At 48.3% G+C, this 143,865-nt stretch overlaps 3 protein-coding genes across 3 annotated transcripts; all 3 read left to right on the top strand.

Annotated features, from left to right (window-relative positions):
* Positions 1-50,371: 50,371 nt before the first annotated feature.
* Positions 50,372-110,695, top strand: LOC144159772 (uncharacterized). The gene is made up of 9 exons (XM_077691463.1): positions 50,372-50,501; positions 52,324-52,475; positions 52,928-52,990; positions 62,103-62,199; positions 75,692-76,480; positions 90,676-90,827; positions 93,025-93,087; positions 99,107-99,203; positions 103,574-110,695. The coding sequence occupies exons 2-9, from the start codon at positions 52,364-52,366 to the stop codon at positions 104,364-104,366; spliced, it is 2,166 nt and encodes a 721-aa protein (XP_077547589.1). The 5' UTR covers positions 50,372-50,501; positions 52,324-52,363; the 3' UTR covers positions 104,367-110,695.
* An 11,974-nt stretch (positions 110,696-122,669) lies between these two features.
* Positions 122,670-124,349, top strand: LOC144158338 (uncharacterized). The gene has a single exon (XM_077689158.1). It carries the CDS (start codon positions 122,724-122,726, stop codon positions 124,236-124,238), a length of 1,515 nt encoding a protein of 504 aa, XP_077545284.1. The 5' UTR covers positions 122,670-122,723; the 3' UTR covers positions 124,239-124,349.
* Positions 124,350-124,577: 228 nt separating this feature from the next.
* LOC144158339 (protein lifeguard 4-like) lies at positions 124,578-140,411 on the top strand. The gene is made up of 6 exons (XM_077689159.1): positions 124,578-124,968; positions 125,081-125,189; positions 127,347-127,452; positions 132,656-132,689; positions 135,170-135,287; positions 140,120-140,411. Exons 1-6 carry the CDS (start codon positions 124,860-124,862, stop codon positions 140,370-140,372), a joined length of 729 nt encoding a protein of 242 aa, XP_077545285.1. The 5' UTR covers positions 124,578-124,859; the 3' UTR covers positions 140,373-140,411.
* The last annotated feature ends 3,454 nt before the right edge of the window (positions 140,412-143,865 follow it).

Below are 143,865 nucleotides of genomic sequence, written 5' to 3'. Positions count from 1 at the left end.
CGCCGTCTGCATTGGGCGTCTGCCCGCCGCTGCTCCGTCCAGTCAGCTGGGCACTTGCTCCTGACGGCCCGCCGCTGCAGCTGGTTGCGGCGAGCCAGAAGCAGCAAGAGCTCCAGGTCTTGCAGTACCGTGCAGAGGGGTACCTCCCCCCGTACCGTGGCCTTGTCCGCACTCCGCACGACGGCTGCCAGGATGTCAGCCTGCGGGTCCTCCAGGCACTTCGCCACCTCCTTGCGGAAGTTAGTCCAGCTGGTGACGCTGTGTGCCCTGGTGTCGGCTCGCCGGCGGTCACCCTTAGGAGTGACCAGGATGGGGTAGTGGTCCGAGCCCCAGGTGCTGGAGGCAGTCTCCCAGGAGTAGGCGCACCGCTGCGACACCAGGGTCACGTCGATGTGCGTCTGCTGGACAGTGTTCCGTGGGCGACGGCGGACGAAGGTGGGGCTGCCCTTGTTGGCCACAAGCAGCCCACAGGAGGGGGTGGCGTCCAAGAGCTCTCTGCCACTGCGGGTGGTGCCACGGCTGCCCCAGGCCGGGTGGTGGGCGTTGAAGTCCCCACACACCCCGGCGTCAGGGCCCAGCTTGGCCCGCAGCCTGCCCACCGCTGTGGCGTCCCAGGGCTGCTGTGGTCGCACGTAGACGCTGGCCACGGTGGTGTCTGTGTACCCTATACGCACCGTGACGGCGGCACATTCCATAGGGCCCTCAGCCACCGCAGCCAGATCAACTAGGACGCTGTTGAGGGCTGCCCGTACATAGACCACAGCCTGGGACTTGCCTTGTGGGTGGCTGGTGTTCCGGCACGGCCTGCTGCTGCAGGAGTCCAGGCGGCAGCTGGTGGCGCTAGGGTGGCACACGAACCCCAGCAGGCGCACTGAGTGTGCGTAGAGGTCAGCCTCCTGCAGTGCCAGGACATCAAAGGGCTCCCGCAGCAGGTGCTCCGCCAGCTCTGCCTGACGTGGCCCCAGGTGGTGCAATGGATGCCAGGCGGCGGCGTCCTCACCTTCCTCCGCCAGGTGGCGGCACGGGTACCGCGCGCTGGGAGGGAGTTGGGGCAGAATTCATTAGCTTACTCAGGGAGCTATACCGGGAGAACCAAGTGCAAATAGTGTGGGAGGGGGTAACATACAATAGGCCTGTATACACCTACAAGGGTTTGAAACAAGGATGTCCTCTCTCTCCGCTGCTGTTCATGATCTACATGGCGGGGGTAGAAAGGAAGCTAGAATTCAGCACGCTGGGGTTCGACTTATCCTACATGAAGAACGGGCAGGTGGTGGAACAACGGGCTCCAGGACTAATGTATGCAGACGACATATTGTTGATGGCGGACAACCGGATAAGTATGCACGGCTTGATGGATATATGCGGTGAAGAAGCGACGCACCTAGGGCTATCATTTAGCAGAGAAAAATCGGGGATCGTGGTCTTTAATGACGGCGAGGAGCACAAAACAGTATCAGTGCAGCAAGTTGAAATACCATTGGTGAAAGAGTATAAATATTTAGGAGTATGGCTGAACAGCGAAGATTACACGCAGGTGCATGAGGCTCACCTTAAGACGAAAGGAAGACGAAACGCGGCTATAATGAAGCATAGAGCCCTCTGGGGATACAGCGAATACGAGGTGGCAAGGGGAGTCATGGTACCAGGATTAACTTTCGCTAATTCGGTTCTGTGCATGAAGCCAGAGACCCAAGCGGGCCTGGAAGTAAATCAGAGGGCGGTAGGCAGATTGGCCCTAGGGGCCCACAGCAAAACTACAAATGAAGCGGTACAATAATATGGGCTGGACGTCTTTCGAGGCGAGGGAGGCGCAGAGCAAGATAAAATTTGAGGGGCGACTTCGTGACATGGCGGACGAAAAATGGGCCGCGAGGGTGTTTTAAGTACCTGTATATGAGGAGCGTGGACACGCGGTGGAGACGGAGAACCAGACAGCTGACCAAGCGGTGCGGAAAGTCGGTAGGGGAAAGCGGGATTTACACAACCGTTAAAAGCAGGTAAAGGCAGCAGAGACGACATAGTGGGCACAGAGAATGGAAGCGCAAAAACCCTGGAGACCTATAGGGCAGAGAAACGGAAAATTAATAAGGAGGGATTCTATGGCAATTCGAGAGGCAGTGCGTTGCTCTTCGAGGCACGGGCAGGGTGCCCCTGAGTACCCGGGCATACACGGGTAGCTACAGGCAGCAGGATGAAACGTAATCGGGAAACTATAGACCATATTGTCAGGAGCTGCGCAGAGATACGGCCACCGCGGGGTGAGGGGGAAACGAAGCTGGCGGAGGCTCTGGGATTTGGAGCGAGGGGGAACCTCAACTTCAAGGCCATAGAGGTGACGAAGAGGCGACTGGAGTGGTGGTGGAGGAAAAGTAGGGAAGGGGTGGGCACGCAGGCGGAGTAATCATACGGATGAGAATTTAGAACAGCGGGGGAAGAAAAAAGGCGGGTGGGGGCGATGAGTTTAAAACAGAAAAGAGGGAGATTATTACCAAAAGACATTTGAAAGGATCTACGATAACCAACGCAAAATCTGGAAGGTAGTGAACGCTCTGACTGGCAAAAGTACAAGTAGTGAATGTATCCAAGAATTAACAGTAAACGATGAAGCTCTTGCAGGAAAGAGATTAGCCGATGCTTTCAACGCCCACTTTATAAATGCGGGCTCGTACGAAAGACCTAGCATTAGCGCAGACAACGCGTTAACAGAGGGCCCCCGTGTGCCTGAGTCAATCTTTGTGCGACCAACAGACGCAGTTGAGGTTGCAAATTTAATCCGCAAGCTTAAAACCAATGTAGCATCTGGCATAGATGAAATAGGGCCCGCAGAGTTAAAACTGATATCACCATTAATATGCGAAGTTTTATCCTTCATTATTAACCCCACCTTGACCACAGGCATTTTTCCCAGACATTTAAAACTGGCCAAAGTCACTTCTATATTCAAAGGTGGTGACCGTAACAACCTGTCGAACTATCGTCCTATATCGGTGCTTCCAACTCTATCTAAAATATTCGAAGGCGTAATCCATGAGCGACTCACTTCTTTTTTTGACAAGCACCAAATAATAGCAACCAACCAATACGGCTTCCAAAAGCATAGGTCAACTGAGCAAGCTCTGGCATATATCAAGGAAAAGATAATCGTAAATATGGAAAACAGAAAATACACACTCGGTCTTTTCTTAGATATTCAAAAGGCATTTGATTCCATACATTTTGATTTGCTGTTAAAAAAATTATCTAGCTGTGGAATTCGTGGGATCGCATTACAAATTCTGGAAAACTACTTGCATGATCGATATCAAATAGTTGGCATCAATGACATATTATCTGCCGAAATGAAATTGAAATAAGGTGTCCCACAAGGATCCCTACTTGGCCCGTTATTATTTCTTGTGTACATAAATGATATTGTTAAAATACCAGGTTCTTCTGATATTATTATGTATGCAGATGACACGAATATTTTTTTCTCATCAAACAGTTTAACATTCCTGGAATCTATTGTAAACGAATATCTGGCGCATCTTTCAAACTGGTTACAACAAAACAAGCTGCGATTAAATGCCACAAAGACAACCTATATAATTTTCCGCCCAATCAATAAGCCCTTAAACGAAGATATCGATCTCAAATACGAAGGTCACCTTATTGCACGGGTACATGAGCAAAAGTTCCTTGGTGTTTGGTTCCAAGAACAGTTAAACTGGTCAGTACACGTAAATAATTTAGTTGCGGCTCTGGCACGAACAGTTGGATGCCTTTATAAAATATCACACTTAGTACCGCTATGGCTCAAAAGAAACATGTATTATTCTCTATTCTATTCAAAACTGACCTACGGAATCTTGGTGTGGGGAACAACCTCACGAAATAATTACAATAAGCTTGTTGTCCTGCAAAAAAAGATATTACGGTGTTTCGAAAATTTTCAAGGGAAATTCCAAGACCGGCCAACTTCACCTTTGTTTTCAAAACACTCAATACTTAGAGCTGACCAGCTGTATTACTTTAGACTCCTGCAGATGGTACACAAAAACAAGTTATATGTAGAAAACCGTCATTACTGTGTACGGCGTCCAATAAGAGGTACACCTAAAACTAGGACTAATTACGGCAAACAATTGGCCACTTATCAAGTATCCCATGTCTTGAACATCCTAGCGGATAATTTAAATTTTAGCACCAGTGCAACCGTATTTAAGACTGAAACCAAGGTGATGTTTACAGAAAAGAAAGTGAGATATGACAATCACTAGGCGTGTCTCACTCTAAAGAATTTAAATTGTACTGTGTGAAGACGTGATTTTTTCATAGACATGAGGAACAATCAGTAAGGAAACATTTCGTGTTGTATTGTATCTGCTGGCAACAGGTACTGAAGAAAAAAGTTTTATGTATATTGTATAACTTGTGATTCTCAGTATAGGAAATGTACGATTTTTTGTATTATTTTTATTTACTTTTTTTTCTCTATATTGCTGGATCTTATTGCTAAGCACGCATATTTGATTTGAACATGTCCTCTACTGTGAACTCCTCTGTTGTGGACTCCAGAGGGTCAGGAGCCCTCGTCAGGCACTCAATGCCTTTAGCTCCTGCCCCTTTAGCAGGGATTGTAACAACGTCTGCTGAAAATAAAGAAAGCCTTCGAAAGAAAGCCTTCGAAGGGAGAGATGGGAGGGAGGAAGCAAATCTATAGGTTAGCTGGGAGTAGGGCAAGTAAACGTAATAAAGCAGGCAAGTCGGTTGCTGACAACCGACGCCCCGATTCAAAGGGAAAGCCACTAATCATCATCATCATCAGCTTCTCCGTTCCCCCTCACCAATCTTTCCCCGACATCGGGCGCTGCTCCAATCCGGGCGCAAGCAGAAGGGGGGGTGCTTTGACCTCTGGCTCTCAAGGCCAAAACTCGTCACTCCGCAAAAACTGCCCGAGGTAGCGTACTGTAGCTTTCGCTACAAAAGCAAAACCGACAAACGCTGGCTCAGTATCACTACACGCGTGCACAAAAACGTCGTCGGCGGGAAACTTCTCTCGCTCTCTCGCTATTTTTCGCCTGGCTCTCCATTTCCAACCCATGCAGATATGGAGTGCTTCCTGCTCCGGAAGTAACCATCACCCCGGATACCTAAGGGGCTACACTAGGAAGATTCAACCATGCTAGGAAAGCTCTTACAAACACAGACAGCACTCCTTCAACAAAGAAGGATCTGGCCACCCTGGTGTAGTAGTTGGCCGCCACCTCCCATGACTTACCAACTCAACTCTCGACCCTCAGTTCCCAGCAGGTGTAGAGCACCCGTCCAACGCGGTGATCAAAACAGCGATAGAGCAAAGGGCGCTAAGAATCTCTTGGTCTGGACAGGCGACCATTGGAACTTGACCCTAGCAACATACAACGCACGCAGTCTGTCTAGCGAGGGAAGCTTAGCTGTACTATTGGAGGAGCTTTCTGACATTCGGTGGTATATTATAGGGTTAAGCGAAGTTAGAAGGACAGGAGAAGGCTTCGTGGAGCTCACTTTCGGGCATATTCTGTACCACAGAGGACCCCAAGAAAAAAAAGAACCCGGGGTGGGATTTTTATTCCACAGGGAGGTAGCAGGAAACGCGGGGGAGTTTTTCAGCATTAGCGAGAGAGTCGCGGCTGTTGTAATCATGCTGAACAAGCGATACATGTTGAAGATGGTGCAGGCCTATGCGCCAACAACCAGCTATGATTGTGAAGCCGTAGATAGCTGCTACGAAGACGTCGAATCAGCAATGAAGAAGGCCACAGCGCAGTTCACGACTGTATTGGGATTAAAGAGTCCCATCACGCAATGTGATGGTATCAAAGCCTCCCAAGAAGCAATTGGGAGAAAGGTCAGCGGGAAACTTCGGAATAGACAATCGCAACAGTCGAGGAGGTACAGTGGCGGGATTTGTAGAGATAAAAAACCTGAGGTTAGCTCGTTGGCTGTGCATCCACACAGACCACTAATCCGCGTTCTTTTGCCATGCAGGTACGCGGTCTCCTTGTCGGCGTTCTTTTGCCCGCGGTTATGTCCTTCCTTCAAGCCTCCGCGACCGGTCCCGGCACCCCCCAGCACGGGTTCCTTCCGTGCTTGTCGTGTTCCGTGCTTCTCTCTAGGTCCCTGTCTTTTTTCGCTGGTAAAAGGGTTCTAAATAAACGCATGACCCACTCAGAGGGACACTGTGAAGGAGTTTCAGCCGTGTAAACCGGCCTTGACACTTTAAGTTCTCACACAACCGCAATGGCTGGCCAGATCGTCCGCCTTGTCAGATCACGTCGTACTAGCCTAATATTTTATTACACCCCTGGTCCTAACTTAACAAAAACATTCGCAGAATCTGAAGAAATTGTCATCCGCCATTGTAAGGAGCACATGCAATTTACTATTGACCCGAACCACATTGACCGTGCGCACCGACCTGGCACAGACCGTGCGCACAGACCGACTTGGACGTCATATAGATGGCCGCAACCGGTCAGTCACTGTAAAATTTAATCCATTTAAAACCAAATAATATCTTCTTTCTAACGTCCCCAAATTTAAGGGAAGAAATTTCAGTGTCGGTGAACATTTTTCTCAGCCCACCCGCATTACTTGCAAACACCTTATCGCTTTCGCCGAATCAAAATCCACGACTTATTCTCCGCGCTTTAGAAGCTTCCACATTGGTATGAGACGCTAAATGGTTGACCGTTCCACAGATTCTGTTAAGGAAATATTGTAGCAATTTCCCCGTCGACAACATGTGCCTTCCAGCCCTCTACCCCCCCCCCAATTCAATCAAGCTTGTTGTTCTTCGCTATTTTTACTAACATACGCAGCTTCATCCCAAATAGCGACATTATTTCTGATCTAGTTTTGTGATATAGCAGCAAACTTTTAATATTAACAGAAACATGGCTTACAGCTGACGTAACGGACCACAAAGACCTATCTACCTAGGAAGTTCTCAATTGTTTCGAAACGATCGCAAGGTCACGCAGGGGAGACGAGTACTTGTCGCCGTCAACCATAATATATCCTGTACATCTGTAAACATTCTATTGGAGCTTCAAATCCTATAACTTGTCCCGTCATACCTCTTTCAGTTTTACTAGGAGTTTGATACAGGCCCCCTGGGAGTGCCCCAGACTTCTCTTTCAAGCTGGATAATATCCGCAATGAAATTAACAACTGAGCATTCCAAAATGCATGTAATGCTATTTGTATATTTTAATTTTCTAAATAATGATTGGTCAATCCAGCCTGCACCAGAGGCTACATCAAGGGAATCAAACGAGTTCCTTGAGGTGTGCTTAAACAATAATTTATCCCAAGTGCTCATTTTACCAGCCCGTGTCACCGGTAACTGCCAAAATAACCCATCCGCTTGCTTACAGTGTCTTCCGGTATGGTCTTTGTAGTTTTTACTTCTCTACAGCCTTCTGGAAACAAAAAATCAGCTGCCTATTGAAATTGGTTCTTAGGTCTAATGTATGGTGTATCGCATGAGTCACATGTAGACGTCTCTCAGTTGTTACGCATGCCTCATTTTTGTAGCGAAAGCTGCACTACGCTACCTCGGGCAGTCTTCGCGGCGGGATCAGTTATGGCCTTGAGAGCTAGAGGTCAAACCACACCCCCCACTGCAAGCGCCCGGATTATAGCAGCGCCCGATGGCGAGGAGAGATAGCCGAGGTATGGTGGCCACCATAGCCGAGGAGCGAACAGAGACGCGCGCGGGGCCTGTGGCCCCACCTGGTGAAGAACGGCGAGGATGCCGCCACCACAGCGATAAACGCGCGCGACGAAGGAAGACGAGCAGAGCTCGTGCGTTCAGAGCCGTGTGCGATGGAGCGGGTAGAGCCTTCAGCTGTGGTTGCTCGTACAGTGGCGACGGTTAAACTAAACCATGAGGCGAAGAAGAGGAAACACGCTACTGTTGCGTCCAGCTTCGCTAACTTCAAACGTGTTAGTGTGAGCTTCCTTCATTTTTTTCTGTTGTTCAGACATACAGTGGCACTGAAATATATTTGTTCACGCGAATAGTGTATACTGTACACGCCTCAACGCAACCTTCGCTTGCGTGATCGTTTTGTTGTTCCGAGGGTTCGCACGAAGCACGGTGAGCGGTGGCGTACTTTTTATGTCGCTTCAATCGTCAACTCACTTCCCTCCGAACTGTTTTCTCTTAGCAGCCACGCTCAGGTTAGAGACGCTGTATTTGAATTACGTGGTTGATGTATAAGCTGTTGAATAAATTCTCCTGTGCTTTTTGTTCCCCAACTATTTTTGTGTTCATTGTTCTTTCTTTCTTTTTGCAGCGAAAGCTACACTACGCTACTTTGGGCAGTCTTCGAGGGGTGACCAATTCTGACCTTGGGAGCTAGAGGTCAAACCACACCCCCTTTCGCAAGCGCTCGGAACGGAGCAGCGGCCCGGTGGCGGGGAGAGATAGGCGGCACGTGAGAGATAGTAATATTCTCGGCTGAAACCAGCTCGAACTTAAACAAAGACAAAGAAAGTGACAGTCGATGGCATAAGAACTAAATTTTAATATCAGGAAGGGGGAATATAAACAGTTGACACAAAACAATAAAAGATACTGCGCATGAGCAAAACAAGTTTACAAGAGCCACGGTGATAAGGTATCTGGATAGACTCCGGCTACAGTTAAGGCCCACGCGGATATGCAACCTCTTTGGGAGGTAGACACACGCTTGCTTCGCTGGCACACTTGTCTCCTCTTTCTGCTGTGTGGAACGCTTCATTAATTTCGCCAAGCGCTGGTTCATGGGGCCCAAATAAAGTTTCAGTGGCAGGAAAATTAGGTTTACATACGCTGCACTTAGTACAATTTGAAGAAAGATGGGATGATGGGGGCCCTTTTAATGACAATTCATGCTCTCTCAAACGCACGTTCATACAACTTGAGTTCCCCTTCCTTTGTCTTTAAGTTCGCGCTCGTTTTATCCCAGAATATGCCTTTCCAACTAGCCCAACTTGCAACCCTTCTGCGAGAGATAGGCAAGGAGGGAACGGAGACGTGCGCGGAACTCGTGTTGCCACCTGGCGGAGGAAGACGAGGACACCGCCGGTGCAGCGACAATCACGCGCCACAAAGGAAGGCCAGGAGGCCACGTGCAGCTCAGAGCTGTGTGCGATGGAGAAAGACGACGACGACGACAACGGAATTCGCAAGCACGGATCGCTCCGTCTTCTGCGTCCAATTTTGGCGATTATTTGACCCACAGAGCCTGGATTTAACCATCAAAGTTCGGGAAAGGTCTACCGGTCATGCGGATACCACTATTGCAGGTGGGTGACCCGTGGAAATAATTTTACAAGACGTTGAGCGAGACCGGTGGCCACCGCCGCGCTAACCCTAACCTCGACTACGGCCCCGCCGGAGCCGGGGCGGGTCCCCGGCGGACCCCCGTCCACTGAGGAAATGGCAACAGCCATGCGAGTTGAAGTTGACGGGATTGAGATTGACCCGGAGGCATGCACCAGAGCCAACGGCTGGCGTACGGCAGGAGAAAAGATCAAGAAGTCGGACGGCGACGTGGCGGCCATGTCGCCAACGCCCGGCAACGGCGGGGGGAGAGCCAAGGCCACCCCAGACGGCGTGGAGCGGGTGACGCGCCCGCCTATTAACAAGGGCAAGCTGTTACGAAAGGCACGGATGCCGGAGCTCCCGCGAGGCGACATGAAGATCATCGTTCGCCCGCGTGGAGGGCTCCGAGTTGGCGCTGTGACCAGAGTAGAATTAAGTCGAGCAATCACGGCGGCAGCGCAAGTTGCGGCGGAAGATGCAAGGGGAGATGTTGTGTGCCCCAACAGCCACCAGAATATCTTGGTGATCAGCACGCCCCGACGGGGGAACGCCGATCGCTACAATGCGGTCGAGCGCATTGATGTACGTGGGACTACATACGAAGTATGTGCGTACGAGGCCGCCCCCCACGGAACTGTGAAGGGGGTGATTCGCGATATACCACTTGAAGACTCAGCTCTGGATATCCAACAGCACGTGGTCCACGAATATAATCCAACGGCACTGCAAGCAAACCGCATCGGCAAATCACGATCAGTGGTGATTGCTTTCGCAGGGAGGAAAGTTCCACGCTACGTCAGGTACGGAAACCTCCTCACGGAGTGTACGCTATACCGTAAACAGATTGAGGCCTGCCAAGCCTGCGGCCGGTTGGGGCATCGCCTCGACGTATGCCCTGACCCAACAGACAAGATTTGCCGGGGATGTGGGACCGCCGGACCCGCTGAGGATCACGCGTGCGAGCCCAAGTGTGGTCTCTGCGGAGGCAACCACATCACAGCAGACAAAACCTGCAGAGCAAGATACAAGACCCCTTTCATCGTTCGGCAACGTCGATGGGAGAGGAGACAGAAGAACCAACAAGAACGGGGACGAAGCCCCGACCGCAGAGGTCCTGCAGGCGGACCCCAACGGGACAGCAGATCGAGATCGAAGACGCCCACTAGGTGCGCTGGGGGTCGTCGGCGCAGCTGCTCCCGGTCGCAATCTCGGATGCGCGGTGGCGCCGGCGGCCGACAGGGGCGCTCTCACTCAAGGCCGGTGCAGAGTGGCAACCGCCACTGGGAGACGGCGGGGCGAGGAGCGTCTACCGCACGGAGTGGTTCGAGACGGCGGAATGAGCTCGAAGATGGCGAGGCGTCGGCACGGAGGCGGCGTTCGAGGTCCAAGGGGCGGCCCGGAGATCAACGCGGACCAGCAACCAAAAAGGTGGGCTGGGCTAGCAGGTCTCCCAAAACGTCCGACTCGGAGTTCCCTCCCCTAAATTCCCCCTCTTCCCCTCCTCAGTCAACAACCAAAGAAAATGCAGAAATTGCAGAGTTAAAACAAATAATCGCGAAACAGAACGCGCACATCCTAGAACAAAACGCCCAAATCAAAGGGCTAATGAATAAGCTAGAACAGTTAGTAACAAGAGGACCAGGTCAGGGAGCATTAAAGGACCAGGCAGAGATACCAGCGGCGGAGGGCCCGCGCAAAATGCCCTGCAGGAGGTCACCCCCTCCGACTTCAAGCACGACGAAGGCCCAACACAGGCAAGAGGCCATGGAAGCCGAGGACACTACAGTCAAGGAACTAGCCACACAGCCGCCGGCAGAGGAGCAGAAGCAACTTACGCACGGGGAAACGGTCATCCTCACGGCACTAAGGCGCATAGAAGACCGGCTCGGCACACTTGAAGTTAAGTACGAGAAACATGCATCACGTATTGCAGCATTGGAGATCAGGATGAGATCCATGTCACTGAAGAAAGAACGAATGGGTAGAATAAAAGAAGCCATTGCCAAGCGGCGCGGAAGGCTTGAAGTCACGAACAGCGAGGATAATGACCTCAAACTCCAAGCACAGTAAGAGACGGCGGGGCAGCAATGAGCCCACGACAATTTTCCAATGGAACTGCAGAGGCATCCGGAACAAAGACATGGAACTAGCACTATACATGAACGCAGTAGAACTTAGACCAGCTATCATTGCTCTACAAGAGACAAGAGGAATCCCGAAGGTACCAGGGTACGTTACGTACACCGACCCCACCACAATGGGGACGGCGATTCTTGTGGAAAATCGCATAGCAGCAACACAGCACCTGACAGCGCAAGCGGGGTGCGAACACACGCTGGTTGAAATACATGCGCAGGAAATCGGCAGCAAAAGTAATATCTTTATCATGAGTGTCTATTGTAGACCGTCGCAAAAACAATACGAATTCGACCGAGTTGTGTTGGATGCGAAGAGGTTGGCCAGGACCAGGCCACTTCTGATCCTGGGGGATTTCAACGCACCACACACACTATGGGGATATAGGTTTCAATCAAAGAGAGGAAAGGCCTTAGTCAAGACTATGGAGGCCCTGCATATAACGCTACTCAACGAACCTGGAGTACCAACACGAAGAGGGAACAGCGCATCTAGAGACACCACACCGGACCTGTCATGGCTCAGCGGTTCACTCGACGTCACATGGAAATGTGAAGACGAGGACCTGGGCTCTGATCACCGCGTTATTACACTCACAGTACGAGGTCCTGACTTTCGAGCCAAGCTGGGAACAGCCCACATCACAGACTGGGACAAGATGCGTACATGCACACAACAATCGGAGGACGACGCGGAAGAAACGACATCATCTCACTTATCGTACAAGGAATGGGCTGACAAGCAGAAGCGGATCCTCGACCAGTTCACCCGGAAAATCGCGACAACAACAAAGGTACCATTTGTTGACAGCAGGCTTGCCCACATGTGGGCAGCGCGGCATTCACTCACCAGGCGCTGGAAGAGACAGAGACGGAATAAAAAGCTCGCCCGCCGCATAGCTAAGCTCAACGCAGACATATCAGAACATGTGTCCAAACTTAGTAGAGAAAATTGGCTACAGATATGCGACGGCCTCCAAGGCCAGCTGTCTGTGGGAAAGACATGGAAGCTGCTACGGCACCTCATCGACCCCACAGGCAGCAAGACGGCAAGCCACCGCTCGTTGACAAAAGTATTAAACACATATGACGGAGATGGTGACCGGCTGACCAAGGCGCTGAAAGAGCACTATCTACAGACGGAGCGGGGGCAACACCCGGCCCCACAAGAATACACAGGTCCCCATAACGAGGACCTAGACAGTCCCTTCTCGCTTTCGGAGCTCTGGTCAGCAATTGACGATAGTAATAAGAAGAGTGCCCCTGGCAAGGATGCTATTACATACAGACTACTTACAAACATGAGCAGCAGGGCAGCGCAGTCCCTCCTCGAACATATAAATAGGGCTTGGGAGAGCTCGCAGCTCCCCCCAGAATGGACAGAAGCCGAAGTGCGATTCATTCCTAAACCCGGAAAAGCCCCAGCCATAGAGAACATGAGGCCAATCTCGCTAACCTCATGCGTGGGAAAGGTGATGGAGAGGATGGTGCTCCGTCGACTCCAAGCGCACCTTGAAAACAGCGATCAACTGCCAAAGACAATGTTTGGATTTAGGAAACAACTATCCACCCAAGATGTGATGCTCCAACTTCACGAGTTAGTCATCAAGCAAGCTACCAGAAACAGCCCCAGGGCAATTCTGGCCCTAGACCTAAAGGGGGCTTTCGACAACGTTACACACGCAAGCATTCTGACGAACCTCAACGGTACAAGATGCGGCACACGCACTTTCGGATATATCAAGAATTTCCTATCCTCCCGTACGGCGCAAATCTCGGTGGGCAACGAGCGATCGGAACCCATCGAACTTGGGGAACGAGGCACCCCTCAGGGAGCAGTCCTGTCACCACTCCTTTTCAACCTGGCTCTGCTACCCCTCCCACGCCTGTTGGATCAAATTGAAGGGATCGGTCACGCGCTCTACGCTGACGATATTACAATATGGACGAAACAAGTGGGTTCCGATGGTTGGATAGAGGAGACCCTCCAAGCAGCGGCACTGACCGTGCACGAGTACGCGAGGACCTGCGGACTCAGCTGCGCGCCACAGAAATCAGAGCTCCTCGTGGTCCAACCCGGCAAACCCCGCCAACAGCTCCCGCCTGACATCGCTATCCAAATCGAAGGCATCAAGATCACGCCGACGGACAAATGTCGAATCCTCGGGCTTACCCTACAAGATAACGGAAAGGCACACGCCGCCGTCGATAAAATTAAGAACAGTGCTGAGAAGATCCTTGCAATGCTGCGAAGAGTCACCACCCGGAACAGAGGCCTGAAGGAGGACGACGCCCTCAGGCTAGTACAAGCGTTCATAATATCAAGAATTACATATTCGGCACCGTATCTCAATCTCAACAAGACCCAGAAGACTACACTCGACACCATCATCCGAAAGGCCACTAAGCAGGCCCTCGGCTTACCGATATACTCGTCAACCCAGCGCTTACAAGCCATGGGCGTACATAACACGGTTGACGAGCTCATCGAGGCCCACCTATCCAGCCAGCGTCTCCGCCTGAGCCAGACAATTCCCGGCCGCGCGGTGCTGGACAAGATAGGATGGCGCAAAGAACAGGCAACAATCAAGACCACCATACCAACAGAATGGACGAGGACCTTAAAGACCAAGCCCCTACCCCGGAACATGGCCCCGGGCAAGGACGACGGTAGGAGGCATGCTCGAGCCAAAGCAGTGTCCCAGCAACTACAACAAGAAAATGGAGTGCTCTACGTAGACGCCTCTCTTGTGAAAGGAAGCAATCGCGCAGCGGTGGTGGTCACCGATGCAGAACGACTCATCAACAGCGCGGCGGTAAAGACTAAGGAGCCCACGACAGCGGAGGAAGTGGCCATAGCCCTGGCGCTCGTTCAACCGGGCGTCGGGGTGGTGGTCACTGACTCAAAGAGAGCCTACAGCGGTTTCAGAAAGGGGGTGATCTCCTTAGAGGCAGCCACAATACTATCGAAAAAGAGGGCACCGGGCCGAGCCATAGAGCTCACATGGGTGCCTGCCCATACAAAGGTAGCCGGCAACGTCATCGCTGACTACTACGCCCGAGCAATGACCCTCCGGGCAGGGCAGGACACGGACACCCCAACTCCGGCACTCACATATAAAGAAATTACGAACGAATACAAAGACGAGCGTCGTACCCTCCCCGAGCCACACCGCAGCCTGACCAGGGAGCAACAGACAATACTCAGGCGCATCCAGGCGGGGTCACTAGCCCACCCCGTCCTGTTGCATACATTTTACCCTGAACACGAGGGGGACCGCTGCCCATTCTGTAAAACAAACAGCGGCACGCTCGCGCACATACTGGCGGAGTGCACTGAACTAAAGGCCCCTATACCCCCCCACCCTCCCTCCACCCCCCCTACCCCACTCCACGAGCGATGGGAGACCTTGCGGTCCAGCCCCGCCCTGCCGACCCAGCTCGCGCTGACGGCCAGGGGCCAGGAGCTGCTGGCCCAATACGGTTCCCGCGACCTGGGAACCGCTCCGTCTGGCGTCTGAACACGCCTCGAGCTCAAATAAAGTTACTACTACTACTACTACTGGAGAAAGACGAACATCCAGCTGTGGCCGCTCGTACAGCGGCGAGGCTTAAACAACGCCGTGAGACGAAAAAAGATGAATGTCTGTATATTATTGCGAAACCACATATTGACAATGGGCCTAGCCAGGGCAGTGAAGCTTTCGCTATCAACTAGGGTTAACCAAAGCTAAACCACACATTTTTTTTCTTTGTTCTTTATTTCTTTTTTCTTTTTTTCTTTATAAACGACACTGACAATGATGTATCGCTACGTCCGCGATGCGCGACTGCTGCCGAGCACGGCCCCACAAGCCTTCTGTTGCTTCGGCGGGCCTGCACATGCATCCGGTGCCTTGTGAAAATAAAGATTATTGTTAATAAAATTACTTGTGTGCCAAATATGAAATTGGTTGCGTCACTTCTATAGAGTGCTACGTCACTGATTTTCATTTATGCCCTGTTGCGTCTACGGCTATTAACTCTTCAACGAAAAATATCGAGACAAGGGGAAGCGGCGTCCGCTAACATATGGAGTCAACGAAAGCAGTTTTCTTTATTGCGGTATTTTCTAGACAAATCTATTCTTTCTATATTGCAGTGGCATCTTGAAGTTGTACTTCAGCTGCCTGCATGCTCCTTGCCACGTTGCTCTTGCCGGAGAAGCTACTCGTAAAAGTTGTCTTACTTCACGCGAAAGGTCAGGTTTACCTGCAGCTCTGCCTGGACAAGTTCCTGCTAACTTTGTGTTCCGTAGTGTGACGCTCCTTGTTGAACGTGCATTGGATCGCATAAAAATCTCTAACTGGATAGAGAGTTATGTACCAGCCGTCTCCAACTTCAACTCTTCTCAGTCGTTTCTCAGTCAACTCTTCTCAGTAGTCGTTTCAGCATACCAAAGTCCTACAATTTGTTTCAGAACAGCTGTGGTAAAAGGGGAGCTCCAACCCTTTCTTTTTATACACGCACACTTACCGTGGGAGCCCAACAGGAATGCCTAATTTTGTACAGCTCTACAAGGAACTATGGCAATTAACAAATAATTCAAATTGTGTGATGTCCTTTAGTATATTTGTCTGGAGCGCATCGCCAGGTACTACTACTAGTGCTCTATTAAAGTAAATTCTAGGTGCTTTTCTAGCTCGAAAAAACTGAAACAAGACGCATAGAAGTAAAGTTTCGTAACGGCAAAATTTGGCGCAAGTTTATGTTGCGTGTTATTTTAGGGTTCCGGATGACATTCGAATGTAATGAAATAATAAAAAACGCATATAGGACAAACAGAACCGTTAAAGCGCGTTATTCACAGCGTACAAACTCCGATATATAGGCTGTATAAGGGTAGAACTGACGGCAACCTTCAAATGAAACGTATGAATCATTCCGTGTAACGATTAATATCCCGTGTCAATGTATGTTACTTCGTTGGCTACTTTCTGCGCAACCTATATATGACCGTTTGTTCTCGATCAATGAAAGCGTAGACAGTTCGCGTTCCCCTGGTGTGTCTCCGCTATGCGTTCATAGTCTCCTCGATCACTAAGCGACATCAAATACGAACGTTCAGAAGCTCATAAACCATTGTAATGGGCGAGTGCTTTTCTTTACACACCCCTCATTTGGTAGAATAATGACGACGCCTGCATGAAAGCAAGTGCCGAGTTTGCGTGCCTTTCATGGCTGCTTTTTGTTTATACACCCCTCAGCAACACTTGCTGACGCTGCGCTACCCGACTTACAGGCGTCTGGGTCAGAGAGGCGCAGCTTTTCTAAGCACGCACTGAAGTTTCCTCCCTTTGTCTGTAAGTTAAGACCGATTGCAACGTTTTGTGCGAACTTTAAAACAAGAGCAATTTTTTATAATTGTAGTGATCTAAGAAGTGCGGCGAAATTGGTGCAGAAAAGACACACTCAGAGGTCATAATTAGTAAATATTCTTCGTTTTACTTGCTTCTGATTTACCCAAAACGAGAAAAAAGATAGTTTTGCTCTGCAGAAAAAAAATCACCTTTTTGATTGAACAGCTTTTGTGGCTTGAAATGACTACACACGGCTTGAAATATATAACGGCTTGAAACTTGAAATGAATATACGTTTACATTTTCAACCTATCCAAAGCACCTTAAAAACCCCCTCCCGCTTTCCGTTCGCCGATGAGCGTAAGGCATTAGTGATAAGATCGGTGTTTTTAAGACGTTAAAACACAGTTAACGGACCCTGTTGGGCTAAAAACAGCTTCATGAATGCATCATGTTCGTCTAAAGATATTAAGGTATTAGGACTTGTTTCCAGCTTCCAGCTATTAGACAACATTTAGATTTCTGTCGATTCCTGAACTCAACTTCTCTCCTTGGTAAAAAACGTTGCCGCAATACTCTCCTTGTGCGACGTTTCATACTTACTTCCCACTATCTAAAACCTTTAGCTACATCGATCAGCATTATGAAAAATCGTTTTTTTTTTACATCAAAGATTAAGAAAACTTATGATTATTTTTCATACATAGTTGTGGACAGAAATACTGGTTCTTTTTGCGGTGCGGAAAGTAAAGTTTGAAGAAGGACGGCGTATCAAGCCGAGACCTTGAGCGGTCGTAACAGTCGCGCCGTAACTCCGCCTGCTCGGATCACCAGCGTGAACGCGTTCTACCACGGCGACCACTACGCACATGGCGCAACGTCCAACAAAAATCCTGAGCGCAGATACCAGCCCTCAAAGCAGCCGAAGCCACGCCGTATGTTTGATAACCTGACTTTGGTGGACATTAGGACTTTACGAGGACATACCTATAGGGTTCGTGGTGGCAGAGCTGCAGGTAAACCTGACATTTCGCGTGAAGTGCGACAACTTTTAGGACTAGCTTCTCCAGCAAGAGCAACGTGGTGCAGTAAAAGGGGACGAGTTTTTGAAAACTGGTTGGCGGACCTCATAGGAACAATGCAACAGGTCTTATTTGTGTCTGCTTCAACGAAGATTACGTAAAAACCCAGCAAAGCTGATGAAGTTCTCAAATGGCCAATATTTTACACATCTTTTTCCACAAAAACCTGCATCTGGCGGGTTCGTATCTTACTGAGGCGAAAGTATGATATGAAAGCGACAACCAGTCTGAACGCCTTACGTGTAAAACCTCCCGGGGCGAGACACTTCACAGCACATCGCTGCATTTCGGCAGCAGCGAAGGGTAGCCGTAAATAACAGTACACTACAGATTATGCAAGGGTGCGGGAAAACGAAGCCACGCGAGTAAAGTGAAATAACGTGAATTAAAGGGAAGAAAATTACAGGGTGGTTGAAATTAAGTCGACAGAGCTTTTTTTTAAATACACGCTTAGATTTACGTGAAGACCACCTCTACGGTGAGGTCACAGGCCCAGAGGGACACAGAATTAGGGGGTTAATATTGATGTCGATGCCATGATTAACTTTTTAGTGGCTGCAGTAAACAGTCATGTTTGTATTCAAAAGTTAGGGACAATCGTGTTTATAAGCAGTTTTATTTGGCAGAATTCTTCTAGCGCATCCCTTCTCCGAGATATCGAACTGCGAGGTTTAATTGCCGATGCAAGACAGCGAAGACCGGCGCAAAGCTCCGCCCCTTTGTTCTGTGTTTTGATAGCAGTTCCACCTAGTGCAGATTGCGATAACGCCAGCCAAGACTCAAAAGGTGCCAGCTATCACTTTTTCCTATGCCTCCACCACGTTGTCAAACTACACACCATACACAGCAGGACGTCACAAAAGGGAGGAGCTTTACGCCGGACCTCACTGTCTTGTGTGCGTAATCATGCAAACGGCAGTTAAACTTCGCAGTTAGATATCTCGGAGCACAAATGCGCTAGAACCATTCTGCCAAATAAAACTGAGTAGAAACACGATTGCTTCCAACTTTTCAATACAAACATGCCTGCTTACTGCAGCCAAAATAGTCAGAAGAGAGAGAAATAAATGTTTATTTGCTGAAAAGACTAGCCAGGACTTGATCCTTGCCGGTTCGAGGTGGTAGGTCTCCTCAGTCCATGAAACCTCTGGCGGTGGCTGCCGTCTTCGCCCGGTTCACCAGATTCTTCTGGTCCTCCAGTTAATCAATTTTAATTAATTAGGCCACCGACATCAATAATTACCACCTCAGCCTGCGTCCCCCCCTTGGGGCATAACCTCACTGTAGAAGTAGCATTCAACCCGCCGCGGTGGCTCAGTGGCTAAGGCGTTGCGCTGCTGAGCACGAGGTCGCGGGTTCGATTCCCGGCCGCGGCGGCCGCTTTTCTGATGGAGGCGAAAAGCAAAAACGCCCGTGTGTACGAGATTTCGGCGCACGTTAAAGATCCCCAGGTGGTCAAAATTAATCCGGAGCCCTCCACTACGGCGCGCCTCATCGCCTGCGTTGCGTCGGCGCGTTAAACCCTACAATCAATCAATCAGAAGTAGCATTCATGTACATCGAAGCGTGCAATTTTTAAAAAACCTGTCGACTTAACTATCATCACCCTGTTTGTCAAAGTATTAAATTAAATCATAGCGGTTTGATATCAGTAACTAAGCAATTAGGAGGACGACTCGGTCACTAAATTTGAACTTCTATGCGAACCATGGGAAATGACTGAGTTAATCATTCCAACTGACAGCGCGATAGGTAATTTGTGTGTAAGTGGGATCGTTGAAGAGGAGAATAGGGATGACAAAAAAATCCTATTGAAAATGTGGACTTGATGGAAGGCACCAAACATCATCGTAGTGGATTATTTATTAGCACTTATGATGCCATGACGGTACACGACGGCATGCTGGTCCACGCTGGCAAGCTAATAGATGTCAACTTGCTTGTAGACGACGGTATGTTGCCAAACGACGGCGTGTTTGTAAACGACGTCACGCTTATGACAGCTACGTCAACGATGGCAGGCTGGACGACAATATGATGGCAGCTATGCGACAAATAGCGCAGAAATGACGACGACATGAAAAGAAGAGGCAGTACGCAATGTTAACTTTCAACTCATTTCGTTTCCTGCGAACAAATTCGCAAGACCAAATTTGTAGCAAATAAGCGAGTTTGTAGTCAAGGCTTCCGTTTCGTCCTGTCCGTTAGTGCCCTGATTACTTTTCTGATGTTTTGTGGTAATTATCAGTTCATTAACAAAGCATCATTTTTACAGGAGGTGTTTAGAGGGGTTTACTGAGGTGCTTCAGAATATTACACGAGACAAACTTTTTTGAACTTTGTTTATATTGTCATGAAACAAATATCAAATTTGGTGACTATTTCTGATCAAGTGGGCAGCTGGAAAGAAAAAACGGTGCAGCGTAAATACAGTACACTCCCTTTAAAGGGGTCCTGAAATACCTTCCGCCGATGCGTGGATGTACATGTAACCAAATAAAGCAATGTATTAGCAATCTCCTCCCGCGAGAATTTTGTTGAAGCGATGAGTATTAGCTGAGAAATCGGAAATCAAAAACCGCGCATTATCGTCGCGCCGCGTTTCCTCCTCCTTTCAACTTACTCTCCGCTGTTGACGGCGAGCGAGCCTTCCCTCCCATGATGCTGCGCTCCCCGGCGGTGACGTACTTCCGCTATTGCGCTGCTCACACAGCCGTCTGCTACGGGCAAGCTTTGTTGGCACCATGAATCTCGCACTCCGCTCAAGGCTGGAAAAGCGAACGAAAAATCTGGCCCCATGTGTGCGGCGGCTTGGCCTTGCCCTTTCGCGGTGTACGTTGCTGCAGAACTTTGCTATCGGCGGCACGCGACTTATTATCGGTGGCGAACTCGCAGCCGCACGGGGAGGATCCTGCGCTCGCTCCCTTGGATGCGCAGCGCACTGTTTATCCAAAAAGCGCCGTATACCAGATGTGGTCCCGCTGGTGCCGGGTCTTATTTTGTAGCGGTGGTAATTCCTGCCGGCGGCATGTGAAAAAGACATTTTAAACCGATACAGAACCCGTGCACAAAACGCCAGTTCAGCTTGGGGCGACGCGTGGTGGAGAGCGGCAACGTTGGCAAAACATGCTCCACCGCGGCTCTGAGCTTTCTAGCGCTGGAGCGAGCACCATTTCTTTGACAATATCAAACATCGGTTGCCCTGGCAACAAGGCACAAACCGCTCTAGAAGTCAGTTACGGTTGCGTGATCCCGGTTCAGCTTGGGGCCCCACCTCGCGGCATATGGGCACTGCAGGCATACTACTCACTCCTATTTGGAAGTGCGAGATGCGTTTGGCATTACAGGAGGCGATGGTGTGTGTGTTGTGGACGCCTTTGTTTCGCGATGAAATGCGACGTTGTGCTTCTGCGGGTGGATAGTGCTTCCCATGGTCTGGATTATCTTTCTCAAGCGGCGTACGACTCAACCTCGCATGGGGTATGTGCAGTGTGCGTGGCTAAAAGCCATCTCGGCTTGTGCGCCAGAGTTAAGTGACTTGCTGTTCGTCCCCGCAAACCGCGCGCGAGGTGAGTGCCGAATTTACGAGGGGCAGGAGGAGGCAACCCATCGTCTGTCAATCGCGGTTCGGACTTGCAACGCATGTTGTGACGTTGTGTTCGTTCGAAACGCATCTCTGGATTGTTTGGAAGTTGAATAAAATGTGTGCGTCAAACCCGGGCATTCGGCTCAGGGCGTTCTCTGCGATTGCAAGAAAGAAGTGCCACGGGGCTTCAACGCTTTCTTTATGGAACGTACTCAAGTAAGAGAGTATTCATGTCGTGTTATGGCCCTGTTGCATTCAATACAAACGGTTAAGCGTTTGTTTACACTTGTTTCGTTTGTCGTAAAATGTCCAAGCACTCCGGCACTCCGCTGGCAGATCAGCCGGCGAGCCGACGCTGAGCAGACGACTCATCTCTTTGCCGGAAGTGCGTGAAAAAGCCGCCCAATAGCAGGATGTCTAGCTCATGACGAACATCTGGGAATCGATGATGTAGACATGTGAAGATGGCGGCGTCCAAAAACACGAAGGAAAGGGTGAGAAAAAAGCGGCAAACTTTGCAACAAAAGTGTGAGCTTTCCGCTGCGCGTAAAAGAGTAATACTTGGCACAGATGATGTTGACGACCCAATCTAACGATTGCGATAGTCAATTTAGTGTGCTCAAAACGCCTTTCAGGGCCCCTTTAAACGAAACTCTTCAGGGACAGTGAAGTCTGTTTTCTTTATTAGCAGTTTCGTGTAACTGTCACGAATTCAAAAAAAGCTGTCCAAGGTCATTTGCTTCAGCCTGGCATAGCACTGCTTCACCAAGTAGGCATTCATCTTGCTTAGGCTGCATATATGCTCCAAGCATCCCTCGTTCTGGAAGTACCGCTGGAGAACTTCTACTGCCTGGTTTGCTTCTATTCGCAACTCCAAGTTCGCGACGCAGTCTGGCAACGTCAGACAAAACAAACAAAATGGCGTCGCAAAGCAGGCCATATTAACATTCTTACTGCAGCGTTTATTCGCATTGTTTTGGCGACGAGGAGCGCAGGATTTTAGCCGGCGATCTCATCTTGATCGGGCCCATCAAAGATCGGAGCGATGAAAACCGTTGAGATCGAGGTGCATGCAAACGTGGCGTGTGACCAAGGAACCGCATCGCATTTCGCTCAAAATAAGCGGCCTCTTTATCGGGCCAAAAATCGTGGAAGGGCAGTGCTCGTGCGCACCAGGGCTGTCAGAGAAATTCGAGCACCTTGCTGCTGCTGTCATTCATGCGACAGGCCAGTCGTCTAGTTTTAACTACCACTGTTGGAGCTGGGACGAAGCTTCACCGTAGCCGCATGAATAATGATCTGGTGTGAGCGCCAACTGCAGAAAAAATATATCAGTAAGAAGACGCAGGGCAATAAGAACACTTTCTGTGTTTTGTTTTGTTTTGTTTTTCATTGCATTTACGCTCGTATTAATGGCACGATGTGCGCTTAGAAGCGGAACACTCGCATATGGCTAGACTCCAGACGAAAGCGTATTCGGGAAAAAATGCGCGACGCGTGTTCTTTTGCATCTTGGCAGATTTTTAGATTGTGCTCTCTCGAACTGCATCAGTTGTGTAGTGGGCTGTGTGGCCCTTGCGGGCGCTGTATTTCGGATTGTGGCGAAAAATGGAAACGCTGTATATTTGTGGAATGGACATTCAGCTCGCCAATTTCTGTAGTATCCGCAGGAAGGATCGTCGGTGCTTCATCACCAGCGGCGACATGAACGATAGTCGGCTTAGAATTCAAACAGCCTTCCATGTCATACTGCAGAAGCAATGATTTAAGTAAGTTTAGTACATGGTGTGTCACTGTGTGTAGTTCCGCAATTCCGCCCCGTGTTTTTTTTTTTTTTTTTTGCTCACTTCTATACCTGCCTTCGGTTTGTTCGAAATCGCCATGTTAATTTATGTCGCATTTTAGTCACTTTGAATGATTTGAAACAAATATGTTGTCAATTTACAACTATGTTGCGCTAATATATAAAAGGAGACAATTTTATTCTCGTGTTTTATCAGAGTATACTTGACTTTCATTACTTCTACGTGTTGCATAATTCAGCCACACATAAGGGTTGCGGCTTAACGTTTGTATGTTTTTTGTTAATTTTGTATGCTTGATCTCACGTTACCAGTAGTCTTACCGCTACCTGGCGGGTAAGCCACTTTCTTACCTATGCACGTTGTACAACAGAGCTAAAAGCAAACATCCTGTGAGACTTAACAACTGAGCAAGTTGAGCAACCTCCTTTCTTGAGGCGCTTCGCAGTAAGCTGTTAAACTGACTTCTTTTTTGTGTATCGGGTTGCAGCCTGATGCTGTAACAGCGTTTAAAAACTGGTGCCTCTGCTGAGAAACACATGCACGATTCAGTGCTGAAAAGCAAATGGACTATTTCCAGCAAATAATAAAACCTTGAGTTAACGTGGTTTATTCGACCAGAGCTAGCTGTCCTGCAAGTGCGCAATGGTTTAGTTAACAGGAGTCGAGTGGAGCTATTCAAGAATATGTATTTTCTGTAAAAGTAACGGACACTTAAGTACAACTTGGTATGTAATAATCAGTGTTTCTGTTGTTTTTCAGGCATGGACTTCACCGGCGTGGACTGTTCACGGGCAACTGGTTGTATCCTCTCGTATAGGCCATAACCAGGCATTACCAACTAGTGAGGGCTATCCGGTGAAGGAAGTAACATTCAAACCATCTATAGTGTAAACAAATTTGTTTACAAGTGCTCCTGATTTAACTTGAACAGCCTTGTCAATTTTAACACGAGCTTGAGACGCCAGTTCTGCATGGACAGTAGTAGCAGTGCCTCGCTCTTGAGTGCAAGTGGGCTCCCGTGCGCATTCTTCAAAGAAAGAAAGAAAAGAAGAAAAAAAAGGAAGTTGTGGTGCCAGCTGAGAAATTATGTTCTTTTTTTCCAGGAAACCAGCACAAAGAAGCTTTGCACTTTGCTGTGACCATGAAGATGACATACAGAGTTGTTTAATTGAAACGTTCAGGAGTCCACATCCGGCTGCCATTTTGGTCGACGGAGACTTTGCAGTCATTACAAAAGAGTAATTGCTTCATGGAGTGGGCTCCACATGATCCGCGTACTGCACCTTAATTTGATGTGGCATGGGTTCTGACATATTTGAGGGAGCTACCAATAATTAGCAGTCGGAACAGTGACTCGGCTTACCCTAATGAGAAAATCGAAAGATTGGAAGGACTGATCAGGCTTAAAAAACTCTGCAAGGCTTTTCATGTGTCCCTGTTCAATGTTGCAGCAATGAGCTTTGTTCGATGGATGAATAGTCTGGATTATTTGAACTTGTTTGAACTCTCAGTGCCCTTTTAAGAAAACAGCAGGTGCAATTCACTCATTTCGTTATTTCAAAAGCTTTTACGGTGCAACGGAATGCGAGGAACCCAGGTTCGATTTTTGACCAGGTGAAGCGGTTTTCTTTTCGGAGAGAGAGAGAGAGAGAGAACAAACTTTTATTTTCCGCAGGACCTAAGTACAGGTCCTAATTTTAAAGTTCAATGCACCGGATCCACGCGGATCCGGTGCCTTGAGGGGTACCAGCTGATAGGTAGAATGGGGGGAGGTAGGAAACGAGATAGCTAAAGAAGCGGTACGGTTAGAGAGAAAGGAGTGGATGTAGGTATACATGCGAGATCCGCAGTGAGTTTTGGCTAAGTTCGCGAGAATGGCAGTGTGTTGAACATTATCGAAGGCCTTATGAATGTCGAGAGCAAGGATGCCATGGAGCTGAGAGGAGCTACGAAAGCCGCAGGCATCGTGGGAAATACGGGGGGGAGTATCCTGAGTGGATATGTAGTGACGGAATCCAGTTTGGGTAAAAGGGAGGGCAGAGGTATGAGAAAGGTGCCATTCAAGGCGCGTCAACGCCATACGCTCAAGCAATTTACCAACACAATACGTAAGGGACATAGGGCGAAGATTTGGAAGAGTGTGTGGTTTGCCTGGTTTCGGGATCAAAATATTTTTAGAATGTTTCCAAGACTCCGGCAGTTCGCCACTGAGCCAGATGTAGTTAAAGATAGCCAGGAGTTCTGAAAGTGCGCTGTCGAGAAGGTTGCGGAGTAGTTTATAAGTTATTCGATCTTCCCCTCGCATCGTATTGCGACGAAGGGTGTTGAGCGCCCGGCGCAGTTCTGTTACTGTAAAAGGCTGGTCGAGGGGGGCGGCGGAAAGTATCGGCATGGAAGCGCAGAAGCAGGAATGTGTGGGCTACTGGGGTACATGAGTAAGCGCAGGTCCTCTGCCAGTTTGTAAGGATGTTGCTTTGTCGAGAGGAGGATGCTGGGAACAAGGTGGACCGGTGAGGAAGGTTGAATGAGCGAGCGGTGGAGGGACAAAGCCCGTTCAGTGTTCATTGCTGGATTAATTGAGAGAGTCACAGAAATTCCACCAGTTCGAGCGAGCTAACTGATCAGCGTACGTCGGGACTAATTCTGTGAGGATGTTTATTCGACGGCGCAGGCGATGGTTGGCTTTTTTCCGGCGCCACCGGCGAATGAGTGAGCGGCGCGCGTCCCAAAGGTGCACGAGATGTGGGTCTACGAAAGGGGCATCGGGTGTCAGGGCAACATATTTCGTGTGCCGATCATGATTGCGCATGAGGGCACGAAGCCAAGCGTCGGAATCAGTTTGATCAATGGTGGGGAGATCTGACAGGCGGAAACGATGCCAGTCGGTGAGAGCCACGCGGGATCCCGGACGAGGTTGGGCCCGCATGAACGGTAAACAGATTTTATTAATGGAATGGTCGCTTCCGAGGCTTTTATGTGTAGGTGCGATTACGAAGGGTTGCCTGTGCCCTGGGAGAACGACAAGTCTGGGGAGGTGTCACATTCAACCAACTTGCCGAGGCGGGTTGGGAAGGCAGGATCATTCAAGAGAAAAAAAAACGGTTCAGACTGATTGCAGTGGCCAAGGTTGGGTCCGTTGGGCTCGCCTTAGTGTACCCCCAAAGGATGAGGGTCAATTGAAGTCCCCCAACACCAGCGTAATCTGATCCTTGTGAGGAGAGCGGGCAAAATAGGATGAAAGAGAGGGTAGTGGTTTGTTTGGGCGATTATAGACGTTGATTATTTTGATGGTATGAACAGAATTCGGACCTGGCTTAATGAGGATGCCATGGGCATGAAAATATGGGGTAGTGTAGTAAGCGAGGTCTACGGGGTGTAGATGAGGCGTTTTGCAATAAGGGTGATGAGATTGAGGGTGGTGGGATCGTCAGCAACGCCTGTGTGATAGGTATCGCAGCCAGGAATTTGGGGGAGGTGGAAAGCTTGAAGAAGAATCAAGTCTGGCTGAGCCGTTTGTGATGAAAGGACAGTTTTGAGACAGGAGAGTTTGCGACAGATACCTCGGCAGTTCCACTGCCATATAATTGGAAGATGAGACGGCATTATAATTGATCTTCGGTGTCCAAGGTGAAGCTAACGTCTCGGGAGCAAGGTGGAAGGGGGGCTGTTCTTGCTGGGTGGGGCGCGTTTACGACCGGGCCGATGGTCAAGGGCCTCCTCGATGGTGGCGAGGCGGCAGTCAAAATGCGAGAAAAGATTGACCATGAGGCAGTGTGTCGAACCGAAAAAAATACGGGTTCGTTTACGGTTCAGGTAAATTTATTTTGTTCCGGTTCAGTTCCGGTTCGACTAATTCGATCCGCGAACTGGTTCGCGAACCGGTTGGGGCGTTGAGCCGGTTCGCGGACCGATTCAGAACTGAATTATTAGCAAGGTGCGAAAATTCAGTTTTGTAAACTTTAAATTCATCATAAAGCTGAAGCATTTTTTCTTCACTCGAACTAGTTGTTTTCTAAAATGAGCTGCAATACCACTGTCAAATTTAAAAATCTAGGCCAGCTGTAACAGAAAATGTACCAGCCTCTTTTTCACCACCCCTACTGTCGTCTTAGAGACTACACAAAGCCACCGCCAAGAGACATGAGTGTGTTATTTATTGGTGCCCCTTGCTTCGTTTTATTGTACTGCTTGGATGCTAATAATGACTTAAAGGAGCCATGAAGAGAAAATACAACTTCGCTTAATTTGAAAGAACTAGGATTCAGTATCTCACTCAGCTCCATTACAGCCCCAAAAGATGTTTTTTCGACGAAAAAAAAGCAAGAAGTATTTCAAACTTTCAAATTTTGCGCCACAGTGACGTGTTATGAGCAAGAATGACGTCATACGGGCCAACAATAAAACATAATTTTCGGTGCATTAACTGCACGTTAGCATTCAAGTGATGCGGTCAAATGGAACTAGAGGCCCCATTACAGACGTCCACTCATGTGTTGTCGCCACAGGTCAGTCAGGCGGCCGCCAATCGCACAAACAAGGTTCCGTGACGTCATAGAAAAGTTGCGGGAAATTGGCTAGGGGGTCGCGACAGCTTCACACATTTTCTTTAATATATCCGTTATTTGTTCGAACAGTGCGATGATGTTGGTATCATTGTTATCGGGTCTAAGCAGTCTTTCTAATAAACCCAACTTGTATTTTGTCTTCATGGCTCCTTTAAGACATTGCCCATTTTGCTTGAATTACTTCCTTGTTACGTCACTGCTGATGCTGGGTGGCAGAAAATTTGGAAGTTTTTTCGGTGTTTCTCACCACTTCCTATGAAAACAACGTCCTTAACGAGTCACCAAAGGCCGATTTTTCAAATAGGCCAACGTAGGGCTTCATTTTTATGGTCCATTTAGGATCCTTGGCCAAGCATGTAAAAAGACGCGGCGGAAAAATATAGCCGACCATGGGCTGCGGCCCCTTCGTTATCGGGATTACTGCGACAATCAAGAGCGAATGCTGCCTGCGTGCCCATTGCAAAACAATTAACAAGGAAAACTCCCACGTAAAGTGCGCAAACACACGACCGCGCACACAACATGGCGTTTTATTCACCTGTGAAGAGCAGCTTTACCTGTACAAGAGTCTACCAAAGACGCCAGTGGAAATCAGCGAAACCAAACATACAGTGCCCAATTCTGGGCACACCTGTCAAATGGAAAGAACACAATCTCTAGAATTTCGAGTAGACACGTATCTTCGCTTACCTCACCCGCCGCAGTGGCTCAGTGGCTAAGACGTCGTGCTGCTAAGCCCAAAAACGCGGTTTATTTATTTATTTATTTATTTATTTATTTATTTATTTATTTATTTATTTGTTTATTTGTTTATTTGTTTATTTATTTATTTATTTATTTATTTATTTATTTATTTATTTATTTATTTATTTATTTATTTATTTATTTATTTATTTATTTATTTATTTATTTATTTATTTATTTATTTATTTATTTATTTATTTATTTATTTATTTATTTATTTATTTATTTATTTATTTATTATACCTCAAAGGCCCCGTTAAGGGCGTTACATGAGGGGGTAAATAAGTCACTGAAGGATGATTTGTGCGATGGCTTCTTTGAAATGAGTGATGCAGGAGTGCAGGTGCACGGCGTCAGAAGGCAGATCATTCCAGTCCCTAGATGTTTGAAGAAAAAATGAAGAATGGTGAGCGGCAGTATGCGCACGAGCAGGATAAACAGCTTTCGAGTGGCTTAGTCGACATGAAAGGCGATGAGCAGGAATGAAAGCCTGGTTTAGGTGTATGGAATGATAAAAGCGATGAAAAAGGCATAGTCTGTGAATTTTGCGCCGCGACACTAGGTCAGCAAGATTAGCCCGAGATTTGAGTTCGGTTACGCTGGTTAGATAGGAGTAATCTGAGTAAATAAATCTGGCTGCACGGTTCTGGATCGATTCAAGTGTGTTAGTAAGAGTGATTTGATGGGGATCCCAAACGGCACATGCGTATTCCAATTTTGGGCGGACAAGTGTTAGATAAGTAAGAAGTTTAACGGAAGGCGGAGCGAGTCGCAAGTTTCTTCGAAGATAGCCAAGTACACGGTTAGCGTCATTGATAATATTCATGACATGGGATGACCAGGTGAGATCTGAAGTTATGGCAATGCCAAGGTATTCACATGAACTAACTGGTGTAATTTCAGAATTAAATATAGAGTATTTAGCGGGTGAGTAAGCCGGGCGACGGTGAATGGACAGGACACATGTTTTCTGAATATTAAGAGACATTAGCCACTTTTCGCACCATGACTGCACCACAGAAAGATCTGATTGTAAGGTGGCGGAGTCGTTAGTACTGCGGATAGGATGGTAAATTACACAGTCGTGGGCGAAAAGGTGGATGTTAGAAGATATGTTATTAGGCAGGTCATTAATGTAGATTAGGAAAAGCAGAGGGCCAAGAACAGTACCTTGAGGTACGCCTGAAGACACAGTGGAAAGAGAGGAACAATGGTTATTAGCATGAACGAACTATTGGCGGTTAGTTAAGAACTCGCATATCCAATTAAATACCAGGTTATTAAGGTTAAGGCGCGAGAGCTTGAGAAATAACCTTTGATGGGGTACTTTGTCAAAAGCCTTCTCAAAATCAAGGAAAATGGCATCTACGGGTATGTTAACGTCGATGCTGGAACTAAGGTCATTAATGAAGAGAGCAAGTTGAGTGTCACATGATAAACCTTTTTGAAATCCATGCTGGCTAGGGTGAAAGAATTTAACGGAATTTAGAAATTTTACGACATGTGAATATATGACATGTTCCATTAATTTAGAGCATACACTCGTGATGGAAATGGGACGATAATTACTCGGAGAAGATGCTGGACCTTTCTTTGGGACAGGAATGATCTTGCCGAGCTTCCAGTCTTCCGGCACCACACCGCATGAAAGTGATTGCTGAAATATGTGTGAAAGGATAACGCTGGTTAACAACTTCGTGTTTTTTAGAATTTTAGAATTGATACCATCGGTACCGGCGGATGAAGTAAGCTTCAACGCATCTATTAATTTTATGATACCGTTAGGATCAAAAGCAATGTCCGGCATAACTGGGTTATCAAAAGGAGGGCAGTCTGGAAGCGTATCATTTGAGTCAGAAGTAAAGACAGAGGAGAAGACGGAATTTAGTACATGGGGGCAGCATGTTCAGGAATAGGGGTACCGTTTTCGTGAAGCAATGATAAGGAGCGCTGTGGGTTAGGATTAATGGCTTTCCAAAAATGCTTTGGATTACTGCGCAACATGTTAGGCAAAGTGGAAGAAAAAAAGGAACGCTTGGAGTTCATTGCAAGTGATCTGAATAATTTAGCCGCGTTGTGGTATCTATTCCAAGCGCTGGCGCTGTTCGACTGTTTAGCGGAACGGTACAAACGCTTTTTTTTTGTTGTTGTTGTTAAGTCGCTTGAATGATGTATTGAACCGATGTGAGGATGGCCGTTCAGTGATTGTGGTAGTGGGAATGTACTTATTAATCAGCTCATGCATTTTACTCTTGAACAAGGACCAGTTAGTTTCAAGGGGGCGTTGAAAAAAAACTAGTTAGATACCAATCACTGAATATGGATAGTTCATTGTTAATAGCAGTGTAGTTTCCCTTATCGTAAAGTGTGATTGTATTCTTGGTAAGTTTCGGCCGTGGTAGTTGGTTTGAAAATGTGTTTCACACAAAAAACAGCGCTCAAGACGGGGTGTGTGTAGCGCTGTGTGTGTAGCCTCCTTCCTTCTGTCCCGTCTTGAGCGCTGTTTTTTGTGTGAAGTATGAACCAACAGGCCCAAACACTTCCATTGCTTATGAAAATGTGGCATGCAGTACAACGTGATCGCTTATCTCTGGGAGGGAAATTAAAGATGCAAGGTTTGCGGGATGTGACGTCAGGACAAGGTCAAGGATGTTTGCGGAATGCTCTGTAACTCGTGTTGGAAAGGAAACAAGCTGGGACAAACCAAATTTCAAGCACGTGTTAGCAAAGTCACTATCGATTCCCGGCCGCGGCGGCCGCTTTTCTGGGGAGGCGAAACGCGAAAACGCCCGTGTGTTCGAGATTTCGCCGCACGCTAAAGATCTCCAGGTGGTCGAAATTCATCCGCAGCCCTCCACTGCGGCGCGCCTCATCCCCTGCGTTGCGTCGGCGCATTAAAAACCTCACAATCAATCAAATAATCAAATTGTCACCATGTTGTAACCGTGATGAGCGCGTTCGGAGCGTTTTGCTTCATTGAAAGGATAAAAGTGAGCGAAAGATTTCGAAGATGATGGCGCGTGAAAGAAAGAAGCCCCTAATGCTACTTACCACCCGTTATCAATTTACGGGATGGTCGAACCGTTTTGTCGAGAACCGGAAACCGTTATTTCTTTTTTTTCGGTTCAGTTCCGGTTCGGGTTCAGCGGGCTCAAAAAATAAGGGTTCGGGTTCGGGTTCAGCTCCGGCATAAATACCGCTTCGGTTCCGGTTTTCGGTTTGGTTCGGTTCCGGTTCGACACCCCGCCATGAGGGCATAAAGCTCAGGGATTGTCTGTGGAGATGTATTTAACACATTTTCCCTTCAGTAGCTAACTTCCGCAATCTCAACACAAAGAAGCCCACTTGAAGAGCAAGAGCTTTCCGCCATTTTGGCCAAGCGCGGGGACTAGGCAGACTAGAGAGGCATTCTAGCGCTTTACCGAAGACTAGGGAAAAATTTCTGGGGAGAAACAACAGCTAAACAAACAAATGTAACGCCAAAAAATTAATGACGTCATGCATATTTTAATGACGTCACACACATTGACCAATCAGCGTTTCCAGCCATTTCTCCCCCTATTGGCCGCGAGGCCCACCACTGGAGAGGCCGGCGCTGCGATCGTTTTGACGTCACTTGTAGGATCACCGGGATCACCGTTCCTATCTTGCTGCGTAGTTGGCTTGCAGCGCGAGACACTTCGCCACTTCGCTTAGGAAGCGCGTTCTAAAAGTATTTTCGTGTTAATTTCCTTCGTTTGAAGTTAATTCTCAGTGCGTCAAGCGCAGTTCGACCTCATGGGGACTTTATAACCGTATCAACTGTGGTAGATTATCCGCAACCACCATGAGCGTGGTGGTGTACTACGTATGCGACCGAAGCGTAAGCAGCGGCTTGTTTCCCCAATCAACAATGTGGACTACGGCGATCGCCGAGTGAAGTTTCTAGATTTCTCTTCTTTGCAAGAAATGTATAAAGCAGGAAATCGTGAAGCGTTAACTGCTTGCAGAAGCACACGCTCCCGCCGTGCCTGCCCGCACGGCCGACGGTGCGGCTCGAACCGACGCAGCTCGCGGCAGCAACAGCAACAAAGAAGTTACAGATTGGTGAAAGTGGATGTTAGTGTGATGAAAAATTCTGATAGGTAGTGTCATCAGCTGTGGTTTTCAAAGCGATGCTCAAATATCTGCCGCGATTTACGCCGACCGGCCGCGGAGGTCGGTCCCGGCAGCGCCGGCCCGTTCACGCCGGTGAGGCGAGCGGCCGAAGGATGGCTATGCTTGCGCGCAAGAATCGGCCGAGGCCGTGCAGGTATCTTGATCGTCGATCGCTTCAACGGAAATCACCGCGCTTACAGAGTTTCCAGCGCGGTGAAACGTTTTGTTAGGGGCTGTCACTCGGAGCTCTAACGGCGATGAAATATATTCTGCGACGCCAAGCCTAAAGTTCTCAACATCCGATTACGTGCATCCGAAGCCGGCTGCGAGCTGTTGGAGAAGGCCCTCCAGTCGAGCACGCGCGTGTTGCGTTTGGGTTCCTCTAACTTCTTGGGGGCCCCCAACGCTCGGTTCTCCGTTCTAAATCTCCCCAATTACCCGAAATCATTAACGACGTGTTTCGCCTCGTACGCAGGCTCGCCTTCTGTGAGCAGTTGTGAGTTTCGAAATGTATGCTTGAGAAATGCCGGCTCACTTTAAACATACAAAACACGCTGCAATTATAAATTACCACGCCGAACACCTAACGAAAACTAAATATAGCCTTGTTCAGACCCGCGCGAAGGCGTTAAAAACTCGAGTTCATACCGTTCATACATTGCGGACAAGTCGCGAAAGTAAACATCAGCCGTGCAGAGTACACGCTACGGCAGTAATCGTTAATCAAATCCGGGCATGACTATAAAAACATCGTAGGGGAAATAGGCACTGATTAAGCCAAACTACAGACCATAACAATACTTTTAAGCATGTGCGGCGAAGCAATCCGATCACCGTTCTCGCGTAGTCATTCATTTACCAGGCAATACGAGAAGTTCGCGTGGCGAGATCATAATTGAGCGACGCGTTTCCGTCACTGTTACAAGGTGTTTCCTTGCACACACATGTACCGACACAAGTATTTCATAATAAATTTACAGCGTACTTTTCTAGGCATCAGTTGTATCGTCCTTGGCGTTAGCTGGTTGCGTAGCTGTGGGTCGCGATGGTACTAAACGCGGCGGTGTCGAACAAGCGAGTTGCTGATTGCTTGCTCGAATTATTTGGTTTACAGACAACTTTTTTGGTAATTTGCATCAAATCCACAAGGAGGGCGAGACGGTGGCCACAACAAAAAAACACGCTTCCGCATACGCACGGGAAATGTGTTGTAGCAGACGACAACACGATTCGGCGTCCTACAAGTGACGTCACTCCTAGGTAGCGCCACGGTATGTCCTCGAGGCCAATACGGATGTAGTGGGAGCGGTAGCAGTGGCGCAGCCAAGGGGGGGGGGGGTTCAAACCCCCCCCCTACCCCGAAATTTTCACTGAACCGCACCCCCCCTCCTCACTCTGTAGTTTTTAAGGAACCATATTCGACCCACAGCGCCGCGCATATATGTGCCTCCTTTTCACCATATTGGCAAACTAGGCTCGTGGCAAGGGAAAATTATGAATTACGGCGATATTCTTGCGACTTTCGGGGCCCCCGAAAGAAAAAAAAAGGCTGGAAGCAAAGTGCTCCCTTCCGCGGTGCGTTCCGCCCCTCTAGCCCGACTAGTCCACTCGGTACAAGCCTTGTTGATTGGCCAACACGGGCCTGGGAAAAATTCCTCGCAAGGTCTCTGCCGGGGTTTACGTGGATGAGTCACCTGAAGGCACGCGGCGTAACCAGGGGGGCTGACCGGGCTTCAGCCCCCACCACCTCCCCGAAAATTTTCCGGCTTCAGGGGCTTCAGTTATGCCTAGTACGTCGCCTGTGAACAAAGGCGCACAACCTTCGGACGTGCCACTATTAAAAGCATTCACGACTCAATACCTGTCCTAACGCATTGGTGCTTACACAAACGAAGCGCCCGTGGAGGGGTGCAGCTCCAAAAGCGATGGCGCCTTCGGGTAAGCTCAGCCCACGGTACGCTAAAGGCGTGCGTTGTGTCCCTTTGTGTGAGGCATGTCGCCACACAGAGAATAATTGGCCGGCTGAGTCGTTCTCAGCAGAGGAGAGTGACTCATCACGGTATGGCCGGGGAAGCAAGGAAACTGGAAGCGTAGAAAAATGAAGACCACCAGCCATTGATGGGTGAAGGCCAGTAAGGGAAAATATCTTTGTGTGTGTAAGCAGAACCACGTGCAAGCGGCGGTGGCAGACAGTCAATACTCCTGCAAGTTAACTGAAGAAAGCGATGGGTCAGGGTATTGGGCGAAATGTGTGCTTTAGCTGGATGCGGCAAAGTATGCGTTTTCCGTGCGCCCTCCCTTCCTTCTTTCGTTTTCACGTTTCTGTGGAGCCAGGGAGGGTGTTGACATGGGATAATTCCTTGGTCTCAGCTGGCGCGCACTGTGTGTCCCCTTCTGAAAGGGGTGCTGAGGCACGCTGCGGCTGGCAGCCCGAGTTCCCGACTTAAAGGCACGACGCTCACCAGCCCTGCGGACGGCGGTCGCGACAGTAACGAATACCCGATGGCCATGTTCGACCTCGGTCACAACTAAAGCCGCTCCATTGCGTCCACGGTCGCTTTTTCCCTGGGCGGCGGCGGCCGGAGTCACAATGGCGATATGACAGAACGGCGCAAGGACAGCAGCGCCCTGGCTTTACGAAGTGCCTACGCACAACAGAGACCTCAATTGTAAGTCATTTTCTTCCCCTGACCATTGATTTATCCTTGCATTATCCCTGCAGTCCTTTAAGATTTAAATAATCGCTTCCTAATATTTACACGATGTCACAGTACCTTTATGTCTGCGAGCCAAAAATTTCTATCTCGTTTTATTTCAAATGCAATATTTGCGTTTGAATTGGTTGTTGAAATGAGCGCCCACGATGAAGCGGATAGGTAACTTTGAACGAGGGAAAACGTAAATTCAACTCGTATCCGCCTGTATATCCATGATGCACAAAGTTGGCGAAAGTAACTCAGGGACAGCTTTACGTACATGAAGAGTTACCGCTGTCCGTGAAGTACAAGAAGAGTTAAAGTACATGAAGAGTTAAAATACATATTAGTTTGCTTCATTCACAGGCATGCGACTCCGTGTAACGTAGCCGCTGTTGCATGGTGTGCCCGTCATCGCGACTTAATTTTGTTGCCCCGTTACATACCGGCGGGTGCATCCACTGCTACACCCAATTTTAAAATCATCATAGCAGTGTGCACAAGTGAAGGGCCTTCGTACTGGTGGCGAAGAAATGAACGTGCCTTTCTAGAAGAATTTTCCTTGCCCTCTTTCTGGCCTTTCTTTGAAGTTTTATGGGCTCAATAGTATCGTTCTTTCAATGCTCAATCGATTTGACATGACGGACGAATGTAGTCATTTAAAAAAAACAGGCTACAGACCACAGGCCCTTTCAAGAACACCCGCAAACTTCCGCGCTTCCCCCCCCCCCCCTTCCCCCACATACGGGTGCGCGCTGATGTGATTCTGCCTGGATTTTGAGCAACAGTCAGCATTACTTAAGTAACCAAAATGACCGAGGAATCATCACCGTAAACAGGAATTATCTCCGCAAACTTCGCAATTTTTTGCCAATATATTATGTCGTAGCCTGAAACCATGCTTCAGTTTGAACATCACGGTCGCTGTCAACCAAGGGATCGAGTGCCTAACTCTACTATTACTGTCCATTTCGGGCTGAAACACGGTAGTCTGCAGCATTTATGTACGCGGGGCCATGCCCTTACGCATGTTTTCTTGGTGCACTGCAGGCAACAAAATGCTAACTTGTTTCGAGCATCGACCCACGCCCGAAGGTCATGCTGGCTCTGCACAACATGCTCCGTTTTCTGGTAGACCAAGGAGCTTCTGAACATAGTTTCCATTTCCCGTGTCGTTGACGAAAACTACAAAATTCCTATGCGCCCTATACATTCCTGCCCATGCTGTTTTATCGTTTAGCTTTAAAATCGACAGTGTGTACTAGGCTGAACAAAGCAGCGCACGCGTCCTCTAAAAAGTATGTTCTTTCATTAATGTTTCAAACCAGAATGGTAGGACCTCATTATAATTCTTTCCTCAGATCTCACGACGAAATTTCACACGCAGCAAGATCTTGCTCAACTTGCGTAGAACATGACCAACCTTAACACTGTGGTCAGACAACGCCGTCTTTGCATTAATATTTGTTCTTGCTAAATTTAAAGTTCTATACAGCATTGAATAGTGAAATTTGCAGTGACTAGCTCTACCTTATCCAGGAGTGGTACCTACAACTAAAAAGGATGGCCGCCCCAGAAAAGTTGCCGCCTTCAGGCAAACTATAGGGCATTTATGCACGAAGCATTGAAAACTTGGCAGAGAATAATGCAAGCATTTTAAAACACCAAGGGGGAGCTCATTACAGCAGAGTCTACAGTTGGGCTGTACGGAAATGTTAACCAGATTGATGTTGTTACAAAGCACCAGCTTCTCATGTCCGCCCAGCGTCTCTGGAAGCTACGAGGTGGACTGCGTCACAGAATCAAAACAGAAGCGAAAATTTCAACTGACAAGGCTTGAAAATACCGATGGCTGAATTATTCCGCTTTGCGTGAGGGCTTAGTCCTTGTTCATGCAATCAGACCAGCGCTACACATAACGTAAGTGCATATGTGGGCTGCACAAAATGAGCTTCATTGGCCTTACACTGAAAGCTGCTGTACGGGCGTAAAATGCTCGTATACAAAAAATTTTCTTCCGCATTTTGGACAACAGCAACTAAAAAAAAACTCATTCTTAAGGCCTAGCCGTTTTATTGCGGATGTAGCACTCATCATACCACACACTTTGATATAAAGCAAGTAATCACATGAAACTATGGTCATTCAATGCAATATGTCTGCACAAGGTGCCCGTGCGTGCAGTATACGTCCCGTATCACTGGCGCAGATTTGCACCACGTGGTCTGCGGATTTTTTTCCCGTTCGGCGGGGCGACGAAGAGAGGAACGAGGTGCTTTTCGCGTATCCAGGGCTCGGACGCGACGCTCAGCGACAATCCTCACCCAGGTTTTTTTTTTTTTTTTTTTAAACGCATAGCATAAGAGTTTATTGTGGAAATTCGCAACGAAGTTTCTTGAAAAAAAAGATGCTCCATTGCCACAAACAGGGCTCGCAAGCTTGGACGTTCCCTGTCTTCCCTATAGGCGGCGTAAAAATCGACGCCCCACGTGACCAACCTTGACCAACCTAAAGCGCTGTTTTCGACCATCAAGCCCACCAGACGGCGCAGGCAAAATGTTACTTTTGGTATAGAATACAAAACATTCATTCCGTGACTCAAAGAGCCCACACAGTTCGCTTACAATGTGTTATTTAAAAATACTATTAACAAGTTCCGCATCAAACATCTGTTGAGCAAAAATGTACGCAACTTTTTACGAACAGCCGACTGGTGCACCACCTTGTTTCTGAATTCGCAACCACAAAGCCGCCAATTCAAATTGAAACCGCTGCAACGGCCGACCGTTTCAATGTGCGCGGAGCACCGGTTTCGTGACTGTTATTGCTGTTATGTGCTTTTGCGTCCATCAGTTGTTGAGAGGACTGGCAAAACACGAGAATTGAGTGCTTGTGGAATGACAAATGTGGGAAATTCCGCATCGGAAGGCAGCTGTCGAGGCCAGAATATTCGATTCTTCAAACAGAAGGTGAGTGTTATGCACTCCGCTAGAAAGACGGTGCAAAGGAAACCGTTGTCGCCGTCAATACTTCATTTGTGCCCTTCGTTCGAAATCTTAGCGCAAGTGAACGAGTTGTTATGGCAAAAAAAAATGTTGTCACGAAAGCGACGTACAATTGCAGCGATCGAAATGAAATGATGTCCTGGCCTCTGTAAACTTGCGGATGTCAATAAACGATTTGTTCTCACTTGCTGCTCACTGTGGTCTGTGCCAGTCGAGGCCATCTGGTCACCTGGCGTAACATCACTTCACTAGCGCGGCGCAAGTAAACACGCGACCAGCGTGCCAGCCAGGAGCCAGCAGGAGCAGCCACGGCCGGACTCGACGCCCCTTTCGCGCGCGGGAGGAGGAGAGTCGAGTCCGGCCGTGGAGCAACGAACCGGCGGCCGCCGTGCGAGGGCAGCCATGTTATTAAGGAGCTCAAGCGGCCTGTGCAAAAAGCATCCGCCATGTTTACAAAGCCGTGTTTACAGCGCCATCAAGCGGGCGTACTGGGTAGTTCACGACGCCGCCACTACGCTTTTTCTGGTACTACAGGCAAAGCTAGACCTTTGCTTCTCTAAAATCCTCCCTGTTCTGTGCCACAAACTGGCAGAATTTGACCTCGCACGTTCATCCTTGGAGGCGCAGGGTTCTCAGTTGCTTTCTACTGCTTCTCGAGAGTGGCCGCGTAGACCGAAATTCTCCAAACGACGAAACAATCGCAGCCCACGATCGCGAGAAGGAAAATTAGGTTGGCGAGGAATAGAGTGCTCTCCCCGGTGGGTTTACCTGAAGAACGACGGAAGATCAGGTGCTGAACGAGAGGAAAAATGGCGAAGTTGCTGTCCTTGGGCTCATAATCTTCAAATGGCTTTTCCACAAAATATACCGCCGTGCCATATGCCACCCCGAACAAAATCCTCAGCTTGCAAGCGAGGTCCCACTTGTCTAAGAGGCCTTTGTTGCCTGACGAAACTGCGAGAATTAAAACGAGAGCCAGCACTGCCGAAAGGCCGTGATAGACAAGAGAGGTAATCCAGATGGCGTCTTCACGGAAAGTGTCTCTTGTGATCAAATTTCCATACCAGGACAAACTGTTGTACGTCAGGCAAAAGCCTCCAAGAATCGTGATCTCGAACGTCGTCTCGCACATGCACATCTTGTCTTGCTATCACTTCAACGTCCCGATCGTCAAACTTGAGCTGTTGTTGTGGTTGTTGTTGTTCCTTCACAAAATGGCGCATACCCAATCAGGGGATCGGCCAAACATCAGTTGCTAATTCGAATGAGATTGCTGCCTAGGTGGATGATTCAAGGAAAGTTAGAAAATTTTGGAAGCTTTTTTCTTCTTGTTTTTGAGGAATCGAGATTGGAAATTAGTCAAAATTGAAACAAAATAAATAGAGAAAGAAAGAAAGAAAGACGAAGAAGAAGAAGAAGAAGAAGGAGGAGGAGGAGGAGGAGGAGGAGGAGGAGGAGAATAACAATTATTTAAAAAAAAAGAAGAAGAAAAACGACAATGGAAACGTTTGGAGGGCATTGTCGTTTTCGCCGGCGGGATTGGCCTGTGACATAGTCAATGCCATCTACTGTGCACAAAATTCAACAAGTTATGTAGCGTTTACAATATGCAAATTTCGCGCTGCAGTGACGTAATATCGGCAGCAGTGATGTAGTTTAGGCCAGCACTAAGACGTAGTTATGAGTGTGTTAGCAGCAAGCTAAAATTCACATGATAGGATCAATTGGACTAGAGGCCCTTCAACATTCGCGCGATCATGTTTTGTGGCCGTGGTTTAGGTCGTTGGGCGCCAATCGTACCAACAGGATCCTGTGACGTCATAGAGAAATTGCAGGAAAGTGGCTGGGGATTCGCCACTGCTTCTTAGGTTTTCTTTAATATCTCGACTATCCCTTTGAAGATTGCGATAAGATTGGTATCATTGCTATCCGGACAATGGAGTCTAATGAACCAACCATGTATTTTGTCTTAGCCTTTAGGTACGCTTACAAACTACCGCGATTTTTGTTCTCTCGGGGGGGGGGCTTGAGAATAACTTTAACCCCCCCCCCGGAAAAAATTTTGGCTACGCGCCTGAGCGGTAGGGTAGGAGAGGTGGAAGGACCAGGCGGGGCGAGAGCGTTACGATAGGTGAGGGGTGACGTGATTGGCGTGGCAGGAGGATGTGCAGGGCTGGCAGGTGCCCCGACGGAAGGCTGCTGGCTGACCTCCCCCTGTTGTGCTTTAGTATCGCCTTGCAGGCGAACTCTAACATGTTGGGATGTAGTGACGCGGCGATTGGGTGATGGAGACCGGTTGTGGCGCTGGAACCGGGAGCCGTGTCGCTGCTGGGACTGGGGCCGTCGTCGATGTCAGGATTTGGAGAGTTGTCGTTTTCGGGACGAGGATCGGTGACGCGGCGCCGGTCTTGACGATCCGAGTTGGTCATGTCGAGGGCAGATCTCTGGGAGCGGCGGTTAGCCAAGCGACGTTGGTAGGCGTGACGTGCCGATTGTGCGTGGCATCCATGCGTGTAGGACACTTGGGCGAAGCGCTGGCGTGAGCTCCTCGGCAGAGGCGGCACTTTGGAACGCAGTCGTGTTCCTTTCGGAGCCTGCGTTTGGGTGCGTGAGGCCTGGCCCCGTACGGGCTACAAAGACACGCCGGGCCCCTGAAGTGCTCCACACTTAAAATGACGGGACAGAATCTCACTGGCAACCTATTTTGCGCAACGAACCATCTCATTGTATATACAAAGCATAATGATGACATGGCTGGCATTAACTGTGGATAAGTGCCTGCCTGTCATTCTTGTGACAACCGTAGTTTGCTTATTATGAGAGAGCCTTCTTTTCTCGGCTAGTCAGTGGGTATCATGATATGTCTGTATCTAATAATATAAAAATAAGCGCTTTTGGCAGCTCGAAAGTTTAGGTTTTGAATTCAGGCCCCCCTGCTTCTCAGCAGCAAACGTGACCACCCACCCACAAGCTTTCGCTAATAACCTATTACAGCTGCGAATTTTTTGTGTATAAGCCGCCTGTTTTATGGCATATGCGGCTGAATTCGGCATATGCGGCTGAATTCGTTGTGTCTGGTATATTTCACTGGAAATGGAAACAGCAATGCAAGAATACATGCTGTTGCTGCTTCAAACCCATACTGACACACGTGGAATATTCACACACACAACAAAATAATGGGAATGTGGTCGTGTGCCCCAGAATATTACCCATATATATCGACGTGACACATTTCCGTCCCACGGATTCATCTACTCATTTTAAAGCGTCAAGTTTAGGGTGTGGTTAACAAGTTTTTGCCCCACAGAAATCCCACAGAATTATGTCACCAGATATTACTGTTGGTCATATCACCATGATGTAATTGCCTAAATTTTTTTCCCTTGTTGGCTCTGTTCTCACCTGCGTTCCTGTTGACTTTCCACCGCTTCAGTGCGAGAAGGGGACTCCTAAGTACAATTTATTCCGCTAATGGCCTAACCTTCAAGAGAACGTCTTTGCAGCTCAAAGAACGGGGAAAGTGAAAAAAACAAGACGATCTTCCAGGATTTTATTGCGAATCGGAGAATTAGTTGAAAGTTCATAGTTGCAGCGGCCCCATGGTGGGGAGGCTGGTAGGAACGGTTAATCGTAACCGCGAAAACAGCGCTCCGCAAGGTTTTAGGACGAAGCTGCCTGTGCTCGGAAGAACTTTAAACTATTCTGACTGAGATTGAAGCGGGACTTAATTCACTGCCGCTCACATACAGTGAGAATAACGCAAGCTATCCTGCAGACATCACGCCGGCACACTTCTTAGTTGGTCAGCAACTAACTACGTTACCTTAAACAATGACGGAGTCAAACTAGATGAGTAGGCACGATGGAAATGACTGTCGCCGGCGCTTTTAACATCGACAGAAAATGATGGAATATTTTTGGAAGCGATTGAAACATGAATATTTGTTGCGACTACCATCAACGCATCACTCGCCCACGCATCACTCAACAAATTTAAAGGTCGGCGACATTGTACTAGTGGGCATTTCTAAGACGCCCAAGTTATTCTGACCACTAGCCCTGGTTCAAGAAGTGTATCCAGGCGCTAACGGATTGGTTCGAGCCTGTTCAGTGCGGTTGCCAGGAGGCAAGGTCATCGAGAGGCCAGTACAGAAGCTACGTCTTTTAAAACTGGATTCCGCCACACTTGAGGTCCCGGAGCCTGTTGGAGACTAGCAGGCGACGAAGAATAGGGAGACACCGTGCGCTCGTGCATCCGCAGATCGCGCCCAGTGGAGTGTGCACCACTATCATTGTCATGGTAAAAAATCAGTCTGTCATCGCCATTAGAGGGATTCGATCGAGGTTCTCAGGGCTCCGTTTCCTAGCCGCTCAACCGTAAAGAGGTGGCTGGAGCACTTTACGGTTGAGCCGACAGGAAACGGAGCCCTGAGAACCTCGATCGAACCCCTCTAATGGCGATGACAGACTGATTTTTTACCATTACAACGCTCGCAGACCCGGATAGTAGCTTCCTGTCTTCATTTAGAACATTGCCTGCTCAATCATGTCGTTTCCAATGAAGAGCCGTCGAGCTCCTAGCTGGCAAAAGCGCCGCTAAAGGCGCCGTACTCATTGTTCCCACACGACGTGCGAACGAAAAATATGAACTGTTCGCACAAGACGTGCGAATAGAGAGAGGCACGTGACCCCAAGCGTTTCGATGGTCCGCGCGACGATATGAGGATGTTCTGTGCGCGGTTTTTCGTGCCGGTGAACGTGCGGCCGTGAAAGCTTTGGTGTTGATAGTCCGTGAGCTGTTTCCAAAACGTCTCTCATGGCCCTGGCCCTGCGCGTGTTTCGGGAGAAACTGTGTCGGCCGTGTCTCCTCCTACCGTTCGGTGTGTGTGCCCCAACAACTGTGCTCGCGTGCCGGGAAGCGCGTGGCTACTGCACACGTGGATGTGTTTCCCCGTACCGTTCGTCGGGTTTGAAGATGAGCCGAGTAGGCGGGGGAGGAGCGTGCGTTCAGTTAGGGGTACGGAAACGGACCAATCGAGTGTGCATGAACTCGTAGTTGCTGCGGTGAATGAATCCATTGTGGAAGGGCTTTAGGGCACTTAGGGCTTTCTGCCGAAGGGGGCATGATTGAATGAAAACTGTATGCGCTGAGGCGTGCGTTATGGCTTTCGATGAGCTCGGTTTGTTGCTGAAGGCTGGAGGGATTCTCATTCCACATTATTTCCCTAATTAGCGTCTATAATGACACGATGCAAATCTAACCTAGTCTGCCCAACTCTACCAATGCGGAGATATGCTTTTCCTGTAGTCTTTTTGGCAAGTTTCTGTCATCTAGTGCATAAAAGTCAGGAAGATCTCAAGTTCAGTGTAGGCTTGTTTATGCCCACTGGGAAAGGGCGTTCACACGCGCAATTTTGTGCCGCTTCGAGTGAACTCTGCAGAGAGGGCATTGTGAGAACGGCTGAAGCAAAGGCTGGAATGCACACAAAAACACAAAAAGAGCGGTTTTGTTGCCGAAGGCGCAATATGCAGTATTATCCCGCCTTTGGCATGACCTTGTTCATGATGTTACACCGCGCAAGTTGGGGTTAATGTAGGTGCTAAAAGCGTAAACGGAAAACAATGAAACTTGTCGTGTTGGCTAGCACGCAGTGGTGATTGCACTCGGTCAGTTGTGCTTGGAGGATCGAGCACCGTGAAGACATCAGTCGCAACCATCTCAATAATTTTGTGCAACTTTGCAGCTGATGATAGTGCATATTCCAGTTGGCAGCCACTCGCACCTTGGGCTAGGAAAAATAGCGCTGAACAATCTTTACTGTTAGAAGTGGCTAAATCATTTTGCATTGAACATTTGTAGGGACTGGACATCACCCAAAGGGCGACACGGAGCCCTTGACACCCACCGCCATCTTCGGCAGATGTGTGCAAATCTGGGTCAGTCTCCACAAGCCAGTACATTCCTGGCTGGGGCGCGCTCCTCTCTTTTCAGCGCCAATGGAGCATATTAGTTGCCCATTTTGGGTTTAAAGCAAAGTGCGAGATTGTACAGTAATTCTGCCACATGTGAAGGTGAATGAAGAAGGATTTGTTTGGTTGAACTCGCGTGTGGGAAGGCAAATAAAGGCCGTATGGGCATGACGCCCAGAAGAGAAACACTTGTACAGCCTGCCTGGGCACACAACTCTCTCAAGATCTGCATGTTGTACTTCAAACGAAAACTTCATTTATATTTTTCAACTCTTCAAAAGAGGAGGTTATGTTTGCAAGTATATCAGACGTTGCACTATGTTTCTGCGCGGGGTATTCCATATATGTGAGTGCACTTGCAACTGCAGAACTACTAAGTGGACCACATGGGTGCTACGTATCCGTCTTTGATCCAAATGTGATGCTCCATACATGTAACAGTATGAAAGTCACATTTTTTTGTGTATAGCACAAGCGCTGACGTTAATAAGTGCCCCCTCCTCCAAGAAACGTTATGGACTTCCAGGTGTAGCCCAGCACGCCAGCTGTATACAAACAAGCCCCGAAAAAAGAAACTTTTCGCAACAAGGCTATCTAAAAATTCCAGCGGGCGAGGAGGGGGAGGGGGGAGGGGGGAGGTAAGGAGAACATCTAATAGGCATATTGGAATAAATTACAGAATGTTCATATTCGGTGATTTTTTTTTCTCTGTATGCTAACACATCCGGCATGAAGCAGCTTTGCAGCAAAAGTGACAGAGAGAGAGAGAGAAACTTTATTAATAAAGTTTGCCAGCTGTGTTGCTTAGTCGTCGGCCGTGAGCCCTTGGGCTCTGGCAGCGTACTCAGCCAGCGGGATGGCCCAGAGTTGATCTTCTGGGCAGCAGCTGAGCAGCGCGGTCTCCCACTGGTCACTGTTAGTGATTGTGCAGCCATTTGTGATTGCTTGCGGACACTGCCATAGCATGTGCGCCAGGTCCACTCATTCCTGACATCTATGACACTGGGGGGAGTACAGCCCTGGGTAGCAATAGCTATACACAGGTGGGTTTGGATACGAGTGGGTCTGTAGGAGTGGTGAGACCACCGAATGCCGCTTACTGAGGGATGGGTGCGCGGGTGAGAAGCGGGCCCGGCCTAAACCATAATGACCGGTAATGTCACTGGACGACAATAGCCTGTCCCGGTCTGACATGGGGACGAGTTCCGAATCGGAGGTGCCGTCTGCTCGGTCGGTAAAGCCTCAAGCGGCTTCAAGCGCACACTTGTTCCCTGCAAGACCGGAGTGGGCGGCTGTCCAAATTAAGTTCACCTTTCCTGTCCTGTTTCCCTGAGGACAGCCCTCACTGGTTTGGAGTGACTGCAATCACAACAGATGGGACAAAGTTTCTCCTTCTTCCCACCTAGTGGAACGAGAAAATTTCGTCCTGCATTCATACATTTCCAGCTTTTATTGCTGCACGTCATATCTATTTTTTCTCAGCTTTTCAGTGGCTCAGACAACAATTTCATAGTTTCTTTTGCAAGAAGAAGCAGTGGTTTTATGCTATCCAATAGCTGATGAAACATCCCATGTTGTTGTATGTATTTAATACGGCGGTATAAGCACATGAAATAGTAAATGAAGCAGTGTGGAACCACGGGGTGATAAACTACGCTGTTATAGCTGCGTTTGGGGGCCCTCATTGTGAACAAATTTAATGCGCATTTACAGCATGCGAATCAGTCTGCTGACCAGCCCGCAACAAGCTGCTCGTACATCACAGCCGCGTGTAATCCGCTCACTTACTGCAGACTTTTCAAGATGCAGTAACCACGGCTTCAAATCTGAAAAAAAAAGAAGAGGGAGAGAAGAAGAAGAAGAATCTGCTGGAGAATACAAACCCTTGAACACGGATCTTCCCAGCTGTGTCAATATACGGCACGGCAGCAAGGCGACAGCAATCTATCAACGTCGTGTTTTATTTGGAGGCTTCTCCCTACTATATAGCATCTCTGCATGACTTCGTTGCAGTATGTAGTAGATATGCACGCAAATAACGTTATGGCACGTGTTTTTGCGCAGGTGCGTTCATGATGGGCGTTGAAGGCACGGAGTGACCGACCCAGAGTTGCACAGGCCTGCCACATCTGGCGCTGCGCTTGCCTGGCAAGCTTGGCTGTCTGGAGCCTGTACGCTGCTACTGATGATCGAGTCCCACTGGTGAAGGTCTTGGCTCTGATTCTTCTGTGGAGTGTTCATTTCGCATGACTATGTGCTAATCGTAATCGTAAAGCGTCCCATGGCTCTCTAAGGTCAACTTTTAAGGTTGAAACTTCAGCAGCCGCAGCCACAAAGGCTCCACTACAATAAAACCAGAACTGCGCCCTTTACACTAATTAACTTAGAAGTGAGCAGGACAGTCATTTGAATTCTATGGGTATACCATTAACTATGTCAAAAATAAACACCTGGTATAGCAGTGTAGCAAGCAGTAAGATGGTGATTTTCTTGAAATTTATGTTTTCTCCCTCTGGAATCAATCAATTCCACCAAATTGTAATCTTGAGATTGCATTAAGCATACAACGGGGGCTGGCAGTTTGAAGGTGATGCGAGTTTCCCGGTGACCTGTTTGTTAGAGGCGCCATTAGGACAAAACACAAGTTAGGTTCCTTCGAAAGATTGCCTCAATAGAATCATACTGACGCCACTTTTAATGCACACTTCGCTCGAATAAGCTACATAAAGAGGAAAAAACAGAATGGCCATGCGACCCACTAGCTCATTTCCCGCAACAGAACCTGTGGTGTCATATGAGCCCAGCTGTGCAATTGCCGGCTGAGGCCGGCAAAAGCAAACGTAAATTAGGCACGGCTTATAGGCTTTCCGAACGAACTATTTGCACTTAAGTGTAATGCATATTCATTTTACAGCAGTAAGAATGGTGCGGTAAACAGCGAATGAAAACGCACGTAAGCATAGAAGTACCGATGTGCACTGTTGTTGGTACTGGGCGCACTATGCTTGTTTTATCTGCACAGCACTCCGCCGATTTGAAGTTGTTTTACAGTTCACTGGCCGATTGGCGTAAGCGGCGTTGTCTTACGTGACCCTGTTTGTCGAGGATGCCCCATGTTTCACAAAACGATCACTTTCTACAGTAACAAAAACAATCCAAATGCAAATACACCCAAACACAAAGCAACGGCGGACAATGGTTCGTGGATGACTATAGTAGCGCCGTCTGGGAGGGCTGACGGCAAGCAAGGCTGCAAACCCGAATAGCACGTGCGTATGACTTCATTGCTGACATTACGGAAACACACGATTTGGCGGTAGAATGAAACTTTAAACCTAAATTGATTAATTTCTCGGTGAATACGGCATCATTTGCTGCCTGCCGGACAAAGGCGGGGGAGCACTATAAAACACGAAATCTTTTGAATAAAACAAGCTTGTATTCTGTCTTCATGGCTCCTTTAAGGGACAGCGTAGAAACCCAGCAAGTTGGTTTCAAATGAAAGTTACGCCTTCCCGTAGACATTTTAGCGTTGATTGGTTGCCAAAAATGCCTTAATTGCTGAGAAATCACTTATCAAACGTGACACAAGCAGCGAGTGCCGTCGCTGTTTTGCATCACGATAAACAGGAAAGCTACTAGCAAGGAAGCGGTGATGTATAGCAATATAGAAGCAACCAAATACAACGCCACTACCTACCAAGCAGATTGGTCCGTTTTGGTCAAATCAATTGTGCTTTTCCGAACTCCCACGTCCTTTACGGACTTGGACCGTTAAGCAAAATGTTCCTTCATAGGACCCACGATCAGTTCAGTATTGATGCTTTGCTGAAGAAAAACACATTGTACTTTCGAGGCCCCGCGAATGGCAACATCGAACCAACTGTTCATGCATAGGTCGCACGCTTCCTCGAAAAGCAATACTGGCGCCCCAAGTACGGACGAGTGGTGCCAACCAGCAGCAGCTAGGGAAGACACTGAACTCACGCGACGGTTTAACCCCTTGGGGTGCAAGTTGCACGGTATAGTCAGTGGCAACAGGTCCTGTCTTCACGTTTCCAGTAATTTCCCCCTTATTTTAGGAAATGTTTGTGTTCTCGGTGAACTAATCTATCGAGCGAGAGTAACTTGTATTTTGGCTTCAGTGTTTGTTTAATGAATCAGAGGCTGTGGACCAAAGAGCAACACCCAAAGGAGGTAGTGAGATTGTAACACGTGGGCAATCTGCTACCGTGCCTGTGCCTTACATCCCATGCCAGAAGGGATACCAGGGAAGAGCGACATGATTACCGCATGCCGCCAGCGTAAACTGTAGCCAATGAGCAGTGGGAATGAACGAGCGAGATCATCCCTGTCCTGTTCAGTCATTGCCAGCGCTACGTGACTCTAAACAAACTGTCCAGTGCTTTGTGTCTAGAACAGGTGGCGTCTATTACTGACAAGAAGTCTAAAGTGATAGGGAAAAAAGGATTCCTGACAAGCCAAACTTTGTGTCTTGCGCAGCATTAAAAAGTGGCGAGCTCAAAGGCCTGCTGCTGCTGTTGAAGGGCTGGGCGCTTTCTTGTGGTTGGAAACCAAAACACTGAAAAGGAACGAATAACAAACGAATGTGACAACAGGGACTGGCTTGTGATAATGGGAGGTTCTTTTAATCACCTGCTTTGTACGGGGCAGTGGGAAAATAGTGTACACGTGTAACAACGCAACAGCTGTTTATTATGCATCTCGAAACACCATTAAAGTTGTTTTTTTTTTCTTGTGGTGAACGGATGAGTGCTGCCTTGACCTAACTTTGCTGGTATTGGTGAGAACAGGCAACCAGTAGCCGGATTTAAGTTCTTGATGCTGACATGCAGGCAGTCTCAGACTTTTTTTTGCCGGAAATCAGATGTGGCTAAAATCTGCATGTCCAGCAGCATGCTTTCGTGATGCTCATGCCTTCCCATTTTTATTATTAATATTTTTTTTACCGATACACCTAATGGTAGAAGAAGGGTACATGCTTCAAGCAACTTTGAGCAGCAAAACAAACATGCTACGCCCATAACAACGTAGCATGGCAGCTTTTGTAGTCGGGTCTGCTACACAATTAAGGCCATTTGCAACGCGTGCATGGTTCATAAGTTTTGGGTAAAAAGGGACCACGTTGAACTGTTTATCTTCTTAGAGAAGGTGTCACTGATTGGAAGCAAAACTAACAATTTGTCTTGGCCTTTTGTGTGATGGTTCCAACTTTTGCTGCTGCTGCTTGTGTATTGCTCTTCCAGAAGATGCTGGAAGATCGGGGCCGGTCCCCACAAGCCAGTACGTTCCTGGCTGGGGTGCGCTCCTCGCTTTTCAGTACCAATGGAGCATATTAGTCACCCCTTTTAGGTTTAAAACGAAGTACAGGATTGTACAGTAATTCTGCCACATGTGAAGGTGAATGGTTTTATGCTATTCAATAGCTGACGAAACGTTGCATACATTGTTATATGTATTTAATACGGTGATATAAGCACATGAAATAGTAAACGAAGCAGAGTAGAACCACAGGGTGATAAACTACGTTGTTATAGCTGCATTTGGGGGCCCTCATTGTGAACAAATTTAATGCGCATTTACCGCATGCGAATCAGCCCGCTGACCAGCCCGCAACAAGCTGCTCGTACATCACAGCCGCATGTAATCCACTGGCTTACTGCGGACTTTTCAAGATGCAGTAACCACGGCTTCAAATCTGAAAAAAAAGAAGAGAGAGAGAGAGAAGAAGAATCTGCAGGAGAATACAAACTCTTGAACACCATCTTCCCAGCTGTGTCAATATACGGCACGGCAGCAAGGCGACAGCAATCTATCAACGTCGCGTTTTATTTGGAGGCTCTGCATGACTTCTCTGCATGACATCTCTGCATGACTTCGTTGCAGTATGTAGTAGATATGCACACAAATAACGTTATGGCGCGTGCTTTTGCGCAGGTGTGTTCATGATGGGCGTTGAAGCACGAGGGACCAACCCAGAGTTGCGCGGGCCTGCCACATCTGGCGCTGCACTTGTCCGGCAAACTTGGCTGTCTGGAGCCTGTACGCTGCTACTGATGATCGAGTCCCACTGGTGAAGGTCTTGGCTCTGATTCATGAGTGATTCTCTTCTGTGGAGTGTTCATTTTGTGTGTGCTAATCATAGTCGTGAAGCGTGCCATGGCTCTCTGAGGTCAACTTTTAAGGTTGGAACATCAGCAACTGCAGCCACAGAGGCTCCACTAGGACAAAACCAGAACTGCGCCCTTTACACTAATTAACTTATAAGTGAGCAGGACAGCCATTTGAATTCTATGGGGATACCATTAACTGTGTCAAAAATAAATGTAGCAAGCAGTAAGATGGTGATTTTCTGAAATTTATGGTTTCTCCCCTGGAATCAATCTAATTCCACCAAATTTTAATCTTGCGATTGCGTTGGACATACACTAAGTGGCTGGTGATGCAAGCTTTCTGATGACGTGTTTGTTAAGGGGCACCAAAGGCAAAAGTTTCACCTTCCCATAGCCATTTTAGCGTTGATTGGTTGCCAAAAATGCCTTAATTGCTGAGAAATCGCTAATCAAATGCTGATGAAATGTGACGCAAACAGTGACTACAGTCGCTGTTTTGCATCACGATGAACCGGAAAGCTAGCGCAGCAGCGGTGATGTATAGCGGGATAGAAGCAACCAAATACAACGCTACTACGTACCGAGCGGTTTGGTCAATTTCGGTCAAACAATTGTGCTTTCCCGAACTCTTACGTCCTTTGCAGATCCGGACCACTAAGCAAGGTGTTTGTTGCGGGACCCGTATCAGGGACCCGCATTTTATTGAAGAAAAACACGTACTTTTGAGGCCCCACAAACGTTAACGTCGAACCAGCCACTGATGCGTAGGTCGCACGCTTCCTCGAAAAGTGGTACTGCCGCCCCAAGAGTGGCACCATCCAGCAACAGCTAGGAAAGACATTGCACGCAAGACGATTTAACTCCTTCCGGTGCTAGTTGCCCGGTATAATCAGCGGCAGCGGCTTTCGCTATTTTTTCCCTTATTTTAGTAAAAGCTGCGCATGAGGGTAGTATATGTTCGTGTTCTCAGTAAACTAATCTATCGATCTAGAGCAACTTGTATTTTGACTTCAGTGTCCCTTTAACGACTCAGTAGGGGAGCGAGTAAGATTGTGACACGTGCGCGATCTGCTACCTTGGCTGTGCCCTACATCCCAAGCCAGGAGAAATACCAGGGAAGAGCGACGTGATTACCGCATGCCGCCAGCGTAGACTGTAGCCAATAAACAGTGGGAATGAATGAGCGAGATCATCCCTGTCCTGTTCAATCATTCTCAATGCTACGTGACTCTAAACACACTGTCCAGTGCTTTCTGTCTAGAATAGTTGGTGTCTATGAAGTGACAAGAAGTGTAAAGTGATGGGGAAAAAAAGCATTCCTGACAAGCCAACCTTGTGTCTTGCGCAGCATTAAAAAGTGGCAAAGTTTAAGGCCTGCTGCTGCTGTTGAAGGGCTGGGCATTTTCTTGTCGTTGGAAACCAAAACACGGAAAAGTAACGAATAACAAACAAATGTGACAACAGGGGCTGGCTTGTGATAACGCGAGGTTCTTTTAATCACCTGCTTAAATCACCTCCTTAAATCACCTCCTTAATCACCTGCTTTTAATCACCTCCTAAAATTCCCTGCATCTAATAACGATTCCCTTTTCCCTTTTGGCCAAAATTACAGCCAAAAATTCCCCACGCAGAACATCACTGGTTTTGGGTAACAAGGGACCACGGTGAACTGTTTATGTGGTTAAAGAAGGTATTACTGGTTAGAAGCAAAACTAACAATTTGTCTTGGCCTTTTGTGTGATAGCTCCAACTTTTGCTGCTGCTTGTGTATTGCTCTTCCAGAGGACGCTACAGCACCAACAGTGAGTGTGGGACACACAGCATGTTCATCGACGCCAGGGCCGGCATCACGGCAACGGCCATGGAGGTAGTCCACGTCTGGAGTGCAATCTGCAGCCAGACGACGCAGGCGACTGTCACCATTCGCACCTTAGGTACTGCTCGCATTCCATTTCACAGCTTGGATGTACCCTATTTTCGTGTGTATACCCCGCACCAAAAATGGGAAAATTTCAGGGGTAGGGCGTTGGGCACAATGCGCGTTGGGCCATGATGCTCCTACAGCAGTAGTAGCGACTGTTATCCCCTTGACAGTGCTTATTTCGCTCACACAGCTCAACAATATACCAACCTGAAAAAATGTGTGCGGCAAGTCATCTAGTTATGCAGTCAGCTAGGTAAGTTCTTTTGCATAAACAAATGTGCAATGTTGCTTAAGTACTAGCTTTGCTCCATCTTTTTATGTATAAAATCTGCAGGAAATACGCAGGGATATGTTTTTTTTTATATTCGTCGACTGAAAGCGGGGGTTGGGGTTACATGCAGGGGCTCATTATACGCGCGAAATTACGGTATGTGAGCATCACTGGCTGATTTATATTTGCAGGTACCCAGTGTGCCCTGGGGCTGCCAGTCAACTCAAGCTCACAAACTTACGAGGAGTTTCCAGGTTGGTGTTCTTGGATTTTTTCTATTGTAGGAACACCTATGCGAGTGAACGCAGGAGCTATTGCCCCTAAAATTCTTAAAATTCCATGTTTCCCTGATGAAAACATTAAGCATTGCCACTTTTCGGTGACCACGTCTACTTATATACAAGAAACAGTGGCGCAACTCTGAGATCACTGATGCTGTCGGCTAAACAACCTGTTCAGCCATTGGCTGCCTTGCTGGGGAATTGCGCGAGTAGTTTCCAGCCGTCCTCTTGGGCGGCAGTACCTCCCTTTTGGGAAATGACTTGAACAACTTTGTTGGCGATCCCTCTTCATTATGTAGGACAGAAAAGTGGAAGAGAGAGAGAGAGAAAACATTTTATTGAGCATCTCCTTAGGTCAGAGGATACTCGTGGCCGCAGGCATGAGCCGAGCGGCGACGTCGGTAGCTCGGGTGACCAGGGTGGTTTGCACGCCTGGGTTCGGGCTACGCAGTGCCTCCTCCCACTGCTCCTCGGATGTGATTAGGGGAAAGCTATTTTGAGGGCAGGCCCACATTATGTGAGGTAGATTGGCTGGGGCGCCGCATAGGGGGCAATCAGGTGTGGGGTATATTGACGGGTGAATGTGCGTTAGCCTTGCTGGGTTTGGGAAGATGTTTGTTTGTAGGAGGCGCCAGATGTGTGCTTGCTCGTTAGTTAGGTTTTTTTCAGCCGGAAAGTAGACCCGGCGGCAGAGGCGGTAATGTTGCGTGATTTCATTGTAAGACACTAGTCTGTCCCTTGCAGATCTGGCTCCGTGGTTTGGATACAGGCTAGCTCCCGCCCGGATGGTGAGGCCTCGGGCCATTTCGTGAGCTGCCTCGTTTCCGTCGAAGCCAGAGTGCGCCGGTGTCCAGACCAGTTCTACGGGGGACAAGGGGGGATTTCGGTTCAAAATTTTGAGTGCTGCTTTGGAGATTAAGCCGGCAGCGAAATTTTGAATTGCGGTTTTAGAATCGGAGATTATTGTGGTTGGGGTGGGTTGCAGTGAAAGTGCTATGGCTATGGCCGCCTCTTCCGCTGTCTCAGGACTGAGGGTCTTGACAGTTCCGGTATCTAAAGGGGACCCCTCGGCGTTTACTGCGGCGATCGCGTAGGCCTCGTGGTGTCTATACTCAGCTGCATCAACATACACGACGTTGGGTTTGCTTTCAAATTTTGTCTGAAGAGCTCGAGCTCTTTTTTCCCTTCGCTCTACGTGGTGTAGGGGATGCATGTTTCTTGGGATTGGCCTAATGATCAGGTTTGCATGCGTGTCATGCAGTATCGGGAGTGCGCCAGTTTGTTTAGCAGGATGTTTGATACCTAAATTATGCCGGATGTGTACTCCTGTAGGGTTTTGGATAATCGGCCGTATTGATTTAACAAGTGGGCTTCAATAAGTTCTTCGGCTTTATTGTAAACTCCTAGTCCCTCGAGTCTGGCTGTGGAGGTGCACAGGGGCAGGTGCAATGCGGATTTATATATTTTTCTGATTAACTGGTTCAGTTTGTTCAGTTCTGCAGTGCTTGGGTTTAGATATGGTAAAGAATAATTTATTCTACTGATGACAAATGCTTGTACCAGCCTGATCCACTCATCTTCTTTTAAACCTGTGCATCTGTTTGAAATTCGGCGAATCAGACCGATTGTTTGGTTGATATGTCTCTCGATTGTCTGGAGGAATTTAGTGTTTACCCTGTTGTTCTGAATTTGGAGGCCCAGGATTTTTAGTGATGAGACCTCCGCAATGCGATTGTCGTTAATGTGTATTTTAATGTCGGGGTGTTGCTGTTTACCTCGTTTAGGGGGGATTAGAAGGAGTTCAGACTTATTTGGTGAACATGATAATCCTGCCTTCTTTGCTTCTTCTATTACCGCCTGTGAGGCCTTCTGCAGAGTCTCCTCTATGTATGCGTCACTACCACCTCTCATCCACAGAGTGATATCATCTGCATACAGACTAAATTTCAGGTCAGGGATCAGGCTTAGCTTTTTGGGAATGTTTAATATTGCCAGGTTAAAGAGGAGCGGGGAGAGCACTGCCCCTTGCGGTGTGCCCTTGTCTGAAAGTAAAATAGTGTTCGAGGTGACGCTTCCTATGTTAAGTACTGCAGTTCTGTTTGTAAGAAAGTTCCTGATGTAGTTGTATGTGCAAGTTCCTGGGTTAGTTGATTCTAGCCCTTCCATGATGGCAGCGTGGGTGACATTGTCGAAAGCCTTGGCAAGATCTAGTGCCAGGATTGCCGCCGTGTCTAGGCTATCTGAAGGGGTTATAATGTCATGAGATAGCTGGAGCAGAATATCTTGCGTAGACAGTCCGGACCTGAAGCCTATCATTGTGTGTGGGAGCTGCTGTGTATGTTGTATGTGCTGTGACAGTCTTGCTAGGATGATATGTTCCATTAGCTTTCCCAAGCATGAGGTTAACAAGATCGGTCTTAGGTGTTCGAGAGTTAAGGGTTTGCCCGGTTTCAGAATAAATACAACTTTCGCGTGTTTCCATGCCTGAGGGATGATGCCTTCTTTCCAACACTGATTGAAAAACTTCGTGATGTTACTAATCGACTCGTCATCTAGGTTTTTCAACATCTTGTTGGTTATTTGGTCTGGGCCAGGGGCCGACCCTGAGCGAAGTTTAATTATTCCTGCACGCACCTCTGCCTCCGTTATCTCCCTGTCCATCAGAGGATTTGGTAGCCCGCTATACTGGGGGAGGGATTTTGGAGTTCCAGAGGAGAGGTAGGTTCTTCTGACCTGTTCTATCAAGTCTCCGTCAGTGCCTGGGAAAGCCTGGATTATTTTAGTCAGCCTGTGTGTCTTTGGTCAGTTTTGCTGTGATCTGGGTCAATGAGATGTCTGAGGAGCTGCCATGTTTTTCTCATGCTCATGTTTCCTTTCATTTGATCGCAAATTTGGTCCCATTGATCTTGAGATAAGCGCGATGAATGCCTTTCTATGTCTTTATGAAGTTTAGATAGTCTAATTTTGAGTTTTCGGTTGCTTTTGTTTTTTCGCCATCTTCTTTGTATGCTTTTGTAGGCTTCCCACAGATGGTTAAGGTGTGGGTCGACAGCTTCAGATGGTATTTCCAGATCCAGGTTTCTTGTGGCGGCTTTTACATCTTTCAAAAGCTGTTCGACCCATTGATCTATGCCTGTTATATTCTCAATGCTATTTGGTTCATCGCTCGACTCGCGGATCTTTCGGAAGTCGTCCCAGTTTGTGAGAGTTTTCTGCCTAGGAACATGTGTGATTTTATGTGTTAGCGTCAGTACAGTCTGTATTATATAGTGGTCACCACCGAGAGATGTGTTTGTCACATTCCAAGTGGCTTTCCTTATGTGTAGTGTGAATGTGAGGTCAGGGGTGGAATCTCTCTGTACACTGTTGCCGATTCTGGTTGGCGTGTTAACTTCTGTTTCTAGCGTGAGGTGATGTATTTGTGCCTGATTCCAGAGGTCTCGTCCTTTAGGGTTGCACTTTGGGTACCCCCATGCCGTGTCATGTGCATTAAAGTCCCCCACTACGATGAGAGCATGAGGTCCAGCTTCTTGACGCACTAGTGAAAATAAGAGATTAAATTTATGGTCTGTAGCTTTCGGAGCACTGTATAAGTTGAGTGTGAAGAGTTTGGTTTCTCCTCTGTTTTTCGGTAGGATTGTTATAAAGTCATGGGGAATTTTCACGCTGTCAAATTTGGTTCTATGGGCGGGTACATTTCTGTTTACCAAGACTGCCGTTTTGGGATCGTCAGTGTTTTAGAAGGCTTTGTAGCCTGGCAACTTCACTACTGTGCCTGTTTCCTGTAGTGCTATTATTTCAGGAGGAGTTTCTAGGCTTTGTATATGCAATTGTAAACTACCCCTTTTCCGTTTGAATCCTCGGCAATTCCACTGCCAGACTCGCACGGTGCCGAGTTCTCTTTTAGAATTGTTGGCCATATTGGTTATCTATTTGGGGTGCCTGCGTTGCGGGGTTGCTTACTGTGCTTAAAAAACCCTGCATACAAGTGTGCAGCTCTCCTCGGAGGGATTCTACGGCAGCTTGCAAGGTTCCCATATTGTGATGTAATGTGCAGTAGTTTTTCTGTATTTCCTTCAACTCGCTATGGAACTCTGTTATGTGTTTCCTAGTCCATGAGGCGTTGCCTTCTAATATGGTGAACCTCCTTTCATGGTCACTTAGCTGGGCTGCTTCGGTATTCTCTGTCGCTGAGACTGTTTCAGTGGTTGCTCGCTTCTTAGCAGCCGGCGGAGCCGACCCTGATTCGTCGAGTTGTAAATTTTCAATTTGACTTCGGAGCGCTCTGTTCTCTTGTCTTAAAGGGGCCCTAAATAGGCTTCCGAAGGTCGCCATTTCAATCGCGCAATCGCTAGAGTACCCCTTCACGACAACGTGTACCAAATATTACACCTCTGCGTAAAGCAGGGGCCGCACAAACACGAAAAAAAGATTTCACTTTCTCTCCTGGCTCACCAACCATACCTTGCCGCCACACTTGCGCACTCTGACGCAGTTCTTTCCGGCTCTGACGCGCCTCTATGGCGCACGAGACACTGCCCAGTGCGGCGCCGCGAACGCGAACCACAGCGACAGCGCTCACCGTGCAACCGGAATCTGGTGGGCGGAGCATGCGCGTCGAGTGCTAAAAAAAAAAAAGCGCGCGCAGGGCTTGGCGCAGCCAATGACTGCACGTACATCAAGGAGGGTGATGGATTGCCCTGTTTCTCTCGGTGGTCTTGCGCCGGGTCGATGTCGTCGCGGCTTCCACAGTGCTTCGGAGGAGCTACTAGAGGATGAGAGCCCCAGGCCTTATGGGCGGCCCCTTTTAATGAGCGATAACTCGGCTAATACTTCACGAATTTAAACAATTTTTGCGGGATGACGTTCCTTGGATAGTACTCCAGTGACTGCGCACGCAAAATCGTAACATTTGGCAGCCTATTTAGGGCCCCTTTAAGGCCTGGTTTTCCTGCCTGAGCAGCATGATTTCGGCTCTGATGCTAGCTAGTTCTTTCGCTAGATCGGGGGGTAATGGGGATGGATTTTGTGGAGTTGAGGAGCAGCGAAAGGAAGCACCGGCAAAGCTTACCGACTTGTCGCCGCCCGGCTGCTTGTTTTGGGTTGCTTCCGGGGCCGTCCTCTTGGCAGAGATCCCCGTTCTGCTTGCGGGATTCTCTGCCGATTAGCTGAGGGGGATCTTGACTGGTATCGAGACTGGGACTTGGACCAGCTTCTTCTTGACTGGTGGCGGGTTTGTGATTTAGACGAGTTTCTTCTTCCGGTGGGAGTGTTTGATCGTTCTCTTCTTTCGAGGAGGGCTGGTCCGGTACGGGGGTCTTGTGCGCCAGAGGTGTCCTTCTTTCCCTCTGCGACGGCTTGAGCGTATGTTTGCTGTTTTCGTCGCGGCTGGAATCTCTTGGGACAGTCGGCGGAACCCGTGATGTGCTGTCCTTCGCACACCACACACTTGGGAACACAGTTATGTCATTCTACAGGGTCAGCTGATCCACACTTGGAACATCTGGCAGTGGGCGTTGAATTTGGGCACACATCTTGACGGTGCCCAGGCTGCCAGCATGCGATGCATGCTTCTGTCTTGCGTCTGAATGGCTTACACCGGTACGTGGCAGCCCGGTATCTGATCCAAAAGGGGACCTTGGTGCCGTGAAAAGGGATTTGTGCGTTGTTGGAGCTTCCGAGACGCCTAGCTTCCAAGATCTGCAAGTCAGGGTTGTACTCTACTATGCTGCTGGTAATTTCTTCCGGTGTGTCCTTTTCGGGGATGTTAAAAATGACACCCATGGCCGTGTTTGCTGGGGCAGAGACATGCGTGGCCATCTCATAGGATTTGTTCTTGACAGTGAGTGACTGGATAGCAGCGTATTTCTGGGCTCGTTCTTCTGATGGGGTGCTGATTAGGAGATAATTAGATATGTGGTGGACCCGAATTTGGTCAGTCGGATTTCGGGGGACGTTGGCTGCTTGAAAGATAGCATCGGCAAGAGAAGCTTGGGCCACCAACTTGAGGTTTAGTGCTCCTCTGGGCCGTAGGACCACCTTGATATCCGCCTCCGGCAGTTGTGTCATCGGTGGGCTTCGGCGAGCCGGTCGGCTCTTGCGGGGTTGTTGAGCGCGCTGTTCGTTCAGCGGAAGCGGGTTCTGTAGTGCGGTTTTCGCTTCGTTGAAGGCGCGTTGTCGCCTGCGTGTTTGGGCCCAGTTTGCATCGTCGAGTTCGCTAGGGTGAATCTCTTTGCCCTCCACGGTGACTTCCATGACGGCCATTGGGAGCTAGGCCCATTCGCTAAGCCTAGCTCCAGCGTGGTCGGTGAAGACTGCGGGTTTTCGCCAAGGAAATGCAAGAAATATCCGAAGAAACTTGCCCAGGTGAATCCTCTAAGGTTCCAGATTTGAGGATCCGGGCAGATTTGAGGATCCGGGCAGATAGCAGATTTGAGGGTCCGGGCGAGGAATTTCGCCGCACGAGGCGAAAAAACACAGAGCCCAAGCGAGGCACTTTCGAACACGGCGGCGACCACAGCGCCCCCAGAAAAGTGGAAGGGAAGAGAAAAATAGAGAAGCGCCAGCTTTATTTGCCTATTTCTAAGCAGACATCATTTGCCGCTGAACACAAAAGCCCGAAAAGCTTTGAAAGGTGAGCCTTTTCAGTTTAAAGCAAAAAAAGTCAGTCAGTCGTGAGGGTCATTCTAAAGTCATTTCACTTTCATTACTGGGCCTGTAATATTGTCACAAGATGGTTTGAAGACTCGAAGGCAGCTGGTCAGGTGCCGGCGACAGCTGTATCGTGGAGTGGCTTCTGGTGAAGATGACAAATGTTTCGGCTCACCTACATTACGTCCTTGCTTATGTCCTTCGTGGTTATGTCCTTCCAGGTTCTGAACTCGATTTTAGCTCGGAATTGTAAATCAGTGTGAATGTACCGTGTTTTCCTTGTTCCTGCCCCATCACAATATGTTTAGGGTTGGGTTTGAATCTAGGCTAATACTTTCTGAGCCCGCTAACGCACTGAAGTTTGCAGTTGGCAGTGCCCATTCTGTGGGCCGGACGACAAGATAGTGTGCATCATTATTCTGTGGACCAGGTGAGAGGGTAAAGTTCAGCTTTATCCTGTGGACTGTACCACCGTATAGTCGAGCCGTATTCATCTAAACCAACCTAAAAAAACACGACACTGCCCTTATTTACAAAAGTATTATGTAGAATTGACTTAGAACATTTTACAGTAAAGCACGAAGTTTAAAAGAAATTAACTTTGTAACTGCAGGGGCCAGTGTCACGACTTGAGACTGTAGGCGGTGTGTTTGCAGTGTACATTGGTTGCTTGACTAGGAGCCCTGTGACAGTCAGAGCTATAAACAGCTTTGCGTTCACCAAAACCACTGTCACGGACCATGATCCAGGTCGCAGAGCTTTGTGAAAGAAATGTGGACTTCACAGACTGGTTGTGAGTCGTAGTCGTCTTCAAGTTTCGGGGAGAATCAGCACAGATCATGCCTCATGAGCTCTGTCCTATGCGAAGCAGTGCTTTACACTAAATACGCTACACGTGACTGGTAATTGAAAAAAGTGCTTGTAGCTAGTGGGTTTTGGATTGTCAAATGTAGTAATGCTTTTCCTGCTTTTTCGTTTGTGGTAGACATTGAAAAGCACTTTTTTGTGAACGGTTCCACGTTGTACCATGGAAAGAGCGCATCTTTTATTCTCGGTCAGAGACACGCAAGGGAGTGCAGCTTTTTCTACCCACAATGCCGGTCATCTGGTCCTCTTCTATGAAGCAGTGTGTAGGGCTTGACCCTCTAACAGTGGTCAGGTGGCATGCTCTTAAGGACCTATGGTTGGTGGCTCTGCAGATTGCAAGGCCATAGATGTAGTGCGGTGTTTTAATGTTTTCATGCGCAGTAGAGCTGCCGATGTGGTGAGCTTCCTGGTTCTGACAGGACTCCTTTGAATGGCAAGGGCTGTCCTCTGTAGGCCATGAGCACACTGCCTCTCATGGTGATGCTGACGGTTATGATAGTGGTGGTGATTAGAGGGCATCCTTTCACTTCAGGACATCTGGTGTTAACATCCGCCTTTCCTGCTTTATCTAGGCTGTTTGTTGTATCCCTAACAGATTTCATCTAATGCTTCTGTGTTCTTTTTTTCTTTGTACCCCTCCTCCAAAGGTTGTTCTAAATTCCATCTATAAACCTCTTCTCTGCTGAAATCTCTTCCCTGCTTTTCTTCCACCACCACTCTGTCCACCTCCTGGTCACCTCTATGGCCCCCCTCACGCTCATCCCACAAGAACTGGAATTAACCCTTTGAGGGTCGAAGTTTCTTGAAAAAAAAAAAGAAAACTTTAAGAGTCGTAAGAAGCTTTTTGAAAAATTAGTTTATGATGATAAAAAAAGCTAAGAGCAATGACAATATAGATAGAAATCAACTTCCGCCACCCCTGCAAGAGAGTGCTGATAAAGGCAAAAAAATCAAATTTCGTGCGCCTCCGTTGCGATCATGAGGTACAACAAAGCGCTAAAGGACGTTGAGACGGACCGCGCGACGTGCTGAAGCGAGAGAGTTCTGTTTATCTTCACGAGAAGGTAGCACAATCAAATTTCTAACGCCTGTTGTAGGTCCTAGGAGGTGGCAGCATCTCCCAGTGAGCTGCATCGTCATTATGGCGCGAAATTCCAAACGGAAGGTCAAAATCGTACCGGTACAGCAAAGACCTTGCAGGATGGAAAACTGCCGCTGTATACACATACGGCAAAAACCCTCAAAGGGCTAATGGCGTGTCCTCATCGTCCCACTCTTGCGGCACGTCTCAACAGCCTGTCACTTATGGTCATGACATCCCGGTCACTTCCTCAGCACATGCCGGTCTCTTACTGTTGCTTGCAAGTGTGCCTCTGTAGTTCTGTAGTTCTTAGGCATCCCACCCGGGCCTATGAGCAGAGTGGATGCCATGTAGGATGCGTGAAGACAAAACAAAGCAACAGAACTGGTCGGTCGTAACCACAAGCCCGTTGTCACTGGATGTGTTGTAACCGAACGCAGACTGCCTGAGAATTAGTGCAACAGTCCTTGCCTTTGACCTTTTCAGCTCTGGCATTGGACGACAGACTCGCCGCTTCACAAGATCCCCCTGCGGAGGCTGGTCCTCACAGCATCTCTTGCGGCCCCAACCCTGGTAGCCCGAGGTGGGTTTAGAGGACAAAAGTCTGCTCCAGTGTCGCCTGTAGAACGCAAAAGTGGGGGTGCGGTGATTTTTTTGCGAGAGTGGAAGTTACGCGAGTGAATACCGTGATGTGGAGGGGACTAGCAAAGCAGTGCTGTTCATCAAACACAGCTGCTGGGCAAGTTGGGGCATTGTGACTGAAAAACAGAGCGCGGCTTTGGCGACGACACAAAGGAAGGACGACGAGACAAGCGTTTGTCCCGTCGTTCTTTCTTTGTGTCGTCGCCAAAGCCGCGCTCTGTTTTTCAGTCATAATGCTGTTCAGTTGGCTCTATTTCAGTGCAAGTGGGGAGGGTTAGGGCAGCTGGTTCAGTCAACAGTGCCCTTGGTGTTAGTGCACATCCAAATGTGGATTGTAGTGAGTGTGCGGGACGTTGGAGGACGTTGCATGCACAGCCACATTCTTGGCTTCAGTAATAGAAAAAGAGCTCGCATCCCCAACACCGCAGCGTATCCATGGCTTTTACTAAAAATGGACTTCATGTTTGTGGGCCCTACACTTAGAGACATGTCAGAGGCATGTACTGGGGCTCACAGCAGGAACTTGAGCGCGCTAATTGCAGAAGGAGCAACTAGGCAGGGAGCAAAGCTCGTTTATATTTGAGGACGAATAAGTGCGCCTCTGAGTCGTAGCAGAGGAGAGCAGAAAAAGGCCTGAAAAGAGAAAAAGGATGGTGATGATGATGAGAATGAGGGGGCATAATCACGCCGCTGCAGACGTGCTATTCACAACATTCCGTTCCCACATAGGTACAAGTGCAGCACTTCCTGTGGGCACTTAAAAAACACTTCTTGTGTTCCTTTGAGCAAATGCTAAAAAAAAGCCACTGTTTGGCCCCCGCAGGGGGCACCTTGTGTACTCGAGGTGTTTTGGTGAGTAGCGCCACCACGGTCCCGAGCTCCGCAGGGGTGCCTACTGCCGTAGGCACTTGGTGACTTGCAACACCACGGACCCGAGCACATGTGGGTTGGACCCACCCACGCCCCGGCTGTGCGTGGCTGAGCCGTGTCCGGGGAAAAGGGAATCCTGGTGGCTGAGCCAAAGCCGGGGTTGTTTTGGACCTTCATGGCCCCCCGGTAGAGGCAACACACCACTTTGGCCCCTGCTTCTCGCAGACGGTGCCCCTGGTCTGACCCGCCCGGGGGGAACCAGCCAGTCGCCTTTTCCTGCCTCCCTCTCAGCTCTTTCACCTTCCTGTCTTCTTTTCTACCCCTATCCTGTCATCTCTTCTTTTCCTCATTTCCACACATTTCCAGGCGGCGAGGGTTAACCCTGGGTAAGGAATCAACCTTGAGGACTTAAACAGGGTTATAGCAGCTATGTATGGCTAACGCGCATCTAGCGCGTTCCCAGGTTGGGCTCGGTGGTGGGCGGCCAGCATAGCTGCTGAATTGATTTCACTTGTTATGGCAACAAGATTTTCTGCATCCCATGATCGTCCTCCAAAACGGGGACGCAACGAAGCAGTCCAGCAGTTTTTCACTCCTAAAAAGTCAGAAAATTTCCTAAAGTTCCACAACATGCACTGTGAAAAAGAAGGCTTGTCAATGAGACGTCTGTCACCATTCTTAGTAGCCAAAGTTCTAACGAATGAGCTAGGCGGCGGTTATAAAGTAAGCAAGTTGGGAAGCGGTGACCTTCTCCTAGAAGTACAAGATGCAGCTCAGTGTGCCAAGTTGACGAAAATAACCACTGTTGGCGACAATCCTGTGAGCATCAGTCCCCACCGCTCCATGAACACTACCAGAGGTGTTATCTCTGATGAAGACTTTCTGAACTTGTCTGAGCAAGAACTCCTGGAAGGGTTCGAGGGCCAGAATGTTGTGAATGTTCAACGAATCAAAATACGTAGAGATGGGAAGGAAATTTCGACCAAGCATGTAATCCTCACATTCTCGACCAGTGTACTGCCCGAGTCTGTCGAGGCAGGCTACGTTAAAATCCCTGTGCGTTTGTATATTCCAAACCCCTGACGCTGCTACAAATGCCAAAGATTTGGCCATGGTTCACTGAGCTGCCGAGGCAAGGCAGCGTGTCCAAAGTGTAGCCTCCCCGACCACTCGTCTGACACCTGTGAAGCTCCACTCCACTGTGTAAACTGCATGGGAGAGCACGCCGCGTACTCGCGCTTGTGCCCGCAATGGAAGAAAGAAAAAGAAATAATTGCTCTGAAGTATAAGGAAAACATTACCTTTAGGGAAGCTTTAGGGAAGCACGACAGAGACTGTTCCTGACACACACTAGCTTTGCCGATGTAGCGCGACGGGGGGCGGCGCTACACTCGGTTCGAGTTCCCCTTGGAACCCTCCCAGTGAGGCCCCAAGGGACACCCCAAGCCCCCTCAGTGCCGGTGGCTAAGGCCACTGCACATGCCACAAAAGAAGCGTCAAGGGCTGCCCCAGCACCCCTTGATGCCAATGCTAGGCCCCTGGCTGGCACTGCAGTGCCGGTCCCTGCTGAGAGGCAGGCTGCCGCAACCAGCCAGCCTAGCCCTGCTGTCGCGGCTTCGCAAGAAGCCATGGACACAACGCCAAGCCCTCCGTTGCGTGGTACGCCGATAGGGCGCGGCACGTCGCTCGACCGTTCAAAGCAAAAGACACCTAGGGTCACGGCTCCTGGGAAGGTGTCTTGAGCCTGGGAGGGTGACAGCATGGCACTTCCTTAATCCTTGTTCAGCATAAGCTGATGGTAACTGATAATGTAGTCCAATGGAACTGCAGAGGCCTCCTGAAAAACTTGGACGATATCTATGAATTGCTGTCACAACACCAAATAAGTATTATGTGTCTCCAGGAGACACACTTGAGGACGAACCAAACTAACTTCTTAAAGAACTACTCTGTATTTAGGAAAGACAGGGATGGCTGCATGCATCCCTCTGGAGGAGTTGCGATTATCGTGCAAAAATCAGTGGCATGCCAGTTCTTACCGCTACAGACCAGTTTAGAGGCTGTAGCCATACGAGCCATTATCTTTAATAGACTGGTAACAGTAAGCTCACTGTACATACCTCCAGACCACGGGCTCTCCAGTATGGAGTTTGAAACATTAGTTGATCAGCTGCCAGAGCCGTATCTGCTAGTTGGGGATTGTAATGCTCACCACCCACTCTGGGGTTCTGCACGCACGGATGCTAGAGGACGCCTCGTTGAAAAGTTTCTGCTATCATCTGGAGCATGCATACTTAAAGGGACACTGAAGTGATATGTAAACATTGCGGGATTACTAGCGCAAATTGTAGTCCGGAGTCCCCAGGCCATGTTTCGACCACTCTAGGCGCGTTTACGCGATTTTATTTAGTAGAAAAACTAATTCGAAAACGCTGTCCTCCTCTCTTTACGCTCACCCATTTTCTGTGGCGTTTTCGTGTGACGTCAGGAGGGGATGAGCTGGCAATTGGCTGCGCTACTGCACGGCTCCCCGGCCTTCTGACAGAGTCAGTGGGCCCAGCGTTTCGTCCGCCGGCCGCCGGCGGGTCGTCGCAATCAAGGAGGTTAAAAAAAATTGCTTGGTCGCAATTCGTTCGCTTAGTTGAAACGAAGCCAGGACACGTTTGTGAATGGAAGAATGTGCCTTTCTTTACTTGGTTTGTTTGTACACTGTATCTAGCTCCAAGTCAAGGTCGCTTCACACAAGCGCTGCACATGCGACGGTTCGCTGACTGGTACGCCAGTAGGAAAATATAAGGCCTCTTGAAGGCGGGAGAAGAGTCAGCGAAGTCAATATAGGTACTAAGCAAATAAAATCAACTGATATTTTTACCGTACAGCGTAAAACTAGGGCGCGGGAAGCACTTTTTTGCGCTGGGCGAACAAGCACAGCGGTCAGCAGCACGACTACGCATCTGCGAACGCTTTTCCGTCTACGAAATGCAATTGCTAGACGTGAGCTACTGTGGAAACTCGGGCGACGCTTACTGCACGATCGCAGTACAACAAATAGTCACCTAAGCGGCTTGAAATGCCAAAACTAAATAAAAGTGTAAACCGGTTGTACAATATATACCCTATATTAGCAAAGCATTCGCGTCCCGCTCCGTGGCCTAGCGGTCTGGGGCGCTCGGAATGCACCGCAAATATTTTGCGAGTCACGAGTTCGAATCCCCGCGGGCACGTGCTTTTTTTTTTTTGTAAGTTAACTTTTTTGTTTCCCGCCGATGTTTTCTATATTGAGTTCACCTTTTTTGGGACCGCAACGTTCATGGCTACACGAACTAGTTCACAAAACGCGCGCAGGCTGGCACTGGCGCGCTAGCGAGTTCTCGTTGGCGTGCTGTTGCCATAAGCACCGACTGCTTGCAGGCAGTGGGCACAGGCCAGAATGAACAGACCCTTGGCCTGGTGCGAACACGCTTTTTACGATACAGGCATGAGGGAGGCAAGCTCCAAATATGGGGGAAAAGCGCATGACATTTGGGCGTCTGCGGGTACGCGGAGGGCGTTCATGCACTGCGTAGGTCTCGGCTAGTGAATGCTACGACTACAAGCCGTCCTGGGAGGCTTATCTTGTGCATTTTACAGCCGACAACATGGCAGAAGCGCGGTACGATGATTACTGAGATATTGAGAATGCCCATCCAACAAAGCCATTGGTTATGTTTTACAGAACCGAAACCGAAACTTGTGTGATTGCTAACCTTGGGCATCGTCCAATCACGGCGCCCCTCCTCTCAACGTCACAGCCTTAGTTGGTGCGGCCGCCGCAAACCGCGCATGGTAGTTTTTCTTCTTTCGCGCTTTGTAAAATAATTACCGATTTGTCAACCGGATAAACGATGAAAAGTGTGCTAATTTGAGCCAGTCTACGCAGTGCAAGCAAAAACGGGAGCTTGACAAATTCACTTCAGTGTCCCTTTAACAAGAAAGACCCAACATATTATAACACAACACATGCCACGTACTCCTGCATAGATCTCGCCATAGCCTCTCCAGTTCTGTTTCCATTACTCCAGTGGAAGGTCATTAATAACCTGTACGGAAGTGACCACTTTCCAGTGAGCCTCAAGCTTGTAGACAATAAACAAGACAACACTCCATGCCCACAAAAGTTCAAGGAGGAGGCCGCAGACTGGAAAAAATTCAAAGAGCTGTCTGAGTGTCACTATACACTTATAGACAACCTTGGTATTGATGAAGCTGCTGAGACTCTGACCACCCATATAATTGAAGCTGCGCTGAAGTCCATCCCCCAGACTTCTTCTAGTAGGGTTGCTAAGCCGAAACCTTGGTGGAATGATGATTGCAGGCAGGCCCGTAAGGAACAGAATAAGGCATGGGGTGTCTTGCGTAGATGCCCAACGACTGAAAATTTGGTACTTTTCAAGCGGGCAAAGGCCAATGGCAGACGGATTCGGCTTATTGCGAAAAAAGAAAGCTGGAATCGTTTTGTGTCATCAATCACATCATATACTGACACGCGGAAAGTATGGAGGAGAATTAAAGCACTCCGAGGAAGTAACACTCTTACGTACCCTTTGGTCAGCACAAGTGGAGACACTTTACAAGACCAAGCGAATGCCGTAGGCAAGCATTTTGAGTATGTATCAAGCTCAGCTCACTATTCAATTAACTTCCTGAGACACAAGAATGCAGAGGAACGGAAGATTGTACGTGACAAACGGCAGTCTGAGGTAGGGTATAATTGCCCCTTCACTATGCAGGAGCTTAAAGTGGCGCTCACTACTTGTGGTAAATCATCACCAGGTCGAGACCGAATAACATACACCATGATTAAGCACCTGCACGACGACACGCTAGAAGCGCTCTTACTGTTGTTTAACAAGATCTGGCGTGCAGGGCAATTTCCAAAAGTGTGGAAAGAAGCTATTGTGGTGCCGATTCTAAAGGAGGGGAAAGATCCATCACTTGCAACTAGTTTCAGACCGGTCGCTTTAACCAGTTGCTTATGCAAGGTTTTCGAAAAAACGATTAACCGTCGCCTTATCTATTTTCTTGAGTACCATGGTATTTTAGACAATCGCCAGGCGGGTTTTCGCTCTGGTAGATCTACAGCAGACCACCTAGTGGCTATTGAATCCTACATCAGGGATGCATTTGTTCATTAGCAGCATTGTTTATCAGTTTTCTTTGACCTCCAGAAAGCTTACGACACAGCCTGGCGTTACGGTATTCTTTGCGATCTTCGCCGCCTTGGAGTTTGTGGAAACATGCTGAACAGTTTGAAAGATTACCTTTCGGAGCGCACCTTTCAGGTTAGGGTTGGAAATGTCCTCTCGAGGATGTTCGTCCAAGAAAATGGAGTGCCGCAGGGTGGTGTGCTCAGCTGCACCCTTTTTATTGTTAAAATGAATTCCTTAGGAACTGCATTGCCTCGCTCCATATCTTACTCGCTATATGTTGATGATGTGCACATTGCGTTTAAATCATGTAATATGTCCATTTGTGAGAGGCAAATCCAACTAGCTGCAAACAAACTTACAAAATGGGCAGATGAGAATGGCTTCTGTTTTAACCCAGAAAAAAGCACGTGTGTGGTCTTCTCTAGGCAGCGTGGTATCCGCCCAGATCCTGTTATTAAACTCAATGAAACACCCATAGCAGTAAAAAAGGAGCACAAGTTCCTTGGGGTTGTGCTTGATGACAAACTTTCATTCATTGCACACCTCAAACGCCTTAAAGTTAAATGTTTGGATACAGTCAGGATCCTGAAAGTCCTCTCACACCAGTCTTGGGGTACTGACACAAAGTGCCTATTGGCCTTATTCAATAGCCTTGTGAGGTCCCGCATCGACTACGGGTGTCTTGTTTATCAATCTGCCGCGAGAACAGCACTAAAGATGTTAGACCCTGTCTACCATCTTGGCCTTCCTCTGGCTACAGGCGCTTTCCGAACAAGCCCTGTTTTAAGCCTGTATGTGGAAGCCAATCAGTGGTCTCTTGAAACACAGCGGAAGTACACTGGGTTGAATTATGCTCTAAAAGTGACATCCTTGACCGGACACCTGAACAGCACTCTAGGTAACCAGGCAATCAAGCTTTTTGAAAAGCGACCTGCCATGGCTGAGCCATTCCTTCTGTCGGTGAGGGCACTGGCCGCAGGCCTGGGAATATCCTTCACTGACGCTGAGAAAACCAGCTTTGCCGACTTTGTCCCTCCATGGGATCTCTGCCCTATCTCTTATGATCTCTCTTTTATGAAGATTGACAAAAGAACCGCTCCAAAGGAATTACAGTGGAATCTCGGTCATACGAATCTGAAGGGGCGGCAAAAATATTCGTATCACCCGAAAATTCGTATCATCAGAAAACGAGAAAAAATGGAAATGTGCCGCGCATGCGGCAGGCGGCGGCAACATGGCGTCGGCTCTTGCGTGAAGAGGTGCAGGTAGCTTCAGCGACCGCTTCTAACCTTTTGTTAAAACGCAGCTCAAGATGTAAACTAAATTGTTCATGCGGTGACAAGGAGCTGACTGCACTATAAAATATCCGCGCCAAATATCCGCCGCGGAGGTGGCACAGCCAGCTGCTGCGCGCGCTTTCAAACTGCCGCCCTGAAGAGCGCGCCTCCCCATTGGCGAAAGTCGGCAGGCTCCTCCCACTGCCGCGCATCATTTTCCGAGCAAGGTAGCATCTGACGCAGGGGCGAAATCGTCGACACGGGCGTCAAAAGAACGCGCGCTCATCGCCGACGCGACGCACGCTCACAAACACAAGCGTGAACGGCATGCAATTCGTGCGCGTCGGCGTTGCGCGTGCGTTATTTTCACGCCTGCGTCGACGATTTCGCCCCTGTGTCAGATTCTACCTCGCTCGGAAAATGATGCGCTACGCGCACGGCAGTGGGGGTAGCCTGCCGACTTGCTCCATTGGGGAGGCGCGCTTTTCACGGCGGCAGTTTGAAAGCGCTCCGGACAGCCCGCCGGCCCCGCCGGAGATGTTTACGCTTACCACGGTAGCGGATGCGGATATTTGATCGGCGCTTTCCCTAAGCGCGCGGACGATGCTTTGTAGTGTCGTTTTCGCCCACATTATCAGCTGCTTTACTGTACAAGCGACTTCGTTTGTTTCTTAACTGGCATCTTAAAGAGCGATCAGAAGCGGTCGGTCGAGCTACCCGCACCACTTCGTGGCCGGTGACGCCGCCATGTTGCCGCCGCGCGCAGCATGCGGGTGGTATTCGCGGCGGCGTCAGCGCGCCTGCGGCGTGTTTTCGTGAGCAGAAAACGCTCCATACGGTTCACGCTTCAACATAATCGACGCGCAAGTGGCGCAGGCAAGACGGCAAGGCGACAACAGGATAGGTAGAGCGCGGGGCATAGACGTAAGCGAGGAATGCGAAGGCAAAATGGCGAGGGTATTCGCCGTCAGAATTGAGGGAACGCTTGATTGCCGCGGTTTAATCAAGAAGTATAATACAAAAAAAAAAAGGAAGCTAGAGGCACCCGAGCTGCAGCCAGCGGAAACGAAAGGTACAGAGAGAAGAGATTGCAGCGGGAGATAAAATAAGGGAGGGAGAAAGAACAGGCATCGAGAGGGCGAAACTTTCGGTTCGTTCGGAACAGCACCTCCCCACGAGAAGGATTACCGTCAACGGGGGAGGACTAATGCTTTTGTGCCCGCGCACAACCAAGGCCGCACGGCCGCACTAACACTCCCGCCTCCCGTCCACGCCGCAGTCGTCTGCTCGCGCGTTCGTATCACCCGCACCGGAGTGATAAATGCGTACGGATCATCCAAATTTTTTTACATTGCACACAATGCATTTTGGCCGGGGAATTTCGAAAATTCGTATCACAACGAAATTCGTATCAACCGAATTCGTATCACCGAGATTCCACTGTAATTATGCAGCATTTTTTGTTTTTTCAGAACAAGTACAGAGCATCTGAGTTCTACACAGATGCGTCCAAGTCAGCTGGTGCAGTATCATGTGCTGCACATGGTCCCAACTTTTCCACGTCTAAGACTATGCCTGAAGCCACATCTATATTCACTGCTGAAACACGCGGCCTTGTATTGGCTGTAGAATATATTATTGAGAACAATGTCCAAAAGTCAGTGATATTCACTGATTCTCAAAGTGCTGTGCAGGCTTTAGCGTCAGGAAAGTTACAAAAAAATCCAGTCTTTAATCAATTGCTAAAACTGCTGTGCTCAGCCCACAAACAAAAACTTGAAATCACTGTCTGTTGGGTCCCAGGTCACTGCGGCATAGCCGGAAATGAGCAAGCAGACAGGAATGCTGTAACTGCAGCTCTTCGGAGTGACCTAGATATTCAAAGCGTCCCGTACGAGGATCTTAAAGCGTACGTACGTAAGAGGCTGCGCGACCAATGGCAGGAAGATTGGAATGGGGAAACAGCAAACAAATTGCACATGGTAAAACCCAAGTTAGGTAGATCGATCTGTGAGAAACGAGACAGGATCACAGAGGTTACTCTCTGTAGACTGCGCATAGGCCATACCCATGCTACACATGCGTACCTATTGAAAGGAACAGAACAGCCACGCTGCTTGAGGTGTGGAGGGTCGCTATCAGTCATTCACGTACTGGTAAAATGCGAATTATTTGAACCGCAAAGAAAGCTTCATTTTCCAGAATTGTACACACGCATGATCCCTCAACACCCATTGCTGTTTTTATCAGATGAGCCACTTTTCTCTACTAACCGTGTTTTTAAGTACCTCTCAGACGTAGATTTTTTAAGGTATGTGTCATATCACCCGTGAGCCGAGCCACCATCGCACGCTAGAACCCGGTAGGGCCACTCATTGCTACCGCAAAGACGGTGGCAAGGGGTGCACGTAGAAAATGCCTGTCATAGTGTCAAATGTTTTTACTTGGCCCTCTACACCAACAGAAATCTGAGATACCTTTTATTATATATTCTGTACTTTATATTCTCACTTGAATAATCCTCACCATAGTACTGGCGCTCTTTGGCCTTGATGCCCTTGCGCCAAGAAAACCTAACATCATCATCAAGCCACTGTTTGGCTTTAGTGGCCTTGGGGTGGAGTCTCAGGTTTTCGCACAAACAGCCTGGGTTCCACAGAAATGCTTAAATATTTACCAAAACCTGTGATTTTTTTAAACTGCAAAATGTTCCCTTAGCTCAATTCTACACATGCTTTTCGTGAATAAGGGTGGTTTGATGTCGCTTAGGGGGGACGTGGCAAGTAGAACTGCTGCTTTTTTAGTTACGGGCCACATTGAATCAAATGTAAAAGCATATGTGTGACTCACCATTCTAAGAGAAAAGGTGAAATTGGTTTAAGGACATGTCCTATACGGAGTGCATGCAGTGACCACGGAGTGCGTGTCGCTTGCAGAAACAAGAGCAGCTTGTTGTATACGTGCACACGGTCATAAGCGAAACAGGTGCAAAGAACCCGCTCGTATGGAACGTACAGAATTCGGCAGTGATGACATAAGCTTAGTGGCTGCTGCGTTCCACAAAACAAGCAAGCAGTCGGAAGCCTTGAGCAGACGCGTCAACAGCTTGGCGAACTCGAAAATGTTGAGGGCAGAGCATTGATATCACGCCAGTGACGTCTGCACAAGTCGTGTATCTCGTACCAGTTAGCTCCTGGTGGAATTGAACAATGTTTTTGCCTCATTTGTATCTACTATTGTAGGCAGGTGGAGGAGCTATTCGGTATGCAATTAGGTTAGTACTAGTCATGTGTGAAGGCGTTTTGACGTGCTAATAAAAATATTATTCGCAGTTTTTGTACCATTCGCTTTTGTTTTTTCCTTTCTTTGGTTGATCTTGTAAATACCTCGAGCGTTCACATGAACTGGCTTGGCAGGTTGGCACACATACACCACGCCTTGCGACCTTCCGCAGAATTTGTTGGTCACTTTTGCAGGACCCTGTCCACTGAAGCCAAAGCATGCCCGCACTGACGTGTTATTGCTTGCACCTCTCTTTTTGATAAATTGCTCCAAATCTCGGATTTCCCTGCTCCCAAAATTGATCCAAATCCTACGTTGGCTGTTCCATCCTTGCAAAATTAAGCCTCATTCATAAGCGCTCTTAGGCATGCCCTTGTGGTGTGATGGTGCTTTGAGACCTTTTACTCACAGATGACGTTGCCTTGCTAAGTAACTCGGGGAACGCATTACAAGGCATGGTGGAGTGCATACAGCAGACATTCCCAGATAATGAATGGCAGCCTACCATTGTCGCCAAAGAAGAAAGTGTATGACAGCTGCATCTCACCGGTACTCACCTACGGGGCAGAAACTTGGAGGCTTGGAGACAAATGCGTGTTAAGGACGTATAGTAGAAATTAAGAAGAAGGAATGGCTGTGGGCAGGGCACATAAATCCGTAGGCAAGAGAACCGCTGGTCATTAAGGGCAACAGAGTGGATCCCTAGAGAAGGCAAGCGTGGCAGGGGGTGGCAGAAAGTTAGATGGGCAGATGAGATCAAGAAGTTTGCGGGGATAAATTGGTCGCAGTTAGCACAGTACCGGGGTAATTGGAGATCAAAGGGAGAAGCCTTTGCACTGCAGTGGGCGTAGATAGGCTGGTGATGATGATGACGATGACTAATGGCACAAAAGATTTTAAATTCACGACACACTTCCGCTGCATGCACAGGAACCTTGTATGTGTGTTGTGCTCTTGCCACTTCGCCACATGTCAGCGATGCATTGCTGGAAAGCCATCGCTGCTACTGGAAACTGTTCATGTGTTATTGGGCATGGCCAGCATGTCTTCTGCCCACTCTACATCAGCCCTGGGGTGACCTTTGACATTCCATGTGTTATGGCCGTTGTTGTAAACCTGACGTGACAGCTGCTTTAAATCACGAAAGTTCCCAAACCAGGGGCCTAGGTGCCGACCATTTCAGGTAAAAAATGCAGTTAATAGTGGACGTGCCAAAGCCAGACAATGTGATGCGATCGGTAGGGTCAATAACTGGGCCAGTTGGTGTACATTCGTTATAACTGGAACCGCGAAAACTTTGAGGAATGACAGAATAACATGACACGAGTGCTTACGAACAACTCAAGATCATTTAAAAAGCATAAAGACAGTTATAGAACTGTCCTGTTTACACACAAAAACACACACATGCGAGGAGAATTTCAGAAGCCTTCCCGATAAAAAAGAATTCCCACACGTGTACGAGTTTCCGCTCCATGTCTTCGCTTTATTGCAAAGTTTTCAGTACGGGGGTGGGTGTGTGGGGCGCGTTATCTACATACCGGCTCTGGTTAGTGCACAGGCACTTTTTTAGTACATGTTTTTCCGCTTTTTAATAAAACTGAAGTTTTTATTGAGCGCTCATGTTGTTCCATCATAATGAGTCTCATGAGAGCTGTATTGCTATGGGGAGGCCCCTGTTAGGCAGCAACCGCTTTTTACAGTAACTAGAGTTTTCTTGTATGCCGAGTCTTATATACATCAGCACAAGTTTGCTCTCTTCATTCAAATCCCTTCAGAGACGAGCATGGGCAAAGTGGGAAGTTTAAGAGGTGGAGCAGAAAGCTTGGAATGACCTAGCAGATGCGTTCTAATTAACAGTATGGCAGGGGTATCGATGTGGCCAACTTCAGTATTTACCGGCAGTTTAAATTGTCGGAATGGAAATGTAAATTTTGATTTGCGAGTAAGTTGTCCCGTTACTTGCTCCATCGAGTGTGATGATCCCACATTCATCGATCGCTTTTGCAGCCCACACTGGCACCACCACGGCTGCCTTCGCTACTGGCACTAGCATGGAAAACAACCGCCACATTTTTTGTGTTTGGCTGTTCAGAATCAACAAAATTTAAATTTTTGTCTGGAGCTAAAACAATGTACGCTTGCTTCTACAGAAAGCATGTTTTGACGAATCAGAATAACATGATCCCCTCATGGTTTTGGCGAGATTCCAAGAGGCTAAATCAACACTACACCTGTAAATTTCTACTTGCACCCGACAATGGTTTTTATTTCGTACTTCGTAGTGAATTGGGTCTTTTTTTTTTTTTTTTCTTTGAGACATAGGCTTACTTTCAAAACGATGACTGTACAGGAGTGGTAACTTTATGGTACGACTAATACAAACCGGGCTTCTTGTGTATAGTGGGGTGGCGGCAGTGAATGCAATTTGGCAATTGAATGCACTTTTTCTGCAACTCCCTTGTTAAGAGTTTTGTGTACATGTATTCCTTTGTGTTGGGTTTCATGGATGATGTTGGGAGGCTTGTGTTTGTGCCGTCGTGACTATCAATTACAGCACATACTGCTTTTGCCGTGTTTTGTGCATCAGGTACTGTTTGTCCTTTTGTAAATGTTCACTCACTCACGAAACTTCAGTTTTTGGTACTACTCTGGGAAAACTGGGATCTTTGTAGACACCCTCTCCTTATCTGCTATGAGGACTGCCGGCGTGTCCACATGAACACCATACTTGTACTAGTGAGAAAACTAGCTTCTCACATTGTTTTCTTGCAGGGTCCCTTTAATATTGTTGCCTCGTTTTCTGTCCACTTAGGATCTCTTCCAACGGCAGCTACGGAATCCAGTTTGGAGGGAAGCTGTACTCCTGCCTGTCCTGCCCACGCCGCAACTGCCAGACTGCTCACGTGAGGGTGGGTGCGGGTGGCAGCACGCGCTTCATCTGCCCGCTCTGCAACAAGGCCTACCAGCTGAAGCGTAACCTCGAGACCCACATGAGAGCACACTGCGGTGAGAAGCCCTACATGTGCGGCGTCTGCCAGAAGAGCTTCACTCAGCAGTGCCACCTAGCCAGACACGAAAGGTCTCACTCAAGCGACAAGCCCTACGTGTGTAGCACGTGCCGGAAGAGCTTCACCGATCGCAGAAACCTCGCCAGGCACGAAAAACTGCATTCCGGCGAGAGGCCCCACGTGTGCGGGATATGTCAGAAGAGCTTCAGTCACAGAAGCAACCTGGTCAGGCACGAAAGACTGCACTCTGGCGAGAGGCCCTTCGTGTGTGGTGTCTGCTTGAAAAGCTTTACCCACAGAGACCACCTGGTCGCGCACGAAAAACTGCACTCTGGTGAGAAGCCACACGTTTGCCGCCTCTGTCAGAAAGCGTTTGCCCGAAGTAGGGACCTGGTGTACCACGAGAAGTTGCACAGTGACGAGAAACCGCACACCTGCGATGTTTGTCAGAAGGGTTTCATTCGTAAAGCGGAGCTCGTCAACCACACGAGGTCACATACCGACGAACGGCCATACACTTGCCCCGTGTGCCGCAAGGGATTTGCTCAGAAGTGCTACCTCGTGAAACACGAAAGGAGGCAAGTTTGCAAGTTGTAGTGTTTGCGTTGTATTTACAGCCCCATTTGGCTGGTACAGGGCAGTTAATGCCTGCGACGCAGAGCAAAAGTAGGTGTGTCCTCCTGGTTTAACTTTAACCCCGCCTGTTGAAGTAGTAGTATGTCAGAAAAGCGTTGCTCAGAGAGCGACCTTGGCAAACCATGGCAGGTTATTTGTGAAAGCAATTTTGCCCTAGAAGGGGTTTTTATTACTTACGAAGGATTGCACAATGCCTGTTCAATACCCTGAAGGGTGTGCGCCAAGCTACCCGCTAATTCGGGGCAGGAAAGGCTTAGGCCGACGTTGGCAGCTCATAGCTGGCATGGGGTTCGCACTGTGAGAGATGGCAAAGTAAAAGCAGTTCAAGGGGTTGTAAGTGACGCGGCCTTCCCACGTCAAAAATGTGTGAAAAGTGCATCAAAACGTTGGCTAAAAGTGCGTCCAGACTTAGCTGAAAGTGCATCCAATTGAGAGCGAAGCCTTCAAAAGACCAAACTGCGAGCAAAGAATGAACCCATGAGACGATTTTTCGCGCCCTAAGTGAATGCATCTACGAACAATCTAAATGTATACTGATATCAGGTTGATGAGATAAAGGTACACTGTAGTGCTCCTCCTCTATGATCGATGCGCGAGTATTGTCTTATCTAGAACCGTTTGTTTTTTGCATTTTCCGAGCAACCGTTTTGAGTTTGAAGCCCGCCTTCACGCACGTGCTCTGTGTCCAAAGATCTTGTCAGAGCATTTCATTCAATCAACCGGTCTGCGAGGAAATTTTTGAGTCTTTTGACAGGACGACATCGGTGCAACTAAGCATGCTTTCGCTTTAAAATGTTACCGGGGGCGTACCCATCAGGTGAGCATATAAAAGGAAAAGAAAGTATGTTTCAAGAATGTGTATTCTTAAAGTATGCCCACTTGTTTTACCCCCAAGCGGCAGCAAAATTTGGCTTTTCCCCCACGTTGTTTCTCAAGAAGCTTATGCCCTTGGCAGATGCTGTTGTTCCCTTGTGGTCATGTACCACCACACAGGAGTGGGCAGGCAGGGTATTGCAAAATGTCGCCCACAATATGTGAATTTTATTGAAACTTCACCTATTTTATTAATTAATTAATTAATTACAATACTCTCCATGCCTCGAAGGGCATTACAGAGAGGAGTGGGTAAAGTTTATACAGAGTTTAATACGGCCGTCTTGAACGATGATGGGTCAGGGTTGCTGGCAATGGAGGCGGGAGGGTGGACCCCGTCGGTGGCTGTCCTTGGTAAGAACGAATTGAAGTGCACATTTATTCGAGAACTCGGCACGCTAACTTCAAATCTGTGATCAATACGTGCAGAAATAAAAGCAGGTGGTGAGAGAAGGTCCCGTTTATTATCAGGATTGGTGAAGTAGATTATGCGGAAGAGGCAGGTGCGGGATACTTTTCTTCTGATTGATAGGTTAGAAAGCCCAAGGTTGGATTTAATAGTGGATATGCTGGCGGTGCGGGAGTAGTTAGAAACTATAAAACGAGCTGAGCGGTTCTGGATCGATTCAATTAGGGAAGGAAGAGATAGCTGGTGAGGGTCCCAAATCGCGGAAGCATACTTGAGCTTACTTTAAACAAAAGTCTTATATATGTAGAAGCAGTTTTAAGGAGGCTGGAGCTCGCGGAAAATTTCGACGGATGAAGCCAAACATTCAGTTTGCGTTGTTAGTGATGTAAGCAGTATGCTTATGCCATGATAGATCGTTACTTATGTGACCACCAAGGTATTTGTAGGACACAACGGTGTCTAATTCTGTTGAGTTAAGAAAGTATTCAGGCAGGTTATGGCGATTAGTAGTGTTAGAAACCCTCATATATTCGCACTTGTTTGGGTTAATGTTCATGAGCTAGTTGTTGCACCACGAGGATACGTTATTCAGGTCAGTCTGTAGTAAAGAATAGTCTATGGGGTTGGTTATTTTACGATAGATTACGCAGTCATCCACTAAAAGTCGAATTGAAGAGGAAACTTGGTTAGCAAGGTCATTAATATAAATAAGGAAAAGCAAGGGACCCAAGACAGAGCCCTGGGGAACCCCAGATGTTACATGGCGCATGCGTGAATTGCAGTTATTGGCGATGACATACTGCGTTCGATTTGTTAGAAAAGCTTCTATCCGTAGGCTGTAGTCTAGGTTAAGCTTGCTCAGTTTGTAAAGAAGGTGGTGGTGTGACATGGAGTCAAATGCTTTGCAGAAGTCGGGAAAGATGCAGCCGGTGACAGAAGCCTGATCAAAGGTGGAGTACAGATCGTTAGTGAAAAGTAGTAGCTGTGTTTCGCAACAGTGGTGCTTTCGGAACCCAAGGTGGAATTCAGTAAAGAAGTCGTTTAATTCAAGGAAAGTGCTGAGATGAGAATACAATATGTGTTCTAGAATTTTGCAGGATATACTAATTAGTGAAATGGGTCTGTAGTTCAAGGGCCTTTAAAGGCCCTTGTGCCTTTAAAGGCCCTTGTGGGGGTGTGGTGACAGGTGCACCGGCGACCGCGGGAAGGGCGAATTAGGTGCTTCAAACATCGCGCAGGCAGCCGAGAGTTTGACATTTCTTCTTCCCAGCCTTGCACCCTGCTTGCTCAACTATCAGCAACATACCAGGGGCCTTAATTGCTATACTGGTATGCAGTCGTTTCACCATGTTGTGGCTATGGCGTTGTGCTGCTGAGCCGAATGACGCGGGTTTGATTTCCGCCCGCGGAGGCCGCTTTTCTGGTGGAGGCGAAAAGCGAAAACGCCCGTGTGTTCGAGATTTCGGGGCGCGCTAAAAATCCCCAGGTGGTCAAAATTAATCCTGAGCCTTCCACTGCGGCGCGCCTCATCACCTGCGTTGCGTCGGCGCATTAACAAACCTCACAATCAATCAAATAATCATATTGTCACCATGTTGTAACCGTGATGAGCGCGTTCGGAGCATTTTGATTCATTGAAAGGATAAAAGTTAGCGAGAGATTGCGAAGTTGATGACGTGTGAAAGAAAGAAGCCCCTAATGCTACTTACCACCCGTTATCAATAACGGGATGGTCGAACCGTTTTGTCGAGAACCGGAAACCGTTATTTCTTTTTTCCTGTTCAGTTCCGGTTGGTGTTCAGCGGGCTCAAAAAATAATGGTTCGGGTTCGGGTTCAATTCTGGCAATAATACCGGTTCGGTTCTGGTTTTCGGTTCGGTTCGGTTCGGTTCCGGTTCGACACCCTGCCATAAAGCTCAGGGATTGTCCGTGGAGCGGTGAGTGGGAGCGGTAGGGTAGGAGAGGTGGAAGGACCAGGCGGGGCGAGAGCATTACGATAGGTGAAGGGTGACGTGATTGGAGGACGTGCAGGGTTGGTAGGTGCTCCGACGGAAGGCTGCTGGCTCACCTTCCCGTGTTGTGCTTGGGTATCGCCTGGCAGGCGAAGTGGAACATGTTGGGATGTAGTGACGCGGCGATGGGGTGGTGGAGACCGGTTGTGGCGCTGGAACCGGGAGCCGTGTTGCTGCAGGGACTGGGGCCATCGTCGACGTCGGGACTTGGAGCGTTGTCGTTTTCGGGACGAGTATCGGTGACGCCGGTCTTGACGATCCGAGCTGGTCATGTCGAGGGCAGATCTCTGCGAACGGAGGTTAGCCAAGCGACGTTGGTAGGCGTGACGTGCCGATTGTGCGTGGCATCCATGCGTGTAGGACACTTGGGCGAAGCGCTGGCGTGAGCTCCCCGGCAGAGGCGGCACTTTGGAACGCAGTCGTGTTCCTTTCGGAGCCCCTGTTTGGGCGCGTAAGGCCTGGCCCCTTACGGGCTACAAAGACAGGCCGGGCCCCTAAAAAATGACAGGACAGAATCTCACTGGCTACCTATTTTATGCAACGAATCATCTCATTGTACATACAAAGCATAATGGTGAAATGGCTGGCATAGCCGAACTGTGGATAAGTGCCTGCCTGGTCATTCTTGTGACAACCGTAGGTTGCTTATTATGAGAGAGCCTTCTTTTCTCGGCTAGTCAGTGGGTATCACGATATGTCTGTATCTAGTACTATAGTATGTGTTACACTTGGCCAAGAAGATAAAAATAAGCGCTTTTGGCAGCTCGAAAAGTTTAGGTTTTCAATTCAGCTACCCCTGCTTCTCAGCAGGGGTAGCGGAATTGAACTGAACGGTTCGACCATCACGTGACCGCCCACCCACAAGCTTTCGCTAATAACCTATTAATGCTGCGAATTTTTTGTGTATGTGCCGCCTCTTTTAGGGCACATGTGGCTGAATAAATATTCGTTGTGTCTGGTATATTTCACTGGAAATGGAAACAGCAATGCAAGAATGCATGCTGTTGCTGCTTCAAACCCATACTGACACACGTGGAATATTCACACAGACTACAAAAGAATGGGAATGTCTTACTAGGAGGTCCGAACGGTCATGTGCAACTAGGAGGTCCGAACGGTCATGTGCACCAGAAGAATACCCATATATATCGACGTAACACATTTCCGTCCCCCGGATTCATCTACTCATTTTAAAGCGTCAAGTTTAGGGTGTGCTGAACAAGATTTCGCCCCAGGCTAAACATCAAAATCCCACGGAAGCACGTCAACAGATATTACTGTTGGTCATATCACCATGATGTAATTGCCTAATCTTTTTTCCCTTGTTGGCTCTGTTCTCATCTGCATTCCTGTTGGCTTTCCGGTGCTTCATTCCGAGAAGGGGGCTCCCAAGCACAATTTATTCCGCTAATGCCCTAACCTTCAAGAGAACGTCTCGGCAGCTCAAAGAATGTGGAAAGTAAAAAAAAAAAACAAGACGACTTGCAGGATTCCATTGCTAATCAGAGAATTAGTTGAAAGTTCATAGTTGCAGCGGGCCCATGGTGGGGAGGATGGTAGGAAACGGTTAATCGGAAGCGCGAAAACAGCGCTCCGCAAGGTTTTAGGGCGAAGCTGCCTATGCTCGGAAGAACTTTCAACTATTTTGACTGAGATTGAAGCGGGACTTAATTCACTGCCGCTCACATACAGTGAGAATAACGCAAGCTATCCTGCACCCATCACGCCGGCACACTTCTTAGTTGGTCAGCAACTAACTACGTTGCCTTAAATAATGACGGAGTCAAACGAGATGAGTAGGCACGATGGAAATGACTGTCGCCGGCGCTTTTAACATCGACAGAAAATGATGGAATATTTTTGGAAGCGATGGAAACATGAATATTTGTTGCGACTGCCATCAACGCATCACTCGCCCACGCATCACTCAACAAATTTAAAGGTCGGCGACATCGTATAGTGGGCATTTCTAAGACGCCCAAGTTATTCTGAGCACTAGCCCTGGTTCAAGACGTGTATCCAGGCACTGACGGATCGGTTCGAGCCTGTTCAGTGCTGTTGCCAGGAGGCAAGGTCATCGAGAGACCATTACAGAAGCTACTTCTTTTAGAACTGGATTCCGCCACACTTGAGGTTTCGGAACCTGTTGGAGACTAGCAGGCGACGAAGAATAGGGAGACACCGTGCGCTCGTACATCCGCAGTCATGGAGTCCGCAGTTCGCGCCCAGTTGAGTGTGCACCACTATCATTGTCATGGTAAAAAATCAGTCTGTCATCGCCATTAGATTAGAGGGGTTCGATCGAAGTTCTCTGGGCGCCTTTTCCTGGCCGCTCAACCGTAAAGAGGTGGTTGGAGCACTTTACGGTTGAGCCGACAGGAAACGGAGCCCTGAGAACCTCGATCCACGGCCGGACTGGAGGAGCGGCGAACGCATACTTTCATACGGCCTGCGCACCCAACAAGGAAACGATACAGCAGATTCTTGACAGTGAGGGCGCTTCGAACCAACCCTCTACCCTCCCAACCCTATTTTTAGGGGCGAAGCTCCTTAAGGCGTGGGTCTGTCCATCCTCGACGTATGTATGTAGCCACCTCTAGTTTAGTTCTTGGATTGTTTACTAGATGGCGTGGCTACCTCTAGTTTAGTTGTGGGATTGTTTACTAGATGGCGGGGAGCGTTGTAATAAAATCCGTTCGCTGTTGGCGCGCGCTCGGAGTCGCCCGATGGATAAGGCTGCAGATGTGCGAGCCCGCCAGGCAGAAGCGCTCCGTGAAGCTGCGCGACGCCGCCGCCAAGATCCTGCCGTACGAGAGCGGGAGGCCGAAGCGTGTCGTCTGGCTGCGCGACGACGCCGCCAAGATCCCAGCGTTCGAGAACGAGAGGCCCAAGCGTCACGGCAACGGCGCGAGGACCCTGCCGTACGCGAAGCGGCACGGCTGCGGCGCGAAGAGGATCTCCAAAACGTCAGAGAACGGGAAGCGGCGAGAAAGCGCGCGTATCGGCAGGCAGACCCCGATGCAGTGAGAGCTCGTGAGGCGTCTGCAAAACGCATCAGGCGAGCTCAGCCCCAAGGTGCCGACGCGCGGTTTAAGCGAGACTTTCTAGACGTTACGTTCGGACACAGATGTAGTGGGCGAACTTTCACTGAAGAGTCACGGTTTTACCGATGATTTCCCCTCAAGAGCTTCGCCCACTCATCATCATTCACCCCGTGGATATGCTGTGAATTTTTTTCTTAGTCAACGCATCGCCTCTGGCCGAGCGAGCCGACAACGCTTGCCGCACGTGTTTTGGATCTGCCGCGGAATATCACCGGTACCAATGAATGCCTTCGCTGCTATATCTCACCAAAAAGAAGACTCGTTGTGCACTTCAGTTGCATGATTAAGAGTTTTAGCTGTATGTTTTTGACAGTGCGCTCGCTGCCAGCGGTCCGCTCAGCCCGACCGGAGCGTGAGCAGCAGAAACGCGTTTAGCTAAGCGATAACCGTATCTCCCTCGGCGGGAAATCATTCGCGTCGCTGGTCGTGCCCTGTGCGCGTGGAAACCATGACATCATCCGAAAGGAAAAATAAGAACTGATATTTCAGTCACGGAAAATGCCGCGTTTATTGCCTGCCTCACCATTTTCATATAATACAATCGCTGATAAGATATGAAGGCCTCGCATATTTTTCTTCATGTGCCCCGAGTTAAAATGTTTCTTTCAATTTTTGATTAGGTGCTTCCGAGTGATAATGTTAGGCTGTTTGACTCTATTAGACCGAAAATTCAGAAGGGGGGAAGGAGTCGCCTATTTTAATGACGCACATGTAAATTTACATAGACAGGTATCACCTATAGCCACGGCAGGGCTAGGGCAGTGGCACAGGCAGTTGCAAATGCGCGCGCGCCGCAGCTCTACCCCGCCCGTGCTGTAGGTCAACCGGCGAGGGTTGGTCCGCAGCGCTACGAACTAGCGGCGGTGAAAGGTGGGAACTATACCCGAGGCGCAGGCCGTAAGAAAGTGAGCGCCCGCCGCTCCTCCAGCCCGGCCGTGCTCGATCGAGCCCCTCTAATGGCGATGACAGACTGATTTTTTACCATGACAATGCCCACAGACTCGGACAGTAGCTTCCTGTCTTCATTTAGAACATTGCCTGCTCAATCATGTCGTTTCCAATGAAGAGTCGTCGAGCTCCTAGCTGGCAAAAGTGCCGCTAGAGGCGCCGTACTCATTGTTCGCACACGACGTGCGACCTAAAAATGTGAACTGTTCGCACAAGATGTGCGAATAGAGAGAGGCACGTGACCCCAAGCGTCTGCGGCGGTCCGCGCGACGATATGACGATGTTTTGTGCGCGGTTTTTCGTGCCGGTGAACGTGCGGCCGTGAAAGCTTTGGTGTTGATAGTCCGCACGTAACGACGGAGTCCAACCGTGCAGAGCTCAACATTTTGTGCGCATGGCGAAACCCGTGGGCATCTCGTGAGCTGCTTCCAGAACATCTGTCGTGGGCCCTGGCCCTGCGCGTGTTTCGGGAGAGGCCGTGTCGGCCCCTTTTTCTTCCTACCGTTCGGTGTGTGTGCCCTACAGCTGTGGTCGCGTGCCGGGAAGCGTGTGGCCACTGCACACGTGGATGTGTCTCCCCGTACCGTTCGTCGGGCTTGAATATGAGCCGAGTTGGCGGGGGAGTAGCGTGCGTTGAGTTAGGGGTACGGAAACGGACCAATCGAGTGTGCTTGAACTCGTAGTTGCTGCGATGAATGAATCCAATGTGGAAGGGCTTTAGGGCACTTAGGGCTTTCTGCCGAAGGGGGCATAAATGAATGAAAATTGTATGCGCTGAGCCCGTGCGTTATGGCTTTCCAGGAGCTGGGTTTGTTGCTGAAGGCTGGAGAGATTCTGATTCCACATTGTGCTCCTAATTAGCGTCTCTAATGACACAATGCAAATCTAACCTAGTCTGCCCAACTCTACCAAGGTAGTCTTTTTGGCAAGTTTCTGTCATCTAGTGCATAAAAGTCGGCGAGATCTTAAGTTCAGTGTAGGCTTGTTTATGCCCACTGGGAAAGGGCGTTCACACGCGCAATTTTGTGCCGCTTCGAGTGAACTCTGCAGAGAGGGCATTGTGACAGCGGCTGAGGCAAAGGCTGGAATGCACACAAAAACACAAAAAGAGCGGTTTTGTTACCAAAGGCACAATATGCAGTATTATCCCACCTTTGGCATGACCTTGTTGATGATGTTACACTGCACAAGTTTGGGTAAATGTAGGTGCTAAAAGCGTAAACGGAAAACAACGAAACTTATCGCGTTGGCTAGCACACAGTGGTGATTGCACTCGGTCAGTTGTGCTTGGAGGATCGAGCACCGTGAAGACATCAGTCGCAACCATCTCAATAATTTTGTGCGACTTTGCAGCTGATGATACTGCATATTCCAGTTGGCAGCCACTCACACATTGGGCTAGGAAAAATAGCGCTGAACAATCCTTACTGTTAGAAGTGGCTAAATCATTTTGCATTGAACATTTGTAGGCACTGTACAGCACCCAAAGGGCAACATGGAGCCCGCGACACCCACCGCCATCTTTGGCAGATATGTGCAATTCTGGGTCGGTCCCCACAAGCCAGTACGTTCCTGGCTGGGGTGCGCTCCTCGTTTTTCAGCACCAGTGGAGCATATTAGTCGCCCCTTAAAAGGTTTAAGTTTAAAACGAAGTACAGGATTGTACAGTAATTCTGCCACATGTGAAGGTGAATGAAGAAGGATTTGTTCGGTTGAACTCGCGTGTGGTAAGGCAAATAAAGGCCGCATGGGCGTGACGCCCAGAAGAGAAACGCTTGTACGGCCTGCCTGCAAGCACAACTTCCTCAAGATCTGCATGTTGTACTTCAAACGCAAACGTAATTTATATTTTTCAACTCTACAAAAGAGGAGGTTATGTTTACAAGTATATGAGACGGTGCACTATGTTTCCACGTGGGGTATTCCATAAATGTGAGTACACTTGCAACTGCAGAACTACTAAGTGGACCGCGTGGGTGTTACGTACCGGTCTTTGATCCGAATGTGATGCTCCATACATGTAACAGTATGAAAGTCACATTTGTTTGTGTATAGCACAAGTGCTGACGTTAATAAGTGCCCCCTCCTCCAAGAAACTTTATGGGCTTCCAGGTGTAGCCTAGCACACCAGCTGTATACAAACATGCCCCAAAAAAAGAAACTTTTCGCGACGAGGCTATCAAAAAATTCCAGCGGGCCAGGAGGGGGTGGGGAGAGGGGTAAGCAGAACATCTAATAGGCATATTGGAATAAATTACTAAATGTTTATATTCGGTGATTTTTTTTCTCTGTATGCTAACACGTCCGGCATGAAACAGCTTTGCAGAAAAAGTAACAGAGAGAGAGAGAGAAACTTTATTAATAAAGTTTGCCAACTGTGTTGCTTAGTCATCGGCCGTGAGCCCTTGGGCTCTGGCAGCGTACTCAGCCAGCTGGATGGCCCAGAGTTGATCACCCGGGCTGGAGCTGAGCAGCACGGTCTCCCACTGTTAGTGATTCTGCGGCCATTTGTGATCGCCTGCGGACATTACCGTAACATGTGCGCCAGGTTCGCTCGTTCCTGGCATCTATGACACTCGGGGGAGTACAGCCCTGGGTAGCAATAGCTATACACAGGTGGGTTTGGATACGAGTGGGCCTGTAGGAGTCGCCAGACCACTAAATGCCGCTTACTGAGGGATGGGTGCGCGGGTGAGAAGCGGGCCCGGCCTAAACCATAATGACCGGTAATGTCACTGGATGACAATAGCCTGTCCCTGCCTGACATGGGGACGAGTTCCGAATCGGAGGTGCCGTCTGCTCGGTCGGTAAAGCCTCAAGCGACTTCAAGCGCAGACTTGTTCCATGCAAGGCCGGAGTGGGCGGCTGTCCAAATTAAGTTGACCTTTTCTGTCCTGTTTCCCTGAGGACACCCCTCACTGGTTTGGAGTGACTGCAATGACAACAGATGGGACAAAGTTTCTCCTCCTTCCCACCTAGTGGGACGCGAAAATTTCGTCCTGCATTCATACATTTCCAGCTTTTATTGCTGCACATCTTATCTACTTTTCTTAGCTTTTCAGTGGCTTAGACAACAATTTCATAGTTTCTTTTGCAAGAAGAGTCAACGATTTTATGCTATCCAATAGCTGACAAAACATCCCATACGTTGTTGTATGTATTTAATACGGTGATATAAGCACATGAAATAGTAAACGAAGCAGAGTAGAACCACAGAGTGATAAACTACGTTGTTATAGCTGCATTTGGGGGCCCTCATTGTGAACAAATTTAATGCGCATTTACCGCATGTGAATCAGCCCGCTGACCAGCCCGCAACAAGCTGCTCGTACATCACAGCCGCATGTAATCCACTGGCTTACTGCGGACTTTTCAAGATGCAGTAACCACGGCTTCACATCTGAAAAAAAAAAGAAGAGGGAGAGAAGAAGAAGAAGAATCTGCTGGAGAATACAAACCCTTGAACACGATCTTCCCAGCTGTGTCAATATACGGCACGGCAGCAAGGCGACAGCAATCTATCAACGTCGCGTTGTATTTGGAGGCTTCTCCCTACTATATAGCATCTCTGCATGACTTCGTTGCAGTATGTAGTAGATTTGCACGCAAATAACGTTATGGTGCGTGTTTTTGCGCAGGTGCGTTCATGATGGGCGTTGAAGGCACGGAGGGACCGACCCAGAGTTGCTCAGGCCTGCCACATCTGGTGCTGCGCTTGCCCGGCAAACTTGGCTGTCTGGAGCCTGTACGCTGTTACTGATGATCGAGTCCCACTGGTGAAGGTCTTGGCCCTGATTCATGAGTGATTCTCTTCTGTGGAGTGTTCGTTTTGCATAACTATGGGCTGATCTTAGCCGTGAAGCGTCCCATGGCTCTCTAAGGTCAACCTTTAAGGTTGAAACATCAGCAACTGCAGCCACAAAGGCTGTACTAGATTAAACCAGAACTGCACCCTTTGCACTAATTAATTTAAAAGCGAGCAGGACAGTCATTTGAATTCTATGGGGATACCATTAACTGTGTCAAAAATAAACACCTGGTATAGCAGTGTAGCAAGCAGTAAGATGGTGATTCTCTTGAAATTTATGTTTTCTCCCCTGGGATCAATCTAATTCCACCAGATTTTAATCTTGCGATTGCGTTAAACAGACAATGGGGGCTGGCAATTTGAAGGTGATGCGAGTTTCCCGATTACCTGTTTGTTAAAGGGCCATGAGGACAAAACACAAGTTAGGCTCCTTCGAAAGATTGCCTCGATAGAATCATACTGACGCCACTTTTAACGCACACTTCACTCAAAGAAGCTACATAATGAGGAAAAAACGGAATGGCCATGCGACCCACTAGCTCATTTCTCGCAACAGAACCTGTGATGTCATATGAGCCCAGCTGTGCGATTGCCGGCTGAGGCCGGCAAAAGGAAACGTAAATTAGGCACGGCTTATAGGATTTTCGAACGAACTATTTGCACTTAAGTGTAATGCATATTCATTTTACAGCAGTAAGAATGGTGCGGTAAACAGTGAATGAAAACGCACGTAAGCATAGAAGTAGCGATGTGCACTGCTGTTGGTACTGGGCGCACTATGCTTGTTTTAGCTGCACAGCACTCCGCCATTTTGAAGTTGTTTTACAGTTCACTGGCCGATTGGCGTAAGCGGCGTTGTCTTACGTGACCCTGTTTGTCGAGGATGCCCCATGTTTCACGAAACGATCCCTTTCTACAGTAACAAAAACAATCCAAATGCAAATACACTCAAAAACAAAGCAACCGCGGACAATGGTTCGTGGATGACTGTAGTAGCGCCGTCTGGGAGGGCTGACGGCAAGCAAGGCCGCAAACCCGAATAGCACGTGCTTATGACTTCATTGCTGACATTACGGAAACACACGATTTGGCGGGAGAATCAAACTGTTAACCTAAATTGATTAATTTCTCAGTGAATACGGCATCATTTGCTGCCGGACAAAGGCAGGGGGCACTATAAAACGCGAAATCTTTTGAATAAAACAAGCTTGTATTCTGTCTTCATGACATGACTTCTTTAAGGGACACCTGAGGAACCCAGCAAGTTGGTGTCAAATGAAAGTTACACCTTCCTGTAGACATTTTAGTGTTGATTGGGTGCTAAAAGATGCCTTAATTGCTGAGAAATCACTTACCAAACGTGACACAAGCAGTGACTGCAGCCGCTGTTTCGCATCACAATAAACCGGAAAGCTAGCAAGGCAGCGGTGATGTATAGCAGTGTAGAAGCAACCAAATACAACGCTACTACCTACCAAGCAGATTGGTCTGTTTTGGTCAAATCAATTGTGCTTTTCCAAACTCCTATGTCCTTTTCAGACCTGGATCACTAAGCACAAGGTTCCTTTACAGGACCCACGATCAGTTCAGCATTGATGCTTTGCTGAAGCATCGACACATTGTACTTTTGAGGCCCCGCGAATGGTAACATCGAACCAACTGTTCAAGCGTAGGTCGCACGCTTCCTTGAAAAGCGGTACCGGCGCCCCAAGTACGGACAAGTGGTGCCATCCAGCAGCAGCTAGGGAAGACACTGCGCACAGGAGACGGTTTAACCCCTTCCGGTGCTAGTCTAGTCAGTGGCAGCGGGTCCTGTCTTCACGTTTCCAGTAATTTCCCCCTTATTTTAGGAAACGTTCGTGTTCTCGGTGAACTAATCTATCGAGCTAGAGTAACTTGTATTTTGACTTCAGTGTTTGTTTAATGAATCAGTGGCTGTGGACCAACGAGCAACACCCAAAGGAGGTAGTGAGATTGTAACACGTGGGCAATCTGCTACCATGCCTGTGCCTTACATCCCATGCCAGAAGGGATACCAGGGAAGAGCGACATGATTACCGCATGCCGCCAGCATAAACTGTAGCCAATAAGCAGTGGGAATGAATGAGCGAGATCATCCCTGTCCTGTTCAATCATTGCCAATGCTACATGACTCTAAATACACTGTCCAGTGCTCTCTGTCTAGAACAGTTGGCATCTATGAACTGACAAGAAGTCTAAAGTGATAGGAAAAAAAGCATTCCTGACAAGCCAATCTTGTGTCTTGTGCAGCATTAAAAAGTGGCAAAGTTTAAGGCCTGCTGCTGCTGTTGAAGGGCTGGGCGCTTTCTTGTGGTTGGAAACCAAAACACTGAAAAGTAACGAATAACAAACAAATGTGACAACAGGGACTGACTTGTGATAACGGGAGGTTCTTTTAATCACCTGCTTTGTACGGGGCAGTGGGAAAATAGTTTGCGCATGTAGCAACGCAACAGTTGTTATGATGCATCTCGAAACACCATTAATTTTTTGCCAGTTGCCAGCCCTCTTTTTTTTTGTGGTAAGAACAAGCAACCAGTAGCCGGATTTAAGTTCTTGATGCTGACACGCAAGCAGTCTCAGACTTTTTTTTGCCGGAAATCAGGCGTGGCTAAAATCTGCATGTCCAGCAGCATGCTTTCGTGATGCTCATGCCTTCCCCCTTTTTTTTTTTTTTAACAGATACACCTAATGGTAGAAGAAGGGTACATGCCTCAAGAAACTTTGAGCAGCAAAACATACATGCTATGTTCATAACAACGCAGCATGGCAGCTTTTGTGGTCGGGTCTGCTACACAATTAAGGCCATTTGCAACGCATGCATGGTTCATAAGTTTTGGGTAACAAGGGACCACGTTGAACTGTTTATCTTCTTAGAGGAGGTGTCACTGGTTGGAAGCAAAACTAACAATTTGTCTTGGCCTTTTTTTGTGTGATGGTTCCAACTTTTGCTGCTGCTTGTGTATTGCTCTTCCAGAGGACGCTACAACACCAACAGTGAGTGTGTGACACACAGCATGTTCATCGACGCCAGGGCCGGCGTCACGGCAACGGCCATGGAGGTAGTCCACGTCCGGAGTGCAATCTGCAGCCAGAGGACGCAGGCGACCGTCACCACTTCTACCATAGGTACTACCGCCCACATTCCGTGTCACAGCTTGGATGTACCGTATTTTCGTGCGTATGACCCGCACCAAAAATGTGAAAATTTCAGGGGTGAAGTAGAGGTGCGGATTATGTGCGAGCTACCGTATTTACTCGCGTAATTAACCCACTTTTTTTTTTTTTTAGAAAATTTGGCATGAGTTTGGGGGAAGGGTTCATTATGCGGGAAAAAAATTGCCATAGTTTTAAAGGTTTTAAAGGTTTCATGCAGTAAAGTTGCTTAGAGAAGCACTGTCAGAGCCTTGCCATTTTCATAAAAACATGTAGGTAATTATGTAATCAAATTTCTTTTTTATTCGCAACATGCTAGTTGGTCCCTACTCGCCACGGAGCTGTCCTGCTTACTAAAGTCGCTTGCCGCCTCACATTTGTTGTCGGCCCACAGCGCGCCGTCTTCCGTGCCGTCAAGGCACTCCAAAACTTCTTTTCCAAGAGCCAGAAACTTCCCTGTTTTGAACCCACGAAACACTAGGCGATCCTTGTTCACCGCCCAAAAACCTCATTTTCGGCCGTAGCGTACACGAAGTGCCGCCCAGCCGCGCGGTTTCCATGTGCATCAACGCACGCTCCACCACCTTCAGTTAAAATCCGGCTGTGTAGCCCATGTACTGGCCCATCGTACGGCGCGCACTAGGAGCTCAAAAAAAGGTCAGAACACAGCTGAACAAAAAAACCGTGAGCGTAACGGCGAAGTCGCGGAACCTCAAGAGCAGAGGAGTGCGGCCATAGCAACAAAGAGCATTGAAGGAGTGCAGAGTACGTTTTGTGCATTGTTCGCACGCAGGAAAGTTTTTATGGTGCAAGAAGGTTTGTTTTGCGTTCAGCAGGGGGCGCTCTGCAAGCGCGCAATTTTTAAATTGTGAGCTACGGCATTTGCGCTCACGTCTTGTTAAGATTTCTTTTTGTTGGAATGTGTTTTTAGCATTTTTGCGCGTACTGTAGCATGATATCAAGTTGCTGTGATGGTCTAAGGGATCAGCAAACATGCTGAGATACAAACATATTCCCGCAGCATTTTTTTATTCAACGTGACAAAAAAGAAAATTCTCAAGAAGACAAGGGAGGGGGGAGGGTTCATTACGCGAGTGGGTTCATTATGCGAGTAAATACGGTATTTCCTTTGGTGCAGCTTCGCTGCAATGTGTGTTGGGCCGCGATGCCCCTGCAGCAGTAGTAGCGACTAATACTCCAGCTACACTAGGGTCCGAATGTCATTTGAACCAAATGTCATTTGACTCAAATGGGGTGCTTCAAATGCCATTCAGAATCCGCCAAGCTACACGACAATTTCAATGGCATTTGAAAGCTTTAGCATTCGCTCGCCGTGCTGCATGGCACTGCAGCTGTCGAGTTCTGTTTTTACACAATAATGCAACAATCAAATTTAGCTGCAGTCTTTCGTATCAAAATGATATGAAATTACCGATAACGTGAACTTTGACACGGTTTTTGCTTAATTCTGAATCCCAATCGAGGTTTTCTGTGCTGTCTGGCCACACTGGTTCGTTGCTTGCTCGCACTGGTGCTTAGAGTAAGGAATTGTTACATCTTGACATCCCGATTTAAGTGAACGAGAAGTAAACATAGTCCCACAATTAAGAATATTTCGCTCGTTTTAAGTACGCCAGTAATGTATTTGTTTATGCTGACTTGGAACGCTGTGCGCGAGAGTGCTAGAAATGGCATTTGAAATCCCAAATGTCTCTCTCGGGGCTCATTTGGCTCGAATGTCATTTGAGCCGAATGGCATTTCAAAACCTAGCGTAGCGGCACAACTTGGCATTTGAGTCAAATGACGTTTGGTTCAAATGACATTCGGACGCTAGTGTAGCAGGCGTATAAGCCACTGTTATCCCATCGACAGTGCTTATTTCGCACACACACATCTCAACAACATACCAACCTGAAAAAATGTATGCGGCAAGTCATCTAGTTACGCAGTCAGCTGGGTAGGCAAGTTCTTTAGCCTAAACAAATGTGTAATGTTGCTTGAGTAGTAGCTTTGCTCCATCCTTTTATGTATAAAATATGCGAGCAATACGCGGGGATATATTTTTTTTCTATTCGTCGACGGAAAGTGAGGATGCGGGTTATATGCAGAGGCGGGTTATACACACGTAAGCACAGTATGTGGGCATCACTGGCTGAATTGTATTTGCAGGTACCCAGTGTGCTCTTGGGCTGCCAGTCAACTCAAGCTCACAAACTTACGAGGAGTTTCCTGGTTGGTATTCTAGGATTTGTTCTATTGTAAAGACGCCTATGCGAGTGAACGCAGGGGCTATTGCCCCTAAAATTCTTAAAAATCCATGTTTCCCTGAAGAAAACATTAAACATTGCCGCTTTTCGTTGACCATGTGTACTTGTATACAACAAACAGTGGCGCAACTCTGAGATAACTGGTGCTGTCGGCTAAACAACCTGTTCAGCCATTGGCTTCCTTGCTGGGGAATTGCGCGAGTAGTTTCCAGCCCTCCTCTTGGGTGGCAATACCTCCCTTTCTGGAAATGACTAGAACGACTTTGTTGGCAATCCCTCTTCATTATGTGGGACCGAAAAGTGGAAGGGAAGAGAAAAATAGAGAAATGCCAGCTTCAGTTACCTATTTCTAAACAGACATCATTTGCCGCTGAACACAAAAGCCCGAAAAGCTTTGAAACGTGAGCCTTTTCAGTTTAAAGCAAAAAAAGTCAGTCAGCCGTGAAGGTCCCATTAAAGTTTTTTCACTTTCATTACTGGGCCTGTAATATTGTCACAAGATGGTTTGAAGACTCGAAGACAGCTGGGAAGGTGCCAGCTATGGCTTCTGGGAAGTTGTCGGCTATGGCATGAAGCTGCTTAGCACAAGGCGTAAACGAGTGTCCCGCTGTTTTAGCGCTGTGACTACATGACACGACGATTAAGACGACGCAGGAGATGCCAACAGCCCCAGCCCCTTAGGGGCTTCGCCCCCAATACAACATTCTTTCCTTGTTTCTGCCCCATGGCAATTAGTTTAGGGTGGGGCTTGATTCTAGGCTAAAATTTTCTGTGCCCTCTAACACACTGGTTTGCAGTCGGCAGTGCCTATTCTGTGGGCCAGACACAAGATACAGTTGAACCCCTTTATAAGAGACACGTACCAGGGAGCAGTTTTTTGTCTCTTATACTCTCTTATACGAGATGTCTCTTATAAGCAGGGAACCATGTTTTCACTTACTGATCAGACCCCAGTTCAATGTGGGGACCGTATGACTAAAATAAGCTCAAAAGAACGCTACAGCATGTTGCAAAAGATTCTTTCTAATTTATGTTTGGCCCCCAGGATTTATGAAACAGTTCTGAATCTGTTTGTTTCATGGCTGTATTTACACTGTTTTTTACAACCAATTCTACGAGCTTTTTTTCCTTTCCTTGTTTGTGGAAGATGAATCGTAGATGTTGGGTTCACGAGCCTGATGAATAGCCAGAGCGCACAGCTTCTTCCGATGTGTGCTCAGGCTATTCATTACGCTTGCAGGGCTCAACATCTGCGATGCTTCTTGATTGGGAGCTACGCGAGTGGGAGAGCCCGCATGTGCGGTCGCGCTCTATCCAATGGATGGCAGTAAGCTTCAACCACTTCTGTAAGTTGCATTTCCATTGGCAGGGCTTCTCATTGTCATTTCATAGCTGACTCAACCCCTGTGTGTTTGCTGAAGTTATAATAAATAGCGACTGCAGGCGTCTGTCGTCCACCTGTGTTTCCACAATGGAAGCAACTGCAATTAGTGACTGGTGGCACTGCATCTGAAGTTAAAATGTCTGTTACAAGCGAGATTGTTGATTAAAGTTGAAGGATGACTTGTCCCTTATATAACCAACTGTCTTCTACATCCGATGTCTGTCATAAAAGAGGTCAATTTAATGGGAAAGATAGGGCAGCCAACCATATGGGCGAATAGTGTCTCTTATACCCATTTATCTCTTACATCCGTGTCTCTTATAACGGGGTTCAACTGTAGTGTCGTGACTAGGATCACAGGGTAAAGTTCAACTTTATTCTGTGGACTGTACCGCGGTATAGTTGAGCCTTGCTCATCCAAACCAACCTAAAAAAATACCGCACGGCCCTTATTTAGAAGAACATGGTGTAGAACTGACCTAATAGAACAATTTCCAGTAAAAAATTAACTTTGCTAAAAAGAAAACTATAACTGCTAAGACTCAAGCCCAGTGTCACGACTTGAGACTCTGCCCCCACACCACAGAAGCTGGCGAGCAGTGCCCTTTTGGCAATAGCTGAAAGCAGAACATCACCCTGTGGTCTGGTCCACAGAATAAAGCTGAAAATTGTTTTGTGGTCTGGTCTACAAAGTAGGCAGTGCGTTTACAGTGCACATTGGTCGCTTGACTAGCAGCCCTGTGGCAGTCAGAGCTATAAACAGCTTTGCGTTCAGTGAAACCACTGTCACGGACCATGATCCAGGTTGCAGAGTTTTGTGAAAGAAATGCGGACTTCACAGACTGGTCGTGAGTCGCCTTCAAGTTTCACGGAGAATCGGCTCACATCATGCCTCATGAGCTCTGTCCTATGCAGAGAAGTGCACTGCGCTAAGTACGCTACACGTGACTGGTAATTGAACAAAGTGCTTGTAGCTAGTGGGTTTTGGATTGTCAAATGTAGTAATGCCTTTACTGCTTTTTTCGTTTGTGGTAGACGTTGAAAAGCACTTTTTTGTGAACACTTCCACGGTGTACCACGTAAAGAGTGCATCTTTTATTCTCGGTCAGAGAAACGCAACGGAGTGCAGCGTTTTCTACCCACAAAATGCCTGTTATCTGGTCCTCTTCTATGAAGCAGTGTGTAGGGCTTGACCCTCTAACAGTGGCCAGGTGGCATGCTCTTAATAAAGGAGCCATGAAGAGAAAATACAACTTCGTGTAATTTGAAAGAACTAGGATTCAGTGTTTCACTCAGCTCCATTACAGCCCCAAAAGATGTTTTTTTAACGAAAAAATAGCAAGAAGTATTTAAAAACTTTCAAATTTTGTGCCACAGTGACGTGTTATGAGCAAGAATGACGTCATACGGGCCAACAATAAAGCATAATTTTCAGTGCGTTTACTGCACGTTAGCATTCAAGTGATGCGGTCAAATGGAACTAGAGGCCCCATTACAGACGTCCAGTCATGTGTTGTCGCGACAGGTCAGTTAGGCGGCCGCCAATCGCACAAACAAGGTTTCGTGACGTCATAGAAAAGTTGCGGGAAATTGGCTGCGGGTCGCGACTGCTTCACACGTTTTTTTTTTAATATCTCCGTTATTTGTTCGAAGAGTGCGATGATACTGGTATCATTGTTATCGGGATTAAGCAGTCTTTCTAATAAACCCAACTTGTATTTTGTCTTCATGGCTCCTTTAAGGACCTATGGTTGGTGGCTCTGTAGATTGCAAAGCCATAGATGCAGTGCGGTGTTTCAATGTTTTCATGCGCCGTAGAGCTGCCAATGTGGTGAGCTTCCTGGTTCTGACAGGACTTCTTTGAATGGCAAGGGCTGTCCTCTATAGGCCACGAGCGCTGCCTCTGATGGTGATGCTGATGGTTATGATATAGTGGTGATGATTAGAGGCCATCCTTTCACTTCAGGACATCTGCTGTTAACATCCGCCTTTCCTGTTTTATCTAGGCTGTTTGTTGTATCCCTAACAGATTTCATCCAATGCTTCTGCGTTCTTTTTTTCTTTGTACCTCTCCTCCAAAGGTTGTTCTAAATTCCATCTAATAAACCTCTTCTCTGCTGAAATCTCTTCCCTGCTTTTCTTCCACCACCACTCTGTCCACCTCCTGGTAACCTCTATGGCCCCACTCACACTTATCCCACAAGAACTGGAATTAACCCTTTGAGGGTTGAAGTTTCTTGAAAAAAAAAAAAGAAAACTTTACAATTTCTAAGAAGTTTTTAAAAAACTTACTTTCTGGTGATAAAAAAGCTAAGAGCAACAATGCCAATATAGATAGAAATCAACTTCCGCCGCCCCTGCAAGGGAGTGTCGATAAAGACAAAAATCAAATTTCGCGCGCCTCCGTTGTTCTGATCATGAGGTAAAACAAACCGCAAAAAGCCGTTGAGACGGACTGCGCGATGTGCTAGAGCTAGAGAGTTCTGTTTATCTCCACAAGAAGCTAGTGCAGTCAAATTTTAAACGCCTGTTGTAGGTCCTAGGAGGTGGCAGCACCTCCCAGTGAGCTGCATTGTCATTATGGCGCGAAACTTCAAATGGAAGGTCAAAATCGTATCGGTACAGCAAAGACCTTGCAGGATGGAAAACCGCCGCTGTATACATATATGGCAAAAACCCTCAAAGGGGTAATGGCGTGTCCTCATCGTCCCACTCTCGCGGCATACCTCAACAGCCTGTCACTTATGGTCCATGCAGGGGTGAGGCAGCTGCGCATATTGCGCCTTTCTGATACAATTTCATTTTCCTGCGCCAAGCTGCTCCAAAAGCACGACAATGGCGAAAATTGCACCAAACTGCTCCAGAAGAGCCTCAACGACACGCATTTTGATGCTCATGTCAGTTTCGGCGGGGACGAAAGCCTCCAGCATCCCGGTCAATCGCAAACACAGAAATGGCACGAATAGAAAGACTGAAACGAAGCAAGCGATAGCTTCTAAAACTCGATTCGCTTTCCGTACGGGTTCGCTGAAACGGCCTTCTCGATTAGGCATCGCTGTGGCAACAAACATGGCCGCCGCCTGATCTGGCTGCTACCAACGCGCTCATTGCGCATCACCGATATTTTCCCTGGTTTATGTTACGCTATCAGCTGGGTTCCAGTCTATTCATTCTATCTGTTGTGGCTCTGAACAGTGACGTTAACGCAGGGATATGGTTTGAGATTGGTGCCAGATTACGGGAAGTTGCGCGGCTCGAAAAAAAGCTAATTGAAATGTGGGGCCTACGACTTTGGCGTGGTTTGTCCTTGAGTTGCGAAACGCGGTGGGCGCGTCTATAAACGGGTTCGTGAAGTGAATTGTTTGGCTCGTTGTGGTGTTATAAAATGCTGAGGTGTTGCTGTGCTTCGAAGCGCGATCGCGAGCCTCGGGGATGGAACGGTTGACACGAAAGTTGCGGACTGTGCTGCGGCGCCGCGACCTGTTCAGGCAGCGCCCAATAGCTGCAGGACTACACTGTTGCCATAGAACGCGACTATAACACTTGATGTATGCAAAGTAAATTTAATGCCAAAATCTAGGTGGCTAAACAGTAACGCTACTCAAATGACCATAGGGTGAACCTGCGCCCCAGGGACTGAAACAGGTAGGCTGGTTGGGCTATGCGACCGTTAGCTCGAAGTTGCTCAACTGTTGCCGTGACTACAGTCGTTCGTACAACACAGCCTGGGATTACAAAAATAATAATTTTAGCATTAAAACGGCAAAAAAAAAATTCCACAATTGTGGAGCCCTTAAATTTGATAAGAGTTTTAGCAGTCCGTCTGTTCCGTCGTGTACGTAGTTACCGTGCTGACCGCGACTCGTCTGGGCACTTGGGCATTCGTAGCGGTAGGGGGATTAGTTCCGCGGGCCTGCCTTCGCCTTGTCCGCGCCTCCTCGCCCTTCCGCGCACACAGGCGCAGACCGGTCTCGGTCAACCCGTAACAAAGTAACCAACAGAACAGACGGACTGCTAAAACTCTCTAATGTTAACGGCAGTTTTGTTGTCAGTGTTGCGTGGAGCCACAACACAATATCACCAGTTAGGAAAAAGGTAGTGCAGTTAGTACTTTGTGATACTCTTAAAAACTCTTTCAGGTAAGGCTGTTTCAGTGTTCTGTGTATTCAAAACTGATTGAAATGTGCACTTGACCCTGCAAATAGCTGAAATAATGATTTTTTACGCTCACAAGACGGTGTTTATTAAATCTCCCTAATTGCTCCAAATCAAGATTCTTCTGCTCCAAAACCGAAATTTTGCTGCTCCGAAATCTGCTCCCAAATCTGTTTGGGCTGTCTCACCCCCGTCCATGACATCCCGGTCACTTCCTCAGCACATGCCGGTCTCATACTGTTGCTTGCAAGTGTGCCTCTGTAGTTCTTAGGCATCCCACCCAGGCCTATGAGCAGAGTGGATGCCATGTAGGATGCATGAAGACAAAACAAACCAACGGAATTGGTCGGTCGTAACCAAAAGCCTGTTGTCACTGGATGTGTTGTAACCGAACGCAGACTGCCTGAGAATTAGTGCAACAGTCCTTGCCTTTGACCTTTTTCAGCTCTGGTGTTGGACGACAGACTAGCCGCTTCACAGGGTCCCCCTGCGGAGGCTGGTCCTCACAGCAGCTCTTGTGGCCCCAACCCTGGTAGCCGGAGGTGGGTTTAGAGGACAAAAGTCTGCTCCAGTGTCGCCTGTAGAACACAAAATTGGGGGGGGGGGTGCGATGATTTTTTTGCGAGAGTGGAAGTTACGCGAGTGAATACGGTGATGTGGAGGGGACAAGCAAAGCAGTGCTATTCATCAAACACAGCTGTTGGGCAAGTTAGGGCATTGTGACTGAAAAACAGAGCGCGGCTTTGGCGACGACACAAAGGAAGGACGACGAGACAAGCGCTTGTCCCGTCGTTCTTTCTTTGTGTCGTCGCCAAAGCCGCGCTCTTTTTTTCAGTCATAATGCTGTTCAGTTGGCTCTGTTTCAGTGCAAAGGGGGGGAGGCTAGGCCAGCTGGTTCAGTCAACAGTGCCCGTGGTGTTAGTGTACACCCAAATGTGGATTGTAGTGAGTGCGCAGGACAGTGGAGGACGTTGCATGCACAGCCATATTCTGGGCTTCAGTAATAGAAAAAGAGCTCGCATCCCCAACACCGCAGCATATCCATGGCTTTTACTAAAATTGGACTTCATGTTTGTGGGCCCTACACTTAGAAACATGTCAGAGGCATGTACTGGTGCCCACAGCAGCAACTTGAGCGCGCTAATTACAGAAGGAGCAATTAGGCAGGGAGCAAAGCTCGTTCCTATTAGAGGACGAGTGAGTGCGCCTCTGAGTCATAGCAGAGGAGAGCAGAAAAAGGCCTGAAAAGAGGAAAAGGATGGTGATGATGATGAGAATGAGGGGGCATAATCACACCGCTGCAGACGTGCTATTCACAACATTCCGTTCCCACATAAGTACAAGTGCGCACTTCCTGTGGGCACTTAAAAAAACACTCCTTGTGTTTCTTTGAGCAAGTGCTAAAAAAAACCCCCACAGTTTGGCTTTAGTGGCCTTGGGGTGGAGTCTTAGGTTTTGGCACAAACAGCCACAGAAATGCTGAAATATTTACCAAAACCTGTGATTTTTTTATTAAACTGCAAAATGTTCTCTCAGCTCAATTCTACCCATGCTTTTCGTAAATAAGGGTGGTTTGACGTCGCTTAGGGGGGACTTGGCAAGTAGAACTGCTGCTTTTTCAGTTATGGGCCACATTGAATCAAATTTAAAAGCATTTATGTGACTCGCCATTCTAAGAGAAAAGTTGAAATTAGTTTAGGGACACTTTCTACACAGAGTGCATGCAGTGACCACGGAGTGCATGTCGCTTGCAGTATCGAGAGCAGCTTGTTGTATACGTGCACACGGTCATAAGCGAAACAGGTGCAAAGAACCCGCTCGTACGGAACGTACAGAATTCGGCGGTGATGACATAAGCCTAGTGGCTGCTGCGTTCCACAAAACAAGCAAGCAGTCGGAAGCCTTGAGCAGACGCGTCAACAGCTTGGCGAACTCGAAAATGTTGAGGGCAGAGCATTGATATCACGGCAGTGACGTCTGCACAAGTCATGCATCTCCTACCAGTTAGCTCCTGGTGGAATTGAACAATGTTTTTGCCTCATTTGTATCTATGGTAGGCAGGTGGAGGAGCTATTTGGTATGCAATTAGGTTAGTACTAGTCATGTGTGAAGGCGTTTTGAGGTGCTAATAAAAATATTATTCGCAGTTTTTGTACCATTCGCTTTTGTTTTTTCTTTCTTTGGTTGATCATGTAAATACCTTGCGTTCAGATGAACTGGCTTGGCAGGTTGGCACACATACACCACACCTTGCGGCGGCCTTCTGCAGAATTTGTTGGTCACTTTTGCAGGACCCTGTCCGCTGAAGCCAACGCATGCCCGCACTGACGTGTTATTGCTTGCACCTCTCTTTTTCATAAACTGCTCCAAATCTCGGATTTCCCTGCTCCTGAAATTGATCCAAATCCTATGTTGGCTGTTGCGTCCTTGCAAAATTAAGCCTCGTTCATACGCGCTCTTAGGCATGCCCTTGTGGTGTGATGGTGCTTTGAGACCTTTTACTCACAGATGACGTTGCCTTGCTAAGTAACTCGGGGGACGCATTACAAGGCATGGTGGAGTGCATACAGCAGACATTCCCAGATAATGAATGGCAGCCTACCATAGTTGCCGAAGAAGAAAGTGTATGACAGCTGCATCTCACCGGTACTCACCTACGGGGCAGAAGCTTGGAGGCTTGGAGACAAATGCGTGTTAAGGACGTATAGTAGAAATTAAGAAGAAGGAATGGCTGTGGGCAGGGCACGTAATCCGTAGGCAAGAGAACCACTGGTCATTAAGGGCAACAGAGTGGATCCCTAGAGAGGGAAAGCGTGGCAGGGGGTGGCAGAAAGTTAGATGGGCAGATGAGATCAAGAAGTTTGCGGGGACAAATTGGTCGCAGTTAGCACAGTACCGGGGTAATTGGAGATCAAAGGGAGAAGCCTTTGCACTGCAGTGGGCGTAGATAGGCTGGTGATGATGATGACGATGACTAATGGCACAAAAGATTTTAAATTCACGACACACTTCCGCTGCATGCACAGGAACCTTGTATGTGTGTTGTGCTCTTGCCACTTCGCCACACGTCAGCGATGCATTGCTGGAAAGCCATCGCTGCTACTGGAAACTGTTCATGCGTTATTGGGCATGGCCAACATGTCTTCTGCCCACTCTACATCAGCCCTGGGGTGACCTTTGACAGTCCATGTGTTATGGCCGTCGTTGTAAACCTGACGTGACAGCTGCTTTAAATCACGAAAGTTCCCAAACCAGGGGCCTAGGTGCCGACCATTTCAGGTAAAAAAAATGCAGTTAATACTGAACACGCCAAAGCCAGACAATCTGATGCGATCGGTAGGGTCGATAACTGGGCCAGTTGGTCTACATTCATTATAACTGGAACCGCGAAAACTTTAAGGAATGACAGAATAACACGACACAAGTGCTTACAAACAACTCGAGATCATTTAAAAAGCATAAAGACAGTTATAGAAGTGTCCTGTTTACACAAAAACACCCACATGCGAGGAGAATTTCAGAAGCCTTCCCGATAAAAAAGAATTCCCACACGTGTGCGAGTTTCCGCTCCATCTCTTCGCTTTATTGCAACGCTTTCAGTGTGGGGGTGGGTGTGTGGGGCGCGTTATCTACATACCGGCTCTGGTTAGTGCACAGGCACTTTTTTAGTGCATGTTTTTCCGCTTTTTAATGAAACTGAAGTTTTTATTAAGCACTCATGTTGTTCCATCGTAATGAGTCTCATGAGAGCTGTATTGCTATGGGGAGGCCCCTGTTAACGGCAGCAACCGCTTTTTACAGTAACTAGAGTTTTCTTGTATGCCGAGTCTTATATACATCAGCACAAGCTTGCTCTCTTCATTCAAATCCCTTTCAGAGACGAGCATGGGCAAAGTGGGAAGTTTAAGAGGTGGAGCAGAAAGCTTGGAATGACCTAGCAGATGCGTTCTGATTAACAGTATGGCTGGGGTATCGTGTTGCCAACTTCAGCATTTACCTTCAGTTTAAATTGTCGGAATGGAAATGTAAATTTTGATTTGCGAGTAAGTTGTCCCGTTACTTGCTCCATCGAGTGTGATGATCCCACATTCATCGATCGCTTTTGCAGCCCACACTGGCACCACCACGGCTGCCTTCGCTACTGGCACTAGCATGGAAAACAACCGCCAGATTTTTTGTGTTTGGCTGTTCAGAATCAACAAAATTAAAATTTTTTTTATGGAGCTACATCAATGTACGCTTGCTTCTACAGAAAGCGTGTTTTGACGAATCAGAATAACATGATCCCCTCATGGTTTTGGCGAGATTCCAAGAGGCTAAATCAACACTACACCTGTAAATTTCTACTTGCACCTGCAGTGGTTTTTATTTTGTACTTCGTAGTGAATTGGGTCTTTTTTTTTTTTTTTCTTTGAGATATAAGCTTACTTTCAAAACGATGACTGTACAGGAGTGGTAACTTTATGGTACGACTAATACAAACCGGGCTTCTTGTGTATAGCGGGGTGGCGGCAGTGAATGCAATTTGGCGATTGAATGCACTTTTTCTGCAACTCCCTTGTTAAGAGTTTTGTGTACATGTATTCCTTTGTGTTGGGTTTCATGGATGATGTTGGTGGGCTTGTGTTTGTGCCGTTGTGACTATCAATTACAGCACATACTGCTTTTGCCGTGTTTTGTGCATCAGGTAGTGTTTGTCCTTTTGTAAATGTTCACTCGCTCACGAAACTTCAGAATTTAATACTACTCCGGGAAAACTGGGATCTTTGTAGACACCCTCTCCTTATCTGCTATGAGGACTGTCGGCGTGTCCACATGAACACCATACTTGTACTAGCGAGAAAACCAGCTTCTCACATTGTTTTCTTGCAGGGTCCCTTTAATATTGTTGCCTCGTTTTCTGTCCACTTAGGAGCTCTTCCAACGGCAGCTACGGAATCCAGTTTGGAGGGAAGCTATACTCCTGCCTGTCCTGCCAACGCCGCAACTGCCAGACTGCTCACGTGAGGGTGGGTGCGGGTGGCAGCACGCACTTCATCTGCCCCCTCTGCAACAAGGCCTACCAGCTGAAGCGTAGCCTCGAGACCCACATGAGAGCACACTGCGGCGAGAAGCCCTACACGTGCGGCGTCTGCCAGAAAAGCTTCACTCAGCAGTGCCACCTAGCCAGACACGAAAGGTCTCACTCGAGCGACAAGCCCTACGTGTGTAGCACATGCCGGAAGAGCTTCACCGATCGCAGAAACTTCGCCAGGCACAAAAAACTGCACTCTGGCGAGAGGCCCTTCGTGTGTGGCGTCTGCTTGAAAAGCTTTACCCAGAGAGGCCACCTGGTTGCGCACGAAAAAGTGCACTCTGGTGAGAAGCCCTTCATGTGTGGTGTCTGCTTGAAAAGCTTTACCCACAGAGGCAACCTGGTCGCGCACGAAAAACTGCACTCTGGTGAGAAGCCGCACGTTTGCCGCCTCTGTCAGAAAGCGTTTGCCCACAGTACGGACCTGGTGTACCACGAGAAGTTGCACAGTGACGAGAAACCGCACACCTGCGATGTTTGTCAGAAGGGTTTCATTCGTAAAGCGGAGCTCGTCAACCACACGAGGTCGCATACCGGCGAACGGCCGTACACTTGCCCCGTGTGCCACAAGGGATTTGCTCGGAAGTGGTACCTCGTGAAACACGAAAGGAGGCAAGTTTGCAAGTTGTAGTGTTTGCGTTGTATTTACAGCCCCATTTGGCTGGTACAGGGCAGTTAATGCCTGCGACGCAGAGCAAAAGTAGGTGTGTCGTCCTGGTTTAACTTTAACCCCGCCTGTTGAAGTAGTAGTATGTCAGAAAAGCGTTGCTCAGAGAGCGACCTTGGCAAACCATGGCAGGTTATTTGTGAAAGCAATTTTGCCCTAGAAGGGGTGTTTATTACTTACGAAGGATTGCACAATGCCTGTTCAATACCCTGAAGGGTGTGCGCCAAGCTACCCGCTAATTCGGGGCAGGAAAGGGTTAGGACGACGTTGGCAGCTCATAGCTGGCATGGGGTTCGCACGGTGAGAGATGGCAAAGTAAAAGCAGTTCAAGGGGTTGTAACTGACGCGGCCTTCCCACGTCAAAAATGTGTCAAAAGTGCATCAAAACGTTGACTAAAAGTGCGTCCAAACTTTGCTGAAAGTGCATCCGATTGAGAGTGAAGCCTTCGAAAGACCAAACTGCGAGCAAAGAATGAACCCACGAGAGGATTTTTCGCGCCTTAAGTGAATGCATCTACGAACGATCTAAATGTATACTGATATCAGGTTGATGAGATAAAGGTACACTGTAGTGTCCTCCTCTATGATCGATGCGCGAGTATTGTCTTATCTAGAACCGTTTGTTTTTTTTTGCATTTTCCAGGCAACTGTTTTGAGTTAGAAGCCCGCCTTCACGCACGTGCTCTGTGTCCAAAGATCTTGTCAGAGCATTTCATTCAATCAACCGGTCTGCGAGGAAATTTTTGAGTCTTTTGACAGGACGACATCGGTGCAACTAAGCATGCTTTCGCTTTAAAATGCTACTGGGGGCGTACTTATCGGGTGAGCGCATAAAAGGAAAAGAGAGCATATTTCAAGAATGTGTATTCTTATACCCCCAAGCGGCAGCAAAATTTGGCTTTTCCCCCACGTTGTTTCTCAAGAAGCTTATGCCCTTGGCACATGCTGTTGTTCCCTTGTGGTCATGTACCACCACACAGCAGTGGGCAAGCAGGGTATTGCAAAATCTCACTCACAATATGTGAATTTCGTTGAGATTTCACATATTTATTTGTTTGTGTGTTTATTTATTCATTCATTCATTCATTACTCAATACAATATTACAATACTCTCCATGCCTCGAAGGGTGTTACGGAGAGGAGTGGGTGAAGTTTATACATAGCTTAATATGGCCGTCTTCAACGATAATGAGTTTGGCTGCTGGCGATGGAGGCGGGAAGGTGGTTCCAGTCGGTGGCTGTCCTTGGTAAGAACGAATTGAAGTGCACGTTTGTTCGAGTGCTTGGCTTGCTAACTTTAAATCTGTGATCAATACGTGCAGAAATATAAGGAGGTGGTGAGGCAAGGTCGTGTTTAATATCAGAATTGGGGATGTAGATTTTGTGGAAGAGGCAGATGAGAGATACTTTTCTTCTGATTGATAGGTTGAAAAGCCCAAGGTTAGATTTAATAGTGGATGCGCTGGCAGTGCGGGAGTACTAGTTAGAAACAGTAAAACGAGCTGAGCGGTTCTGGATCGATTCAATTAGAAAAGAAAGAGATAGCTGGTGAGGGTCCGAAATCGCGGAAGCATACTCGAGCTTACTTCTAACAAGAGTCTTCTATAGAAGCAGTTTTAAGGAAACTGGAGCTCGCGGAAAATTTCGACAGATGAAGCCAAACGTTCAGTTTGCGTTGTTAGTGATGTAAACAGTATGCTTATGCCATGATAAATCGTTACTTACGTGAACACCAAGGTATTTGTAGGACACAACGGTGTCTAATTCTGTTGAGTTAAGAAAGTATTCAGGCAGGTTATGGCGATTAGTAGTGTTAGAAACCCTCATATATTCGCACTTGTTTGGGTTAATGTTCGTGAGCCAGTTATTGCACCACGCGGATACGTTATTCAGGTCAGACTGTAGTAAAGAATAGTCTATGGGGTTGGTTATTTTACGATAGATTACGCAGTCATCCACGAAAAGTCAAATTGAAGAGGAAACTTGGTCAGCAAGGTCATTAATATAAACAAGGAAAAGCAAGGGATCCAAGCCAGATCCCTGGGGAACCCGAGATGTTACATGGCGCATGCGTGAATTGCAGTTATTGGCGGTGACATACTGCGTTCGATTTGTTAGAAAAGCTTCTATCCGTAGGCTGTAGTCTAGGTTAAGCTTGCTCAGTTTGTAAAGAAGATGGTGGTGTGACACGGAGTCAAATGCTTTACAGAAGTCGGGGAAGATGCAGTCAGTTACAGAAGTCTGATCAAAGGTGGAGTAAAGATCGTTAGTGAAAAGTAGTAGCTGCGTTTTGCAAGAGTAGTGCTTAAGAGTATTAGAGAAGTTTTTTAATTCAAGGAAAGTGCTGAGATGAGAATACAATATGGGTTCTCGAATTTTTCAGGATATACTAATTCGTGAAATAGTTCTGTAGTTCAAGGGGTCAGAAGTGTTACCTTGCTTGGGCCCTGGCACCACCTTTCCCGCCTTCCAATCACTGGGGAGGGTAGAGCATTGCGAGGAGTGTTCGAAGATATAAGACAAGATTATAGAAGAATACGTTACAGTGGCCTTTAAAAATTGAGCGGGAATTTCATCAGTTCCAGGTGGTGAAGTCTTCATATTATTAATGAGCGACTCAATTCCTACCCAGTCAATAATAATGAAATCCATTGGCGGCAAAGACACATCGTAAGTGCTAGGCTGGACGGTACAGGGATTATTACCAAATGAGAGAGTAAATGCATCCTGTAACACTTTGAAACACTGGTTAGAAGGTATAGCACTGCCTTGTTCGTCGCAGAGGTTGAGTAGGGTTTTTTTTTTTTTTTTTTAGCCGTTAATGAAATTCCAGAATTTACGCGGGTTAGTTTGAAGCAAAGACGGCAAGGTGGTTGCAAAAAACTTCGATTCGCTCTTTTAAAGTGCCCATTTATAATCAAAAGCAGCCATATTATAAGCGACCCGCCGCGGTGGCTCAGTGGCTAAGGCGTTGCGCTGCTGAGCACGAGGTCGCGGGTTCGATTCCCGGCCGCGGCGGCCGCTTTTCTAATAGAGGCGAAAAGCAAAAATGCCCGTGTGTACGAGATTTCGGCGCACGTTAAAGATCCCCAGGTGGTCTAAATTAATCCGGAGCCCTCCACTACGGCGCGCCTCATCGCCTGCGTTGCGTCGGCGCGTTAAACCCCACAATCAATCAATCATATTATAAGCGGACCATCTGTCTGCCTTATCTGCCAACAGAGCCAGCGCGTCGTTACAGGCACTTTTTCTTGTTGCAGAGCCTGTTTAGGTTAGACGTAAACCACGGAGACTTGAAATTACAGTGTATGGTACGGGCGGGAATGAATTTGTCGATCAGTTATAATGCTTTGATTTTGAATGCATTCCAGTTTTCTTCAACTGTGAGATTTTCGAAACTGCGGGTGAAAGAATCTGTAAACGCTTCAAGTTCTACATTGATGGCAGCAAAATCACCACCTGTATAATCTCTTATTGTCTTTGTGGTTTGCTCTTTACGAGGCAATTTGATACTAAAAGTAAATTGTTGTATACAGTGGTCACTTAGACCACTTAGGTAGGTCACAGGTGAAATGGTGTCGGGGGTAGTGGCGAGGATTACCTAGTTCAGGCACATTGGAAGAACTAGGTGTAGCGTGTGTAGGTTTTGTTACCAGTTTGGTTAGGTTGAGATCCTCGCAAAGGCTAATGAACCGTGTGCCTTCAGATGAACGGGCCACAGGTGGGTCACTTCAGAAAATATCCGCAAAGTTAAAATCACCCAGTCGCACCACCTTTGGCGCATTTCCCGACCAAATTTCTTTCGCTCGCTCAGTCCCACCATTAGAAGTACCCTGCGTGCCATAGTAGAGAAGCTTGAGAGCCCAAAAGCTGCCAAAGGTATTTTCCCAGTCAGAGTGCTGGCTGCCTCACCTCGTTCTTTGGAGTGGTGGCAGAGACTTCTCTGCGGGAGTGTAAATTGCACGTAAGGAAAGCTGTGTGACACGGTTTGCACCTGATCCTCCTGCTGGTCAATGGGTTTCCATTCCACGACTGCACTTTTGTTTTCTCTAGTCTGCAAGGTAATACTTGCTGCACTGTTGCGGTTTTCAAATGTCGATTCAGTGTTTGTTTGCAAATGTATTGCTCTGGAGTCAGTATGTGATAAATTTTTCTGCGGTTACTCCGACCATCCGCTGTACTGTTTCACCGCGATAACTTCTGTGAGACTAAACTGTTCTCATGGCCGGATAAATTGTGGTTGTTGTCCTCCATGTCCTCTTGTGACACTACTGCGATTCATGAACTCTACCGAGACAGATACGTGAAATTGGCAGGATGGGTGCTAGCCTTTGGCTATAATTGCAAAACCCTCAGATTGAGCCAGAAAGCTTCGTTCGCTTTCCAAGGAGACTGGTGCAGTGCGACTGTGACAGCTTACAAGGTGAGAGATCAAGAGAACGTGTTGCGGGGCGTATTGGTTGAGGTCTACAAACATACTGAGTGGCGCAAATACACAAGAAAGAAGACACGGACAGGTGCTACACTTGCAACAGTTTAATAGCAACGGCCGCAGCGTACATTTATACGCACATCCTGACGTTGTGGGCACCTCTATTGCGCATGTCAGGATGTGTGTATAAATGTATGTTGCGGTCGTTGCTATTAAACCGTTGGAAGTGTAGCGCCTGTCCGTGTCTTCTTTCTTGTGTGTTGTGTATTTGCGCCACTCAGTATGTTTGAAGGTGAGAGATGTCTGTCCTGCAGCGGGCTTCAATAGCCGGTTGATGATGATGATCATAAGGCCGCCGCTTGTAGAGTGACTGAAGCTGCTCGGATCTTTGGATCCGGTAGCCTCGCATGGTCTACACATCTGTGGCTGTATTTAAAAACAAGCAAATTATCAGAAAAAAAGTTGTTGGAATATAGCACCTGACTTGTCACTTAACATCCTCGTCTGCTTATATGCAGGTTGCACAGTAGAACCTTGTTGATGCGTTTTTCAAAAAACGCGAGGAAGAAACATTCTATACGGCGAGAAACGTACTGTGGGGCATTTTTAAGTGTCCACAATTGAAAGTGCAGCAACTGGGAATCGTATGAACCGGAAACATGTTAATGGGGTTCTTGCGGATCAAGTCAAACCACACACCTCCTTGAACGTATTTCCTAAAGTCATTTGTTTTCGTTAATGTTTGCACAATATATTTATAACAGTGTCCGATAGTGTTCGCTTGGATTGCACTTGTGAGTTTGCACATCCAAGTGACTTTAACTACCGTGCCAAAGACTCTCATCTCTCTCTCATCTCGAAACTAGCATTTGTCCAGCCCTGAGACGTCCTCCTACGTGTCAAATAACATTTCCGTCGAATAAAAGGCTTCACTCAAGATCATGCGTTGGCTGTACTGCCGAGATAAAACAACGGCGAGGAGCCTTCCCTATCCGGCGAAAGGGCTCTACCCACAAACTGCATGTACGCAGAAGTGCCCCGCATGATTTGTTTTATTTAATTCTTATTTCGAAGCCGCCAGTTTTTATTGCCAGCAAGGGAATATAGGGCCGACAGTTTAAATTACATACCCAGAACTGAACGTGAGCGAATAATTCGAACGGTGTCCAGTGTTTTGCAAATCGCCTGTTAGGTCGACGGGAACCACAGCACATCGGTCACTGCCGTAGTCGTTGCCCGAGCCTTATAAATAAACGTCAAGCTTCTTTTTTTCGTTCAAGTTAAGTGTGATTGTCTCTCTCGCTGTTTGGTCCCTTTTCGACTGGCCACTGTTTGTTCGTGTAGGGAACAGGGACCACCAATCACAGATGTATCGCTTGAGCTTCAAAAGAGCAATACGCAAGTTTGTAAATGTATAACAGAATAATAACATGCCCATGCCTTACAGAGCTCTTTCTTTTTTTCTTTTCTTTTTTTGACACTCAACTGCTCATAATACAAGCTTTCACCAAAAAAATTAGCTGTACGTATATGTAAACAATCAATAAAGAATGCTGTCGTGTCAATTGGTTCGCAATACAGAAATAGAGAGCACTTTAAAAATAAAAAAAAACGTGCCGTTGTGGTCTGCTTCACTGTTCCTTAGTTTCTAAAGCAGTCTGTTGTTTCTGTGACAGAATTGTAGAAAAACTTCCACGTGAACAGCTTCAATAGAACTCTAGGGTTGGGTGTTTTCAATAAAATGTTCATCTTTGTTCACTTTGTTTGTTCATCTTTGATTTGTAAAAATATCATGCATAGGCAGATGCCTTGTTCAGACTCTGTGCTTTTTTGTGTTTCCTAATTAAAAAGCCCACCTTCATTGGGTGTCTGCTTTGCCATTTTGGAGTTATTTTTTTTGCAGAAAGGAAAAAAAACGCCAAGAAATGTAAGACAGTGCCATAGTTCTGCAGCCGAATTAACATGCACCCATCTTTTTCTAAACAAACTGGGAAGATATTTTTATATTGAGGAAGTACAACCACACCATATGCTATTAGAAAGCTTTCACGCTGTCCTGATGGCTCTTGCGCTGATAAGCACGGTGTTTGGGTGCACCACTGGGAGTTTGACGCCTGTCGGTCACAGGGGTGTTTGCTACCGCAACCACGCTTTTAACGAAAGGTAAAGCAAGCAGTGGCATCTAACAAAAGGCGGTCAGACAATCTAAGGGCATCAAATGCGCATTCACTTCGTTCAAATCAGAAATTGTGTTGCTGCAAGCAGTGAACGATGCAGCATAGAGGCCCCTTAGATCACCGTATCGTGAAGGCTAGAGAGGATACATAGAGAAAATCTACGCTCGCTGGTCGACGAGATCTGTTTACGGCAGCATCCGTAAGTAAAGTGTTCCGGGCCAGAATAACGACGCCAGAAATGCGTATGTGTCCCTAAGGCAAGTCTTTAACCACCATGGGGTGTTGATGTTGCGATAGGAAATCTTGACTGGTGCACCAGCTTGAAGGTCGTGGTGCAAACAGGTGTATAAATCCGACCCACGATTGAAGACTTGAGTTTCACTATTGTGGTGTGTGAAAGTCGCAGTAGTCAGTACCGGTCTGTCAGAGGCTGCCACGTGAGCCCATCAAAGTCGTGTCAGCGAGTAACAACATATCAAAAAAAAAAAAAACAATGTGTCCCCAGTGCCTCGTAAGTGGAACTATATTGGCGTACAAATCGGAATTTTTGGTAGGATTTCGCTGCCAAGTACATGAAAGGACTGACAGAAACCTTTCCTCAGTCCTCATAACAGTAGTAACAGAACCCTCGGCAATGGCTCAATTATTCACTACTATCTCGTCTTGACCTATGTAAAGCCTTGCTGCATCTTCACTCAACGCAGTCTGCCTCACTCAAGACCCGCAGCTACTACATCACGAGCTTGCCCTTTTCACCAGAATACCCGCATGAGGGCGACCTAAACAATGCTGGCTACAATTCAGGCTTTCACTGCTATTGGTTGTTTGTATTCCGTACCTTCCCAGGATTTTTCCCTCATATTTAGAGTATATAAAATTGCTTGTACGCTCAAAAAATAAATCAGTGGCAAGCAATCAAGGCCCATCTGTGTGTCCAGTCTTTTGTCCCATTTTCAAAAAAAGATTGCTGATGAGCTAGTGCTTATGCGAACCAGCCTACCATTCAAAAAAGACATCTCGAAGAAAGAAATGACTCGTGTTTTGTAGCTGCCGGGAAGCCGCTTCTTACAGGAGCCAGTGTCAAAAACAACTAGAGTTTGTCGAGTGCCATAAAAAGTGGGCATCAGGCCAGTTGCAACAAGTCATCTTCAGCGATGAATCGACCAGCTGGAAATCAGCAACCTTGCATCTGGAGAGCCCGGTAAGATAAACATATGCAATCATGTCGCACATCCAAAAATTATGCTTCTTTTTCGTTTTTTGCAGCTATGATGATAGTAATGTTAGAAATTTCAGTACTAGCTGAAGCGTCTCAGCAAATGTTTGAGGGGCTCAGACTACAATACTTCAACCTTTAGAAACGTTGCAGCAGAAATATGCAAAGAAATCTGCCACACCATTATTCTGCCTTTTGCTGGCAATGGACCTTTTCCAGTGCTTCTACTTTCAGCATGACAGGTGGCTTGTCTCAAGAAAACCTCACCACCAGCGACATAGTGTCACAGCAAAGACGACAAACCGAGCATGCGGACTCTCTGATGGCCAACTTGTAAATAATGGGAATACTAGATCTTTCTCATCTACCGAGGCTCATGTCGCCTTCACCCTGCCACCATGGGCATCTTAAATAGGAATACACAGACGATTAGCGCTATACTGCTGGTAGAAAGAGGTTACCTCTGGCGTACCACAAGGGTGCGTCCTCGGCCCCCTATTGTTCTTAATCTATATAAATGATCTACCAAATAACATATCATCCTGCATGCGAATTTTCGCAGATGATTGCATAATACATCGTTCTATATCATCCCCTGACGACCACTTAACTCTACAAAGCGACCTTCACCACATTAATGACTGGTGTAACAAATGGTTAATGTGCTTGAACACGGAAAAATGTAAAATGTCCTTTACGCGCAAGCAAAACGTTTACACCTTCCGCTACACTATCAATAATTCCGCACTGTCACAGGCATCTTTCTATAAGTGCCTTGGAGTCCATTTTACACCCCATCTCTCCTGGTCTCGCCACATCACCACCATTAGCGCGAAAGCTTCCAAGTCTTTAGGATATCTACACCGTAATTTAGATAGCTGTCCCGCTCACGTCCGTCAACTAGCCTATCAAACCTTTGTCCGCCCTCAGCTTTAATTTGCCACTCCTGTCTGGTACCCTTATTACAACTACTTAATTAATTAACATGCTTGAAGCGATTCAGAATAGGGCGGCCCGTTTCATTTCACACAATCATGACTATCACAGCAACATAACACAAAATAAACACAACCTTTCTCTTCAACCCCTGAGCACTCGTCGCGACATTTCCCTTCTTTGCCTCTTTCACAAATACGTGTACAGCAACAGACCCTTTCCACTTCACCTTGATGATCCTTCCATTAGTTCACGTAGGTTGCATAATCATCTCACTTTCACGCAATTATACGGGGCAACTGATGCGAACAACTCATCCGCTCTTCCTCGCGCCATACATTTGTGGAATGGTCTTCCAGATAACATTGCGTCTGTTCCAGACAATAATTCTTTCCGTCAGTTGCTGCTTACTCTCTTTTCGCAATAAGGTCTTGCCACTGTTCTGCACATTTTTTTTTTTTTTCTTTTTTTTTCCTGCCATGCCCTGCATCCCCCCTGTGTACCTCCAAAAACGTACTTGAAGACCACAGAACCAGTCATGTCTGTTGCACAGCACGTGCTTTCTTATCTTTTTTTCTTTTTTTCAGTGTCGTATTTTGTGCCCGATTATAAATGTTGCATACTCGAAATGTTTTCTTCGCATGGGCATAGGTTCTGCGTTTTTTCTGGTGCTTTTTGTATTGTGTTTTGTGCAAATTATAAACCCTCATTGGTGCGTGTCGGGTTGGTAAAGCCAGCTATCTTTGGTTGATGTCGCCTTCATATACTATGATTTTATTCGGTTCACTTTGTCGTGTGTGCACTATGCAATCGCCTCTTCTTTTTTTCTTGTTATCGTCTGCTAACTTCAACATATATTGCAAACCTCGTCGCAATTCATTGTGCTGCTATGCTTTGCAACGCATGAATTAATTTTGTGTAATCTTCACCAATTACCCCCTAACTCAATGCCCTGTAAAAGGGCCTGTAAAGAATTTTAAATAAATAAACTGGTGGTTACCGCTGGTGGTTACCTCAATGCCTCCCAGCTTATCCAGCCTTGCAAATACTTGCAAATATACGTCTTGTTAACACATAATAGCACAGCTAGAGTGACCATTGCGGGGCCCAGACCTGGACATAAGTAAAATTTTGTGTGGGGCATCGTGCGGTGCGGGGCACCTGGCTCCCACGGATCCGGAAAAATGCGACCAAGCCGTCTGGAATTGGATTCGTGAACATTTGGCTCTTGCAGAGTTGTTACACAAATTTAAGCCCAAGAGAGTTGAACAACTGAGGAAACTAACTCGTGGTACTGTCAAGTACTCGATGTAAGATGTGGCAATGCAAAACTTTAACTCAACAAAGTTAGGTTGCACAGCCCCATGCACAACATCAAACTTTTTGTGTATGTGGGAATAAATATTACGCAGACCTACTTGTCTTAGTTTGACTCTGGCAGCAGTAGTTGGTACAAAAAGCAAAAACCACCCTGTGCACAAAATTTTCTCACGTGTTAGGGAGGCTGTGGCAGTCTGAATTATTCTGTAGCTCCCACTGTGGAGCACACCACAAAACTACTGTGCACCTACGACATGAAAAGCCCGTAAAAGAAAAACAATGGTCAACAGGCGGCGCTTACTAAAGTGGCCCACATTGACAGTGCCTACAATATTTACTCTAAACCCTCATCATAACGAAAACCGCTTTATTCGAAATGTTATCTCTACTTTTAACGAGGTTTTGCTTAAAACAAAGCAAGTTTTCTGTCCTAAGGTCTTAACTTATAACTAGGGTTTACTGCATAATTTGCTTTACACTTACGACCGAATAGTGCTATCAAGCCTGGCGAAAGCCAAGAGGCTAAACACGGAAATGTCGTCCAAACTGGGATAACAAAAATTAAAAGGCTGCGGTTATCACCTTTTCTTCGCTAAAGGGAGTGGACGAGATTTGTGGAAACAGCCTAGGAATGAGAGAGGCCAGCATAATCGCATTCTAGAGAATGCTAAAAAGTGCCACAGAAACGCGTCTCGATTGGTCGGGGCTCCCGCGAAAAATTACAAATTGATTCAGACTTTGAGCAGACACAGGACGAACTTAAAAATAATAATGCTTCAAATGGTGCACAAGAAACGCGTTTAGGATTTCAAACAGGACCTCCCCGACGCAGAATAAACACGCCAGATCACCAAGCGTGGCCAGGTTGTAGCGTGAATCATCGTTGCAGATACGTCGAGTGCTGAACACACTCCTGCTATCAGCGCGGTCGCAAGTAACAGTAGCAACGCCTCGCGTTGCGATATTGGCGCTCAGGTCATCGGTTACTCCTGTTAATCTGTGCCCGCGTAAAGCTTTCACACCGCGAAATAGTGCTCACACCAGCTGTGAATATCCAATGCTATAACAAGAAAAGGGTGCGGGAAACAGTACGGAGACCCAAGCGACATTTATTGCTTCGTCGCTAAATAGATATAAAGACTAGCTCGACATGTACAGCCGACAAAAATATCATTGCGTAACAACCAACTGCAGCTTGAAGAAGGTAACGGTCGCCGAACTTGTGTGCAAAAACAGCGCACGTGCACGAGTAATCACCAAACTGTGCAAAAAACAAACAGCGCACGTGCGCATGGGTGGGGGAGTTCGGCGGCCGTGGGTGCGTCGTTGCTTAACCCGGTTGGAGAGAGAAATCCGCGCGCGATGTCATCGCCGGTGGTGCGTGCGCGACCATCGCTGTCTTGAGTGGTGGCGAGGTGGGCGTTGCTCACAGGCCGTTCCGTTTCCTGGCGTAGATGCCCAGGCAGGCGCAGGTGCCGAAAATGGTGATCACGATGCCCAGTATCAGGGCCAGCGCGTCTCCGGTGTCCATGCCGGACGCACGGACCGCTGACACGCCGCAGACGGCCACGATGAAAGCGCGCAGCAGCAAACTCTCCATTTTCGTTTGGCTGGTCCCGTGATGCGGCTCAGGCGTACTTAGGGAAGGAGCTCGACTGGACCGACTGGACAGTTCGTGCGGTTGTGCAGTAATGCAATAATTTGTCTAGGGGCTACATATATCTTATCATGAAGGCTGGATGTAATGGCGTGAATACGGATAGCACAAAGCGCGCTCAAGCGGCGAAAAGTAGGCAGAGACTCCACAAAACCCAACACGTCTTTATTTTTTTTATTTTTTGTAAAGGGGGCTGTCACCATGGTGTTCGTAAGCATGAGATGTAAGTAGCTTAGGAGGGGGAACATACATGACAGATTTTTCAAGATTTTGCGGGAAACAGTACGGGAAACAATTCAAGATTTTTCTAACCCAAGGCGGAAGCGTGTTGGGAACGTGATCGAAGACTAATTGCGCGGGATAGGTGTGTGCGGTACAGAAATCGAAGGTGACAGGCGTACCTAGGGCTATCTTTTAGCCGAGAGAAATCAGGAATCGTGGTCTTTAATGACAACACGGACAAAAATCGGCGTCAATCGTGCGGCTACGACGTATCACGCACCCACATGATCAAAGTCGGATGGTTCAGCCAAGAGAGAACGGAACCCGTAGAAACAGCACTAAATAAATATGAGGTCCTGAGGCCTGAGGGTGTGATTCGGTGCTGTGCATGAAATTACAGACCTATAGTTCATCTCACAAGCTAGCTGCAGCACTCTGGAGGCGACATTGTTGTCCCCCTCAGGGCGCCTAACTCACCGCGAAGGAAGCGACGAAAGGCGCCGGGGCTGTGCGGTGCCACTTGTTGAGAGGGGAGAAGGGAGTGTCCTTTCAGGACCCCCTTCGCGGCGGATTAGGCGCCCTCAGTGGGCGCACTATTGATAACAATGTTGCGTCCACAGTGCTGCAGCTAGCTTGTGAGATGAACTATAGTTAGTGGGTGTGGAGGTAGCAAAGCTACTTTAGCAAGGTTGCGAACGAAGAAGCTTAAAGTGACACTGAAGTGAATTTGTCAAGCTCCCGTTTTTGCTTGCACTGCGTAGACTGGCTCAAATTAGCACACTTTTCATCGTTCATCCGGTTGACAAATCGGTAATTATTTTACAAAGCGCGAAAGAAGAAAAACTACCATGCGCGGTTTGCGGCGGCCGCACCAACTAAAGCTGTGACGTTGAGAGGAGCGGGCACCGTGATTGGACGATGCCCAGGGTGTGCAACCAAACAAGTTTCGGTTTCGGTTTCGGTTCTGTAAAACACAACTGGTGGCGTTGCTGGATTGGCATTCTCAATAACTCAGTAATCATCGTACCGCGCTTCTGCCATGTTGTCAGCTGTAAAAATGCATAAGGATAAGCCTCCCAGGACGGCTTGGAATCGTAGCATTCACTAGCCGAGGCCTACGCAGTGCATGGACGCCCTCCGCGTACCCGCAGACGCCCAAATGTCATGCGCTTTTCCCCCATATTTGGAGCTTGCCTCACTCATGCCTGTACCGTAAAAAGCGTGTTCGCACCAGGCCAAGGGTCTGTTCATTCTGGCCTGTGCCCACTGCCCGCAAGCAGTCAGTGCTTATGGCAACAGCACGCCAACGAGAACTCGCTAGCGCGCCAGTGCCAGTCTGCGCGCGTTCTGTGAACTAGTTCGTGGAGCCATGAACGTTGCGGCCCAAAAAAAGGTGAACTCAATGTAGAAAACATCGGCAGAAAACGAAAAAATTAACTTACAAAAAAAAAAACTATGTACCCGCGGGGACTCGAACTCGTGACTTGCAAAACACTTGCGGCAACATACCTAGCGCCATAGACCACTGGGCTACGGTACAGGCTCCGCCGACCTTGCTAATATAAGGTATATATTGTACAACAAGTTTACACTTTTATTTAGTTTTGGCATTTCAAGCAGCTTAGGTGACTATTTGTTGTATTGCGCTCGTGCAGTAAGCGTACCCCGAGTTTCCACAATAGCTCACGTCTAGCAATTGCGTTTCGTAGACGGAAAAGCGTTTGCAGATGCTTAGTCGTGCTGCTGCCCGCTGTGCTTGTTCGCCCAGCGCAAAAAAGTGCTTCCCGCACCCTATTTTTACGCTGTACGGTAAAAATATCAGGTGATTTTATTTCCTTTGTACCTATATTGACTTCGCTGACTCTGGCGTACCAGTCAGCGAAGCGACGCATGTGCGCTTGTGCAGCGCGCTTGTGTGAAGCGACCTTGACTTGGAGCTAGATACAGCGTACAAACTACCCAAGTAAAGAAAGGCCCATTCTTCCATTCACAAACGTGTCCTGGCTTCGTTTCAACTGAGCGAACGAATTGCGACGACCCGTCGGCGGCCGGCGGACGAAACGCTGGGCCGACTGACTCTGTCTGAAGGCCGGGGAGCCGTGCAGTAGCGCAGCCAATTGCGAGCTCGGCTCCTCGCGACGTCACACGAAACCGCCGCAGAAAATGGGCGAGTGTAAAGAGAGGAGGACAGCATTTTCGAATTAATTTTTCTACTAAATAAAATCGCGTAAACGCGCCCAGAGTGGTCGTATGGCCTGGGGACTCCGGACTACAATTTACGCAAGTAATCCCGCAATGTTTACATATCACTTCAGTGTCCCTTTAACGCATGGAGTGGTGGCTGTGCAATATGTAAATATGACGAAATTGAAAAGGCGAATGAAAATTTAATTTAGACAAGATACAAAAGCTGCAAATCAGGGGAGCACTCCACGGCAGCTGCGGTCACTACTGTTACCAAGAGAGTCGGGAGGGGGAGGGTGAAAGGGATCTTCCAGACAAAGCCATTGTTTCCTTGTTGTTGCGACCTCTTGAAGTGGCACGTTAGCTGAATGCATGCTGCTCTTGCTGAAGAATGTACTCGTAAAAGTCCTCGCACTCCACGCGGAAGTTCAGCTTTACCTGCAGCTCTTCCGAGGCAAGTTCAAGCTAAGTTTATTTTCCGTAGCGCGACGCGCCTTGTTGAGCGTGCGTTGGATCACATAAAAATTTCTAACTGGACGGTCCGGGTCCCGACAGGGACGGCACGGGACTCGGGACGGGACAGTCCCGCAGAATCCGGGACGGTTGGTCACCCTGACGGCAACGCGCGGGGCATGGCGGGGACGATGGCGGGGCGGCGCCGGCGTGCAAGCGGCTCGCAGCGGTTTATTTGAGGTGGTGTTAATCGTGGCATTTATTCGTGGTGGTGAACGGTGGTTTTTTTAGCGTTTGTAATTAGGGACCGATATCCCCTGAGAATGAGCAAACGTCGTGGACAGAAGGATGCGGCACTGGATGTCGCTGACGGGGACGAGGATTGGTTGGCCTGCACGGATTGCGGATCCTGGGTCGACCTGAAAACGACTCGTTTCGGCTCCATGAAAGAGGCCAGTGAGGCGCAAAACTACGACTGCGCCATATGCGTGAGGCTGCGGGCGCTGGCAGAGAAGACGGCGGCGGATGCAGAGGCGGCGGACGAGAGATGGTCGTTGTGCTTTCAGCAGCTAGAAGCAAAGCTCGCAGCAACTCAAAGCGAACTTGAAGGCAAGTTAGAGGAAGCCCGACTACAGCTGCTGAGTGAGGCTCAGCGAAGGGAGGCCTTGGAAGCGCAGGTGCGACAGCTGCAAGAGCAACGTTCGGGAACAAAAGACGCGGAGGTGCAGGCGGCGGGCTTGTCCGGAGTTACAGAGGGCAGGGATGATGCAGTGGCCACAACTGACCCAGATGGTCTGGCCCCCAATGCTCACGAAGGAAATGGGCCTCAAGGGTCCATGATTGTCTCCACTAGTCTCCACCTGACTGAGGTGGAGGCTAGCACCCAAGCAGGGTTGCATGGTGAGCTAGAGCCACACCACGAGAATGGTGCTGGTACACCTCAGCAGCTGGAGACGGATCACGGTCGACCACCGGTCAGTGATGAGGTGGGAAGCACAGGCGCTAGGGGCAGGCGAGGGAAGAAGAGAGGCCGGGACAGTGGTGTGGCGGGCGGCAGGGTGACTAGCCAGGCAGGGACCCAGACCCTGAGGCAGTTGAGCTCAAGCCAGCAGGTTCGTGCACAAGTGCCTGAGAACAGCAGTGACAACAGCCAGCCAAGCGTAGTCGCGGGACGGGAGGTCTGGGTGTTTGGAGACGCCAATGCCTACAGACTGAAGTCGGCCATACTTTGCCAAGAGGGGGTGGACCGCGGAGTCAACTTCTGGACGCACGCTAAGGCAACAATCAGAGAAGTGGCTGACGCGGTGCAGGGAAAGCTGGCTGCAGAGCAAGACAGACGAAGGCTGGTAGTGATCCATGCTGGCCTCACGGAGTTACTTCGGGGAGCCGACATGGCCGAGGAACTGCAGCACCTGAAGGCGTGCCTGGGAGCGTGGACCGTGCAGTACCCACGCAGCCATTTCCTTATCTGTGCGGTTCCGGAGGTGACATGCAACGGTGACAGTGTACGCAGCAAGTGCCAGCGCTGGAATGACACTGCCCGGAACATGTGTCGGGAGGCTGGCCCGATGGTGGAAATGGTGTGGCCATCTCGCCCGGCTGGGGAAGCAAGCCTGGAGGGAGTTCGCTACTCAAAGACGTCAGCGGATGTGTTTGGTGTAAGGCTGAGCAGGAGGTTCAGCTCTTTTTTAGGGCACCGTCCACCTGCTGTCGTCAAAAGTCCCAGACCAGCGAAAGCGACCGCTGGTGGCAGGAGGAGCAGCAGGTCGGGGCTCGGCAGCAGGGAGCCCAACGAGGTCCAACTGGTCCGCCAGCTTGGTCAAATCCTCAGAAAACTGGGCACGCAGATCTAGGGCACCATGGCCCTTCAACGGGGGCTGGGGACAGTGCACCCTGGCTACCAGCGGCGGGGGAAGAGGCTAGCTGCAGATGGGCTTGGAGAGAGCGTCCCCGCAGACACAGGAGGCCCCGTCGAAAGCAGGCACAGGAGACGATGGTGGCTGTCCTCAACCTGCATGGCGCCAGGAGTGAACAGAAGTGGGGGGAACTCACCAAGCAAATGCGAGATGAACACATCGCAGTATTTGCAGTGATTGAGACCCACTTACGTGAGGAGGAAGCCCCTCCGAGTGAGCCAGGCTTGGGGTGGGAGGGGTGTAACAGGGCCTGCTCGGAACGCCGTGGGGGTGGCCTAGGATGCCTATGGACAGAACCCCAGCGATGGACTAGAACACTCACCACATGCCGGGAGCACATGTGGTTGAGGGGGTCCATTGCTGGGAAACCCGTTGCCTTGGCAGTGGTATACTGGTGGACAGGCAACTCGAGGGATCACAACGTGGAAATGAGTGCATGTCTACGAAAGGACATCCAGAGCCTGCGAGAGGAGCATGAGATCCTCTTAGTGGGAGACTTCAATGCCCACATAGAGGACCTTGGTGACCGCCCTGATGCCAGTGGCAACTTGCTGTTGGGGTTGGCGGAAGACGAGGGCCTAGTGATAGGCAACCTCACAGGCAAATGCACAGGCAGGGTGACATGGGCTGTACGTGATCTACAGTCGTGCATTGACTACTGTTTGATGTCCGAAGGCCTTTATGCGGTGCTGGACGCAATGATCATTCACGAGGACGGGAAGGGGAATCTGGGAAGTGACCACAACCGTATCGTGCTGACATTCCGGGGGCACAGCAATCACTCAAGACGTCAGGGGCACCGGCAGACACGACTCAATGAACGGCAGCTCCAGAAAGTGGCGGATCGACTGGAAATGAGGGCGGAAGAGATTTCCACGTACGCAGGAATGATGGGGGTGATGCGGGATGAGATGAGCAGGCAGGTGCCTTTGAGAGCACGGTCACACTGCCCAAAGGCGTGGTGGAATGCCGAGGTGGCTGCTGCAATACAGCAGAGAAAGGAGGCCAGCCGCCTCCATCGACACCTGAACAAGGCTGGGGACCCTGAGGCTACTCGCAGAGCATGGGAGACTTTCCTGGACTGCAAACGCTCAGCAGCAGCGCTGGTGCAGACCAGCATCAGAGGGGCCAACAAGCAGTTCATGGAGGAGCTCAAGGCGGCGGGCCGTCAGGCGCCTAAGCGTTTCTGGCAGAAAATTAAGAGGGACACACGGACGGCAACGGGCACATCTCTGCGGGCACCAGAGGGCAACACGGTAGAGGGGAAGGACTGCTTGCCAGTGTGGAACAATTGGCTACAGTCACTGCAAGCAGTCAGGGGCCCCCCGGAGCAGCAGAGTGGGTGCACGGATCTGTGGATCCACTGCAGCGGCAAGGAGCCGTCCCAGTGTGAAGCGGCACTCCGTCTTCCTCCCACAGAGAGGGAGCTGGAACGGGCAGTGAAGAAGGTGAGCCCTGGAACGGCACCTGGCGGTGACGGTGTCCCAATGGGCTTGGTGAAGGTTTTGGGCCCCCTAATGTGCAGACAAGTGGGCAGGTTCCTGACTGAGACTCTGGAGAAGGCTGCCATCCCTGAGGAATGGTCAAGGAGTCTGTTAAGGCCACTGTACAAGGGGGCTGGGGACAAGACGGACCCAATGAATTACAGGCCCATTGCGGTGACCCCCGTGCTGTACAGGATGGCGATGCAGGTGGTGCGGGAGCGACTGCAGGGGTGGGCAGAGAGGAAGGGCCTGCTGGGAGAGCTGCAGATGGGTTTCCGGGCAGGCCGGCGCATTGATGACTGCCTATATGTGCTCACCCAGTGCATGGAGATCGCGCAGCGCACCAACCTTCCCCTCTATGTCGCTCTCCTCGACATCAGCAAGGCCTATGACAGTGTGGACCGGGAGCTCCTGTGGACCATCCTGGATAGGTACGGCCTGGAGGAGAAGGACGTGGACCTGCTTCGAGCCATCTACGCAAATGTAACAGCGCAGGTGGTCTGGGAGGGTCACACGGCAGCACCGGTTGAGGTTACGCAGGGGCTGAGACAGGGCTGTCCTCTGTCGCCTCTCCTCTTCATGCTGTATGTTGGGGGGGTGCTAGGACGCCTCGAGGGATCCGGCCAGGGCTTCAGGCTGGAACATAAGGAGGGTGGCCAGACAGTGGTGGTGAACATTCCGGCGCTCGTGTACGCGGACGATTTTGCGGTCCTTGCTGGCTCCCCGCAGGAACTGCAACAGCTGCTGGACACCTGTGCCATGGGCATGACCGAGCGCCACCTTGTCTTTAACCCAGCCAAGTGTGTCGTGATGGCTTGGGGTGTGGGGGCACAGCAGACAGCCCCCACCTGGCGCCTGCAGGGAGCCACGATCCACCTGGTCCAAACGGCGAAGTACCTGGGCGTGAGGCTGACCACTGGGACCAGTTGCTACCTCGCCGAGCATGAGAGCGAGCTCAAGGCAAGGGCATCCCGTAGTAAGGGCATGCTGGTCCGCCAGTCCCTGTGGTCGTTCAACAGGTACGAGGTGACCAGGGCACTATGGAAGTTGGTCGCCGTGCCGGGCATCACATACGGGAACGCCGTGCTCTGTCTGTCCTCGGGCACCCGCGAGTTCCTGGAACGGTGCCAGCGATGGGTGGGGCGACTGGCACTGGGCACCCATGGGCAGTGTACGACGGAGGCGGTGCAGGGGGACATGGGGTGGTCCACATTCGCAGCGAGGGAAGCAGTGGTGAAGGCGAGCTACGAGAACAGGTTGCTTCGCTTGCCTGTCACAAACGTGGCTCGTCAGACACTCCTGCACACCATCTACGCCAGCCAGCCAACGAGGTGGACGAAGAGGACCAGAGCACTTCGGGACCGCTTCGGACTGCCAGCGGCGACACTCGTCACGGTGAACCCGTCGAGGGAGGTGGTCCGGGCCCAGGTGCAGCGGTCCGAGAAGGCAGAGTGGCGGGGGCTGGCGTCAGCGAAGCCGTCTCTGGAGGTGTACTGCACCCACAAGGAGGACATTCGCCGGGAGACACTGTTTGACAACTCCAGGGGCAGCGGCCTGCTTGCGGAGGCGAGGGGCGGGGTGTTGCGCACTCGAGTATGGCGGGCGCGCTTCACGACGGGCCTGTCGACGACTTGCGCCCTCTGCGGAGGCGCCGAAGAGACTATTGCGCACGTGGTTGTCAACTGCCCAGACATCCTCCCCGCCGCCCGCACCACAGCCGTTCATGTCGCGCTTGGCTTCGCCGAAGAGAAAACCGAGACAGAGCGTGGGGAGGTAGTAGAGGTGACAAAGAGGCGCCTGGAACACTGGTGGTCTCACGGTGCTCTGCGCCGCACATAATGTGGAAACTGTGTTTTCTTTCTTTTTTTCTTTTTTGGCTCCGCCGTGTGAGACGCGGCGACCCGCTGCAAAGGGTACAGCCACAATCGCCATCGCCATCGCCATCGGCATGAAGTGAGTAAAGGCCGGGCGGGATGTCCAGGATGCCCAAGTACGCGTGCCTACAGGCAACAGGACGCGTATGCTGCGACAGATATTGGTGTGGACTGCAGCGATGTACAGAATGCGCAAGCACAAAAATTGTTAAAAAACGGAGCGAAAAGAGAGTATTTGATCATTGTCATCGTCATCGCGGTTCCCAGCTGGGTAAGTCAAGAGAAGCCAACGCGAGACAATTTCACAGTCAATCTCGCAGTCAATCTAAAATGCGGCCGAGTAGCGGATGGAGCGCCTGGGTGTTTTGAGTGCGAATCAGCGAAATTACGGCCTCCTGCGCTGTTAGTAGCCGCTCGTAGCCTTTCCGTAGCAGCTGGCAGCCTTTATTTATCTGGCCGCACAGCTGTTGCTCGAGTATTGCATTGTGCCAGGGGCCTACATGTGAGTCAGCTGACGTTCCTTCAGTGAGCGACTGCGTTTAGTTTAGGAAGCGACCGACCGATCCCCACTGGACGCAAAAGGACCATGGCCGACGTGAAGATCAACATGGGTGATCGAGCGAGCGAGTCGTCGATTCTGGACGATTTCTGCTACAACAACAACGTCTCCAAAGCGCACGTCGCCGTTCGCCTGGGTGAGCTTCGTTTCATGCACCGCCTCCGAACCCTTTCGAAGTTTTGGCTTCGCGCAAAGTTTGTTTTGGATTGACACCGCCGTGTACGCCGCGCGTGTTTTTTCGAACGCAGGTTTCCTGCGAAAGGTGTACGGCATCCTGACTGTGCAGCTACTGGCGACGACTGTGATTGCAGCCTTCGGAATGTTCACCCCGGCTGTGAAGCTTTACATCAGCCAGAAGTACGTAAGCCGCTCCCGGCGATCTGCATGCTCAAGTGATCGCGTTTGACCATCGCAGGGACAATTATTTGAAAGGAGTCGGACGAGCGCATGCAGGCAATGAAAAGCGGAGATTGCGTGATATCCTGTCGTTCTGTTTTTTTTTTTTTTTTTTTTTTCCGGCCGGGACACAGGAAACCGCAGTTCCCCGTGACGAGTAGTGTCCTCGGATTACCCGTGTATAATCCGCGGCGAGCCCTGTACTGATAAACTATTCTGGTCGCAAAAAAATTATTATATAAGATGCTGATTCAGTGGCGTCTTATGTTTTTGTTCCGTTGCTTTATTTGCGTTCTAGTTATGAGTACGCAGGGCTGCTTTTCAGGCCGTTCTCGCTGTAAACAGGCCTTCTACTCTATAGCTTATAAAGGAAGTCAAACGCTTTTTTGTTAATAGGTCAGATACTTACAGAACTTCTACTTTCCTTAAAATTGGTCATATGTATATGTAGCAGATCTTGGCACCATTTTAACCCGTTGTGCAATGTTGGGGGAACTCTGTAAAAGCGATGTGCGCAGAGCGGCCAAGGACGATGAGCGGACACAAATTGGGCGGCCATGTCTTGTCAAAGGCTGCATCAGATGTGCAGGAGTGCATCTGCAAATGTAGGTCAAGTTGACAGAAATCGACAGACATTTCAAGTAGTGCGTGATCTTTAGCGCAGCTAGCTGTAGGAATCTTATTTTGCCCACATCTTTGCCGAAAATTTTGAAAGATGCTTGACACAGTAGTCCACTACTTGCTCACTGTAGGAACGAATTTACTGGAATTCAAGACACCTAGTATGCCCGAGTTCACTCAGACTGTGGCTGTTAGTACTTTGAGAAGAGGTGGCACTCAGTCAAGCGGTCACTAATATGTTTCGGGGGCAGGTACATTTTGGAGATGTCGATGGCATAAGGTCACCGAAGGTGATTGGTTTCTTACTATATTGCATGGGAAATGTATAGTGCATCAACTGGAGTGTGTTGAATGGGGACACATTGCTGTTGTCGACACATGTACCCAAGGGTGTGATAGGGTGGTCGTACGTAATGGCTGAGTGGACTGTTTGTAGCCGCAGCCAAATCCTCTTTCCTTCCCTCATTACTCCCAAGGCAATTCAAAATTACGTGCCCGTCCCCCATCCTGGAACACTGCGTCATGCACTTGGCTTGGGGTGTGCATTGCGAGAAGTACTTTCGTTTGGGGGGTGGGGAAAACGCAGGGCTATCGGCCAACAGCGTCTCTGTGCAATCTGAACTAGTGTGACGTAGCTGCTGGAACACTAAGGAATTAGCAAGGTCTTTCCAAGGCTTAAAAACAAAATCTGCTGACATCTGCAGTTTTCACCGAGGAGAGAAAAAAATGCAGATGCCAAAAGGAAAAGAAATGCGTGGTTAGGGTACCAGTAACCTTTTGACTGGCATGGCAGCGTGCCGTTGTCTCTGAAGAGGAAAGTGTATGACAGCTGCCTCTTACCGGTACTCACCTACGGGGCAGAAACTTGGAGGTTCACTAAGAGGGTTCAACTTAAATTGAGGACGACTCAGCGAGCACTGGAATGTAAGATGATAGGTGTAACATTAAGGGACAAGAAGAGAGCAGAGTGGGTCAGGGAACAAACGCCTGTTAAGGACATATTAGTAGAAATTGAGAACAAGAAATGGACGTGGGCAGGGCATGTAATGCGAAGGCAAGATAACCGCTGGTCATTAAGGGTAACAGAGTGGATCCCTAGAGAAGGCAAGCAGGGGGAGGCAGAAAGTTAGATGAGCAGATGAGATCAAGAAGTTTGCGGGCATAAATTGGTCGCAGTTAGCACAGGACCGAGGTAATTGGAGAATAATGGGAGAGGCCTTTGCCCTGCAGTGGGCGTAGATAGGCAGTGATGATGAACCTTTGGAGTGCATAACATTTTTCCTACTTGTGTGAAGCTTACAGAGAGCATTCCTGGTCACCTGAGAGTTTAGTGCACAAAAAAAAAAGATGAAACAGGCTGCTCAGTACCAGCTGGCGTGCACTGTTCCGCTTTGAACCAACAGGCACCGTTCACAAGCTGGGCTTGTGAACGTGTGTGTAAAAGGTCGCGGCCTGTCATGTCACGCCCTGTGGCTTTTGCTCTCTGCTGTGGTGCAGCCAGTGGATAATGACGGTGGCATTCGTGGCCTCCCTGGGGCTCCTGTTTGGCCTGATGATCAAGCGGCGGCAGACGCCCACCAACTACTACCTCCTGGCCGCCTTCGTGAGTGTCTCTCTCTCTCTCTCTCTCTCTCTCTCTCTCTCTCTCTCTCTCTCTCTCTCTCTCTCTCTCTCTCTCTCTCTCTCTCTCTCTCTCTCTCTCTCTCTCTCTCTCTCTCTCTCTCTCTCTCTCTCTCCCTCTCCCACTCTATTGTAAACCTTAAAGGGGCCCTGCAACACTTTTTCCAACTTCTTTCGAAATCATAATTGTTTGCAGAACGTGGTCAATTACGACATCCAGTACCCAGATTAGGGGGTCGCAAAGTACCTCAGCCAAAAATTTTTGCTCTATGCCCATCAGATAACTTACAGCATGCTCAGATTTTTCTCTCTTTCCCGAGCTTGGCATTCTTAGAACACTGCAGTTTTGTCATTACGGCAGTGCAGCGGCTATTGGCCGGCATCCCTTCAGTTACAGCGATGAATGCATTCAATAGCCACTTTAAAAAGAAAGCCACAAAAGCAGAGCAGAAACGGACGGCGTATCTGGTGCGATGAGCCAATCACGGCGTGCCTCTTCGTGCTGGCGATAACTATAGCTTTCGAAGTGCTTCCAGACACAAAGGAGAGAGTAAGAGCATTTATTCGAAGTGTTGCAGAGCCCTTTTAATCAGCCAGATTTAGGGGAAATCCCCAAGGTGGAGCAAGTTTCTATAGAGGAAAAAATTGGCATGCACCTGAAATGCAGTTTTGTGTGGCTACAAAGGAAAGCTGGCTACGGCTTTCTCGGAAACTTTGCAGTTGAAGAAAAATTTGTCTTCGTCCAGGATGGCCTTTGTAGCCGTAATACGGCTGCTTTTTAGGTGCGTGTGAAATTTTCCTCTGCAGTATTGCAAGCCCTGTTCTCATGTTGTCCCCCTTGCAATTAAAAAAGGATTCTCGCACTGATCTAGTGTTGCACCCACTGCAATGGCGCAGTGGCTAAGGCGTTGGTAGACTAAGCCCAAGGAAGGAGGTTCGATCGCAGCCGCTGTGGCCGCTTTTCTGGGGGAGGCAGAATGCGAAAACGCCTCTGTGTCAAGATTTTGAGGCATTTTAAACATCTGCCGGTAGTCGGAGCCCTCTGTACTATGGTGTGCCTTATTAATTTTGGGCCCCCCTACAGACACACTGTGGTGTAGCTTCGGAGCATTAACCCCCAAAATTTCAAATTTTGAATTTGACGAAGTGCTCTGCGTCTATAACAAGGACTTGATTGATTGATTGTAGGGTTTAATGCGCCGACGCAACGCAGTCGATGAGGCGCGCCGTAGTGGAGGGCTCCGGATTAATTTTGGCCACCTGGGGATCTTTAATGTGCGCCAAAATCTCGTACACACGGGTGTTCTTCGCCCCCATCAGAAAAGCGGCCGCCACGGCCGGGAATCGAACCCGCGACCTCGTGCTCAGCAGCAAAACGCTTTAGCCATTGAGCCGCCACGGTGTGTGTATAAATTATAGGGACTCAACAGGGGCACTGTATTTTGGTCGACACATGGGTTTATAGCCAGTGTAAGTGGGTTTCCCAGCATTTCTGACCCAGGGTGTTGTCTTGTCGGCTGATGGTGGGGGCCTCCACTGACACCAAGGTTAATTTTCAGAAAAGTCCTTCTGGCAAGCTGTAAAGGTTTCGATTGCACAACTGAGTGTTCAGGCACTCTTCCTGTGTGTTTATTTAAAGCGCCGTGGTTCTGTCCATCATGCAGTGGTAGAAATGAGGGTTTGAAATACATTCCTCCCCACTTCCCTGTTGAGCTGGCTGTTTTGACACGAAGAATGAAGTCCCCTCGAGCGAAGTGTTAATTCTTGCGAGCTCGGTGCACACATAGAGAAGGAGTGCAGCACTGTGTACCAAGTGAAACCCTCACGGTCATCCCCTGTCCTTCAGTGAAAGGCATGTCCAGTTGGCCTTTCGAAGCGACAATAATTTCCTTTAAAATTAAGGACTGCGGGTTGGGCGTGTTGGTATGGACTCGTGATGGGTGAAGCGCAAACAAAACTGGGTGCTCTGTCCTGCGTTCTTTCCTGTCCATGTTTTGTTTGTGCTTCATGCATCATGAATAATTCCCAGGCAGAAGCACACTTGGTGACAAATGCTTTATTCACAGAGCTGCACAGTTTGAGGTGAGGGCAGTAACTAAGACATTGAGTGTAGCAGATGAATGGGACATTGTAAAGTGAAGCGGCGGGAACTAGAGGCAGTGTCTCTGGCATCACTATGACAGGGGCCACGACAAGGCAGAGTTTTAATTTTTGCGAACTAGCCTTTGGTAATGCATTTACCTTCATTCCAGCCCCAAAGGATGTTTTCTATTTGTTTTCAAGGAAATACCATGTTTTCACGTTAAAAACCCTGCACCAGAAATGTGAAAATTTCAGTGGCAAAGTAGCGATATGAATAATATGTGGGGGTTTTTCCTTTAGTGCAGCTTCACGGCAGTGCACGTTGTGCAGTGAAGCTCCAGCGCAGTAACACTGATTACAGCTATTGTGCAAAACATACAAGGACAAGGAAGGAAAAACAAGGACGAGCGCACTCTAACCGCTGAATTTTATTAGCAAATTGTGGCTTCCACCTTGCAGTTGGTGCATTCTACTTGCTAAATGTACGGTTCTTCTGTCGACATAGTATGTGATGGGTTGCCCTCAAGCACAAAAGCTTTGACGCAGCCTTTCCTGTATCAGATGTGCAAGCATTGCGCGAAGATTTTTTTTTTCTTTTCCGGCAGGCTGGAAGTGGGAGTGCGGATTACATGTAGGGGCACGTTATACGCGCGAAAATACGGTATACAAAAACTTTCAAATTTCGCTTAACGGTTACGTGATATGGGCAGCGGTGACATACCATAATTTGGCCCTGCATTAAAACATGTAGCTATCATTGTATTAACTGCTTGTTAGCATTCAAATTGTACGATCAGATGAAGCAGGAGGCTGTAAAGGAAAGTTTGACATCCACCTAAATGCAGCCATACGGCTACAAAGGAAAGCTATACAGCTTCCTCAGAAACTTCGCAGTTGAAGAAACTTTCCTTTACAGAAACTTACTCCACCTTGGGGATTTCCCCTAAATCTGGTCGATTGGCAGGAGGCTGCTGTACAATCATACAGGTAGCTTAGGTTGGTGGCTGTCCAACCTAAGCTATCGCACAAACAAGATTCTGTGATGTCATGGAGAAATTACCAGAAAGTGGCTGCTGGCGAGCTGCCACTGCTTCGTACGTTTGCCTTGCTATCGATTACTTGTTTGAAGTTTGCAGTAACATTGGTATCATTGTTACGTTGACAAAGCAGCTTTCTTCATGAACCGAGCATTGCCTTCATGGCCTTTTTAATGCCCCAGCCGCTACTCAATCCCCATTCCAGAGCAAGAAGTTTTTTGGGATTGAAAAATTGCCTGAAAAAGCGTTTTTTTAGGTATCACTTTTCCCTAGTTTGCACAGTTTTTCTTCCGAAAAGTTGGTATTTGGACAGTACTAGGTACTTATGAAGCCGTACAGACCTGATGTGATGGAAACATTAACAGCTTCTCTAAATTTTTTTCCTTTTTTTGCCATGAGCTGTATTGCAGTGCTAGGAAATTCTTGAGAGGCATATCCCAGCATGGAGAGCAGCTAGAAAGATAATGTCTTTTGCAGCATAAGGCTGAATGTTTAAACCAGTGGTTCTCAAATGAGGGTCCGCGGCCCACAGGGGGTCCGCGAGAGCATTTTAGGGGTCCGCGAAGCCTCCCTCAAAACTTTTACCCCCGCCACTCTTTTCTCGATTTTTGCCAGCACTTGCTTGCAATGCAAACGGGTGCGTTTGTCGCATTACATGTGCGTTTAGTTTCTCTGCGTAGCATACATTTTAACATCTGCTTTTTGCACAACACGCCAGCTATGAGAAAGAAAAAAGACAGAAACAAAATAGTCAGCATGTAGGTGTTTAGAAGACTTTTTAGATTCAAGAGCCAACTATATACCATTATGACGTGCATTGTCATTAACGTCAAGCAGAATACGCGGGCATGGGGTAAGTGTGTGGGCGACTTAGGCTGCAAGTGCATATTGTTTGACATTATGACACCTACCAACACATGCTCCGTCAAGGGGTCTCCCATCACTTTCGTAAGCACAAAAGGGGTCCCCGGGGCAGCCCTGGCTGAGAACCACTGGTTTAAACCATCCAATAAGGGAAGCCGGTTCTGCATATTGTGTTTCAGTAGTTGTTTAATTAGCGTTATTTTTAATTGGTCAGCAGGAGTACTTCTAATGTAGAAGATGGAATCGTTGTAAACTTGTGTGTGATTGCAAAACAAAAAAAAAACTGCTTCCCAAATTTTATTCTTCACAGCTTCTGGTATCTATTCATACCTTGCTGGTAAATTTTTGTTGGTTAGTTTTTTTTTCTATTTTTTTCAAAAACAATTGAGAAATATTTTTTTTATCATGAAAACCAAATACCTTACATCAAAACTAATTGGATATTAGAGATCGCCAAAGAAAACTGAACAAGCCCACTAAGTTTAATCAAGATTCGTTGGAAAGCCAGTGTGCCCCACTTAATAGTGAGCAGGACCTTAACGCGCCATTCTGGAAATCCCACTTGCTTTGCGAACAACGTCTGTCCAAAATGTGGCAGATATTTGCCCCTACAGTTGGGCTTTCTTGCAGTAGCCCTCATTTGACCTTGCGTGATGGGGACAATGTTTCTGTGATATGTTTCCCCCAGAGGCGAGTAGGAGTTATGTGGCACACGCACTGCCATAGTGACTGCATTCGGGTATACATTACCATGTGCAGTCATGGACAAATGGAACGCGATCAAGAAATTATTAATCATGACACACAAATAGCACGATTTCTTTCGGTGTGGGTCAAAGTGACTTGCGGTCTAATTACAGTAACAGAGTTGGGAAATGTGGCTTTCCAAATACTACCAATAGCGCGACATTATTGTGGTGCTTCCAGAAACAGTATTTTTCAGTTCAGTGTGCTCTGATTGACATTTTTGTGTTCACACATCATTTCCCCATGACAAGTTTATTTGTTTATTGTTTATGACAAGTTTATTGTACAAGTTTACATGGTTATGCAAACCTGCAACCTGTATGTGTGAGGGCAAAAATGGCAGTCGACAAAGCAATGTGCTTGGGAAGGCCCCACCCCGTTTGCTGTCTGGTGGGATTTTTTTTTTTTCACATTGGCATGCTAACGGTTCCTTTTCTTCCTTTCTCATTTTTTCAGACTCTGGTGCAGGCCTTCACTGTTGCAGTCGTGGGTGAGTGCATCTCTAGACGAGGGAAATCTCTAGAATGTTCGTTTTGGTGAAAGCAGCAGCAGTGCGAGTTTCAGCATCAGGAGAAGCCCAGGAACTAGCTTGAGCAATAACTAAGGGCCAAAATTAGGTCTTGCGCTACTGAAACTGACCCATTGTGAAAACCATTTCTCTTCTTTGCCAAAAATATTGCTGTGGCATATAAATCATTTGCTTAAGATGGGCATAATTCAATGTCCTCCTTATAGAATGCTCGTAAATAATGCTAAAAAAAAAAAGGCAAACCCAAGACTTTGTCTAAACTTAAAAGAAAATTGGTAAGTACTTGTAGATGAAAGCCAGTACACTAAAACCTTTTACAAGGGACACTTGGTTATAAAAGACGTTTGAATGAAGACGGTTTGGTTGATTTCCCTATGTTCACCATGTTAGCAACATTGTATACAAGAGACCTTGTTTACAAGAGACATGTTTCCTGGGTCCCTTGAGTGTCTCTTGTAATGAGGCTTTGCTGTGGCAGTGAAAAAACCATGGTGTTCTTTTTGTATATAATCAGTTCAGTAATACCTCCTTGAAGAAGAGAGAGAGAAGAGCCTTCATCGGTCAGGAAGGCTATAGTCCTGTTTTGGCAGGGGCTTAAAGGATGGGCTAAGATGAAGTGGGGGGTAGTGTTCGGGTGTCATTATAGAAGAGGGGAGCAGACCCATCATTCTGTACTGCTACAGAACAACTGAATAATTTGTGCACCACACTCGTTCAGATATTGCACAGAACAAGAAGAGACGATTGTTCACACTTGTGTCCATGCAATGCACAATTTTGGATGGCCTCCTTGAAGAGAGCCAAAAGTTTTCTGTTACCAGCGAGTAACAAGTCTTCCTAAAAAAAAAAAGCCTTCTCAATGACTGGCTTTACGTTTGCAGCCCATACAAGCCCTTGAGGCCAAGTAATCAACTTTTGAGTTGAAAAAGTGAAGCTTGGTGGCAAACATTTGGCGATGCTCACTGTCAGTTAGTTGTGCTTTTAGTTGGCTGAGGCCTTGGAATCGAAGCCGTGCTTGCAGAAACCAGTGCAGTGCACTAAAACGGAGGCTGGCACGCTCTCCCATCGAGGAGATGTTGCGTGGCAGGGTGTTCTCATCTCTCCAGCTGCTTCAGGGAATAGCAAGAGGTTGTCGAGGGTGTACAGGATCTATGCGGCTTTCAGAAGACACGAAAAAAAACGGTGGGGTAACTTCCCAGAGTGGGTGTGCGAGCGAACTGGCAGCATGCACATGATGATGTGATGACGGTTCGAGTTTTATGGCGCAAGGCCAGCTAGGACAAAGAGCGGCAAAAAGCGGTGATTAACCAATACAGGTGAAAAGGTGACTACTAACGATGATGATGGTTGTGTTGAATGGCGCAAGGGCTTCTAAGCCAAGAGCGCCAAAACAAGGGTGTGTTAATGTCGCAGGTGAGTTAGTATATGCTGCATGCTTTCGTTAAAAGATGGTTATGTAAAATTGGTGTAGTTTAGGGCCAACGATTGTCGGTAAAAAGTGAATAAAACTAGTTGAGAGAGTAGAAGAAGATTTGGGCTAAAAATCGGGGTGCCTCGGGGAGAGTTTTTGCCTATGACAAAACTGAGTGTCAAGGAAAAGTACCTCAGCAGTGTCCTCATTACTGACGGACAAGCTGGAGTCATGTGCGATAAGAAATTTTCTTAAAAAATCAGCCTCGGCCAAGTTGTCTAAAACTTTTTTGTAACTACTACTAACTTTGCTTTGTGTTTTCCGACTACTAACACGCACATGATGACTAACATGTACAGTGAAAGATCGTTGGTACGTTAAAATAATAATAATAATAATAATAACACAAGGGAGAAACATACAATCTGGGAAAACCGACTATCTGGTAAGAAACATACTATGGGAAATTTTTAGTGTTCACAATTGAGAATGTAGTCACCGGGAAATCGTACGAACCAAGAGTGTGTGAGCGGGGTTCTACTGTACTGTCATGCACATGATCACACGGGAAACTAAGGGGTGTCCTGCCTCCAATTCGAGCAGGAAAAGCGTGGCAGGTACGTCATTGTTCTGCTGCTGCCTTTGTGGTAGCTTGGTGTTGTGCCCCCATGTTGGTGTGCGTGGCAGAGAAGTGCCCTTTTCTGTTCCTACGCACCAGCCTGGCTGGGAATCCCCCGTGTCAAATACTTGCGTTGAAAGCATCGAGAGCTTGGTGCAAAGTGTGGAGGGAAATGTTAAGCGCTCTGCTGTCAGTTGTAAACGACACTTGAGTTGAGTCCTGAGGCTGCCGTGAGCAGGCTTCAAAGGCCAGAGGGTGCCAGCTACCTGCTTACTGCTGCGTTTTCCCCTGCATAGCTGCGCCAATTGTGTGTGGTGTCTCTCTATTCCTGCGGCAACGCTCCAGCCGACCTGTCGTTGTCGTTGTTGTTGTCGTTGCCCCCTGACCTTCCTCCCCCCCCTGTGTTCGCAGTGTCGTTCTACGACCAGCTGGCCGTGCTGCAGGCCTTCCTGCTGACGCTGGCCGTGACGGGGGGCCTGACGGCCTACACCATGCAGAGCAAGCGGGACTTCTCCACCTGGGGTGCTGGGTGAGTGGCTGCTGGTCTTGGAGGGGAAGCGGCCAGCGTTCGTCGAGGAGCGATCTCCACGCAGTGGCACTGGGATTGGGGGCTAGTGTCACTAGATAAGGTATCAGAGTACCGCCACAGGGGCATGCAAGTCAGTAACGGCGGCCATTTTGGTAATTATCAGTGTTGCCAGATATCCGCATCTATGGCGTGGCCGCCAACTTCGACCGGGTCATTTGTTAACAACACTGCCGAAGATGCAGCAGAATGAAATCTTTGGATGCGCTTCTGCTGCTGAAATGCTGCTATGGGCGTTATCTTTGATTTGCGTTCGGGACGACATCAGTCGCGGGTAGCCGCAGAGCAGGGAGGACACGCTAAGCCTACCTGAGTTGGCTGACTGAAATGCGTAAACAACCAAATGGCGGCGCCCGTGAACCGTCGCATTATAAACAAATGTCACGTGATGCAAACTGACCAGTGATCATGGCGGCAGCACAGAACAGTAGGAGAAAAGAGTGGTGATACTCTGAAACCTTATCTAGTGACACTAGGTGGGGCTATTGGGGCCATCACAGGAACCACGTTCCTGTTTGCTTAAGCCCGTACTACGTCTGATTAGTCTATATGCTGTCTGACTGTACATGACAGCAAGAGACCACCCAATGTTGTTTCCACGTTCTCTGGTGGGGCCTTGGCTGCTCTTTGGGCTGTAAACACAGATGCACACGCATGCAGTCGGGAACAAAATCTGCATTCCACACTACGCACCCTTTCTGCTCACTACACACACTCCAACTTGGGTGAGAAAACGAGCAGCATTACAGTTCGTGAACATCTTCGACAGAACTCTGTCTGGTTGAGTTTTTAAACTTGAAGAGGCAAATACACCAAAACAATGCCCCACTAGTTACATTGGGGAGACAAGGAACTTCCCGGAACGCCTCCGCCAACACAAAAATGACGTTCGCAAGTCCGACACTCAGCGCAGTGCATTGGCCGAACACTGCGAAAAAGCTGATTACAGGATTAACTTTGACGGCGCGCAGGTGATTGGCACCGAAACCCATTACTCACAAAGATTACTCCTTGAGTCCTGGCACATACAAGGGAACCGGCAAGGCCTGAATAGATCCCTCGGAGCCCTTCCCACCATCTAGGCCCACGGCCTCCGACGCACAAGGACAAGATTCCAGTAAGAAAAAATAAAAAGAAGAAGACACCGTATATAACCGCTGCTTCTTGTCGTACACAGTCATCCCTAATGAAGGAGCCCAGTTGGCTCCGAAACGTAGGGACCGCTTTGAATAAACGCCCTTGGTTGGTGAATTTGCCTCTTCAAGCGTTACAGTTCACATGTGAAGGTGAGCAGGTGTGGAATTCAGTAGCGTGCACTCATCGTGTGATGCTGCGGGAACATTCAGTTTCTACTCGCATGCAGTCCACACTTTTGCTCACGAACATTCAGTTTCTACTCGCATGCAGTCCACACTTTTGCTCACGAACATTCAGTTTCTACTCGCATGCAGTCCACACTTTTGCTCACGACTGCACATTGTGTTTGATCATGGTGCCAGTCCCATCCCCAGTGGCTCCTGAAGGCAGCCTGAAGGTACATCTTAAGCGTCAAGAGGGACACACTCAATGCTTGTTTGGGAAGGCTGCCAATCTACAAGTTCTTGCTGGCAACTGGTGTGAAAGGGGGAGGGCGCTGCAACTTATTCTACGTTGCTTGAGTGAGAAAAACACAAAAAAAAAAGTCAACTCTCTCTCTCTCGCTATTTGTGCTAACAGTAGCTCGCTCTCATTGGCACTGATCTCAAGGCAGCCACTCGCTTACCACTCCGCCCACCCACGGGCTCAACAGCCAGCGCTGCTTGCATACCGTATTTTCACACATATAACCTGCCTCCTGTATATAACGTGCACCCCCACTTTCAGCCCGGCAGAAAAGAAAAAGCAAAATCCTGGCATAGTGCCCGCACATTTGATACAGGAGAGGTTGCACCAAAGCTACTGCTCAAGCAACACATTGCATACTATGTACACCGAAAAAGCGTATGTTTAGCAAGTAGAATGCACTGAATTTAAGGTGGAAGTCACAATTCACTGATAAAATTCAGTGGTTAGAGTGCACTCGACTTTGTTTTTTTGTCCTTGTCCTTGTATGTTTTGCAAAATCACTGCCATCGAAGGCTTAGTCACTGTCACTGTGTTGGAGCTTCACGGCACAATGCACATTCCTGTGAAGCTGCACTGGAGGAAAAACCCCGCATATTATCCGCACCCCTGCTTTGCCACTCAAATTTTCGCATTTTTGGTGCGTGTTATACGGGCAAAAATACGGTACGTACTTGGTTTGCACACATGCAGCTTCTTCTCACAGCTCAGCTCATGAGTGTTAGCAAATACGGAGTTGGGCAGGCACACAGTTTGCACTTGGCAGAGAGAGACGAGGCGCACAAACACACGGCGTCGTTGACTGCAAATTGAATGTTTGCATGAACTCCTTGCTTTAATCTGCACTAATTAACCTTCTTTGGACGCCTACGTGTTGTACTGGGGCGCAAATCAGGGCGTGATTGCAAAACAGTAGAGGGGAAAGTGAAGCATGGTAATTGTTGTCATAATACCTCCGTCACACGGGCACTTTCAATCCGGATTGAAGCGAAGCATGATTGACTTTTTGAGCGCATTCGGCGCACCGCCGCTGCTACACGGCATGTTTCAATCCCGATTGAGAAGTGGCACCGGTCGGCCTCACGTATGCCAGACGGCGCCAAAAATGTAGGTACTTCACGGCTGGCATCTGGTAACTTTGCTCAGTTGTAGGTGTACGTAACTATACGAGTGTTACCGCACGCTTATTTGGGTCAAGTTAAGTCGATAAAATTTGCGGCGTTAGTTGAAGTTGGCAACTTCTGCGCCATTGGTTGGCGGGGACGAGAGTATCACCGCTTTCATCCGATCGCCCTTGGAAAGCGCAATCATGCTTGAGAAACCAGGATTGAGTTCAAGCGGGATTGGGCTCGATCGCTATTGAAAGTGACCGTGTAGCAGCGCCCGATGCGGATTGAGCTCAATCCGGATCAACTCAATCGCGATTGAAAGTGCCCATGTGAGAGGGGTATAAAGAAATGCAAGGGCATTTTCAAATACAGAGGGGCCTCCCAGCCGCGGAGTACTTTCAGCGGCAAGTTCAGAAATCCATGTGGGGTCTCTCCGATGATGGGAGAGGGGCCGCCAGCTCTGCTGTTTCTCTGTGCCAATTTTTAAAATTATTATTGCTTTTGGCTTAAAGAATTTGGCGTTTCTCTTTGGCTAGCACGTGTGGCAAGTTTGGCACGTGCCTGATTTGTGTGCCGGCTACCCGGGTGAGGCTTTTCTTGAGCAGCTTCGGCGTCGCGCGGGAAAGCCAACCTCCAGGCTCGTGCGTTAAAGCTCGAAAAATGTGCTGAAGAAGCCATGCCGAAGTACGAAAGAGAAAGACACGTACGGCAAGATTAGTCGGGGTATTCTTATCGATTTCACAGTGACACGCCCAGCTTGATAAGGAAACAATTTGGTCAAAATAAATTGGGGACGTCACGTGGGAAATAAACAAGTTGTTGTGGCACGGGCTGTGTCCTTCATTCCTCCGGTGCCCCCCTGTTCCCCCCCCCCCATGATTGACCTACTCGCCAAATTCAATCACCCCTTTGAAAAATGGGTGATTTTCATAGTGGATGAAAAATAGTGGATGCCTCGCAGCAGCACTAAATTTTATTTCCCCGTGAATTGTGGCTGCGCAAAAAATTCGTGTACTGGCAGTGGGTAACTGTATAGCAAAAATGCCCAGTATTCACCTATTGCCCATGTTTCCGCAGCACTGTCAGAAGGTCTGAGGGCATTCACTTTGATATGGAAATGCACAAGCCTCCTACCTTTGCAAAACGAGCTGTTTTCGTGGCTCTTGTATTGTTTTTTTTTTGTTGTTGTTGTTGTTGTTGTTGTTCTTGGGGGAATTTATTCCCTGTAAATAACAGTGGGTCTTGTAGGTCGGTAATCGACACGCGCCAGAAGAGGTTGTTCAGCTTCCACGCAGTGGCCCCAAGCCTAGCCACGTCCTGCTCCTAAAACGACCTAAAGCACACCATCTTTACTTGTGAAAAGAATGCGTAGACTTGAGCTTGGAGACTATTTTACAGGGGCAGGAAGGCACCGTTCTTGCGAAAATCTTGGCGCAGCTGGGCTCGAACCCTGGGCGTTCAGTCCAAAACCCCAGACTCTGCCCCTGCGCGTCTGAAGCCCAGCAGTGGTGTTCTCTCAGAATTTGCTGGAAAGAACAGAGGGAATGTTGCAAGCATACCAGTACATGGCGCTTGACGCATGAAGGAAGTGACAGGCTTGTACAGCAATTGTCTTAGCTGGAGCAATGCTTTACCCACTAATCGATTTGATTGATTGATTGTAGGGTTTAACAAGCTGACGCAACGCAGGTGATGAGGTGCGCCGTAGTGGAGGGCTCTGGATTAATTTTTACCACCTGGGGGGGGATCTTTAACTTGCGCTGAAATCTCGTACACACGGGCGTTTTTGCTTTTCTCCTCCATCAGAAAAGCGCTTTACCCACATATCGTCCCCTCCTGCCTCGATGTAAGGCGATCTAGTCACAGCTGCTGCATTTCTCTCAAGTTTAAGTCCCCCACATTCTCCCGAACAGTTTTTCAGCAAAAGTTTTGAGGTGTTCTACTCTGAGGGCGAATCTGATGTTCCACCTAAGCGTGTGGACGACTGTACCACTCACAGCGGAACGGCATCTTGTGTTGTTGCGAGTGAGCCCCCCCCCCCCCCCCCCCTCCCCCCTGGTGCAGGCTGTACGCCTTCCTGGTGGTGCTGGTGGTGGGCGGGATGCTGCAGTTCCTGCTGGTGTCCAGCCACCTGGAGTTTGTGCTCTCGCTGGGGGGCGCCGTGCTCTTCTCCTTCTTCATCATCTTCGACACGCACATGCTCATGCACCGCGTCTCCCCCGAGGAGTACATCCTGGCCACCGTCGAGCTGTACATGGACGTGCTCAACCTCTTCCTGCACCTGCTGCGCCTGCTCGGGGAGGCCCGCCGCCACTGAGAGGGGAAATAAAGCGTGCGAGTCGGTTGTGCATCACGATGTGCGTGTCTTCCGACCGGCAGAGGCAGGGACCACATAAAACGAGCGCTGACTCGCAAGAAAACGGTTCTGCACCCTCCAGCTGACAGTAAATAAAGAACGGGGAATTTCAAAAGGTTTTGGAAGTGTCGAAGATGGTGCTGTACCGCTAATGAGTTGAAATGCGCAAATGAAATAATTCGGGCTCGATAAATTGTACGTGTTGCAGTGCAGCTCAAGAAAATGTCTTTGAAGAAGACATTTTGCTTGTGGAAAAGCCGCTCTCCTGTTGCGTGTGGGGTTGAATACAGTCTTTTTGTTCTACCTCTGTGGTTGGTGTCCCTGTTTCTTGCTCATCATTGCGGACTTACTCGGGTACCAGAAGAGAGGGGTGCGTCGTCCAGGGCCACTGGGGGGTGTCCGTGTTGCAATGAAAGTTTCTGACAAAAACACCCTCAGTTGCCACCACACACCAATTGATTTCACACTTTTTGTCTGTTGCTGTCTGTCTTCGTGTAGTTCCCTAAATAGTCTTACTTCTCAATTTTATGGAAGGAGCTTTCGTAAAACACCTGAAGGAACTGTGGGGTTTGAAAAAGCCTGGTGGTTAACTAAACTGTAGGTTGCCTCAGTGGTGCTGTCTGCAGCAGGAGTTCACCAGGGAATTCCTGCATGCCATGCAATTTCTTCACTTCAGGAAGGACCCACGCTCTCCATTAACTCGCTCACCGCATGACACACCTCTGTTTGCTAGTGCCCTGTAATGTTGTTGCAAAACAATGCCAGTGACTGTGTGTATGGGCCAGCTGCCTTTGTGCCATGCTGGGTCACCCACGTCACATCACACACAAACCAAGTTGCCCTAGAGGAGATGCTTCGCTGCCTGGTTTACAAGGTTGAACAGAATCGACAGCTGGGCTAGTTGGTATCCGTCCATCCTAAACAGCGCTTAATAAAACAACGAAAAGAAGGACTGTCTTGTGTCCCTTCTTCTCGTCGTCGTTTTGTTAAGCACTGTTTAGGATGTATTACAAGGTTGAGTCTCGCTTTGTGGTGCAGTGGGCACAAGTGATGACGCCGTCGCTTGTGCCAATCGGCCAGTGTCGTCTCGGACAACCTCAAAGAGCCGCAGTGCTGTGCATCTGAATCAAGCATATTGCATGCAGTACCAACAGCAGTACTCATCGGTACTTCTATATTTACATGTGCTTTCATAACTTCCACTGTTTATCCAACTATTCTTACTGCTATAAAAAAAATGTGCCCTAAATTTAAGCACAAATAGCTCGTTCGGCAAGCTTTTAAGCTCTGGCTAATTTGCGTTTGCTTTTGCCGGCCTCAGCCAATCGCAGAGCTGGCACATAACGACATCATAGGTTCTGTTGCGGGAAACGAGCGAGTGGGTAGCATGGCCATTTTATTTTTTCCTAATTACGTAGCTTATTTGAGTGAAGTGGGCATTATAAGTGGTGTCAGTATGATTCTAACGAGGCAATCTTTCAAATCAACTAAACTTGTGTTTTGTCTGCATGGCCCCTTTAATAATAAACCAATTAAAAGAAAGGTCACCCCAAGGATGCAAGGTGTGCACGCAGCGCCAGCTGTTGGCAATTGTTGCAGTGCAATTACGGTTCTTCAAGGGAAACTATCAGTGCAGTACGTCCTAAATTTGTCACCTTCAAACGAAAAAAAAAGTGACCATCGGCATGCACCATTCGCAACCCCGAGTTTGTGGCAACAATGTGTGAAACAACCAAGATGGCTGGCATGTACAGGTTTGTGGTGCAACTTTTTCTGGCCCCCGGTAGGGTGGCCACCCTACCCCCGGGCTGAGATCTTTTCCACTGCAGTGCCTAATGGCAGTGCGTCATGCAGGCAGAGTGCATTCTATTGCCTGACATGATGGACTTTGCCTCCACACTCCATCACGGAAATGACGCCAGTACACCGTTGCCAAAGTGACCTGCCAGCATGACGTCGCTCAACAAGCACACCCACAAGACAGCCGCCGAATCGCCAATAATGCTCAGCTGCAGATTTCGCTGCACATTCCACTTTCGTGTTTTACCGATTCCTGTGGGAGAGAACTCAACCACGGGTTTTTTTTTTCTTTTTTGTGCTGCGCACTTGCGCTTTATTTTTTTTTTTTTTTTGATAGCAGAATGTTTGCACCACTTGTGGGCCGGGCATAGCTAAATCAAAAAGCTCTAGTTTAAAATGATTAAAATGATCGCTTGAGGGAGGATAACATGATGTGGATGTTTTTACGTGTGAGCGTTTGTCCCTGTTTTTAAGAATCCTGCTGGTGGTGCGAGCACATGCGCCAATCTCTGCTTTGTTTTCTTCAGAGAAGAGAAATCGGAAGAAGCGACCGGGCTCTCGTGATATTGCAGCTAAGTGCTGAGAAGGAGACGCAACCACAAGAGTCCACCGGCTCCCAGCACCTCTGTGCTGTGCTGAAATGAGTTTAAAATAAAAAAATGGCTGTGGCTTCGCTCGGCTAGGCCCGGTTAGCAAAATACCAGCTCAGCACAGATGGACCAGCGTACTCGCTCCCTTCTTCCATACAGCGGCGGCGAGTCACGTGGTTTCACCTCAAGGACCACTCACGAACGGAAGCTCGCAAAACTAGGCTAGTGAAGCTTTCGCTCTAAAAATAGGATACGTATACGGTTATACTTCTTGATCAACTGGAGAAGGTAGCACGCATGAAGTGCATACAACACATTTTCAGAGATCGACCCAACGGAGGCCATAAAGGCCAGACGGTGGTGTAGAAGTCTCTCTTTACGAGAAAACCGAAGTGACCAAGACTAAGCTTCCAACCTTCTAATGTGCCATTAAGTGAGCCAGAGGTTCTACCATGTTTTTCTTATTGCTTTTTTAGTGAGACACGTGAGAGCGAAAACGCATATTTTTACAGAAGCGATCTACGTGTGTGTCCACGACCTGTTTGGCCACAATTCCTGCGGTGAGTGAGTTGAGAAAGTACAGTGCAAAGAATATTCGCACAGAAAGAAAAGCATCACCGGCCGGCTATGCGACCCCGACAACAACCAAAGAAAAGATGTTCGGGGGATAATCAGCGGGATAATTAAGAATATTTTCATCTGAGAATCCATAAAATTTAGTGGCCGTGAGTATGCACCCGTATTGTTGCCACGGAATTAAGGGGCTTCCCAATAGTGGGATCGTCGATTTCACTGCTCGAACTGCCCGCACGTACAGGAGCAACTCTTTAGAGGAGGCGTTCAGAAGAACGTCAGGAGCGTGAGGACTCGCGGGAAGTTGGGAACAGCAGCGTTAGCAGCGCCCCTATTGCGAGCAACGCCACCTGCGCAGCCCATTTCCTCGCATCAATGGCGTGCTGTGCACAGGGGCGCAGTGATGACGAACTGACTGGCGCGTCTTTTGAACATACTATGAACATGGTGGGATGCTTCCAACTTGGCATGCAAATTTGCCCGCTTGTACT

The sequence above is a fragment of the Haemaphysalis longicornis genome, unplaced genomic scaffold, assembly GCF_048455015.1.
Source record: "Haemaphysalis longicornis isolate Haplotype H1 unplaced genomic scaffold, Haemaphysalis longicornis Haplotype H1 scaffold_10, whole genome shotgun sequence".
NCBI classification, from domain to species: Eukaryota; Metazoa; Arthropoda; class Arachnida; order Ixodida; family Ixodidae; genus Haemaphysalis; species Haemaphysalis longicornis.
Note: the sequence above shows the minus strand (reverse complement) of the source record. Positions and strands in the feature narration are given on the sequence as shown.

Bases quoted from the DNA above. Each gene is read 5' to 3' on its own strand.
- LOC144159772 (XM_077691463.1), top strand. From the start codon at position 52,364: ATGTTCATCGACGCCAGGGCCGGCATCACGGCAACGGCCATGGAGGTA. The intron at 90,828-93,024 runs GTACTACCGCCC...TTGTATTTGCAG, and splicing joins CGTCACCACTTCTACCATAG to GTACCCAGTGTGCTCTTGGG. The intron at 93,088-99,106 runs GTTGGTATTCTA...GACCTTTTTCAG, and splicing joins AACTTACGAGGAGTTTCCTG to CTCTGGTGTTGGACGACAGA.
- LOC144158338 (XM_077689158.1), top strand. From the start codon at position 122,724: ATGGAGATCGCGCAGCGCACCAACCTTCCCCTCTATGTCGCTCTCCTC.
- LOC144158339 (XM_077689159.1), top strand. From the start codon at position 124,860: ATGGCCGACGTGAAGATCAACATGGGTGATCGAGCGAGCGAGTCGTCG. The intron at 127,453-132,655 runs GTGAGTGTCTCT...TCATTTTTTCAG, and splicing joins ACTACCTCCTGGCCGCCTTC to ACTCTGGTGCAGGCCTTCAC. The intron at 135,288-140,119 runs GTGAGTGGCTGC...CCCCTGGTGCAG, and splicing joins TTCTCCACCTGGGGTGCTGG to GCTGTACGCCTTCCTGGTGG.